Raw genomic sequence first — 121,328 nt, 5'->3', positions numbered from 1 at the left:
GTCTCAAAAAGAAAAAAAAAAAATTGCTGGGTGTGGTGGCTCATGCCTGTAATCCCAGCACTTTGTGGGGCCAAGGCGGGCGGATCACTTAAGGGTCAGGAGTTCAAGACCAGTCTGGCCAACATGGCGAAACCCCGTCTACTAAAAGTACAAAAATTCACTGGGTGCCATGGTACACACCTATAATCACAGCTACTTGGGAGGCTGAGACAGGAGAATTGCTTGAGCCTGGGAGGTGGAGGTTGCAGTGAGATGAGATCATGCCACTGTACTCCAGCCTGGGTGACAGAGTGAGACTCTGTCTCAAAAAAAAAAAAAATATATGTGAGGTCTAAGCTACCCAGAGATCAAAAAGTTGGCAGAGCCTTATTCTCTCTGTGCCCCCCCTTTTGCATTGCTCCCTACCTTTACTAAGTGTCCCTTTGAATATACATCAAGCCAGGTGTGGTGGCTCATGCCTGTAATGCCAACACTTTGGGAGGAGGCAGCAGCGGGAGGATTACTTGAAGTCAGGAGCTTGAGACCAGCTTGGGCAACATAGTGAGACCCCCTTACCCTTCTCTACCAAAAAAATCTTAAAAATTAGCTGGGCATGGTGGCATGTACCTGTAGTCCTAGCTACTTGGGAAGCTGAGATGGGAGGATGCTTTGAGCCCAGGAGTTCAAGTCGGCATGGGCTATGATCACACCACTGCATTACATCCTGGGTGACAGAGCGAGACCCTGTCTCTATAAAAGAAAGCAGATACACCAATAAGAATGAGAAGTTGGGAATAAGATGTGACTTAGGTTTTATATATATATATATATAAAATATATTTTATATATATATATATATATTTTTTTTTTTTAGATGGAGTCTCGCTCTGTCACCCAGGCTGGAGCAGTGTCGCGATCTCTGTTCATTGCAAGCTCCGCCTCCCGGGTTCACACCATTCTCCTGCCTCATCCTGAGTAGCTGGGATTACAGGCACCCGCCACCATGCCCGGCTAATTTTTTTAGTATTTTTAGTAAAGATGGGGTTTCACTGTGTTAGCCAGGATGATCTCGATCTCTTGACCTCGTGATCCGCCCGCCTCGGCCTCCCAAAGTGCTGGGATTAGAGGCTTGAGCCACCATGCCTGGCCGGTTATATATTTTTTAAATATCTTGAGACTTGTTACCTTGACTGCTGAGGGAGGACAAAAGAGATCCAAGATTGAAATTTTATTTACATTTGTATCTGTGCCTAGCAATTAGTATAGTGCCTAATACCTGGTAGGTACTCAATAGTTGTTTAACAGATAAATGAACCAAATAAGATGCTGCCTTTCCCTCCGTGGTGAGAACAGTTCTAAGCTGAAGGTAAACGTTGGTGGTACTTTTGCACAGAGGTGGAGCAGGCCCCTGCATAAGAAGGGTGCTCTGTCTTACAAAATGTGTCTTGGCACAGTTTTGGAGCATTTATTAGCCTCACAGATGCATTCCAATCACTCCCTCTGATGTAGTGGCATTTTGCTTGAGGCAACTTCCATGTTGCTGGTGGGACGCTTTGGCTATGAGGGGAAGAGTCTTATCTACAGGCTGTGAAGAGGGCTGCCTGTCTGGATGTTACTCAGTGTGGCTAGATTGGCCAGAAGCTGGGTCTCTAGGCAAGGGTTTAGGGAGGAGCCCACCTTTGATGTCCCACTTTTTAACTTGGGGCAAGTTGTGATCTCAGGTTCTTCCTGAAAAGATAAGGTACCTTCTAAGATACCTTCTCTTAAGCTACAAACAGTGCAGGTCTTCCTCTTAGAAGAGGTGTGTTCCGCAAGGGGAGAAGGTGTGCCCTCTGGCCTCCCCTTGATTTTCAACCCCAGCCCCAAGGCACTGGCAGTGGAAGTTAATTGGGTGCAAGGGGCTTGGGTAAAGGCTGAAGACTGGTGAAAGGAGAGAGCCAGCTTCGTTTTTTAAAATCTCTAATTGAGTTCTGAATCAGCCTCACTCCCTTTGATCCCTCCTCTGTTTCCCACACTGCCTGAAAGAGCAAGATCAGCACTTTATAACAAGGGTGCGCCTGCTCCCCGCACCACCCCCCCTCTCCTGACGCTCTCTGCTGCCGCCATCCACTGCTTGTCTCCTTCAGTTAAGATAATGAAGATGCTGAGAGATAAAATGTGTATTTAATAAGGGTGGGGGTAGGGAGGCGGAAAGGGGCAACCAGGGCCTTCCCTAGTTTGGGGCCTCGCCAAGACTTAAGCTGAAAGCAAAGCTAGAGTAAGACTTGGCCCCAGGGTGTAGGGGTTTCTGGGCCTCAATCCAGCTGACTTCACTGCCTGCTGTTTGCCCTAAATTCCCCCACCTCCACCCTCTCACCCCCACACTGCTTTCTTCTTGCTCCCAATGGGAAAAAGGACTCTTGCTTCAACTTTCTTTTCAGCTGGTAACTTGGCCTTTGGTGCGGTGCCCCCCACCCCAGTGTCAGCTGCAAGGTCGGGCTAGGGCAGCCCCCTCTAGCCTAGGCCTGTAGAAGCTGTGGGTTCACAGTGGGGGGTGAAAAAGCTGGAGTTAATGAAGACCAGCTGCTAGTCTGGGTTCTGCCTACAGCTAGCTGGAGGCCAGCCTTTGGTGGTGGTTGATGGGGGGGTGGGGTGACCTCCATCCATGGGCACAAGGATATCCTGTGGCAGCTAGGCTTGTGCTTCTCTCTGAGCTTAGTTTTATCCTTAGTTTATAAGAGAGTATCTGTTTCCTTCTTCCCCTACTCCTCTCCTCCCCAAATAACACTCAGCTCTTATTGAACTTTATAACTGTAGTGGTGGCCCAGCTGAGATCTGAGGATCTCCAAACCCTTTTGTAAACACTCATTAACTGCCTGGGAAGAACGAAGAGCCCTGTTTAACAGCTGGGAGAGAACTGAGGCACATTAGGGTAAAAGGTTTGACCTAAACTCACCCCATGGACTCCACCCTGGGGCCTTCCATCCTTAGTCCAGCTCCTTTACTCAGTTCTTCCTGCAAGACAGAGGTGGAGGCATTGCTGGTGTCTTCTCCCCTTCTAGGGAGAGGCCATGCCCTCTCCCCTTAAGTCTGTCGCTGACTTCCTCTGGCCCTTCCCCTCATGACGTTTTCCCTGCTCTGCTGCTAGAGATACGTGCAACTCTCCTTGCAAAATGTTCTCAATCCACAACTTCAGAATTCTTATCCAGCTTTCTCTTGCCCATCTAGCCCACCAAACCTGAATTCTCCCTTTTGAGCTACTGAGAAGACTGGCGATACTAAACTGAATCAGTGACCTTCAAGTTGATCTGTTGTATTGAGGTCCCTCTGCCCTTATATTTATCCTAAATGGTATCTAGGAAAATATTCTCTCTTTAACTTCTTTATTCTGGTCATAAAGATTTGGGACATTACTGAGGGCTGGGTAGGGGCACTAGTTGACCTCTAGGTTCTACGTCCTGTTCTTCCACTGACAATTACCATTTCCAGTAATAGATGTAACCCAAAGTTCTTTTTTGTTTTTTTCTCCTTCCCTAACCCTACCTGTTTATACTCTTGCCTATATATGTATATTTGCAGACCCCACACATTCCCAGATACACATACATTGGTCCTACATGTTTCCCCTGTTTCCAGCTGCCATCTAAGTGAGCCTGCACTTTTTACATGCTGAAAATCTTTTTTCACCCTCTATGGTCTCCTAGGCCCTTGGGAATAATTGGGAGGGATGAAGGGACTCCTGCAGTCCATGAGGAAGAGGACAGAAGTGAGTGCCCAACCAAAATGAATGCTCCCTTTCCAAAATCTCTAGCTGAATGCCTTAGCAGGAGTGGCAGGGAAAGAAATCTTAACCCCACCTCCAGCACCAAAACCTAAATCCATCTGCTCAGGGCAGGCAGGAAGAAATGTCTATTTTCTCCTGTTTCAGGTCATCCTATCCTCGAGTTATCCATATGCTGTGTATTTGAGACAGGGAACTGTTCCTGTCCCCAGCCGATGACCAGACGCCCATCTTTCTTCCAGTGGGTTATTTGTCCCCCATCAGTGCTTCGCTCTGCGCCCGCTGACCCAGTCGGGGCTGGCTGGTGGAAGAGGGCGGGGAGAGCCTTCTGCTTGGCGAGTGGGCTTTAGGACCCAACGGGAACCCGTGCCTCTTGCAGCAGCCTAACCCAGAAGCAGGGGGGAATCCTGAATCGAGCTGAGAGGGCTTCCCCGGTTCTCCTGGGAAACCCATCGCCCCCCTGCCAGCACACACCTGAGCAGGTAGGACCATGCACACCCCTTCCCAATTCTTCTTTGGCCGCCTTTGACCCCAGCCTCTGCTTCTGATCTAGCCATTTCCTTCTCGCCAGTTCTGGCTTTCCCCATCCCTCCTCTCCCGTCGCTCACTGTAGTCCTGGGAGGTGGGAGCCTGGGAACAGTGGGGTGTCTGAAAGCTCAGAGCCCTCTGCACCCTCCAGCACCCTTCCTGCATTTCTCCTGAGGCAGTTCCCATTCTCTAGATAAGAGTGGGGAGTAGAGGGAAGGTCTGCCCAGGCCCCACGCCCTTGCACCCTCCTTTGCGGTATTGCCTAATACCCCTTCCCCCACCTCACCTAGACTGGAGAATTGGCAAGTGCTGAGGTAACAGAGAGAGGAGAGAGCCAGAGAGGGACCTGGGCTTTCCCAAGGGATTTCTTTCTTGCTTCCTCACCCAAAGAGCTCAGGACTTTGCCCCTACTCCCTACACACCTTGTAGGGGAACTAATGTCCCCTTCCAGGTTCATCTAACACTTGGGTGGCTAAAGGCTTTGCTAGAGGGTAGTGGAGGTTGTGAGCATTTTGGTGAGCTTTTCCTCTAGGAAAGTTCTTTCAGCTTAGAGCCCCCATCCATGTCAACATCTCAACACCTGCTGCAGAAGCCCCCCGACCCCACCCGTGTGTGTGTGTTTGTGTAGGGACAATGTGGTTGTAAGATCTAGAAGCTTTGGATAGAGGTGGCTGCATGCATTGAAGGGGAGGGATACCAGAGTATGGCCCAGGCCAGAACAGGCTCAGTCCAGATGGCTAGGGAAGGGGGTGTGGACCAGATTGAGGAGGTCACCCAGCCTTGCCAGCTCCCTGAGCTCCTTGGCTTTCAGAATCTCAGGCTCCTGGTGTTTCTCTAGAGCTACAAGGTCCCCAAGCTTCTGCCCCGCTACAGGCTCTCTGGGAGAGGGCTAGATGGCACCTACTGTTTACAGTGGCTTATTTTTCTCTCCTGTGGTGGGCAGACAGGCCCTGCTCTCTGAAGATCTAGGGCATGTCATTCTGGTTTGGTGGGTTTACAGGAAGGGTGTACACCTTGTCTGAGTTACCATGTGTGAGTGTGTGTCTTGCTTCTGGGGGTAGTAGACTGGGGAGGGGGGTGATAGAAGAGACTGGTCACACTGAGGGAACTCCTCTAGCTCTCAATGTATGATAGGAGTGGGTGGCATGTCCCCATCTGGTAGCTCTGTCTAGGTGTGGGATGTGCTCTGCATTCTTCCATGGCTCCCCGGGTCCCCTAAAGGTTGGTTTTAGAGGACAGGGTGGATAATGAATTGGCTTCAGACTTCGTTCTGGTCTTGATCCAACAAGGAAAGTAGAGATTCTGACTGTGAGCAGTGGACTAGGAATCAGAGGCCTGAACTGGAGACTTAGACTGGTTACTTAACTATGTGTGTTTATATAGGTCTTCCCCTTCGCTAAGCCTCAGTTTCTCCATTTGTAAAAATGGCTATCAGTAGCAAGCAGGGACATTGCCACTAAAACCACACAGATAATGTATCATAAAGCTCACTGCAAACGGTAGTAATGGCTGGGGGAATCTAGGATGGAATCCTCTTCCTAAATCTAGGTCAATCTCTCCGCCTTTAGTTTTCTTCCCCCATCCTTTGCCCATCTGGGGGATGGAGGAACTAGGCAGGGCTATTGCCCCGGTTACTGCAGAATTCCCCTAATGCAGGTTGTAGCTGTTACCAGAGCACCTGTGGTCACAGAGTACAGATCTCTCCACCAGGCATTTCTTCCTCTGGGGCCCCATACTTGCTCCCCTGAGCCATGTCTCCACCTTCCTTCTGCCATCCCTGCTTGGCGTCCTTGTCTCTCTCTCCCCTGCCCAGTGGCCTCCTTGTCCGGCTCACTGGGCAGGAGCCCTAATCGGATTCGACAGCTGAGATATGTGTGGCGGCTAAGAGCAGGCAGGAGGGAAGCCAGTGGGAGGATGGTATGAGGACTGCCCCTGGCACTGCCCTGGCCTCCCAAGCACCACCTTGGGCCTGCTGATTTCTTACTTGGCTTGGCCCCAAGGAAGGGGTGCCAGAGGAAGCTCAGGAATGAACAGGCTGGGGTCTGGAGACTAGGAGAGGAGGAAACACACCAAGGTCCTCAGGACCTGGTTGATATTCGATGACCTTAATGTCAGTGTCTCTGACTCTGACAAGGAGGAAAGGACAGCGATGAGCCAGGCTGACCCCCGCCACCCCATTCCCATAGCCCCACTTTCTTCTCTCTTCTTGTTCAGAAATGTTTCACTTTGCCTCATCTAGCCCCTTTGGCCAGTACCTCCTTGTGGGTCACATCTGGGAGCTTCTGGGGGTGCCACATGTCTGCCTCAATCTGGGCTGTTTCCTCCCCTCCAAGGTATTTCACTGTCTCTGGGCTGGGCGCCAGGACTCCTGGGTTTCCCGCCTGCCTGTGGTGCAGGGCTCCCCTGCAGGGCTCCAGAGAGTCGCTTAGCTGGTTTCCTTCCTCCTTTGTGGGGAGGGCCTTCCCCTAGGGCTGGGAGGTGTCAGGAATCCCAGGTGGGACAGGGGTGGGGGCACAGGAGCCTCTGGCACTGTAGCACCCCAGCTTCTCCCTCCTAGCCTCTGACTCAGCTTGGGGGCAGCACATGCCCAGCCTGGCAGGCATGGCCTATTCTTGCCTCCAGGCTTCTCTCTTTACAGAAGCCTACATCTCCTGCTCTCATTTTTTAGTTTTTTTCCCCATGATATCTGCGGGTGGCTAGCGAAATCCCTGGTTTTGGGGAGCAAGGGACTAACATAATTGAGGCTGGGGCACTATTTTGTCTTCCCTCCAGTTGGGCCAGGATGAAGGAGACTGTCACAAACTTCCCCAAGCCAATTCCTTCTGCCCTCAAAAGACCAGTCAGTGGAGCCAGGCCCTGCCCTCTGGGTGCCCACAATGTGGTTGGCACTGATTTGTCAGAAATTGGGAAGGTTTCCCTCTAGACCGCTTGCCTCCTTTCTCCTCCTCCCACAGGGTAGGGGCAGCTCTGTGATTGCAGGCACTTATGGGCAGGCCTCCCCCTAGGGAAGGGGTGTGGGATGCCCCCAGGATGGCCAAGTTGGCGCTAGCCCCAGGCTGGAGTGCTGGACATGATTCTGACCTGGGAGTTAGTGGGGGTAAGGCAGGGCATGGGCCTCCCTGCCCCCCTCATTTCCTGCTCTTTGGGCAGCTGTGGGCGAGAAAGGCTGCAGGGACTATTTTTAGTTGGTCAGTCCCCTGGCAGGAGGGACGTGCAGAAAAGCACGGGGCAGGCAGAGGGGCTGGCCAAGGTGAGGGTAAGCAGGCAGGCAGAGGAGTGAGGAAGGGCCAGAGGGGCAGAAGACAGCAAGGAGGCATGGGGAGCAGGGACAGGACCTTACCCAGAGGGGCCTGACCCAGGTAGATGGGCTGGGCTGGACTGGGTGGAAGAGTCCTGGCACCCTACAGGGTTTTCTTTATCCAGCTGGACTCAGAGCTGGAAGGGGTTTTAGAGGCTACCTAGGCAATCCCTTCCCCTTGCAGAGAAGGAAACTGAGGCCTAGAGAGAACACTCAGTCATTGGCTGTGTTGAGACCTGAACCCAGGCCCTCCCTTTGCACCATTTTTGTGTTGTCATGGTTCCTCACCACACCTCAGTGTGCTTCCCTCCCCTACTGCAGCAAGGAGGACCATGAGCCAGGCACACCTGGTCCATTTTCCCGTCTGCTTGTTTGTGCAGGGTCTCTGAAAATCCCAGCTTGGTTTGTTTATAAGTCTCCATGTGGAAAGAGTCTGTGTCCAGGCTAGAAGGAGGTCAGAGTTGGGTTTGTTTGGGTGGCCTGTGGCCACTGGTGTGAATGGAGCTGCTGGACAGGCTTCAGCAGGCTCACAGGCTGGGGAGCTGTGGGGCTAGGAGACACCTTACAGAAGGGACGTCCAGACTCCCCAGAGCCCTTTGTGAGCCCTCCTCCTGCCCTGCCCAGGACCTGTGGGTCATGGTGGTTGGTTGCCCATCTCCCCAACAAAAGAAGGGAGCAGGGCTGAGGAGTGGGGAGATTACTACTGGCTTCTGATCGCTAGTCAGAAGGAGGCCCCCTCTGAGGCCTGGAGGCAGGGAAAGTTGGGGCAAGTTGCGGTGTGTATGGGGAGAAAACTCAATGGAGAATTGTGGTCCCTCAGAATTCAGTCTGCTTTCTGTCTTCTGCCTCAGGCTCTCCCCACAGGCCACCATGCTGCACAGCTGCAGGGGGAACCATTCCATAGACTATGATGTGAATGGCACCCCCTGGGGTTGTTCAAGGCCTTGCCTGTGTAGCCACACGTGGTGCATCTGTCTCCCACCTTCTTCCTTCAAATTAGTTCAGACCCACCTGGAAGGAGGTGTTCCAGACAGGCCTTAATCCAACACCCTCTCCCCTACCCTGCCTCATGCCACTCAACATCTCCTATTCCTCTGCTGCCCACCCCCAACGCACCAAGCAAGTCATGGTGCACCACCAATTGTGGTTCAGGAGCCCCTCCCCTTCTCTCCACTCAGTTTCTGTGTCTCTTGGGGGCTGATTTATCATGCCCCCCATCAGGCCTACTGCGGTGTGTGAGAAATCAATAGTGCAAATGGATTGAGGCTGTTTAGCCTGTCAACTCTCCTTGGGCCCCACCAACTCTTCTGGGACTTGCGGAGTTGCTCAGTCCCCTTCTGGCTCAACATACACATATTTAGTGGTTGTAGCCAGAGCACTGAGCACAGGAATTATTCTTTCTGTTCATCTCTGTCTCATTCTCTCTCATATACTGGGCTGGTCTTAGCATGACAAATACTCTTGAACATTTATTTTCTAGCTTGGGTGGAGGGGCTTAAAGGGCAGTAGGCTGCCAGCCAGAGGTAGGGAGGGAGGCAGGTGGGTGTGGGATACGGCGGGTGGAGGGGTGGGGTGGGGGTGGGGACTAGCTGGGGAAAGGATTGGGTGACAGCCCACCCCATCAGCTCTGGTAACTCAATCCCTGCACCCCACCCTCCCAATTTCCCTCCTGCTCAACAACTTCAGCAGCTGCTGGCAGAAGCAAGGCTGGCAGAAGTGTGTTTGAGTGCATGTGTATATGGGGGGAGAGGGTGAGAGGTGCTGTGGGGGCAGGGAGTGCTGCCAGGACATGTTAAAGGAGACTCACAGCCTGGGTACAACTTGGGTGGCAGGAGGAGGTGGGGCAGGTGGGAGAGTGGGTGGTGAGTGATGGGCAGGCTGTAGTGGGGGCAGGGCAGCCCAGGGGTCTCACAAAACTTGTTGGCACTGGAGCGAGGCCTGGTGTGGTGGGGGTGGGCAGTGGTGAGGGGGCAGGGGCTGGCACAGACATTGCTGGCCCCAGAATGCTGAGGCCCATTCTTTGCCAGGGGGCGCATGTAACCATGGAGGGACAGTCTGCCCCTGTCTCCAATCCTTGGGCTGTGCCTGCTGGGCATCACAGTCTTGGTGGTGACTAAGTCACTTCTGTCCTGGGGCTGGCAAGGTGCCAGGCTCAGCTCTTCTCGGTAGGTGAGTCACTGCCCTGGCATCTCCCCCGGATGCAGCTGAGTCACCCAGCCATGCCTGCTAGGCAGGTGGGCACCAGACTTGTGGTGGGGGTGGAGGGCTATGTGTGCAGCCCCCAGTGTCTTCTCTGATCTCTCTCTGGCATGTCCTGGCCCCACCCATAAACCTGCAGAGCCAGGCAAGGATGGCGCTTCTCCCTTGTGATCCACTAAGGGGTGAAGGAAAAGGTAGCAGGGCACAGAGTGGAGTGATACATGTTTGATTTGGAGTAAGTAGGGGAGGAAAGAGTTGAGGAGGGAACATTGATTGTGTTATATATATGCATATATATATATGCATATATATACACACACACACACACACATATATATATTTATTTAACAAAAAAGACACAGGGTCTTGCTATGTTGCCCAGACAGGTCTTGAACTCCTGGAGTCAAGCAACTCCTGGAGTCCCATCTTGGCCTCCCAAAGTGCTAGAATTAAAGGTGTGAGCCACCATACCTGGCCTGGGTTTGAATCCCAGCCCTGCCATTGACAAGCTGTATGACGTTGAGGAAGGCAATTTTCTTTTTGAGCCTCAGTTTTTTCATCTCTACAATGGCAACAGGAGCCTGCCCCTTCAGGACTGTGAGAATCAAATGGAGTGGGACTATTAAGATACTTGTGGGAGGAGCTCCTTTTGGGATGAGCTAGGAGGCTTGGGAGGGGAAGAGGAGTCAGCTGGAGCTGGTTCCAACAAACTCCCGCACCATGGTCTTGGAGGGCCAATTGCTTCTCATCATCTCTTCGGACTATCACTTAATGCTGTTCTTCAGGAGTTTCCACAGGCTGTGAGAAGACAGCCTTGTTGTACTAGAAGTGTGGGCCCTCCTAGGGTGTCTCAGAGCTATATTTTATCTCTTTTGACTACTGAGAACTGCCACTGGCCCTGGTACCTGTCCAGACTCTCTTCCTTCACTTCCTCTAGTTTGAAGAGGGATGGGGCTCAGACTCCTCCCCCAGCCTATCTCCTGTGTGCAGGGAAACAGTAGGCCCCAAGGAGTGTCCTTCCTAGAGTGAGGCGCCCCGAGCCTGTGGCTTTTCTCTCTCTGCTAGTTTCCTGCTGCTCCCTGGGTACCCTTCTCTCCTCCTGCATCAGAGTCCCTGGTGGGAGGGGGTGGTAGAAGCCCTGTTATGAGCCCAGCATAGCTGGAGTTCAACTGCTGCTGCAGATTGAAGACTCCTGGTCCCCCACCTGGGGACCTCTCCTGCCTTCTGCAGTCAAGCTTGGGTAGGGCTGGGCCTTGGACAGGTGGTACTGGTTTCCCTGGACAGGAAGGAAATGCCCCAAAGATGTGCATGCTATGTGTTTGTACACACGGGTGCTGGTCTTGTTTGAGTGTCTGACCCCTGCGGGGGGTGGGTTTGTGTGTATGAATTTCTTCCTTCATCCACACATGGGGCTACTTCTGTGTCTGTGCAGAAGTGTGCCCCACCCTCTGCTTCATGCCCTTGTCTGTGCACAAATGTGTTTGGATGTACTTGTTCATGCGTGGATGTGCATACATGCGTCGGGGATGTACACATCCCTGCCCTGAATGTGCACGTGGAAATGCATTTGTACCAGGATGCCTGACCCTATGATGGTAGGTGTACCTGAAGGTCGTCCCACTTGGGAGGCAGTGTAGCTGTGTGCATGCATGCTTGCATTCTTGTGTCCATGAGCCTTCCCCTCCAGCCTCAAGGAAGGAAGACAGGTAGAATCTAGGTTGGGAGGTGTCCGTGGGCACTGGGGGCGGGCTGGCGCTGACTCCAGTCCTGGGCTGGTTCTCACCTGGGCAGAGCTCCCTGCTGTTGGCGGGGCTCAGGCTGGAAGGCCCTTGGGGGAGCGCGGCTGGGGGGTAAGGGGTTAAGCGGTGGCGTCCACATCTGGGAGCCATTGGCGCATTCCTGCCGGCTGAGCGCATGTTTGCGGATGAATCTGGACAGGACAGGGCGGGAGGGGCTGGGCGGGAGGTTCGCACCGGCGGACGGAAATCCAGACCGGAGCGGGAGACAGCTCCGGCCCAGCAGGCGGGAAGGGGCCTGGGGAAGCGCGGCCCAGCACTGCTGGGGCAGTTTCCCGTGCGCCGGCCCTCAGGGCAAAGGGTCCCGCCATCCTGGCTTGTCCTACCTTACCATGGCTCTTGGGCTAAAGCCAGGGACAATCAGATACTTCAATTCTAGACCCGGCTCTGCAACCGGTGCGACTGTGCACAAAACCCAGTGCCTGCTGTTGGACTCTCTTTCCTTGTTTGTAAAGCGGGGTCCGTCGGACCAGTGGGTTTGAGAGCTCTGCCATCGGGTCAGGCTGAGAGTCTCCTCACTGGGCTGGAGGCCTGGGAGTGCAGCACTTCCCCTTCCAGTGGGAAGTTCTGTGGGGGCACTTGTGGCCACTTCTCTGCCTGGGAACAGGGCGAGAGGGGAGTATTCTAAGCAATTCTGCTTCCCCCTAAGCCCGCCAGTGGACTGCTAGCGATGGGGACAGGATCCTCCCAAACAGAGCGGCAGGCTGGGAGGGGGGTCATGACTGTATTGGGGACTGGGGGTCTCTCAGATGGAGGGTGATTCAGATCCTGTCCAGCTGGAACATGAACAAGAGCTTTCCTGGCTTCTCCAGACTTGTTCGGGAGAGAAAAGCTTGAGTCTGAGTCTTTGAGCACGGAGGGGTGCTCCTGGGCGCCCCTACTGGAAGATCCAAAAGTCTTGCCCTTTGAGGAGAAGAGTACTTTAAGGGGGCTGGGAGGGTTGGGTTGAGCCAGAGTTCCTAGGACCCACTGGAGCTGCAGAGGTGTTTGGGGAAAGAAGAGATATACTTGCGGGAGATCTACTCCTGGACTCTTTTTTTTTTTTCTTTTTCTTGCAGCTGAGATAATTAAGATCCAGGGAAGGGAAGTGACTTGGTCAAGGTCACACAGCTCTCAGTTCCAGCTGGTCCCTAGAAGAGGATTATAATTATAGGATTCAGGGGCTTGACAGCTAGGGCAGGAGTCACCGCACTCACTTCCATATTACGCCGCCGCCTCACTTCTCAGGTTTAGGTGTGGGTGTGTGTGTGGTTGGGGGGAAAGGAGTGTAGGATACCACACGCTGCGGTCTTCTCCACCGAGCGCTATTTTCATTCTTTCCGCAGAACCTCACCCTGTTCTTGCTCGGAATCTTCGATTCTGGGTCTGAGGGAGGGAGTCTCCCGGATTCCCACGGTCCAGTCTTCAACTAGGAGCGGCTCCTTTAAGACTCGCCCTTCCCGAGGTCTATTAAGGAGAGGCGGGGGCGGGCGTGAGCCTGTAGATCCGCCCCTGACTGGTGATTGGTCGGTGGGCGGGCAGGGGCGGGCCTGAGGGACAGGGCCTCCCCCCACCTCTGCTCCGTACCCTCCGCCCCTTCAGTCTGGGGCTCCGGGTAAAGTTTCAGCCTCCGCACGTGACTCGCTATGGCCGCTGCCATCGCCCCGCGCCCCTGAGCCGCGGCCCCCCGGACGGCTCCTCTCCCGGGACCCCGCACCCTGATGCCGAGCAGCACCAGGGCGCCGGGTTAGGGCAGACGCTGTGCTCGCTGGCACCCCGAACGGGTTGCGTCCCCCGCTGCGAGGTAATTCCTCCCCCGGGGATTTTGGGGAGCCCCTGGTTCCCGCAGGCGTCGGGGCCCCATGTCCTGCCCCAGATTGGTGCTGCAGGAGGGGACTGGGTACCAGGAGGCTTCCGACGGGAACCCGGGGTTTCCTGGGCTTCCCAACTCGCTGCCGCCGTGTCCAGGGTGGGGGAGCCCCGTCTGTGAGTCTGCCTGCGCCGTGTCTTCGCGCGCAGCCTTGAGGCGTCTGGGGCCGTCTGCTGCGCGTGTCCCCCGCGCTCGAGCTGTTGCATGACCGCCGCTGGGAACTTCTGTTCTTTTTCTCTTTAATGATAAGCAAAACAAAAAGACTTGAATTCAAACCTGTTTGGGGAGAGATCGGATGCTCAACGGACTAGCCCCCTCTCTTTTTCCCTCCTGTTATCTGAGCTGCCCTGTGGTTTGGGGAGAATCAGCCAGGGGGCCCACTCCCACCAGAGGGAGCCGGCCGGGGGCGGGGCCGGTTCAGCTGGTGTCCCCGTGGAGTGAGGGGAACCGTCAGAATTGGGTGCGCGAGCCAATGCAGTATGTGTGTAGGGGTGTTCCTGGGTCTTGTGCCACCATGGGGTGTGGGAACTTTTTGGGGTGAGGGGAAGACGGAATAGACTGACTTGTCGACTTTGCTCTGCTGAGGGTGTCTGGGACCTGGTGCCACCCACGAGGCTTGGAAGCTGCTGGCCAGATGTGTGTGTGAGCCTGTTGTGGGGTTGGGGGGACGGCTGGGAAATGAGCTTGGCTATGTCCCCTCGTCTCCTCTCTGGGCACTGGCCTATTGTCAGGCTGCTCCTTGCGAAAGGAAAGACAGGCCTCCAGTGTGCTAGGGTGGGGATGGGGACCAACTAACCCGGAAACCAGACAGAAGAGCTCCCCAGCCTTGGAGATGTTTCCGCACCCTCCATCCTGTCTTGGATCAGATGCCCAGTGTGATGGCCTGGAAGGGTACCTCCTGCCCCCTCTGGCTCTGTCTTCTGTAACCAGGTTGCCTTCTGTCTGATGGCTGCGTGCACATATGTGTATGTAGATATTCTTGGAAAGGATTGTTTCTGAGAACACCCCCCGACCCCCCCACCCCTTGCTGCTTACCCCAAGGATCACTTCTGCCCCTGACACTCCCCGTCCTCAGTTTCCTGGCCAGGACATTCTGGGATGTCTCTTATACCCTTCTGTGGTTGCAGTCTTCATAGGGCAAGATTGTTTTGGGGGAAGTGGTTCTGTAAGGACCTTCCAGGTCTTGCTAGGAAATTGGACCTCAGGCCCCAAACTCTCCTACAGGGCTCCATGAAGAGGCTGTGCCGGGGAAGCCCCGGGTTGGAGTGGGGGTGGCTTGGAGCCTTGGGGCTTCCCCTGGAGGGGGCGGGAGGGGGGTGGGTAGAGATGAGGCTGGGGGAAGGAACAAGAGAAAAAATATTTGGAGTTGGTTGTATGATGCTTCTTCCTGGAGGAATAAGAGGGGGTGGTTGTGGAGTCAGGGAGTTTGTGGCTGTGAAAAATGGTATGCTGGAGGGAGCTGGGACATCAGTACTGCCTGGGAGTCTGGACCATGTGGTGTCCTGAAAGAGAGGTCAGGAGGGTCAGACTGGAGTAGCCTCTTGGGAGCTGAGGATCTTGGATTTGCAAGGATTTTGAGGGTGTGATTGAGTGTATATGAGGTGTCACTGCAGGGGTTTCACCATCAGACTGGCGACGGTGGCACAGATGCAGTGGCAGTTCTGAGAAGATCCTGGGGTTGAAATGGCTTAATCCTGGCCACATCCTCCTTCCTATAGCCCCTAAATCTCTATCCCTTCAGTCTGACCCTAAATGCCCCGGCTGCCACCCTGGGACACCTTTTTAGTCCCCTTCCTACTCCCAACCTTGAGGCAGCCTGGCAGGAAGCCAGCTGTGGGCAGCCCCATCCTGATCACCCATGTGCCTCCCCCGCTGGGCACAGTCACCCACACATGCCATGACGTGGTTCCTGCCACCCCGTCTAAGTATGGGGGAGAGGACATTGTCTGAGTGGCCCCTCAGGTCTGTTTTGGGGACATTCACCCAGACCCCAGCTAATGCGCGCCCCTTCCCCTAAACCATTTAGTCTTGGAAGCTGACTCTGCCCTCTGGGACCTTTCCTTCCAGGCCACTCCTTGCTCAGACTCCAGTCTCAGGTAGGATGGTCCTCAGAACCGTGTGATGTGACGGTGGGGCCTGTCCCAAAATACAAACCCCAATGCCCAGTTTCCAGTCCTCTTGGAAGCATGGACAGGACAGGACTTAGGCTAGGCTGGAGGGGTGGTTTGTTTTGACCTCTGTGGGGTCTATTAATATTTGGGAGCACTGCCTGGGATCTGGGGTGATAGGCATCTGGGGATGGTAATCCTGTCCCTGCGACAAATAAGCGGGGTAATCTCCGCTTGCTCAGTACCCACACCCATCTTGTGTCGGTAGTTTTGGGAGTGTGGGAAGCTGGCAGGGCCCCTGGCAAGATGACCAGGGTTGTCTTGACTTACTGGGTTTTGGGAAAGGAGTATGGCAACTGATACCCCGGCTCCCAGGGCTTTGGCTGAACATTCTCTCTGACGCCTGCTGTCTTTCCTCCCTCTACTCCCCTCTCCACCCTCTGGCTGCTGTCTGGAGCCCACACAGTTTGTGGGGGGATGCGCGGTGGGGGGCAGGGCCTGGATCTCCGTGTGTGTCCAGGGAGTATTCTGGGAATTGGCAGGATTGGCTGAGGGTGTCTTGGTGTCCCCGCAGGGTGGGCAGCATGTGGGGACCTAGTGTGAGAATGTGTCAGCGTTGGTGTGTCTGTCCCCAGTCTGGCTCGGGTGTGGGTGTCTCGGGTGTGGGTGTCTCTTGCTTCGTCTGGATCTTGCCTCCCGCTCCAGTCCCGCCCTCCCCTCGCTCCCCCCTAGCTGGGACCGCCTGCTTGCTTTCCCTCTCTCCCCACAACTGGAGCCTCCCTTGCCTGTTCCTGGAATTTGGAGAGGAGGAGGAGGAGGAAGAGGCAGGCAGACAGACCTCCCACACTCTAGCCCGCCCACCTGGCATCATGGGGAAATGAAATAGGTGCTATGGAACTACATTTTCCCTGGCTTCCCTAGACCCTCCAGCACACATCATGAGGGCCAGGGGCCAGCTCTTATGGAAAGGCCATGGGCTGTCCATCCCTCTGGCCAGTGACACCTCCTTCTACTTAACATCCTGCCCCAAAGGGCCCCTGCTGGACCTCCAGGCACCACTGTCAGCCTGGGGAGCCGGTGGGGGGATTAGGCTGCTGCCAGGCTGGCCCGCACCTGTTGCCAACCCCAGCCCTATAACTGGAGCTTGCTAGGGAGGGGGCTGCAGAATAACAGGTGTAATTTCTGCAGCTAGGCAACTCCACACCCCCCCCCCAACTGGATATGCGTTTCCCTTCTGCCGGAACAAGGAAAGACTTCCCCTTCGCCACTCCAAGTGTCAACCTGATCTTATGGATGATGCCCCTGTCCTGCCTGATGACCCCCACCCCCATCCCTGGCTGCAGAGCTGGGCTGCCCTCCTTCAAGTTTTCAGAACTGTGCTGCCCTGGCAGGGCTAGGGGTGTGGGGGTGTGTAGATGGGGGTGGTTCTCTGTTAATGTTTTAATTGCCTAAAAACTGGGAGCTCAGCTCTGGGCCAGTGGGGAGTCTGGGTCTGGCTGGCCGCCCGGTTTGGGCTAAATATAGTCTGGGACATCTGCAGAGAAGGGGAGGGGGGTGGAGGGAGGTTCCATTCCCCCACCTTCAGCCAAGGTGCCCTCGTCTGGGCGGGCACCTTGGAGCAGTGAGGGGGATTCCTCAGCACAAAAGGCAGGGGAGAAGTGGCAGGGGAGAGGTGGCAGGGGCTAGGTACAGTTGGGACCTTGCTTGCCTGGAGGCCAGTAGATGCCGGAGATGAACCTGGAGGCTCAGGACAGGGCAAGAGTGGGGCACGCCGGGGCTGGGTCCTCTGGCTGTTCCCTCTCCCCACAGAGTTACTTGAGGTCAGGCAGTCTCCATGTGTCACTGTACCCTGCAGGCAGTGTCACCGTGACCCACTCGCTGTGTGTCTGTGTGTACACACCTACCTTGGAGTGGCTTTATCCTGGCCCTCCCCCCGGAGCCTCTGTCCCCTGGGTCCTACCGCAGGTCCTCAGCCCTCCTTCCCTCTGTCCCTCGCCCCACAGTGAAACCTTCAGCCCAGGAATCGAGACTTGAGAAGGGGAAGCTGCGGTGGGGAGTTCTCTGATCTCCAGTCACGGCAGGAAGTGGAAAAGAGGGGGGTTAAGGGGGGGACCCATGAGTGGCAGGCAGGGAGGGAGAGCCCTGTCAGTCCTGTGACCCACTGTGCAGAGCAAGGGGGGGTTGGCCCCCTTCCTAGTGGTCCCCCTTCCCTCCAGCTCCAGGTAGGAGAAACCTGGGGGACAGCTGATTCCCCAGGGGCTGCAAACAATCTTCATCACCCCCCCCAACACTAAGAAAAAAAAGTCTTCCTGTCACGTGGCTGTCACTTCCTGTCCCACTGTGGTTCCTGGGATGTTTGTTGTTGGTTGCCATGGTGATGTCTGCCGTGGGCACTACCCCTGGTTCTTGTGGGGAAGGAGCTACCCCTCCCCACCAGGCTGGGGGGGTACTTGGGGGACTTGACTAGGGGGTCCTTTCAGGCTGAGTGTGTGTGGTCTCTGATGCCCCAGATTCCCCAGGACCCCCCAGACTTCTGTCTGTGGGCAGGAGTCACTGCCACCTACTCAGACTGAGTGCTGGGGAGACTGTGACCGCATCTGGCTGTGCCTGACTGTGGCTGTGACTTTGTGAGTCTGACTGATTTTGCAGCCCTTGTCCCCTCTGGCCGGGGTTCCTCTCACTCATAGAGATGCCCACTCAGGGAACCTCTGTGCTCCCTATCTGTCCTCATATACAGTTCTGGAGCCTGCTCCCATCCTGTGTTCTGATGGAAACCACCTTCCCCAGGGAGTTTCTGTGGCTTCCTGGACTCCAGGCTGGAGTGTCAAGGGGCTGTGGGGCAGGGTCCCAGGTTGCATGTGTTTGGGGCTGGGGAGGTGGGGGCTCTGCAGACTATGCCTTCCCCTGCACACACAGCCTGCACCCGCTTCTCCCTTGTCTGGCAGGCGCTCTTCTCTAAGGGGAAGGCCATGGGGATCTGTGACCTATTATCCCTATCCACCTGTGGGCTTCCCTGTTCAGCTGGGGATGGTGAGGGGAAGAGATTCCCCCTAGTTCTAGCCCCAGTTGAGTAGGCGGGTGTGGAGTAGGAAGTTGCTTGGGGGGGGTCAATGGGTCGGAGGAGGGGTATGGGGCAGGGCACAGTCTGACTCAGGCCTGGTCTGGGGTCAGAGCCAAAAGGATATCCTGAGGCAGGACTTGGTGGGGGGGGTGTATTCCTGGATTCCCTGCAGTGTGGGTCCCCAGGGTGGGATGCTGAGAGGGGGCTGGTACCATCTAGTCCTGCTGGCAGTTTGCCCTGGGACTCAGAATATGGCATACGCAGGGTTGGGCTGAGCTGAGGGGAGGGGTGAGGGCTGCAGCAGCCTATCTCTCCACCCTGGCCCTGCCTGTATCTCTGTAAGCTGTCCCCCCATTGTGAGAGAGCTGTGCTTCCTGCTTGGTAGCATGGAGGGGAGGTAGTGGTGAGGGGGCAGCTGCCAAGGTGAGGGTGGGGAAAGCCCCGTGCCAGGCTGGATGTGAGGTCGGTGGTTTCCAAGCTAGGGGGTCCCCTTTTGTCTGTGCCCCTTTGGTCCCTCACCCAACAGAGCTGCCTGTGTATGGTCCACACATTTCTGTGGTCTGGCTGTGGCCTCAGTAGGCTCAACTCTTCCTCTTCCCATTTTTTTTTTCCTTCCCTGTGGGTTGGTCCCTCTTCTTGAGGCCTGAATTACCCCCTGCCCTTTCACCTACTCGCTGCTTGGAGTAGGGAGGCTTCAGTTCTGGTTCTAGGTGGACCTCTCAGACACCCTCTGCTTCAGAGGCTCAGGGCTTCCTGAGCATGTCCCCTGGGGGATCTGGGGTATGGCCCCTGGGGATGGAGGAGTTGGGAGCACAGCCCTGACCAGCAGAGACCCCCACTTCCTCCTCCTAGAACCTGGACTGCCCCGAGCTTGGGTTGTCCAGTCACCCTTTCTGCCTGGTATCCAGTCACTGGTGAGATTATGGCGTGTGGGGGTCCTGCAGCTCTGTGTAGCTGCGGAAAAACCATGGGCTGAGTGGAGTACAAGCTGTGGAGACATTGGACCTATTCTTTTGGGACAAGGCACTGTGTCTTGAGGCAATGGGCAGTGGTAGCACCCGGAAGTGAGACGCTAGGCTTCCTCTTTCCCCTAAGAGGACATGTCCCAAGAGGACATGCTTATGGCCTGCACTGACTAGGGCAGATTTTCAAACCAGTCCTAGCTCTAGCAAGGCTGGCCTGGGGTTCTGTGGGGTTGGTGGGGAAGAGGCACCTTCCAGCTATCCCAGCCACCCTCAGGTGATCCTTCTCCAGCCCTCCTAGGGTAGCCTCTTTTAAAATGAGGCTGGGCTGGCTGGGCGTGGTGGCTCACGCCTGTAATCCCAGCACTTTGGGAGGCCGAGGCGGGCAGATCACCATGTCAGGAGTTTGAGACCAGCCTGGTGAACATGGTGAAACCCCATCTCTACTAAAAATACAAAAATTAGCTGGGCGTGGTGGCAGGTGCCTGTAACCCCAGCTACTAGGGAGGATGAGGCAGGAGAATCGCTTGAACCCGGGAGGCGGAGGTTGCAGTGAGCCGAGATTGCGCCATTGCACTCCAGCCTGGGTGACAGGGTGAGACTCCATCTCAAAAATAAATAAATAAATAAATAAATACATAAATAAAAAGAGGCTGGGCTAACCTGGCTTCCTGCAGCCCAGACCCTGGTGAACAGACAGGAAACAGAGGACCCGAGTGGCCGGATTGTAGGCTTGCCAGGGAGGAGAGGGATGAGAGCCTTGGCCAGAGGGGACCCTTGAAAAAGCGGGGAGTAGTCATCACTGCTCCCCAACCCCTGTCTGCAGATATGAGGGGCGCTGGGGAGGGGAGAGGTTGTGGCTTTGTATGTATGGGAGTGTGTTTTCCTGGAAAGTTTCTAAATGGTTCTAGTTTTGAATCTACTCTGTTCTGCCCTGCTTGGCCAGCTCCTGGCGGGACAGGGGTCCAAAGGCGGCAGGGCTTTGTTTCTGCCAGGGCTAGAGTCCCTCCTGCCCAAGTTGAGCTTGAGCTCTGGGTGTCATTTGCATATGATTCACTAACTGTCTAGAATGCTTAGGAAACCCCCAGTCTCCCCTTCTTTTAAGCTCCCCAATCCTTTTCCCCTTCTCTCAGCCCCTCTGAGACTGCCTGACCTCTATTTCTTGGGAACCGTTGTTTTAGGGGAGACTGGAGAACAGAGAGAATGAATGAGGAAGGGAGGTTGGGGCCAGTCCCGGCTGGGTTTGGGGTCCCCTGCTCTTCTGTCCTGAGTATAGGGGAGGAAATGGTCTATTTCTCTTCCCCTTCTCCCCTCCCTAAATCCAAAGGTTTCCCTTTTTTGGTTTGTGAAATGAAAGAAGGGAATTTGGGAATGGGTTGTGGTCAGGCCTCCACCCACACCCCGAATATCCCTTTCCCCACATCCCTCTCCTCCATCCGAGGGAAGCAGACCCTGGGAAATGGGTAATTCTCCCTCCTGGCCCTGTCAACAGATGTTGCCCTGGGTGGGGTGAGGCAAGGGAAAGCAGGCCGACTGCTGAGGGGCACCAAGGTGGTGGCAAGAGGCGTGGGGATGGAGGGCTCCAGTTGCCCGGGCCTCCCCTGTGCCAAGCTCTGGTCTGGGTGCTTTCCAGGACTTCCTGTCTGAAATCGCACAGCTCGTTGTTGAGGTAGGCAGTTCACAGGCGAGTAAACAGATGCTTAGAGAGGTTAAGTGACTTGCGTAAGGTCACACAGAGTGGCAGAGCTGAGATTTGACCCTTCCGACTTCTGGTTCTTTCTCCCATCTTCGTGGCTCAGAAAGCTCTCACCTTTTTCTCTAGGTGTGTGACTCTGGGGTGTAACGCGTGGGCAGCTAGGGATGCTGATGCTGGGGAAGGGATCCTGGCACCTTCTGAGGGTGAGAGCGGCCCCAGTGGGCAGGGGTGTGGGGCTGGTTGCAGGTGCTCTAGCCCCCTACCCCTTTTTCTGCTGTGCTTAGGCTAGGCTCCATATATTGGAGGTGTGGGCCTGTGGTTTTCTCTCTCTCAGGGGAGGGTGCCCGTGGGCAGTGGAGGTGGCTGGCGTAGGGTGGAGGTTGGATGTGGGTAGTTTGTTTTCCCTCTCTTTGGTACTGGTTTCGATTCTCTGCCGAGGCCTTCTCCACCCCTGGGGTGTAGGGGGCTGGGGCCCAGGTGTCTCTCTGAGGGTCATAGCTTCTGATGGACCTTCTGAGGCAGAGTCTGTGCCCTTTCGGGCCCACCCTGGTCATCCCTACCCTTGCCCATCCCTGTTCTCTGGTCTTTCTGGCCCTTGGCCTATTTCTGTGACCTTTAGCCCTCCTGCGGCTCAAGGCCCTCCCCAGGGAGCTGAGCAAATTTGCACTGAAATTTGCAGGCAGAGCTGGGTTAGGCTTTTTGGAGGCTCTGATAGGGGTCTGGGGAGGCCTTCCAGCCTTGCCCTGTAGTGTGTGTGGGTGGTGGGCTGGGGGTGAGGTGGGGGTAGTGGGGATTGAAGTTTGATTCAATTTCAAACTCCACCGGGGCAGAGTTGAGGTGGCTGTGGTTTTCTCTTCTGTGGGAGCAAGGGTGGGTTCCAGAGGGTCCAGGCTGGACTGACTAAACTGGCCTCCCAACCCCCAAAGGCTGGGTCAGGATGCCTGAGATCTGGAGTGATGGCTTTCTGGGCCTCAGCCTGGGTTATGGAGGCCTCACTTTGGGTTAGCTGCCCCTTGGGCCTCACCTTGAGAGAGGCAGGCCTCTGTGGATGTGAATTCACCTGAGTGTTTGTGGACCTGGTGCATGGGCTGGGCCCACAGGGAGGACCTCAGAGCATCTTCTGGCAGAAGCAGCAGGTACAAGGGCCACCCTGGCTGTGTGAGGTTTGGAGAATGTACAGTTTGGGAGACTGTGGGGCTGTGGTTGTGTCTTTGGGGAGCTGTGTACTGGGGCCCATGCATGCAGTTTCTGAGCTGTGTTCGTTGTGTGGTAGAGCCCAGGTGTGGAGAGATGGTATCTCCAGGTTCCTTCTCCTCACATGCATGCCTGCACACACACAGGCTGGGGCTGCAGGCGTGCTCTTGCGCACCCAGATGTTTTCTATAGACCTGCATGCATGAGTTTGTATGTGTATTTGTGTGTGAGGGTCCAACTGTAGGAACTGATGAGGTTCTGCCAGCCTCTTCTTCCCTTGCATGGCTCCCCCAGCTCCAGTTCCCGTTGTGTGGGGCCCCACAGGAGTTGGGAGGGGGCCAGGGCGGCAACTGGTCCAGTGGGTGGGGCCCCTGTTCCTCTGACATCAGCCCTCTCAGCCTAGGAGGGAATTGGCAGGGTCCTGGGGTAGGAAGGGGGCTCTTTATTCAGGAGTGAGGAGAGAGGCCCTATGATTGTCATAATGAGTAACAGTAAAAATCGTGGTCATTAGCAAGGTCCAGATTTTACTCCTGGGGCAGCCTCCCCTCCCTAGCCCAGTACCTGTCCCCTCCCACCCTCTCTCTCTGAGTTCCACACAGGCTGGCTGGCTCAGCTGGGCCAGAATTCCTGGCCTCTTCCACAGTGGCCTTGGCAGGAACTCCCCCTTCCTAGGCCTGGTCTTCAACCAAATGCTGGCCATGTGCTTGTCCCCTGGACTCCAGGTTTGAGGCTACAGTCTGGAGTTCAGAGCTTGGAACCTAGTGTAGCCTGAGCTTGGGGTGGAGTGGCAAGGTATAGGGGGTGTTGGAAACGGACAGTCCTTATTTTGAGTCTCTGTGGCCCTGTTTCTTTTCTTTCTTTCCTCTTCTTTTTAAAACAGCTTTATTGAGATATAATTCACATACCATAAAATTTACCCATTAAAGTGTACAATTCAGTGGTTTTAGTATATTCAGAGTTGTGCAACTACCACCACAATCAATTTTAGAACATTTTCATCATCCCAAAAAGAGCCCCCATACCCAGCAACAGTCACTTCCCATCTTCCTCAAATCCACGCCCCAGCTCCTGGTAACCACAAGTCTGCTTTCTGTCTCTATAAATGTGCCTATCCTGGATATTTCATATAAATGGAATCCTACAATACATGGTCTTTGTAACTGGTATAATGTTTTCAAGGAATATCCATATCATAGTATCAGTACTTCATTCTTTTTTTGGCAGAATAACATTCCATTGTAGGGACATACAACATTTTATTTATTCGTCAGTTGATGGACTTTTGGGTTGATTCCACTTTTTGACTATTAGGAATAACGCTGCTGTGAATGTTCATGTATAAGTCTTTCTGTGGACTTACGTTGTCATATCTCTTGGGTAGATACCTAGGAGTAGAATTGCTGGGTCATATGCCATCGCTGTGTTTAACCTTTTGAGGAACTGCCAAACTGTTTTCCAAAACAGCTATTCTATTTTACATTCCCACCAGCAATATATGAGGATTCCAATTTCTCCACATCCTCGCCAGTACTTGTTATTATCTGTCTTTCTTATTAGAGCTAGCCTAGTGGGTATGAAGTGGTATCTCATTGTGCTTTTTTTTTTTTTTGAGATGGAGTCTCACTCTGTTGCCCAGGCTGAAGTGCAGTGACACAATCTCGGCTCACTGCCTCCCAGGTTCAAGCAATTCTCGTGCATCAGCCTCCCGAGTAGCTGGGATTACAGGCATGTGCCACTACGCCTGGATAACTTTTGTATTTGTGTGTTTTTTTTTTGAGACGGAGTCTTGCTCTGTTACCCATGCTGGAGTGCAATGGTGTGATCTCAGCTCACTGCAACCTCCGCCTCCCTGGTTCAAGCGATTCTCCTGCCTCAGCCTCCCAAGTAGCTGGGATTACAGGCAACTGCCACCATGCACAGCTAATTTTTTAGTAGATTTTTGTATTTTTTAGTAGAGATGGGGTTTCCGCATGTTGGTCAGGCTGGTCTCAAACTCCTGACCTCAGGTGATCCACCTGCCTCAGCCTCCCAAAGTGCTGGGATTATAGGTGTGAGCCACCGCACCCAACTGACTTTCGTATTTTTAGTAGAGACAGGATTTTGCCACGTTGGCCAGGCTGGTCTTGAACTCCTGACTTAGGTGATCTACCTGCCTTAGCCTCCCAAAGTGGTGGGATTACAGGCGTGAGCCACCGCCCCCAGCCTCATTGTGCTTTTGATTGGCCATGTTTCTTTTTGTCTGTCTCTTTTCTTTTGTCTTTCATATATGTATTTTTCATATATAAATACATGCATATGTATTTATATATAACCTGTACCCAAAATGGATTTGAAACATCCTCTTGTCCTCGTATGGATATGTTCTTCGTGTTCTCTCTCTTTGCTCTTGTTGCTGCCTATCTGTCTCACTGTGTTATGGAATCTCTGGGTTCATCTCTGTCTCTGTCTCTACCCCATGGTATCATCTGTGCATATCCTCTGGTGCCAGCTGTTCAAACAGGGTGTGGATCTGTATTCACACTGGTGAAGGGGGCATCTGGCCTTTCATCTTCTGCCCACCTCCCACCCCAGTTCATGTGTTTTGCTTCTGCAGACAGAAGTATGTGGGTAAACCTTGAGATCAATCTCTCCTTCATTGCCTGGGGGTAGGAGGCTTCCTGGGCAGTCCTTGCCCTCCTACACATCGCCTACCCCTGGACCATCCATGCTGTTAAGCATTGGAGGTGATACCTAGGAGTCCTTGGTTCCCATTTTCCTATTAGTGTGTATGTAAATGGGCCTCCTCCCAGGGCCTGTGGGACAAACCCGTCTGGGGTGCTGGGGCTTGGATCTGGGGGGGAAGTGGTGTAAGAGGGGCCCCCTGGCTTAGGAGTCATTTTTCTGAGAAGTGCCAATGCTTTAGGGAAGCGGCTTTTCCTCCCCCTCCCTCTTCCCCCCCAGCACACGTTCTCTGCATCTTGACCTCAGGTAACCCTCACTGGGGGAAGGAGGGCCAGCTGCCCGCTTCTGCTGCAGTGATCCCTTGAGGTGGCACTGTGGACCCTTTCCCCTCAGGATTGTGGGTGAGAGGCCCTCCAAGGCTCTGGGCTCTGTCCCTGTCTCCCCAGCCTGGCTGTGCTATCTGCCACCCCCAGCAGTGTCTGGGCCCTGCTTCCAGGTCATCTCTGCCAGCCAGGCATGGTGCCAGCTGTCTGCTCAGCTGGGTGCCACGGGAAAATCTCCGGCAGCCCAGGTTGGGGAGCTCCACGGGGAATGCCTGTGTGCCTGTTCTTCAGTGCCCACTCACCTGTCTTTCTTTCTTCTGCAGCATCACAGGACATGGCCCCCTCAGCCACCTAGCTGGGGCCCATCTAGGAGTGGCATCTTTTTTGGTGCCCTGAAGGCCAGCTCTGGACCTTCCCAGGAAAAGTGCCAGCTCACAGAACTGCTTGACCAAAGGACCGGCTCTTGAGACATCCCCCAACCCACCTGGCCCCCAGCCAGGGTGGGGGCTCCAGGAGACTGAGATTAGCCTGCCCTCTTTGGACAGCAGCTCCAGGACAGGGCGGGTGGGCTGACCACCCAAACCCCATCTGGGCCCAGGCCCCATGCCCCGAGGAGGGGTGGTCTGAAGCCCACCAGAGCCCCCTGCCAGACTGTCTGCCTCCCTTCTGACTGTGGCCGCTTGGCATGGCCAGCAACAGCAGCTCCTGCCCGACACCTGGGGGTGGGCACCTCAATGGGTACCCGGTGCCTCCCTACGCCTTCTTCTTCCCCCCTATGCTGGGTGGACTCTCCCCGCCAGGCGCTCTGACCACTCTCCAGCACCAGCTTCCAGTTAGTGGATATAGCACACCATCCCCAGCCAGTAAGTCTGGGTGTGGGGGCTGGGGTGGGAAGGGACTGTGGAGGGTGGCAGGCCTCAGAGCTTAGGCTCTGGGCACGTCTGTTCTGCTGTGAGTGGAAGGCACGGTGAGCGGCAAGGTCTTCTCCAGTTGGGGTGACCATCATTTGAGGTCTTAAAAATGAAAGCCCTATGGCCTATAGGCTGATCATGGTGGTTGTGTTTGAAGTTGGGGGTGGCAGAGGGGGAGATGAAACCATGCTGTTCTGGCCTGCAGTGGCCCTCGCACCCCTCTTCTGTGCTCTGCTGTTGGGGCCTTATAAATAGCTCCAAGGACTGGACACACAGGCTGGAGGTGGGTAAACAAACCTCTTGACATTTGATGGAAATGGCAGCTCTACCTAGAGTGAGAGCAGCACACCACCTACGCCCCACCCCCACTCAGTGCCTCTGAGGGAAAGGGCTTGAAGGAGCAGACCGAGGAAGGCTGGCTGGAACCCCACCTCTCCCCCTGCCAGCTCCACCCCCGGCCATGCTAGGATGTGCTTCCCTTTGTGGGGAGGATGAGAGGGAGGGGCCCACGGTCTAGCTGGGTGGATAGGGTGAGTGTCCCAGGAGGGGACACTTGGCCTGGACTCTGGCCTCGGACGCATGCATGGTCTTGGCAGGGCCTGTGTTTTCCTTGCCTCCACCCTCTGCCATGGAGGTCACTCGTTGGCTGGGCAGGGGTCTCAGTACCCTTCGCCGGCTGGCCGAGCCAGGTAGTGGGAGGTGGCGGCAGCTCTGGCCAGCTGGCAGAGTCCAGGGCTGGGGCCTGCCAGGCCGCTTACAGTAACTCTGGCCCCCAGGGCCCAGCTGGGCGCCAGGCCAGGGCTGGGGGGAGGAGGGAGCCTGGGCCTGGCCTGGGATGGGAGGGGGTGGAAGCAGCAGAATGGGCCATGGGCTGCTGGCTGGCCGGCTGGTCAGCTGCTGACCTGGGAAATGTGTCCCTACCTCTCCTGGCCAGCAGGGACTGCACACCTTGCCCTGGGCACCCACCACCCCTCTCTCGGCTGCTGGCAAGCTGCCTGGCACCACTGCCCTATGTGCCTGGCTGGGCTGGGTCAGTGCCCCCTTCTCAGTGTGGGGGCAGCGCTCTCTCCCCGGAGCCAGGGAGTCTCTTTGTCCCTGGGGCAGGCCCTGGCTGGGCACCTCACTGCCCGCACTGGCTGGGTGCCCACCACCACCACTGCTTCCTGGATCGCCTCCTCTGGCTTAGCTGTGGCCCCCTCCCTCCCAGGCTCCACCAGCCACCAGGAGCAGGGACTCTATGTCTGTGTTTCTTTATGTTCCCTGCCCTTTATGCCCTGGGGCCAGGGGGCAGGCAGGTGCTGCCTCAGTTTCTCCTGCCACCCCTTATCAAACCTTCATGTTCTGTTTCTGCTGTCTCTTCTCTCCACCTCATATAGGAGTATGGGATGGATGGAGTCTGGGGACTCTGATTCTGGTCTGGTCCTATAGTCTGTGTTAGTGATAGGGAGAGGCCAGCCTCTGGGGTTTGGGGCTACTAGGGAATGCGTTGGTGTATCTTTGTAGAATATTCACTGCATTTAAAGGGACTGTGATTTACATTCTGGACTTGGATCACTGGAACTAGAAGACTGTCTGCTTCCTGACAGGGTAGGGTTTTATTTTTATTTATTTATTTATTTTTTTGAGACAGAGTCTTGCTCTGTCGCCGAGGCTGGAGTGCAGTGGTGCGATCTTGGCTCACTGCAACTTCCGCCTTCCGGAATCAAGCAACTCTTCCGCTTCGGCCTCCCATGTAGCTGGGACTACAGGCGTATGCCACCATGCCTGGCTACTTTTGGTATTTTTAGTAGACACGGGATTTCTCCATATTGGCCAGGGTGGTCTTGAACTCCTGACCTCATGATCCGCCCGCCTTGGCCTCCCAAAGTGCTAGGATTATAGGCATGAGCCAAGGCGCCTGGCCATTTTTATGTTTTAAGACAGAGTCTTCCTCTGTTGCCCAGGCTGGAGTGCAGTGGCACCATCTTGGCTTAATGCAGTCTCGGCCTCCCAGCGATTCTCATGCCTCATCCCGAGTAGCTGTGATTACAGGTGCATGTCAGCACACCTAGCTAATTTTTTTTGTATTTTTAGTAGAGATGGGGTTTTGCCATGTTGGCCAGGCCAGTCTTGGACTCCTGGCCTCAAGTCATCTGCCCGCCTCAGCCTCCCAAAGTGTTGGGATTACAGGCATGAGCCACTGTGCCTGGCTTTCTTTCTTTTTTTTTTTCTCATAGGGTCTCACTCTGTCTCCCAGGCTGGAGTGCAGTGGCATGATCATAGCTCACTGCAGGCTTGAACTCTTGGGCTCAAGGCATTCTCCTGCCTCAGCCTCTCCAGTAGCTGGGACTACAGGTGCGTGCCACCACACCAGGCTGATTTTTTGATTTTTCATAGAGACAAGGTCTCACCATGTTGCCCAGGCTGGTCTCAAACTCCTGAGCTCAAGCAGTCCTCCTATCTTGGCCTCCCAAAGTGCTGGAGATATGGGCATGTACCACTGCACCCAGCTCAGGGTAGGATTTTTGACGGGGGAGGAGTTAGGGACCTGCGACCTGGTGCCTGTGGACAACTTGTCCTAACCCAGGTGATGGCAACAGAGTTCCCAGACACTCTGTCCATCTGGAGCCTGGGCTCATTGGAGGGTTGGAGGTGGGGGCTGGGGCCTGGCCCCATCCTTGCCCATCCTGGCCAGAGGGAGCAAATGCTTTGCCTTCCCCTCCCCTCAATGTTGCAAGCTTCTTCCTCTTTCTTAGAGGTGGGTGGGGAAGGCTTCCCATCCTGGTAACCTTCTCCCCAAATGTGGGTGGGGTGCCCACATTTCAGGCAAGTGTAGCCTTCTTCGGTTTTCTCCACCCAGGTTAGGCAATGCCCCCTTCCTGCCCCCTCCCTCTGTGAGCCTTTTGGTTTCCCTGCCCCTCTCCTCTCCCTAGTAAACAACAACAACTTCTCTCCCTGCCCAGACCCTTAGCTTCTGAGCTTCTCGCTGACCTTCCTCTTCTCTGGGACAAGGTGTGGCCATGGGTCTGAGGGAGCCTGGCATCTCCCTCCTTCTACAGAGCCAGGGCTGCCTGGTGGACAGAGCTCCTGAGCTCTGGGTAGGAAAGCATGGCAGATAAAATTATCACATGCCTGGCCTCAGAGATGGAGGCAGTTTAGCCTTCCCTGCTTGCCTGGCCTTAGGGCTGGTGCTGAGGGTGAGGCAGTTCCCAGGAGAGGTGGCAATCCATGGTCCTCCATTCCTGCAGGAGCAGTGGTATGCCCCAGTCCGCCCACACCCTTTTTGTAGGAATTCTTGCTGATGAGGCTTCCTACTCCCACTCCCCACCCAACAAAGGTGTTGGGTCCCTCCTCCCCCTCATCCCTTTCCCCAGGTGGGGAGGAGGCAGCACATTAGGTGGCCTGGGTGTGCCCTTCAGAGACCTAGTAGCCTATGGGACCAACAGAAATCCTCTCCAGGTCACTGTGGGGAGGGCTGTGTATTTGTCCTGCTACAGCCAGGGTGGGAGCCCTAGAGATGGTCCGGTGATTCTCCCCGCCCCCTAAACCGGCCCCTGGGGCTTGGTCTCTGAAGACTGGTGTTTACTGTGGAGGTCTGGGATTCTATGTGCACTACGGGTCAGGGCTGTGTGTGTTTTGGGGGTGGGGTCACGGTTGGGTGTGTGTTGGGAAGGGGATTAATGACTTGTGTGTATTGGGTGAGAGGGTTAGAGAGCTGAGTGTGTTTTGGGGGAATTAAATCCAGAGCTAAGGAAGGAGAGTCAGCCTGTCTGTGTGTTGGTGTTGGGGCTGGGAGGGGGAGTGACTTAGGGCACAGAGTGTTTAAAGAGGAGTGGTCTTTGGTTTGGGTTCTTAACCTTTCTTGGCCGGAGGGGAGAACTGATCTGCCTTTTTTGTTCACCCTGGGAATTCCATGGGCAAAGGGGTCTGACTGGGGGCTGTGGAGTAGGCATTTAGTGCTGAGTTTAAAACTTGGACACTGGGCTGGGCGTGGTGACTCATGCCTGTAATCCCAGCACTTTGGCAGGCCAAGGCGGGCGGATGACCTGAGGTCAGGAGTTTGAGACCAGCCTGGCCAACATGGTGAAACCCCATCTCTACTAAAAATACAAAAATTAGCCAGGCGAGGTGGCACATGTCTGTAATCCCAGCTACTCGGGAGGCTGAGGCTAGAGAATCGCTTCAACCCAGGAGGCAGAGGTTGCAGTAAACCGAGATCATGCCACTGCACTCCAGCCTGGGGGATAGAGTGAGCCTCTGTCTCTGAAAAAAAAAGATAATAAAATAAAACTTAAGACACTGGCTGCGTGCAGTGGCGCGTGCCTGTAATCCCAGCACTTTTGGAGGCTGAGGTAGGGACTTGAGCCCAGGAATTTGAGACAAGCCTGGACAACATAGTGAGACCCTGCCTCTACCAAAGAGAAGAAATTAGCCAGGTGTGGTAGCGTGTGCCTATAGTCTCAGCTACTCGGGAGGCTGAGGTGGGAGGATTGCATGAGCCTGAGAGGTTGAGGCTGCAGTGAGCTATCATCACGCCACTGCACTCCAGCCTGGTGGGTGACAGAGCAAGTCCCTGTCTCAAAAACAACAACAACTTGGACATTTATGTCACATACAACTTGCTGATAACCTCTCTGAGCATGTTTCTTTTTTGTTGTTTGTTTTGAGACGGAGTCCTGCTCTGTCGCCCAGGCTGGAGTACAGTGGTGCAATCTCTCAGCTCACTGAAACCCTCTGCCTCCAGGTTCAAGCGATTCTCTTGCCACAGCCTCCTGAGTAGCTGGGATTACAGGCGCCCGCCACTATGCTGGACTAATTTTTTTGTATTTTTAGTAGAGATGGGGTTCCTCCTTATTAGGCTGGTCTTGAACTCCTGACCTCAGGTGATCCGCCCACCTCGGCGTCCCAAAGTGCTGGGATTACAGATGTGAGCCACTGCACCTGGCCAAAGACATTTATTCATTTATTTATTTATTTGTTTTAGACAGAGTCTAGCTCTGTTAGCCAGGCTGGAGTGCAGTGGCATGATCTTGGCTCACCACAACCTCTGCCTCCCAGGTTTAAGCCATTCTCCTGTAGCCTCCCAAGTAGCCGGGACTACAGATGCATACCACCATGCCCGGCTAATTTTTTGTATTTTTAGTAGAGATGGGGTTTCACCATGTTAGCCAGGATGGTCTCGATCTCCTGACCTCCCAATCCGCCCGCCTCGGCCTCCCAAAGTGCTGGGATTACAGGCATGAGCCACCGCGCCCGGCTTGTTATTTTTTTGTTTTGTTTTTGAGACGGAGTCTCATTCTGTCACCCGGGCTGGAGTGCAGTGGCTCGATCTCGGTTCACTGCAACCTTTGCCTCCCGGGTTCAAGCGATTCTCCTGCCTCAGCCTCCCAAGTAGCTGGGACTATAGGTGTGTGCCGCTACGCCCAGCTAATTTTTGTATTTTTAGTAGAGGTGGGGTTTCACCATGTTGGTTGGCCAGGATGGTCTCCATCTCTTGACCTTGTGATCCGCCCGCCTTGGCCTCCTCAAGTGCTGGGATTACAGGCATCAGCCACTGTGCCTGGCCGGGACCCAGACCCTTTGTAGGTGGGAGCTGGAGAGAATGGGATGCTAACATCTATAGAGCACCTACTGTGTGTCAGGGGCTTTGTCTGTGTTTTACAAATTTTAATCCCTGCAATCCTGGAAGAGGGACATTATCCCCACTTACACAGAGGACACAGTGCTGGGGGAGGTTAAAGTACTGCAGAATCATGACTGTAGGATTGTAAAGCTGGGCTGTTTTCCACCATCTACATAGGCAGCTTTGAGAGTGGATTGTGGGGCACACTCTTGGGTGTGGGAAGTGTGGGGGGTGGGGCTTAGTGCTGACTGAAACCCCCTTCCCCACTGTAGAGGCCCTTTCTCTGCCTTAGAACCTACCTTTCCCCAGTAGGGGGCGTAGGGAAGGCCCAAGCCATACCCCCTCCTCTCTGTTTTGGATCCTGAAGGCTGGAGAGAAAGAAAGATAAGGGGCCTGGGCCAGATCTCCATCCTGTCCTGGAAGCTGTGGATACAATCTGTTCACACCATCCCCACCCCCAAATCTGCCCGCTGTAGCCCACGGGAGTTTGTAGAACTCAGCGGGCACCCTCCCCCCGATCTCCAGACACTGAAGGAACAGAGTGTAAAAGCCACAGTTCTTATTCTTAATTTGTTTCAATTTGTGGAGGGAGGCAAAGAAGTTGCAAGCCATCAACAGAGGAGCCGGGGATGGGAGCCCCAAAAGGGTGGCTGCATGTTTGCTTCGTGTGCCTAGAGACTGGGGAATGCCCGAGGGTCTGGGTGAGCCCCAGCAGAAGGCAGAAAGGAGGAGGTTGTGTCCTTCCCTTCTTCCTATCCTCTGCCACTTCCTCGCTGTTGCAGTCTGTGCATACTGCCTCCTTCCCTGCTTCCCACTCTTTCCCTGGACAATAGGAGGGACAGCCCAGGCGGAGGGACAGCCCAGGCGGAGGGACAGCCCAGGCAGAGGGACAGCCCAGGAGGAGGGAGTGCTGCCTAGCAATGCCTTTCTTCGAGTCGGAAATGTAGAGTCAGACAAAAGAACATGACATGGAGTTTTTAATGAAAATGGGGTCCCTCACCTTTTATCTCCCAGCAAGGATAATGCACAGGTTCCCTCTGGACGAGATCCCAGCATGGATGCGGGGAGGGAACTCAGGGAAGGAAGCCCGTCTTCCTTTTAGGTGGGTCAGGGCCGAGGTATTGTGTCTACCCCATACCAAGGGATGTGTTGCTTATGGGGCTGTACCAGTGCAGACCTGCCTGCCCTTTGAGGGAGTAGTGTCTGTGGGAAGAGGAAGTGGTTTCCATCTCTAAGTCATTTTGGGGCAGTGCCTTCTTCCTCCTCCTCCTCTGTGGAGTTGGGGCACAGCGAGGGATTGGGCCTCCCAGGGTTGACTGGAGGCCATTCAACCTTTGGCTGTCAGAAATAGAGGTGCTCCCCTCCCCATTTTGACTTCTGGGTTGCTGGAAACCTCAACCAGCCCACAGACCAAGGGCCTTCCATGGGCAGGAGTCTTAAAGGACAGTTCTTCCTGTGTGGCCTCGGGCAGGTCACCCAAGCTCTCTCCAAATCTGTTTCCTCCTCCTTAAAGCAAGACTTCTGGCTGGGCACGGTGGCTCACACCTATAATCCCAGCTACTCGGGAGGCTGAGGCAGGAGAATCACTTGAACCCGGAGGTGGAGGTTGTAGTGAGCCGAGATCGCGCCATTGCACTCCAGCCCGGGTAACAGAGCAAGACTTGGACTCAAAAAAAAAAAAAAAAGGCTGGGCACGGTGGCTCATGCCTGTAATCCCAGCACTTTGGGAGGCCGAGGTGGGAGGATTGCTTGAGCTCAGGAGTTCAAGACCAGCCTTGGCAACATAGCGAAATAGCGAAACCCCATCTCTACAGAATATACCAAAATTAGCTGGGCATGCTGGTGCACACCTGTAATCCCAGCTACTTGGGAGGCTGAGGCATGAGAATTGCTTGAATCCGGGAGGTGGAGGCTGCAGTGGGCTGAGATCACACCACTGCACTCTAGCCTGGGTGACAGAACGAGACTCTGTCTCAAATAAATAAATAAAAATAAAAAAATAGAGCAAAACTTCTAATCTCTCCTTGGCTGGGCGAGTTGCCGTTAGGCCACGGTCGCCTGCTTCCTGCTGAGGCCCTTGGTGAGTTTCACATACCCAGCAAGGCTGTGATAGTGAGGGGCAGGGTAGAGCTGGGCACTGTCTTGGGGGATGGCGCCACTCTGTACTGGGAGCCAGTGTCCACCTGGCACTGGGCCTCATGATTTCCTGTTTGTTGTCCCCTCCAGATGGGGTTGGGGACAGGAGGGGGCCCTGCCTGGCACAAGTGGGGGCCAGTTTGGCCTGCACCTGCTGAGGGCTTACTAAACGCAAAGCCCTGAGAAGGAGCTGAGGGAGGGATAAGGCTGAGCAGGATGGGGCCCCAGGCCTGCAGACAGCTGCTGCTGGAGGCCCCCCAGCCCCAGCTGCGGGCCAGAGCCTTCCTTGTTTCCCACTTCTCCCACTGCCCCAGGACACTGTGTTCTGCTCTGACCTGCCCCATGACCTTGCTGTTGCCCAGAACGGGCCTCTTGCCCTAGCTTCTCCTCTCCAGCTCCGGAAATCCTATCTATCCTTCAAGGAACATCTTGAATGCCGCCTCTTCCCAGAAATCTTCACAGATGTTCCCCCTTGCTTGCCACACTCTGCCTCCCTACTTAGAATGCCTGTGGGTCCTTATTTATTTTTTAACAACACTCATCTCGCTACCCAGAAGTTGCTTCTCCCCTGTTCCTGCCATGAGCTGTAACCATTTGGGACATCTTTTCCTGACCACAAGGTCTTTGATGGCAGGGACAGAGTCTCAGGTCCCTTAGCGCCTTGCAGCTGTGAGCGCAGAGCCTTGCTCCATCATTTGAAAGATCCCGAGGGCATGGAAGCACTCTGTTCTCTTCGCCATTAGTCTCATCCACTGTCAAGATTTGCATACCTGTCCCCAGACCCCAGCATTCCATCTGCAGCCCTGACTGCACTTCAGGGCCCCACGTCCACCTGTCCAGCAGCCCAGTGGACTTCTCTGCTTTACAGTCTCAGGAACTTCACTGATGCATAAGTCACACACAAGTCTCTTTGCTACCTCTTTTCCCATACCCCTTACCCCCCCGCCCCCGCCGCCACGTTATTTGTACCTTTAAAATGTGTATTGAATCCACCTTCCTCTGTCCATCAGCACTTCCAGTTTCCTAGGCCAAGCCACCCTTGTCTGCTGCCTGGACTGCTGCAGTAGCTTTTACCTGGTCTCTCTTGCCCTCCTATAATCCATTCTTCACACAACTGCTGGAAAGATCTTTTTACACTGTAAATCTGATCTTTCCTTTGCTTGGAACCTTTCTATGGCTTTTCCTTGCATTTAGGATAAAATCCAAAAGCCTTACTGAGGCCTATAAGCCCCCCTGGTCTGGCCTGAGCCCACCTCTCCAGCCTGGTCTTGTGTACCTTTTCCTTTTGAATTTTGTGCTCCATCATTCTAGCCTTCTGCCAGTTCCTTCAATGAACTCATCAACTTCTGTAACCCCAGGGCCTTTGCACAGACTCGCCCTTTAACTGGAACTACACTCCTTTCTACTCTTTGCCTGATTAACTTACAAACTTTCTCTTATGGTAGGTCTGTTTTATTTGCGTTCTTCCCTAATTTAGTTAAACCTAAATTAGGTACCTATGTTAATTCTTCAGAGCATAATACCATTTATCTCAGTTTGCAATTGTGTGTGCATATAGTGATTATTTGCTTAATGGCTGTTGCTCCCTAAGGTCTCCAAGGGCAGGTTCCCCAGGGTGTCCACATAGAAGGTGCTCAGAAAAATACCCTGAATCGGCCTAGCTTGGTAAGAACATGCGCTTTGGCAGCAGGAAGTTCAAATACCTGCTCTACTCTTTATTATTAGTAATGTGATCTTGGACAACCCACATAGCCTTGCTGAGACCTGTTTTATTTGTAAAACATCTCTTGGAGTTGCTGTGAGGATAAAATGACAACATATATAAAGAGCCAGGCTTCTTCTAGAAGAATATCCTTGGGTAGCATGTACATTTCCATCCTACCTTTTAGAGAGTGGGGGTATCCCCTCTTTCTAGGGACCTACCCAAGCTAGGCCTTTCTTCCAGTGAAACGTGCATCCCGAGGGCTTCTAGGATGAAGTAGTCCATTGGAAGGCACCAGCTCTTCCTTTTATCTCTCCAGAGCTGGACAGTGCACCAGGGGCCGGTACTGGTTCCCCAGCTAGGAGACACCTTGGGCGGGGCTTTGCTCGCCGGAAGCACGCAGAGCGTGGGGAGGAGAGCCCCCTCTGCCTGTGTTTGTGCCAACAGCACCCGCGCTGCCGCGTCGGGTTCCGGCGGCCGGAGTCACACATGATGTCACAGACAATGACACAAGCCGGTGTCTCATTCCGACACAGCGTCCGAGCTGCACAATGTCACACCCGGGTGCCAAACACTTGGCCCCGCGGGACCCGGCCCTACGCCTCCTGCCGTGGCTCTCCGCGTCTCCGGGGGAGGTGGCCCGGTTCGGCCGGGCAGGGGGCTGGCGGGCGAGCCCCGCGGGCGGGCTGGCGAGCGGGTGATGTCACGGGCAGCGGTGGGTGGGTCACTCGGAGGTGAGGCGCCGCCAGGCGAGTTCAGCGAGAGTTCAGCCGCATTGCATTAGGCAAATGAGGCCCGGCCTGGGTGGGAGTGTGTGTTAAGGGGAGGACACCGGGACCACCCCCCTCTTCCCCGCCCCACCACCTCCTCCACCACGGCTTCGCTCGGCCAGGGACTGACCAAACCTTGGGGGAGCCTGGGAGCCGGAACTGGTACAAGGGAAGACGCCCGCTCCTCTTCCGTCCTTGTCCCCTCGCAGCCCCCTCCTCTCTCTGTACTCGGCCTCCCTCTGTACTCTGTGTACTCCTCATCTGGAGCCTTTCCCCCTTCCTGCTCCTCTCCTCTCCTCCCCCTTCCCCGGCTGCCCCCACTTGCCTGTCCACATGCCGCCTCTCCCTCTCGGTTCCCTGCGTTTCTCCCGCTGCAGCCGGACGCGCCGGGAATGGGTTAAGCCAGGGGCGGTGCCTGGACGGGGCGGGGCGGTGGAAAGGGGGTGGTACCCGGAGGGGAAGGGGCGCGCAGAGCTGGGGTGGGGGGGCCGTGGCGCGCACCACCAGAGACCGAGCGAGTCGCCGGCTGCCCCCGGCCTGGCGGAGGCGGAACCGCGCGGGATCCCCACCCCCACCCGGAATCCTCGCCACGGAGAATCCCTGGAGAAGCCCCGGATCCCCGGCTGGGAGGAGGAAGTGCTCGTTGACCCCCAGCCCCGCGCTGATCCCGCCCCCGGCCTGCGGACTTGGGGAGCCGCTGTACTCTGCCTCGGACGCCACGAGACTCTAGACGGGAGTCCCCTTGAGGTGAAGCCGCTGAGTTCCCGGGCCCCGCCAGGCTTCCCTGGGAGAGCCGACGGACCCCCGCTCCCAGCACACACAACTTCCCTGCTTTTCACCGGGACTGGCGGAGCGGCCGGCGGACTTAGACGCGGGGACTTCAGGGCAGGGGGCGCCCCCTGCCCAGGTCACCAGTCGGGGCGAGGGGACGTCTCCTCGCCCCCAGCTGCTCTGCTCGGATGGCGCCGCCGGCTGAGTGACGGGGGCGGCGCGCAGGACTTCCCAGCTCGGACCTCTTGCCTTCGAGGGGAAAGATGTACGAGAGTGTAGAAGTGGGGGGTCCCACCCCTAACCCCTTCCTAGTGGTGGAGTTTTATAACCAGAACCGGGCCTGTTTGCTCCCAGAGAAGGGGCTCCCCGCCCCGGGTCCGTACTCCACCCCGCTCCGGACTCCGCTTTGGAATGGCTCAAACCACTGTACGTACCGGCCTCTCAGTCTGCTGTTGTAGGGGGTGGGAGTGGGCGGTAGGGCTTCCACTACTACTCGGGGGTGAGAGTCCCGGGGTGTAGTGGAGGTCCTGTCTCTACCTTTCACTTAACCCGTGTTGCCCTTGCTGGACAATTGAACCCTCCCGGCCGCGCCCTCCCCCCAGTAACCCTGAGTGCAATTTGTGTTAGATTAGGGCTGAGGAGCTTTGAGGGTTCCTTCTTTCAAGAAACATTCCTTCATCTCTTGTTTCACTTCTTCCAGGAGAAATGAAGCCCAAGCCCCTTGCCCCCAGTTTATATCTTCTTGCCTGGAATCCAACAGCTTCACAGCAGGCTGGAGGGTGGGGTAAAGGTCCTGTCTGTGTGGGTTTGTCTGCTCCCGGGGGAAGGCCCCCCCGCCAGATCCCACTTGCCAAAGCCCGAGGGAGAGCCCCTTCCTGTGCGACAGCTGCTGCCCCCAGCCCTTGCTCTTGCGTCATTAGAGTGGGTGTCAGGGGAGCACTCAGTGTCTTTGATATTGACAGTGGGGTGTGGCAGAAAGGGGCAACTTCATCAGACACCCGTCTGCCATCCTAACCTTCCATCTTGGCAAGGGGCACTGGGTCCTTATGGGGTTGTTGTCCTGGCCCCAGACACTTGGCTGTCATCTTTGAGGCTTTCATCCCCAGGAGTGGAGGGGAGAAGCTGCTCTGGTGAGAAGAATCCCTCTCCCCCTAATCCTAATCCGGTTTGTTCTCTGGGGAATGAGTTTGGTTTTGTGGGTCTGGGGCTGCTCTGGAAATGAGGACTACATCCCTTCCCAGCTCCGCCACCGAGTCCTTTTGTTACCCTGACTTCACTTGGGGATAGGGCCAGGTCCTGGGCTGTGCCTTCCTAAGAGGGGCACTGATGAGAATCCTAGCATCCTGGCAGCCTGATCACTTTCTCTCCTTGTTGCCCCCTGCCTGGGTGCAAGCTCCTCTGGGAGGAAGGGCTCTGTGCACGCTCAGGAGCTCGGAGCACCAGGGTGTACACCTGGGCATTTTCCTGCGCAGCTGTGAGGCAGTGTACACTGGGTGGGCGGGAGCAGGCGCAAGGGAGTTATTGTTAGATGGCTCAGGTTTCTTCCCCTCCTGGGCTTTGGGCTCTTTGCTGGAGGGGAAGCTCTTCCGTGGAGGATCTCCCACCTTCCTGGACCTGCTGCCTCCCTCCTGCCTGCCAGGGAGGAGGGGTGGAGTGGGTCTCGCGGGGCCCTGGCAGATTGGAGAAGGTTGAAGGGCAAAGGACTTACCCCACCCCTCTTGCTGGGAGAAGAGAGACCTGAGATGGACAGACAGCCCATCTCTGCCCTCCCAGAGCCACTTCTATCCCAGCTTTTCCTATTGTCCTGCCCCCGACCATTTCCTCTAGGGCCGAATCTGCTGTGTGGCTGTAGACACAAGAGGGAAGGTATCACCGTTGACTTTGGAAGAAGAGAGAGTGAGAGGATGACTCTAGGACACTTTCTCTCATTCTCCCAGTGCTGGAGCAAGACCCCCCTCCCCTAGGGGGATAGTTGGAGCAGGGCTGCCAGAGTCACCCCTTCCACTGCCTTGGCCACCACCTCCAGAGGGCTGGAGAGAAGCTGGGATCTGAGACCTTGGTCTCTAGCCCCTGTCTCTTCTTAGCCCATGGGGACAGCTCAGCTCTTCCTGGCCCAGAACTGGAGAGGGAGGAGGATCACAGAGAGTAGGACAGGCAGTGTATTGGTGAGCCCTTCCCCTAAACCACTGGACATGGGGAAGTGGAGACCTGTCCCCACACCCATTCTGGGGTGGGGTAGTAGACCTAGAGGCCTGGGTTTCCAGTTCCCGTAGTCTGAGCGTGGGTGTGCATATAAGTGAGTGAGGTGTCAGTGGACTCGGGTCCTGAGGCTGTGAGGTTGGGAGTGATGGGGGTCTGGGGGCTTGCCTTGAGGCACAGGAAGGACCCGGAGTCTGAGGGTGGCAACTAGACTCAGTCTAGAATATGTGGGGCCAATGCCACCACCTTGGAAGGGACCCCTTGGGTGTGTGGAAGTCTGCTGGTGACTGGAGCTGCCTCCAGCCCCCTCTTGGGGAATTCTCCACTCTCCACTTTACTGCCACTGAAGGTGGGAAGAGCAGGTTGGCTGTGGGAGGAGGTGGCCTCCTGGGTTCTGCAGGGCCCTAGGGACATTGCCTCCCTCCCCAGAGCCCTCATTTCGGTGCATTAGAGGACAAGGGGGGTGCACAGGATGTGGCTCCCCATCTGTCTCCCACCAATCTCCGCCACTCACACCTCCGCCCGCTCCCAGACGTCCAAGAATGTGAAGCACGTGGATGCCCGTAGTTGGGGGAGGGGGAGATGCTTATCAGGCGGCCGCTGGGCTAGGGGCCTTCTTCCGCTGCCGCGGTACACCCAGAGCTACCCCCGCCTCTCCCCGGGAGGAGGAAGGACGGTACAGAGGGCCCTACGCCCCCTCCCCAACCGTCCCCAGGGGCTGCGAGGGGAGCTGCGGAGGAGCGGGCGCCAGCTGGATTGGGAGGGGAGCCGCTGGCCGGGGGCCCGGCTGATTTCCTGCTGATCTCCTCCAGGAAACCGGCCCCTTGTGCGAGCCTGCGAACGGCTCGGGGGCGTGGGGAATCCGGAGTGGAGCGCTTTGCGCCGCCCGCCCTGCCAGGATGGGGAGCGAGGGAGGGGCACCCTGGCAGCGTCGGCGGGAGGGGACGCCTGGCTTCCTGGGTCAGTTCCAGTCCTCTGTTGGGCGCTGGAACTTTGAGCTGAGAAGGTGTGGTCCTTCTCTAGCCCGAGTCCTTCTGCAGGAAGAGGAGAGATTGGTGGGCTGGGCCTCTGGGGAGGGAGGTTAGCAGGGATGGGCCAGCCCCGGGCAGTCCCTCCCCCGTTGGTGTCCCTCCCCCCTCCACCTGTGTGTGCAGGGAGTTATGGCCGTGTCCTAACTCTTGCAGAGGCTGTGAGGATTCCGGAGTTCCCCACACCTCCGCCTTGGTCCTTGTACCTCACCTCCTTGGACTGCTGGCTGGAGGCCTGGGGAGGTGGGGCATCGAGCTCTGGGTTCAAAGGGCAGAGCAGGGAAACCTCAGAGCTGGGTTACCTGGGTGACAGGTGGGGATGTGCTGGAGGTAGGGGGCAGGCTATGTTACAGCCTCCAAGGCAGTCAAGCTGCCGTGGGGTGGGCTAAAAGGAGGCCTTGCCCAGCCTAAACTGTAGTCCTCGCCTCTGGTCATCTCTCCCATTCTGCCAAAAAATAATTTTAAAAAGCACATTCTCTCAGTTCCGTAAACACCCTCTGTTGGACTTTGCTTTAGCTCCATGTTTTTATGGCTTTTTGCCGTCTAGTCTGTCCCAGGCCTTAGAGCTGTTTACCCCTCATCCTGGTATCCCCCATGACTCCCCATACCCTAGCTCCCCTCGTGACATCCCGCTCTGTACCCCCGAAGCTCCCTCAGTCCTTTCTCCCTCTCCAGTCTGGTTCATTTTAGAAGTGGGGCCTTGGGAGAGGCGGGGCCCAGGGCAAACGGTGGATTAGGAGGGGTGGGGAGGTCAGTGCCTTCTTCCTCTGCTTGTTGGAATGCTGACCAAGATTCTAGGCCATGGTCCCCCCAACCCTCCACATACCCCTTTGCCCTTGATCTCCCCTCCCCCCACCAGTCTGGATTGTCTATTGTTACTGCTTTTACGTCTTGGAAAAAGTTAGCACAACAAAGGGCTGCTTTGTGGCTCACCCCCTCTGCCTCCTGGCCTCACCCAGGCCCCCCAACCCCGCCCCCCCAGCAGCTGTTCTCAGGCCTCTCAGCCTGTCTGATTTGCTTGTCTGGCCTGGGGAGAATGAGGTGGGAGAAAACCAGGCCAGGGCAGTTGGTGTTGGAGTGAAGAGCAGACGGCGGGGGGGAGGTCAGGAGAGAATCTGCTGGGCTGGGGATGGTGTGGGCATCAACTGTCCCATTGCTGCAGGCTGGTCTCGGGGCAGGGAAGGGGATGGGGGTCCATAGCAGTGCTGGTCAGCCAGGCTGGCCCGGGAAGTGGTGCCCAGGCACTACTAAGAACCAGGAAAGCCCTGCCAAGGTTGTTGGCCTAGTTCCCTGTCATCAGCCGCCTAGCAGCCCCCACTGTGTCTGCAGGTAAGGGGGGAGGGTGACACATAGTCAGCCCCTGGTGTTCCCATGCTTCCTTCCTCTGTGCCCCAATTTTAGGGCCATGTGATTTGGGGCTATGTGACTCATGTCTGTAAGGTGCTTGGGCCAGGAGCTGTGGGCACCTTTAAATGCCAGCCAGTCTCATGTGCCGGAGTTTGGGGTAGGGCTAGGTAGGACTGTGGAATATGGGAGGAGGCAGGGATCTGTCTACCTTGGGAGGCATCCTCATCCATCCTTGGCCCTGGACAAGAGAACTTGAACATTGGTAGGTGCCTCAGGACGATGCTGGGTGGCCCCTTGGGAATCTGGGATTGTCCTGGTCGTAGTTCTTATCTTGCACCCAACACCCTTAGCTGCCCAGGCTTTGGACATGGATAGCCCCTACCCAACCCAGCCCTGTTCTGCCTACAGTGATGGGCATAGAGCCAGACACTGGGGAGGATTTGGCCGGTGAGGGCTGCCCCTGCTGTCTGGGTCACCCCTCCTGGCTGCCCTCTTGGAGCTGAATAACAGAAGGGGAGGGGTTAGTAACCCGGACATAGTATTGAGGCCAGACAGACAGAGCATTGATGGGAACAGACCCCCTTTGTCATGCCATCTCTCCCCAGATGGGGGGTACCCAGAATAATGGGCTTTTGGGGCCCTGGGGACTCTTCTCCCTGTATTCAGGGTGTCTCCCTGCCTATCTCAGGGAGACACCTCCTACTGTGCCCAGCATTTGTGACTCTTCTTTGCACCCCCTGCCTTGGGTCCCTGGCCCTGGGATTGTTTGGGTGGAGGAGGGGCTGTGGCTGCTGGCAGAATGGGGTGGAGGGGGGAGCGGAAGCAGAGGGGGCGGGGGAGTGGCCGGCTTTGAATATCCTGTTGACCCCAGTTTCCTCTGCCCCCAGCTTATGTCCTCTTCCCTCCCTCCTCTTCAAGCCTTAACTCCTTCCTAACTCGGGGGGAGAACGGGGCCAGGCCACCCAGGGGCAAGAGCTTTAGAATCAGGGTGACCCCCACCCCTACTCCCCAAGCACAGTCACGGCACACATACAAATGTGATGGTTTATCATTGTATCTTTGTGGTTTTGAAGGTGGGGGTCCTAGGAGTCCAGAGGAGTGATGGGGCGCTGGAGGCTTCATTGGCAGCCTCCTTCCCCGAGTCTGGCTGGGGAGTCCCAGTTTTCTTAAGACTTGAATCCTGCCAGCAGTGGTGAGGCTGGGAGAGGCTCTTAGGAGGGACGGTGAGGCAGGGTGGAGCTTGGTACTAAGGATGGCGACCTAGGTCTCTAACTGCCCCTCCCTTCTTCTCTCTCTAGCCATTGAGACCCAGAGCAGCAGTTCTGAAGAGATAGTGCCCAGCCCTCCCTCGCCACCCCCTCTGCCCCGCATCTACAAGCCTTGCTTTGTCTGTCAGGACAAGTCCTCAGGCTACCACTATGGGGTCAGCGCCTGTGAGGGCTGCAAGGTGAGTTGAAGGGGTCATTGGGAAGGACAGCTTGATGAGGTCAATGGGATGTCCCCACTTCTGTGTCCTGGGAGTGTGCAGTTGGGGGGTGTCCCTGAAGTTGCTGCTCTTCTTTCTCTGTGGAAGTTGGCAGCAAGCAGGGACACCTACCACAGTTTCCCCACAGGTCCTCCCCCATAAATATGCAGGGCTCCCTCAAACCAGAGGTCCCCTCCTGCCTCAGCTCCTTTCCCTGTCTCTATCCTCCAGCTGGCAGGGCGTACGCCTGCTCTGCCACCGCTGCCCAGGTTGCCATGGTGAGCTGGCTGCCGACTGGCTCTTGGCTGGGGACCCAGGAGGCCTCCCCCGGCGGCCCTGCCTGAACCTCACCATGGCAGCCTGGCAGGAGGCAGTTAGGAGCAGGCACCCTGCCTTAGCTTCCCCTTCAGGTGCCCGGGCTGTGGGCTCCCCAGTGTCTGGCTGGATTTCCCCACCCTCACGTTAGGTGTCAGGGTGCAGGTATACCTGGTCCTTAGCAGCCCTGCGCCCGGCTTCTCCTCGTTTCCCTGGGGCCTGAGCCTCTGTGTGCATTTCTTCCTCCAGAGATTTGGGCTCAGAATCTTCACAGCTTTGGGCCTTGCAGCTCTGGGCTGCTCTTCAGCCTGGAGTAGCTATCCCCAGGTGTGGGACGGAGGTCAAGGGCAAAGCACAAGGCCTCAGGCTGTGTGTCTGCCTGTCCTGTCTGGTTGTTCCTGGTCTGTTCTTCCTCTGTCCGCCTGTCCCTCTGGTCAGCCTGTATGTGGAGCCACTGGCCAGCCTGGGTCTGTGTCTGTGATGGGTCGGTGCACACCTGTCTTGGTGAACTCACATCTTTCTGCCTTGCTCCTGAGTGCATGTGTGTGTTCGCCTCCATTTCTCTGGCCAGCCCATGTATCTGCCTCCTGGCCTCTTCGGGCTTGTCTTCTTTTCCTGTGTTCTGAGTTCAGGGGTGTGGGTTCCAGATCCCTGGCTGTTGCCCAGTTAGCCCCATGTCTTCCTATTTCTGACTCACCAGCAGCCCTGAGGTCTTTTCCCTGGAAGGGAGGAGTCAGGTGTGTGCTGTGGGTTGGGGGAAGACTCCTGCCCATCCTGCAGCGTTGAGGCAGGTACTGGGATTCTCCTGAGGAGGATCCTTTTAGGTGAATCATTCTCCCCAGCTTTTCTGGCCTGCTCAGGTAGGCGATGGGCAAACGCTTGGGGGCAGCAGCTGGCCTGGCCCTCCTCCCCTAGACTGAGACTGTAGCCAGGCACTGCTCCCACTGTGGGTGTGGACAACCTGACTCCCTCCCCTCCAAACCCAGGGCTTCTTCCGCCGCAGCATCCAGAAGAACATGGTGTACACGTGTCACCGGGACAAGAACTGCATCATCAACAAGGTGACCCGGAACCGCTGCCAGTACTGCCGACTGCAGAAGTGCTTCGAAGTGGGCATGTCCAAGGAGTGTGAGTGCCATAGGGCAGGGGCCGAGTCCCGCCTGAGTTGGGGTCTCAGATGCTCCTAAAGACCAAGGGAGCAGGGCTCTGTGGATGTTTGTGCACATGCATGAACACGCATGCCGTGGTGTGCGGGCTCACGGTTGAGGATGGTTTGTGTGTAGCTGCAAGGACCTGTTTGCGAGTCTGGCTGGCCGTGTGTCCACGGGCAGGTCTGTGCTCCGGGACCGTGTATGTGTAACCGTTCCTGTTTCTGCACGTCTGGCTGTGTGTGCTTGCGTATGTGTGCGTGTGTGCATGCTCCAGGATGGCTTTCTTCCAGGCCGTGCTTGGCTTTGGGGTGGGGCTCAGAGGCATAGGCAGTCCCTTCTGATTGTGAGTCTTAGGGGAGGGGCTTGAATTCTGAGGGGTGCTTGGCTGGACTTATGTGTGTATGTGGGGGTGGAAGGGCTGGCACAAGGATCCAAAAGCCATTGTCTAGTTAAGCCTGGGATTCAGAGTTGGAAGAAAGAATTGGGACTTCTCAGATCCCAGAGGAAACGGGGTTTCCACTTTGGGCTCAGCTGAGGCCTGATGGAGGGAGGGAGGGAAAGGCTGGACAGGGAGACCCTCTTGTGTTGAATCATGGGTGTTGCCGTGGTGACCGGTGATTGATGATGTCAGAGATAAATGACGCTGACAGACGCCTCCTTGTCTGCGTGGCCGTTGCCATGGAGCCTGAGCCTTGGGGGATGGGATGGGGGAGGGGGCTGCAGGACCCCCTAGCCCTTTGTGGGGAGGGCAGTGGGGAGGGGGCACGGGTGAGATGGTTCTGACTGTTGCACGAAGAGCCCCAGACAGGAATGGAGGGGACTGGAGTGTCCTGCCACAGGAGGCTGGGGGTGCCTTGTCCTGAGCCCAGGAAGTGGTGGGTCCTGCTGCAAGAGTGGGTGACAACTCAAGACCCACAAGCCTGGAACCCTTCGCTTAAGGGCTGTCACCTCCTCCTCTCTGTTTGTGCCACCTTCTGCTCTTTTCATGGCAGAAGGACCAGGGAGGGGACCCCTTCTCCCTCCCACCGCCAACTCCCCTTCTCCCTCCCACCGCCAACTCCCCCTCTCCCGGCTGCTCTGTGCCCCGGAGCTGAGCAGCTGCCATTTCAATAGAATTAAAGCTTCCGAATGATAAACGTCTTGTCACAGCTGCAATTTTCTCTTCCCAAATTATCCCCCCACTCTCCCTCTCCCTCTCCCTTCTCTCCCCTGCACTTTATTGAATTTGCAGAATCGACATGAGTGATCTCCAAATTATGCCAGCTACCCCCACCTCGCTACCCCCTCCCTAAGCCCCTCCCCCACCCTCTCTTCCTCCCTCGTCAGCAGCCACCACCACCAGCCCTGTGAGTGATTGTGTGTCTGGATAATCGGCTGGTAACGACCCCATCGCTTCTTTAAAGCCGAGTGGTGTGTGCGGCTCAGCGCCCCTGGTGATTTGTCAGCTCCCCAGCTAATGGGCCAAGAGATTCTCCCCGCCAGGCCCCCCACTCTCAGGCTGGGGAGCCCTACTCCCCACTTGCCCCAGGAGCTGCTCAGAGCCAGTCCCAAGGGACCCCCAGGGAGACTGCAGCTGGGAGGGCTGGGTGAGTGGAGGCGGGAGAAGGACCTTCCTGGGGAAAGAGGAGGCAGAGCACCTAGGAGGGAGGCACCGTCGCCTGGAGCGTGAGCTGGAGTAGACGCGTGGGGGACAGCATGCGGCTGGCTACGGGGTGTGGGGGGGTGTGTGCAGGGCCACAGCTGTGCTCATGGGGCTTCTGGGGCAGAACTTGATGTGTGGGTTGGGTGGGCATGGAGGGCTGGAGTGCGTGGCAATGCCTTGCCTGCCCGTGAACGCATGCTGTGTGCGCGTGCTTACAAGCCTGGGTGACCTCCTCAGCAGCTGGCAGCTCTCTGTCAGGCTGGGGGTGGATGAGGCCCTGAGCAGCCTGCAGCTGCCCTCTAACCCCCTCTGCCCTCCACAGCTGTGAGAAACGACCGAAACAAGAAGAAGAAGGAGGTGCCCAAGCCCGAGTGCTCTGAGAGCTACACGCTGACGCCGGAGGTGGGGGAGCTCATTGAGAAGGTGCGCAAAGCGCACCAGGAAACCTTCCCTGCCCTCTGCCAGCTGGGCAAATACACTACGGTATGGCTTTCCCCCGGCCTGCAGGGCGGGATTTGCCCAGGGCCACAGGGCCAGGACGGGCCCCTCTCAGGCACCCCTTCTTGTGCCAGGCATTTCCTCCTCCCCGCTGGCTGGATCTCTGCGTCCTTCCCTTCCCCTCTCTTGTCCCTCCTCCTGCTGCCTCTTCCCAAGGAGCTCCCAGGAAGTGAAGGCTGGGTAGAGGGCAGGCCTGTGGGGGCTGGAGCCAGGCCGAGAAGGGGTGCCGTGGAGAAGAAGGCCCTCACTCTCCCTCCTCCCCCAGAACAACAGCTCAGAACAACGTGTCTCTCTGGACATTGACCTCTGGGACAAGTTCAGTGAACTCTCCACCAAGTGCATCATTAAGACTGTGGAGTTCGCCAAGCAGCTGCCCGGCTTCACCACCCTCACCATCGCCGACCAGATCACCCTCCTCAAGGCTGCCTGCCTGGACATCCTGGTGAGGGTCTGCACCCTGGCCCCCAGGCACTGCCCCTGTGTCCTGGGTAGATGTCCTTCCAGCCAGACAGCCACCCTCCTAAATGTCTGTCTGCAATCAACCTGTCCAAATGCCCACCGCCCAAATGTCTGCCCTTCCTCTCCCCATATGTCCACCTGTCCACTCGTCTCCCTGTCCACTCAGCCACCTAGCAGCCAGATGTGCAGGAGCTCACCTGTTCACCCATACACATATCCAGCCACCCAGCCATCCATCCATTTAGCCAGTAATAAAGATTCACATAGGAGCCAGGTGCAGTGGCTCATACCTGTAATCCCAGCACTTTGGGAGGCCGAGCGAGGCAGGAGGATCACTTGAGGCTGGAAGTTCAAGACCACCCTGGGCAACATAGTGAGACCTTATTTCTGCAAAAAACTAAAAAGATTCACCTAGGATCCTCTGGCCAGTGTTCGAGCTGGGTGTCAGGAACCCAGCGGTGAATGCACCACCATCCCCTCTCTTGAAAACCTTCCATGTGAGGCAAGAGATAAGTCAACAGAGGTTGCAAAACTGATCAATGCTTCCTGGAGATTGGGGGAGGGCTTGTGGCTGCTTGGGCCTGAAGGATGATGTCTCAGAGGAGGTGACATCTAGGGGTTTGTAGAGGGGGAGGTGAGAGGGTAGCCCTAACTCAGGAGCAGGAAGTGAAAGACTTGCTGCTGTGAGGCCATGCTGAGCTCAGGGGACTGCCGGGCACTTCGTGAGCCTGAGGGTAGACTGGGCTGGAGGCTGGATGCAGGGGGTGGGGGCAGGAAGAGGTGGTGGGAACTGCCAAAGCCTAGGCTGGAGGGAGCACTCTCCTTCCTGCTGTCCCTGACAAGGGCTCGGTCCACCTGTTCCCTCTTGGTCACCTCCAGGGTGGGGAACCTGGGATTTGACGAGGCTGTCATTTCTTTTTATTTTTTTTCTTTTTTGTGATGGAGTTTCACTCTTGTCACCCAGGCTGGAGTGCAGTAGTATGATCTTGGCTCACTGCAGCCTGCAACTGCTGCCTCCCGGGTTCAAGTGATTCTCCTGCCTCAGCCTCCTGAGTAGCTGGGATTACAGGCACCCGCCACCACACCCGGCTAATTTTTGTATTTTTGTAGAGACGGGGTTTCACCATGTTGGCCAGGCCGGTCTCGAACTTCTGACCTCAGGTGATCCTCCCGCGTGAGCCGGCAGACTGTCATTTCTCCATGGGCACCTCTGAATGTTGAGGCGGGTAATGGGTGGGAGGTTTAGATTGTGCTGCCTGCAGGGGCTCCCATCCCCACGCCGTGGATGCAGGAGGCGCGGTCTGGGTTCCTGCAACCGCATTCAAGCCAATACACATTTACTGAGCGCCTATTGTGTACCTCATCCTGGGAGCTGTAGGAAGCAGCCCAGTGTTCCTTAGCTCCTAGAAATTCTAGGTCCCCTCTACATTGTCTGCATGCAGGCAGGATGACCTGGACCTGCACTATCCAGTACAGTAGCTGCTCACCACATGTGACTCTTTAAATTTAAATTAATTAAAATTAAACTCAATTCAGTTCCTCAGTTGCATTAGCCACATTTCAAGTACTCAGTAGACGCATGTGGCTGGTGGCTGAGGTATGGATGGTGCAGACGTAGAACCTTTCCATCATTGTAGAAAATTCTATCAGACAGCGTTGCTCCGGCCACCTGCCAAGTGGTCCTCCGGGAATGCTGGTGCCGAGTGCTCAGAGTGGGTTCGGGTTCAGTCCCTGAACCCAAGCATCCTCTGCACCCAGATCCTGCGGATCTGCACGCGGTACACACCCGAGCAGGACACCATGACCTTCTCGGACGGGCTGACCCTGAACCGGACCCAGATGCACAACGCTGGCTTCGGCCCCCTCACCGACCTGGTCTTTGCCTTCGCCAACCAGCTGCTGCCCCTGGAGATGGATGATGCAGAGACGGGGCTGCTCAGCGCCATCTGCCTCATCTGCGGAGGTGGGCAGGGGGCCTGGGTCTGGGGGCTGGGCTGGGACGGGGGTGCAGCCCTGGAGTCTCTTCCAGGGAGCTCTTTCAGGCCACCTCTGTTAGGTCTCTCTAGAGGTCAGGGTCTGGTCTGCAACTACACAGCAAGGGGGCCATGTGGGGCCTGGACTCCTGTTCCCGATTTCCGGGCAACACCCCTTCTAGGGAGGTTAAGAGTGAGGGTTTGAGGGTCGGACCAACCAGGGTCACCTCCTGGCCGATGCATGACCCTGAGCAGGTTGCTGAACTTCTCTGGGCCTCCGTTTCTGTACAGTGGGGGCGGTAACGGTCTCTAGCTCATGAGGTTGATGGGAGGATTACGGTGGTAACAGATACTGTGCAGGTGCCCAGAGCGAGCTCCAGTGCTTGTTAGTTGCTATTTTATTGTTGTGATTTCTGCCATTACATCTGGTTTCCAGAATAACAGGTGGGAGTGGGAGCCTGCCTGGGAACCCTCTCCCTGCTTGGGGATGGCACTGCCCATTTGGGGTCCCATCCCACGAACTGGGCTCAGGGAGGGTTTGGGGCACCCCCTCACCCTCAGCTCCCGTTGCTCCCTTTTAAGGGCCTCTGTACCCTGCAGCAGCAGAGACCCCATGCCCTGCCCTGTGTGGGGAGGCACCTGCGAGCTGCCCTCCTCCATGGCCTGGGCAGGCACGCCCCCCGGTGGCCGAGGCTGGGGGTGCAGCTGTGTTCCCAGCTGCTCAGGGAGTGGTTCTGCTTCCTCAGACCGCCAGGACCTGGAGCAGCCGGACCGGGTGGACATGCTGCAGGAGCCGCTGCTGGAGGCGCTAAAGGTCTACGTGCGGAAGCGGAGGCCCAGCCGCCCCCACATGTTCCCCAAGATGCTAATGAAGATTACTGACCTGCGAAGCATCAGCGCCAAGGGTGAGGCTCACAGACCTGGAGGGGTGCCGGCCCCCGACACCTGGCCCAGGCCCCCACATCCAAGCCAGCACCCCATGTCTTTGTGCCAGGACAACACAACACCTGTCCCCATCTGTGTCTAGGCCGAGGTCCCCTAGTGATTCCATTTTGCCGAGGTGGCCTGCCTGTGTCACCTTTGTGTGGTAGTTCAGATCGTGGCTCTGGAACCAGACGCGTGGGTGTGTGTCCTTGTGTGGGTCACTTAACAGCTCCTAGCTGCAGTTTCCCTTCTGAGGGGCGGGGATAACATTCGTGTTTACAGAGGAGTCAGGATAATCCCTAGCGCACAGCATAGAGGAAGGAAGGACTTGGCGTCAAGCCCAGGCCGCAGTCTGGCCCTGGAGCCGGAGTTCGGGACTACTTTGCCCCATTGCCACCAGCCTCTGGACTTGGGGGCTTAAGAGAGCTGGCTCATGTCAAAGAACTGAATCCCAAGAAAGATGCTAATATCAGCAGTATTGATCTTCCCACCTCGAGCCAGGCTCGCTGGGGCTGGGGGTGGGAGGGCTGGCCCAGCGTGCTGACCTCTGCCCCCTCCTTTCCTGCAGGGGCTGAGCGGGTGATCACGCTGAAGATGGAGATCCCGGGCTCCATGCCGCCTCTCATCCAGGAAATGTTGGAGAACTCAGAGGGCCTGGACACTCTGAGCGGACAGCCGGGGGGTGGGGGGCGGGACGGGGGTGGCCTGGCCCCCCCGCCAGGCAGCTGTAGCCCCAGCCTCAGCCCCAGCTCCAACAGAAGCAGCCCGGCCACCCACTCCCCGTGACCGCCCACGCCACATGGACACAGCCCTCGCCCTCCGCCCCGGCTTTTCTCTGCCTTTCTACCGACCATGTGACCCCGCAGCAGCCCTGCCCCGACCTGTCCTCCCGGGCAGTACTGGGGACCTTCCCTGGGGGACGGGGAGGGAGGAGGCAGCGACTCCTTGGACAGAGGCCTGGGCCCTCAGTGGACTGCCTGCTCCCACAGCCTGGGCTGACGTCAGAGGCCGAGGCCGGGAACTGAGTGAGGCCCCTGGTCCTCTGTCTCAGGATGGGTCCTGGGGGCCTCGTGTTCATCAAGACACCCCTCTGCCCAGCTCACCACATCTTCATCACCAGCAAACGCCAGGACTTGGCTCCCCCATCCTCAGAACTCACAAGCCATTGCTCCCCAGCTGGGGAACCTCAACCTCCCCCCTGCCTCGGTTGGTGACAGAGGGGGTGGGACAGGGGCGGGGGGTTCCCCCTGTACATACCCTGCCATACCAACCCCAGGTATTAATTCTCGCTGGTTTTGTTTTTATTTTAATTTTTTTGTTTTGATTTTTTTAATAAGAATTTTCATTTTAAGCACATTTATACTGAAGGAATTTGTGCTGTGTATTGGGGGGAGCTGGATCCAGAGCTGGAGGGGGTGGGTCCGAGGGAGGGAGTGGCTCGGAAGGGGCCCCCACTCTCCTTTCATGTCCCTGTGCCCCCCAGTTCTCCTCAGCCTTTTCCTCCTCAGTTTTCTCTTTAAAACTGTGAAGTACTAACTTTCCAAGGCCTGCCTTCCCCTCCCTCCCACTGGAGAAGCTGCCAGCCCCTTTCTCCCTCTGCCTGACCACTGGGTGTGGACGGTGTGGGGCAGCCCTGAAAGGACAGGCTCCTGGCCTTGGCACTTGCCTGCACCCACCATGAGGCATGGAGCAGGGGCAGAGCAAGGGCCCCGGGACACAGAGTTTTCCCAGACCTGGCTCCTTGGCAGAGCTGCCTCCTGTCAGGGCCCACATCATCTAGGCTCCCCAGCCCCCACTGTGAAGGGGCTGGCCAGGGGCCCGAGCTGCCCCCACCCCCGGCCTCAGCCACCAGCACCCCCATAGGGCCCCCAGACACCACACACATGCGCGTGCACGCACACACACACACACACACACACACACACTGGACAGTAGATGGGCCGACACACACTTGGCCCGAGTTCCTCCATTTCCCTGGCCTGCCCCCCACCCCCAACCTGTCCCACCCCCGTGCCCCCTCCTTACCCCGCAGGACGGGCCTACAGGGGGGTCTCCCCTCACCCCTGCACCCCCAGCTGGGGGAGCTGGCTCTGCCCCGACCTCCTTCACCAGGGGTTGGGGCCCCTTCCCCTGGAGCCCGTGGGTGCACCTGTTACTGTTGGGCTTTCCACTGAGATCTACTGGATAAAGAATAAAGTTCTATTTATTCTACACATGCCTCCAGCCTCGCTGCCTCCACCCCCTCCTCTTGGCGTCTGGTCTGGGGGCTTGGGATGGGTTTCGTCATGTGCTCTGGGCCTGTGATGGTCAGGAATGAGCACTGGGGCCAAGGGGCTGTCCAGGGCACCCTTCCAAGCTGCCTTCTGAGGCTTACCTTGTGCTGGGGTCTTTGGAGATGCTGAGAAGGAGAAAGTCCTGCCCCTTGGGAAGCCCTCAGTCTGGGGATCCACACTGCCCATGTCAAGGAGCCCCAGTCTGGGAGTGGGAGAGAAGAGGAGGAAAGCTGCCCCCACCTTCAGGGAACCCCCAGTCTGAGGGAGGAAGCTGGACCCACCCCTAGACATTTCTGGTCCTTGGGAAGCCTTCACCATCACAGCAGGAATGACAGATGGCACAGGAGCTGGGGTCAGGGACTCATAGAAACCTAACAAGAGGCCTGGCGCAGTGGCTCACGCCTGTAATTCCAGCACTTTGGGAGGCTGAGGTGGGCGGATCACTTGAGGTCAGGAGTTCAAAACCAGCCTGGCCAACATGGTGAAACCCCGTCTCTACTAAAAATACAAAAAAATTAGCTGGGCGTGGTGGCGGGCGCCTGTAATCCCAGCTATTAGGGAGGCTGAGGCAAGAGAATTGCTTGAACCTGGGAGCCGGAGCTTGCAGTGAGCCGAGATCGTGCCATTGCACTCCAGCCTGGGCGACAGAGCAGGACTCCGTCTCAAATAAGAAAGAAAGAAAGAAAAAGAAAGAAGGAAGGAAGGAAAGAAAGGAGAAAGGAAAGGGAAAGGAAGAAAGAGAAAGAAAGGGAAGGAAAGAAAGGTCAGAAAGGAAAGAAAGAAAGAAAGAAAAGAAAAAAGAAAGAAGAAAGAAACGAAAGAAAGAAAGAAAGAAAGAAGAAAGAAACTTAACAAGAACACAGGATTGGGATGGAAGCTGTGGGGGCCTAGCCGGGAGGGAGTAAGGCAAAGGGTTCCTTCTGCTAGAGGCTGCCTGCCATTTCTACGTTAACCACCAGGTGGCGGCAGCGCCTTGCTTGACTCACCGGCCGCCCGAGGCTGGAGGCAACCGTGGGGACCAAGGCGCTTTTCCTCCAGTAAATATTTTCTAACATCTTTACGAGTCTGAAATGAAATCTAACATACTGTACCTGTACACGTGATTTCACAGATCAACATGTTGTCACAACCGTATTATAAAGGATAAATTGAGGGGCAGTGCTATGTGTTTCAATACATTAATGCTTGCCCCTCTTTTGAATGAATACATTTGGATTTAAAAGAAGGTTGGAAGCCATTCTGTACAAGAAGCCCAGGAACATTAAAGAGCATGGGTGGATGTTGGAATAAAAATCGGCATGTTTGATCTATAATAAAACTATGCAAAAAAAGCCCAAACAAAACCCTTAATGGTTTTTTCTTTATCTTTTCTTTTCTTTTTTGAGACAGAGTCTTGCTGTGTCACCCAGGCTGGAGGGCAGTGGCGCAATCTCGGCTCACTGCAAGCTCCGCCTCCCGGGTTCACACCATTGCCATTCTCCTGCCTCAGCCTCCCCAGCAGCTGGGACTACTGGCACACGTCGCCACACCCGGCTAATTTTTGTATTTTTAGTAGAGACGGGGTTTCACTGTGTTGGCCGGGATGGTCTCGATCTCCTGACCTCATGATCCGCCCGCCTCGGCCTCCCAAAGTGCTGGGATTACAGGCGTGAGCCACCGTGCCCGGCCTCAAAACCCTTAACGTTTTACATGTAAAACAGGGTTTGGGCCCAGGGTTTTCACTTATGCCAATGTCCAGTTGGACATTCTAAAGTTGTGCCTGAGGTTGGGCGCAGTGGTGCAAGCCTGTAATCTCAGAACTTTGGGAGGCAGAGGCTGACGGATCACTTGAGTCCAGGAGTTCAAGACCAGCCTGGGCAACATGGTGAAACCCTGCCTCTACAAAAAAAATTACAAAAATTAGCCCAGTCTTGTAGTGTGCATCTGTGGTGTCAGCTACTTAGGGGGGTGCTCAGGTGGGAGAGTTGCTGGATCCCTGGAGGTTGAGGCTGCAGTGAGCCGTGATAACACCACTGCACTCTAGTCTGGGCAACAGATGGAGACCCTGTCTCAAAGAATAAAAATAAAAACAAAAACGTTGTGCCAAGCAGGTTTTTATTTCAAGAGGATATCTTGACGTCCATAGCCCTTGCCCACTAAATGCCAATGGGGTCCCCCATCATTGTGAAAACAAAGCAGTGGCCCCCACATTTACAAAATGCCCCTTGGGGTAGTGCCTTTGCTGTTGGGAACCTCTAGTCTTGGGGTTGTCCTCAGTGGTCCACAGTTCACTGCTGTCGGGCAGAGTTGCTCAGCTTCAGCACCAATGTGAAGATCTGAGCCAGGTTGTGGGGGCTGTCCTGTGCATTGCAGGATGCTAAGCAACATCTCCAACCTTCCGCCCATGAAACCCTAGTGGTGCTTCTCCCCCACCCCAGCTGTAACAACCAAATATGTCTCCAGACACTGCTAAACGCCCCCCTGGGAGGCAAAATCAGCCCCAGGTGAGATCCACTGCTGTGGAGTGTGGTCCTCCAGGGCTGATGTGCTTTGCACTGAGCCAGGGCCCATCCTCCGCAGAGAGACTGAGCCAGAGGAAGGTGACCGGGATGCCACCTGGGCAGAGCTGCAACAGGCTTGACAGGCCTACGGGAGTGCAGGGCAGAGGCACTGAATCAGGCTTGGGGCAGGGCTCAGAAGCCTTCCTGGAAGAGGTGGCCCCTCTCAGCTAAATCTCTTTTTAATTTAATTTTATTTATTTTGAGACGGAGTCTCCCCCTGTAGCCGAGGCTCATTGCTAAATCTCTAGAGGAAAGAATTGGCTAGGTGGGTGCAGATTTGGAAGACTTAGTATGAAAAAAAGAATGTAAACTATCTCCTTAATACTTTTTAATATCAATGAGGCATTAAGATGAAAATATTTTGGATGTGCTAGGTTAAATAAAATACGTGACTAAAATTAATTTCACTTGTTTCCTTTTACCTTTTTAATGTGGCTAATGAAAAACTTGAAACTACATACATGGCTCACGTGCTATTTCCATCGGATGATGCTGATCTTGAACATCACCTGACACACAGTAGGTACCCTACAAATATTTGTTGAATGAATACATCTGGAAAACAGTGGCACAGCCCCATCTGGGTTTGTGTGGAGGGGTCTGGGTTGTGGACACAGAACTGTCATCAGAGAGATGGTGCCCACCATAGCATGGATAGTGTTCGGGCATGGCAGTGGTGTAGGCCTGGGGACACCTTCAGTTTCTCATCCAACACATATTTACTGAGCACATACTACGTGCCATGGAAGGGGAGAGAGCAATGCCATCCTGCAGGAGAAGTGCTTTCCCTAGGGAAGCGAGGGGCATCCAGCTCTGTCTTGGGGTGGGGGCTACCAGGGGAGCCCTCTCCTTGAAGGTGTCTGTTTTCTTCCCAAGTGACAACAATAGGTGGGTGGGCATTAGCTAGGGGAGGAGAAGGCTGCAGGAAGCAGCGGCTACTCTGGGCAAAGGAACAGCACGTTCAAACGCTTGGCAGCAAGCGGGTCTGGTGCTTGTTAGAACAGAAAATTCCCTATGGTTCTGAGCACACCTGGAAGCCGGTGCTGTGGGGTCGAAGGCCTGACAGGGGCAGGGCTTCAGAAGGAAGCTTTGTGAAGGCGCTTGACTCACCCTGAGGGCAGGGGTGCTGCCCTCAGTCCCGGGTTTAAGTGGGGGGGGGGGGGGCTATTCAGAAACACCTCCCACTGCTGTGTGGGGCACAGGAGAGCTGAGAAAGACGCCAGGAACTCAGAAGGACAGGGTGGGGTGATGGCGGGGGAACGCACAGCCTGGTAGGCAGGATGCGGTGAGGCCCTCAAGGTGCAGTCCGATGACGGCCCCTGGATTTCTCGCTTAGGTCCTGGGTGATCTTATGGAGAGCAGCCCACTGGCTGGTGAAGGGGGAGGGCAGACGGGAGGGGAGACACAGGAGGGGGATGCGCTGCATAGGCAGCAGCTCTTCGAATGCCCGCAAGTAGGAAGAAGGGGGTGGTTGGAAGGGAAGGCAGGGCCGGGAGCGCGTGTGTTTTGGGAGCTTTCTCCTGAGGACAGAAGGGACTTTCCCGTTTATAGCCTGGGGGAGCAGTAGCGGCGGGGAGGATGAAGATGGAGGAGGGCGGCATAACACACGTCTGGGTTGCCCTCTGGCCCGCCGCCCACCCCCACCCCACCTCCATGAAAGCGCCCAGCCCCCGCCTCGCCACAAGGGGTACAGTGAGGACGCTGCTCATAGGCTCCCGAGGATTGAGGCCTGCCCGGGGAAACGGAGCCTCTCCTCCTCTTCCCTCCCTGGGCGGGGTCTCTTGGGAACGGGGACAGACCTCCTGTGATGCCCTGGCAGGTGGGCTGGGTTAGGGTGGTAGGGAGGGAGCCATTGTGGCTGCAGCTGGCATCGGATCCTGGCCGCCCCCGCAGTGCATATCAGAGATCACACACACACGCGTGCACACACAGAGGTCACGCAGGATGTACACATGCACACATAGCGCACAAGGATGTTTCTGTGTACAGGTGTGCACACGCAGCCCACACAGAATGGACATGTGCGTGTGTGCACAATGCACTCACACAAAGCTCACAAGGATGTGAGTACACAGCTCTCACGGGCATATGTTTCTGTGTGCATGTGCACACAGCTCACCCGGGAGGGTTACGTGTGTCTGTGTGCACAAGTGGGCCTCACGCAGGGTGTAGACACGCGCGCACATGCACAGCGCTCACACAGGGTGTACAGGTGCGCGTGCACACAGCTCACAGTGCTTATGTGTCCGTGTATGCACACTCGCAGAGAGCCCACAGGGGGACCACTCTCTCTCTGAACACAGAGAGTGCCTGAGAATGCTGGCATCACAGTTGTTTTTGTCCCCAGTAAAACAACCACTCTCCACCTTCCGCTCTGTTCTCCCCCTCGGGTCCACTCTCTCTCAGGGTCCTGGTCGCCTTCCTTTCCACCTGGGTGGTGGCATCCAGGATCTGCCTGAGTTCATTCTCCGTCCCCAGCCCGGCCTGCCCCAGGTGCCGCCGGCAGCCACTGGGAGGCAGTACGAGGCAAGTGCGATGCCGCCCGCGGGCCGTCCCCACAACGCGTCTCCTGCCGGGGCAGGTCCCGCGACAGCTCTGGTGGAAGCAGCTTCCGGCTTCTGCGGTGCGGGCGGAGGTGGCGGGGTCCGGCCCTCGCCGTCCAGTCCGCGCGAGGCGGTGCCCGCCCCTAGATGGCCAGATCTCGGCGGCCGGTGGCCGGTGACGCCTTGCCGCGGCCGCTGCCGCCCTCGCGGAGGCTGGCCGGCGCCGGGTGCGCATAGGCCGGCGGGGCGCAGGGCTCGGGGCCGGGGCGCCGGGAGGGCAGGGCCGGTGGCGGAGGTGGCGGCGGCGGCGGGTGCAGCTTCTGCGCCTCTTCGTGTGCACGGTTGCAGCGGTTGTCACGCTCCCCGGCGCGCGGGCGGCCCTTCCAGAGCAGGTGGCCCAGCTCGGCTACGCTGAGCAGCGCCGACAGCAGCCCCACCGCGAAATAGAAGAGCACGAAGACGGTCTTCTCGGTGGGCCGGCTCACGAAGCAGTCGACCGTGTGCGGGCAGGGCGGACCGGCGCACGCGAAGTGCGGGGCCACGCGGAAGCCGTAGAGCAGCGCCTGGCCGCCTAGGAAGGTCAGCTCGGCCAGCAGGCGCAGCGCCACGCTCAGCAGGTAGCAGCGGCGCGCGCGGCGGGCGCGCAGGGCGCACGGCGCGCACTGGGCCTCGGGCAGTCCGGGGGCGCACTGCGCCGCCGCCTCAGCGCCGCCCGCCTCCTTGCCTGCCCGGTGCATGGAGTAGACGACGAACAGCACCGGGGGCGCCGAGAGCAGCAGGATGTGGAAGAGCCAGAAGCGGTAGTGGGAGACCGGGAAGGCGCGGTCGTAGCAGGTCTGGCGACAGCCCGGCTGCAGCGTGTTGCACACGAACTCCTCTTGCTCGTCCTCGAACACGGCGCCGCCCACCGTGGCCAGTACCAGGATGCGGAAGATCAGCATGACCACCAGCCAGAGGCGGCCCACGAGCGGCGACTGCAGCTGCACGGCGTCCAGCAGCGAGCCCAGGAACGCCCACTCCCCCATGGCGCTGGGGACGCGGGGCGGGGAGTCAGGGGATGGGGCAAGTCAGGGACCCCTGCCCCTTCCAAGCCCATCGGGGTGGGGTCCGTTGGACCTTCTCTGACTTCAGGGTGAGTCGTGAGGTAGGAGAGGCCCGGGTTTAGCGATGAGACCAGTATGAAACGGAGGGCCACGGGAGGGCCCGAGGGGAGCAGGCGACGCTCAGCTATGGGTTCCCTTCTCTTTGGGGCCGATGGGTGCTGGGGAGGATCCCCCATTTGCATTTTAGCCGCACCCCCTGAGCCGTCTCCGTTCGACCCTGGGATCCTCCAGATCCCAGATTCTTAGGAAGGACCTTGGAGATCAGCTGGACCAGCCCCTGACTTGCCTGGTTTCGGAAGCGGAAACCCAGCGGTGCCCTCAGCTGTCAAGGATGCTGTGGGAAGAGTGGAGCCTCGAACCCGAGCCTCTAGACCCAATTTGGTGCCCATGGGAGGAGTGGGAGTCGCAGAGGCAGCGAGACCACTCCTTTCTTGGCCCACCATTTCTCTCACCATTTTTACTGCAGTGAACTCCTCTCAGGGTGGGGGGCTGGTACAGAGGCAACTCCGCTTTCATAACTGTCACGGGGTCCTTTGTCGGAGGTGTCCCTGCCCTCCTACCCCAGCGTGGTGGGAGTGCGAGGCCAGGCTTCTCCCTCCTCCCCGGCCTCCTGTGCCTCCAGCCTCCACATCTCCTGAGAGCCTCCCCACCCCACACTTACACAGGTCCCCACACGCCCCTGGTGCCCCTAAACCGCCACCCAACCCCACTCACCCTGGGGCTGGGACTGGGGTGTCAGAGCTGAGCCAGGGACCTTGGGAGGTGGCTGGGACCGGCGCCTCCTGCTCCCTATTTCATTTTCCCTTTCGGATTTGGCCAGGATGGAGGACAGGACAGGATGGCTGAGAGGGGCTAGCGCTCCCCCTTCTCTTAAAGGAACAGGGTGACCCTGCTGGCTGGCTCCGCCCTTGGGAACAGGCACGGACCACGCCCTTTGCTGGGCTCTGTGGCCCTCACTTTTTAGCTAAATTTCCATCTGGAAATGGGGGAGGGGGGTAACCAGAGCCACATCCTTTATCGAGGAAGCTGGGGGATTCCTAGAAGCCCTTCCCAGACAGACCCTCAGTCTGGAGCCTAGATCCACTACGCACTAACCATGCCCTGTGAAGATGGTCTTTGGGGACAGAGGGAGGTTTGGTGCTGGAGTTTAAGGGGCAGCAAACATCTAGCAGCTTCTGGTTCCAGCTTTGCCACCGCTCACCTTGGACAAATCATTCGGCGGTCCTGAGCCAGGCTTTCCTGCCTTGTCAACAAAGGCGGCCAGTCCAGCTGACCCCCAGGTTTCCTTCCAGCTTTACATCTTTTTTGGAACAGGGTCTCTCTACATAGCCCAGGTCGATCTTGAACTCCTGGCTTCAAGTGATCCTCACACCTTAGCCTCCTGAGTAGCTGGGATTCTCTACTTCTTAATATTGAATTCCCAACCATATTACAGAGAACCAAAAAAACCCTCGTGCCTGCAAAAAAAAAAAAAAAAAAAAAAAAAAATTCCCATATGGAAAACCATTAAAATATCCCAAGTGCCTGGCTTTGGTAGTCAAATAAAATCTTTGGTTTCCTTCCCACTTTTCTGTTATTTCCAGCTTTACTATAATGAACATGTTATTTATTTTTTTTTAATTTGTTTGTTTTGAGATGGAGTCTAGCTCTGTCGCCCAGGCTGGAGTGCAGTGGCACGATCTTGGCTGAATGCAACCTCCGCCTCCCGGGTTCAAGCGATTCTCCTGCCTCAGCCTCCCCAGTAGCTGGGATTACAGGCGTGCGCCACCACGCCCGGCTAATTTTTGTATTTTTAGTAGAGGTGGGGTTTTGCCATGTTGGCCAGGCTGATCTCGAACTCTTGACCTCAAACAATCCGCCCATCTCAGCCTCCCAAAGTGCCGGGATTACAGGCGTGAGCTACCACGCCTGGCCTAACATGTTATTTTATTATTTATTTATTTATTTATTGAGACAGAGTTTTGCTCTTGTTGCCCAGGCTGGAGCGCAGTGGTGTGATCTCAGCTCACCGCAACCTCCGCCTCCCGGGTTCAAGCGATTCTCCTGCCTCAGCCTCCTGAATAGCTGGGATTACAGGCATGCGCCACCATGCCCAGCTAATTTTGTATTTTTAGTAGAGATAGGATCTCTCCGTGTTGGTCAGGCTGGTCTCGAAATCCTGACCTCAGGTGATCCACCTGCCTCGGCCTCCCAAAGTGCTGGGATTACAGGCTTGAGTCACCGCTCCCAGCCTCATGTTATTTTATAATGTGAAAAATAGGACCTTTTCCCCCCCAGAAGGCTCTGAATTGAGAGTTCCCTCCTACTTCCCTGGGTGGCGGGGGAAGCTGTTTTATAGAGAAGGGAGTAAGGGTGACCGACGGTGATCTGAGTGGTCAGGGAGGGGACACTCCAGGCTGAGATGTTTGGTTGTCTGCTCTGCCTTCCTAGGGGTCTGCCTGAGTGTATAGCAAAACCCGCTTCACCTATCCACCTGCTGGGCCAGTCCCCGTGTGGAACCCCATTAGCTCCATATGCCAACGAGCTCATTCGATTCTGTCAATGGTGGCATGAGGGCACTATTTACACCAGGAGAAACTGAGACTCAGAGGGTCTAAGCCACTCGCCTGCTGTCGCGCAGCCGGTAAATAGCAGATCCAGGCCTATGCGAGGCCCAACTAGTTCTTGAGCCCAAGCTCTTGAGCCTTTCATGGAACTGTCCTCCATCCAGCCTGGCTGGGCTTCCCAGGTGGTGTCCCAGGGCCTGACAGTCCCCAGGAGGGGTTGCCTCTATGCCAGCCTTGTGTGGGGCTGGTGGGTGCAGGCACTGGAGGGAGGTCGTGCCTGCCCCTCTGAAGAAGGGCAGCAGGACTCACCTCCTTGGTCACAGTTCCTCTCCCTGTCAGCCATGGGTGCCTATGTGGTTTTCCATCTGCTGACGCAGACCCCCAGGTCCACTTTCAGGAAGGGGAAGGCACGTACCCTTCACCCACCACTCCCTCCAGCTCAGGGGCCCAGCCCCCACAGGAAAAACTCTAGGTAAACTCCTGCTTGTGTGTGTTGGGGAACCCTCCTGCCCTCGTGCAGGCTTCCCTTGGGAGTGGGCCTGGGTGGGGGACGCTGCCCTGGAGAAAGTCCAAGGGAAAAAGCACATGCTGGAGCCCCAGATTCTGAAAACAGGATGTGGGTTGGGGGCGCTGCTGGCCTCACCCTCCCGACCTCCCTCTGCCCCTGGCAAAGCTGCTACGGGCCCCCTGCCCCCAGCCACAGGGGCTCAGGGTCACACCTCATCTCCCTTGACTGTCCAGGAATGGTCCCCACCCCGTCCTGTCCCGTGGCTCCTGCTGGGTCAGGCCATTGGCGCCACCTGGAAAAAGCCCATCAGACCTGAGGGAATGGAAAGCAGCTGAGGCGGTGGGCCAGGGTGGGGCGGGAAGTGGAGAGCCTACAGTCACCCTGTGCTGTCTGCAGCCTGTGATGCCACAGGGCCAGACCCAGAGACTCTACAATCTCAGGCCCGGTCCTCCTTCCCTGATAGCGCCATCCAGCCTGAGAGGAGGTGTTGCTGACGCTGCCTCGATCTGGCAGTCAGTGGCCCATTCTTGGCCATGCTTAAAGACTGGGGCCGGGGGCTAGGTGCAGCGGCTCACGCCTGTAATCCCAGCACTTTGGGAGGCTGAGGCAGGCGGATCACAAGGTCAGGAGATCGAGACCATCCTGGCTAACACGGTGAAACCCCGTCTCTACTAAAAAATACAAAAAATTAGCCGGGTGTCGTGGCGGGCGCCTGTAGTCCCAGCTACTTGGGAGGCTCAGGCAGGAGAATGGCGTGAACCTGAGAGGCGGAGCTTGCAGTAAGCCGAGATGGCACCACTGCACTCCAGCCTGGGCAACAGAGCAAGACTCCATCTCAAAAAAGAAAAAAAAAAAATCTGGGGCTGGGCTGAGAGGCCATTCCTGCCTCGCTCTGGTCTCTGTTCCAGACACCTCTCCCTGGCCATCGGATTGTGGGGCCACTGCTCACGTAAGACACACATAGGTGCACGTATGTGTTTGTACCCAGTAACTATCAGCCATGGTCAACCCCACCATGTTCTTCAACATCGCCGCTGACAGTGAGCCCTTGGGCTGTGTCGCCTTCGAGCTGTTTGCAGACAAGTTTCCAAAGACAGCAGAAAACTTTGGTGCTCTGAGCACTGGAGAGAAAGGGTTTGGTTATAAGAGTTCCTGCTTTCACAGAATTATTCCAGGGTTTATGTGTCAGGGTGGTGGCTTCACATGCCATAATGGCACTGGTGGCAAGTCCATCTGCAGGGAGAAATCTGATGATGAGAACTTCTTCCTGAAGCATACAGTCCTGGCATCTTGTCCATGGCAAATGCTGGACCCAACACAAACCGTTCCCAGTTTTTCATCTGCATTGCCAAGACTGAGTGGTTGGATGGCAAGGGTGTGGTCTTTGGCAAGGTGAAAGAAGGCATGAATATTGCAGAGGCCAGGGAGCGCTTTGGGTCCAGGAATGGCAAGACCGGCAAGATCACCATTGCTGACTGTGGGCAACTCTAATGAGTTTGACTTGTGTTTTATCCTAACCACCAGCCCATTCCTTCTGTAGCTCAGGAGAGCACCCTTCACCCCATTTGCTCACAGTATCCTAGAATCTTTGTGCTCTCGCTCAGTTCGCTTTGAGTTCCCTGTTTTCCTTGTTCGTTTCCATGCCTTAGCTGGATTGCAGAATTAAGCTTATGATTATGAAATAAAAACTAACTAAATAAATAAAAATAAATTATTTGTAAGGCCTGGCATGGTGGCTCATGCCTGTAATCCCAGCACTTTGGGAGGCCGAGGCGGGTGGATCACCTGAGGTCAGGAGTTCGAGACCAGCCTGGCCAACATGGTGAAATCCCATCTCTACTAAAAAATACAAAAATTAGCTGGGCATGGTGGCACATGCCCGTATTCCCAGCTAGTCAGGAGAATCGCTTGAACTCAGGAGGTGGAGGTTGCAGTGAGCCAAGATCGCGCCACTGCAGGCCAACCTGGGCGACAGAGGGAGACTCTATCTCAAAAAAAAAAAAAATTATTTGTAGAGATGAGGGTCTTGCCATGTTGCCCAGGCTGGCCTGGAACTCCTGGGCTCAATTGATCCGCCAGCCTTGGCCTCTCAAAGTGCTAGGATCACAAGTATGAGCCACCATGCCTGGCCACTTATTTTTTATTGTTATTTATTTATTTATTCTATTTACTGACATCCTTGAGCCATCACACTGCTGTTTTGTCTCCTGTGCCCTGCTAACATTTTAAAAAGTCCTTACAGAAATGCTCTCTTTTCGTGAGGCTTTCCCCAGCTGCCCTAGCAGAAATTTACCCCTCTGTTTCCTGTCCCTTCTCAGCTTTATTTCCTTTGTATTGACTACTACATAACCACACACACACACACACACACACACACACACACACACACACACACACACACACACACACACACACACACATATATATAGAGAGAGAGACGGAGCCTCACTCTGTCACCCAAGCTGGAGTGCAATGGCACGATCTCAGTTCACTGCAACCTCCGCCTCCCAGGTTCAAGCAGTTCTGCCTCAGCCTCCCGAGTAGCTGGGATTACAGGCATCCACCACAACGCCCGGCTAATTTTTGTATTTTTAGTAGTGACGAGGTTTCACCATGTTGGCCAGGCTGGTCTGGAACTCCTGACCTGAAATAATCCACCTGCCTAGGCCTCACAAAGTGCTGGGATTATAGGGGTGAGCCACCGCACCTGGCCAATTTTATCTTTTTCTTATGTATCCTGTTTAGCGTCCATCTCTCCCAACAGCACAGGTGATCCACAGGGAAGGAATTTTTGGTGCTCTGCTTACTGTCCCGTCCCCAGCACCTGGAATGGTTGGGGGCACACAGTGGATGCTCAGTAGATGTTTGTTGGGTGGATGAATGAAGTGGGTGGAAGTTTCTGCCCTAAGGTGATAAGAACTCTGCGTGTCTCAGGTCTCAACTGCTGGCTCTGGTCTCCTCTAGGGCTGTAGGCATTTAAGTGGCCAATCCAGTCTCAGGTCAGCAATCAGAATTTCCCATCCTAGATAGAAACAAGAACTCAAAAATGGATTCATGGTAAACACCTGACCCCTGCTCCGCTGGCCTTGGGTCCATGCCTGGGTGGGAGAGGGAAGGGGTGGAGGGCGGCAGAGTTGGCTCTTCTTGGTCCCTTCTGGTTCTTCTGCACCCTCCCCAACCTGGCTGCAGCTTCTGACCCTTCATATTCTTCCCAGCGCCCTGAAAACCTTCCAGACCAGATGACTTCTGCCACCCCAGGGTGGCCCCACCTCCTGGCTCTTGCCTTGGAGCTTGCCTTTGGCTCCCTATGGACCCCTGGGGCCCTGCGTTTTCAACACCTGGGACCCGCCTTCGCATCTAGCCTTTGCTCCCTCCTTTGGCTCCATGATTATTTAAGATTAGGTTTGGGGCCGGGTGCGGTGGCTCACGCCTGTAATCCCGGCACTTTGGGAGGCTGAGGTGGGCGGATCACAAGGTCAGGAGGTTGAGACCATCCTGGCTAACACATGGTAAAACCCCGTCTCTACTAAAAATACAAAAAAATTAGCCAGGCGTGGTGGCGGGCACCTGTAGTCCCAGCTATTTGGGGGGCTGAGGCAGGAGAATGGCGTGAACCCGGGAGGCAGAGGTTGCAGTGAGCTGAGATCGTGCCATTGCACTCCAGCCTGGATGACAGAGCAAGACTCTGTCTTAAAAAAAAAAAAAAAAATTAGGTTTGGATGGAACAACAATTCCAAACAGTGGCTTAAGCAAGAGAGAAGTTTGTTTCTCTCTCACATAAAAACTCTGCCCCAGCTGGGTGCGGTGGCTCATGCCTGTAATCCTAGCACTTTGGGAGGCCTAGAGGGGCGGATCACCTGAGGTCAGGAGTTCAAGACCAGCCTGGCCAACACGGTGAAACCCCATCTCTACTAAAAATACAAAAATTAGCCGGGCGTGGTGGTGCACGCCTGTAATCCCAGCTACTCAGGAGGCTAAAGCAGGAGAATCGCTTGAACCCTGGGGCGGAAGTTGCAGTGAGCTGCAACATTGCACTCTAGCCTGGGCAACAGAGCGAAACGCGGTCTTAAAAAAAAAAGGGCTGGGCGCGGTGGCTCACACCTGTAATCCTAGCAGTTTGGGAGGCCGAGGTGGGCGGATCACCTGAGGTCAGGAGTTCGAGACCAACCTGGCCAACATAGTGAAACCAGGTCTTTACCAATAGCCGGGCGTGGTGGCACGTGCCTGCAATCCCAGCTACTCGGGAGGCTGAGGCAGGGGAATCGTTTGAACTCAGGAGGTGGAGGTTGCAGTGCGCCCAGATTGGGACACTGCACTCCAGCCTGGGCGACAGAGAGAGACTCCATCTCAAAAGAAAAAAAAAAAAAAAGAAAAAAAATCCTGCCCCATGGAGTCCTCAGGGGCGCGGGCACCTCGCTGCCCCGCCCACAGCCCCATGCTCTCTCCCTCTCGCTCTCTCTCTCTCTCTCTCCCCCTGTCTCAGAAAAGGGCCGGGAAGTGGCCACTTTACCGATTTGCTCACATGTCATTGGGTAGGATGAGCCCCAAGACCACACCTATCCGCAAGGGATGCTGGGAAATGTAGTCTTTATTCTTGTAACCAGGAGGGAGCAGGGAGACTCCCTCGCTGTCACAGATCTGCTTCTGGCATTGGTCCCCCACGCTGACATGGGTCGTTGGACTCACTGGGTTCCTCCCAAGTCTTTGCCCCCATTAGCTGCTCTGGAGGAAGAAGGAAGCCTCCACAGTCTTGCCTGTCACCTTGTCCCTAGGTGCACCTTCCAAACCACTGCACCTCTGGGCTTTCCTTCACACCCCTCTGCCAAGCCTCATCCCTTCTTTACCGTCCTTGGGCAGAAGGGTCATTTCCTCCGAGGGGAGCTCCTGCGTTTTCGCCCATTTTTAGGTTGCACATGTAGCAACCTTGCTCTGGAAAGACAATGAGTGTACCTGAAGGTGGCTGGGGCCTGCGGTAGCCTCTTCTTAGTGACCAAGGGGCTTGGGAGTCCCTTTCTTCCTTTCCTTGAAAGCCCTTCTTTTTCCTGAAAGAGTGAACTGACAGGTGAGAGAAATTGCTTTGGGATTGGGGCTGGGGCAGGGGAAGGATTTGAGTCATCAAGAGGCATTTTTCAGAGTCCCTCCTCCACACCCCCCCACCACCACCCCTTCACCGTGCAGCTCTGAATGGCCTGTGTTTTTGTACATGTCAAGATGTGTAAGCAATCACTATCACTGCCTGTAGCCTGGGGTCCTGATCCTTTTTCCATCACCCCAGCCTCATGATCCTGGACTTGGTCTGGGATGGAGAGTACTCCGAGATCCCTTCCCTTCCAGAGTCTCTCAAGGGGGACTAAGCAGGTCAGTAGTGCAATCAGATCAGCTCAAGATCAGTGGACCCACAGACCACTGAAGCTCCCTCCCTGAAAACAATTCTGGACCCAAAGGGCTGTGCTTGGCACAGGCCCTGGAAAGTTACTAGGGGAAGAAGACAAGGTCATCTATGGATGGAGCTTCCTTTCTTCCACCTAAAAACTGTCAAGCGCATCCATGTGAAGAGACCACCAACAGGCTCTGTGTGAGCAACAAGGCTGTTTATTCACTTGGGTGCAAGTGGGCTGAGTCCGAAAAGAGAGTCAATGAAGAGAGATGGGGAAGGGGTTGCTTTATAGGAGTTGGGTAGGTAATGGAAAATCACAGTAAAAGGTGGTTATCTATTGTTAGCAGAGGAGGGGGTCACAAGGTACATGGTGGGGAGATCATAAGACTCATTGTCCAGAAGAAGAATGTCACAAGGTCGATTGATCAGTTAAGGTAGGGCAGGGACAAGTCACAACGGTGGAATATTGTAATGCTGGTTAATCAGTTAAGGCAGGAACTGGCTGTTTTACTTCTTTTGTGGTTTTTCAGCTGCCCCAGACTTCTTGGCTCCTGCAGGCCATCTGGACGTGTATGTGCAGGTCACAGGGGTTATAATGGCTGAGCTTCGGCTCAAAGGCCTGACAAAAACACATTTATGGGTATAATATCTTTTTACACTCATCATGATGTATTGGAGCTACCTTGAGCCCAATGAAGATATCGTCTGTAATGGTTAATACTGAGGGTCAACTTGATTGGATTGAAGGATACAATCCTGGGTGTGTCTGTGAGGGTGTTGCCAAAGGAGATTAACATTTGAGTCAGTGGGCTGGGAAAGGCAGATCCACCCTTAATCTGGGTGGGCACAATCTAATTAGCTGCCAGCACGGCTAGAATATGAGCAGGCAGAAAAATGTGAAAAGAGTGATTGGCCTAGCCTCCCAGCCTACATCTTTCTCCCATGCTGGATGCTTCCTGCCCCCCAACTCCAAATTCTTCAGTTTTGGAACTTGGACTGGCTCTCCTTGCTTCTCAGCCTGCAGATATGGCCTATTGTGAGAACTTGTGATCACGTGAGTAAATACTTAATAAACTTCCCTTTATATATATCTATTCCATTAGTTCTGTCCCTCTAGAGAACCGTGACTAATATATTATCTTACCCAAGAGAACACAAATCTGACTCCTGAAAGTACCGAGCAAGTAAGAGGGAATGTACCATGATGCAACTGCTTTGAAAATCAGCTCCTCAGTTTCTTATGAAGTTAAACATACACTTAACATGTGACTCGACAATTCCACTCCTACGTATCTACCCAAGAGAAATGACAAGTTATGTCCAGAAAAGGATATGTACTCTAATGCTTATTACAGCTTTATTCATAATGAGCCCAAACTGGAAACAGCCCAGATGTCCATCAACAGGTGAATGGAGAAACAAGATGATACCATGGAAAAATATTCAGCAATAAAAAAAAAGAAGGGCCGGGGCCCTTGGTCTTGATCTCCTGAACTCATGATCTGCCCGCCTCGGCCTCCCAAAGTGCTGGGATTACAGGCGTGAGCCACCGCGCCCGGCCAACATGGATGCATTTCTGAAACATGCTTAATGAAAGAAGCCAGACACAAAAGCATACGTACTGTGATTTCATGTATATGAAGTTCTAGAATAGGTGAATGTAATCTGTAATGCTGGAAATCAAATTAGGGTTTTTCTGGGGCCAGGGGTTGAAGAGGCACATAAGAACTTTTTAGGGTGATAGAAATGCTTTATATCTTGATTGTGATTGCGGTTGTTCAAGCGGATACATTTACTGTTTACAGCCATACCACCCTGTACTTGGAAGCTAAGCAGGGTTGGGTCTGGTTAGCACTCGGAAGGGAGGAGTTCACCTTTATCAAAAAGTCATCAATATTTACACTTGGAATGAATGCATTTTATGGCCGGGCGCGGTGGCTCATGCCTGTAATCCCAGCACTTTGGGAGGCTGAATTGGGCGAATCACCTGAGGTAAGGAGTTCAAGACCAGCCTGGCCAACATGGTGAAACCCCATCTCCATTAAAATACAAAAATTAGCCAGGTGTGGTGGCGGGTGCCTGTGGTCCGAGCTACTCGGGAGGCTGAAGCAGGAGAATTGCTTCAACCCAGGAGGCAGAGATTGCAGTGAGCTGAGATCACACCACTTCACTCCAGCCTGGGTGACAGAGTGAGACTCCGTCTGAAAAAAAAAAAAAAAGAATGGGTGCATTTTATGTACGTAAATTACAACTCAAGGTTGATTAAAAAGAAAAAAGCAATGCATATCTGTGCTGAAAATCATTGAGGTGACAATGAAAACAGAGAGTAAGACTTTCTCTAAGTCATCATTACACATCTCTCTCTCACCTCTCCGGTGGACTTCTTTCCTTCTCCCCCTCCTCCTCCTTTTTGTCCTCCTACACTCCACACTGGTCACCCTCTCCTCTTTTGTTGCCTGTCTTTTCCCTATTCTTTATGAAATAGAGCAATCTGGCTTGCTCCTGATGATGCAGGACAGGCAAGCCCCAAAAGTGAGGCTTAGCCCAAGAGAGTTTTTGGCTTTGCCCAGGAAAGAGTTTAAGGGTGAGCTGGTGGTGTTAGCAATTTTTATTGACGCATTGATGCACAGCAGCAGCAGAGGTGCTGCTCCATGTGGAGCGGGGCTACCCCATAGGCAATGTGCCCAGAGAAGCAGCTCAGAGGCAGGTCTGCAGTCACATGCATACCCACTTTTAGTTATATGCAAATTAAGGGGAGGTTTATGCAGAAATTTTTAGGAAAAGGATGGTAACTTCCCGGTGGTTAGGTTGTTGCCATGGAAAGGGGCGGTAACTCCCCTGGGTGTTGCCATGGCAATGGGAAACTGACAGGGCCCACTGGTGGGCGCTGATGGAAAGCTGCTTCCACTCATCCCTGTTTTAGCTAGTCCTCAATTTTGTCCGGTGTCCGAGGCCTGCCCGCAGAGTCGAGTCCCGCCTCCTACCTCACTATCAGTTTGAATTTCTAATGTTTGAGTTACACATTTCCCCCCCCCCCCCATTTTTGTGGAGAATAGGTTCTAGCTATATTGCCCAGGCAGGTCTGAACTCCTGGGCTCAAGATATCTGCCCGCCTCTGCCTCTTTAAGAACTGCGATTTCAGGCGTGAGCCACAGCGCCCCGTGAGTTTCTAATGTTTGAAAGGGATTTTGAGCTCAAAATCAGTATCCTTGGGTTTGAATTCATTTACAGTTGATTAAACTTTAAATTTTAAAAAATCCAATTTTTTCCTTTTAAGCCTTCAGGTCCAACTTACACAGTTTGTTATTCTAGTTATACATTTAATAATTTGGGGCCGGGCACGGTGGCTTACACCTGTAATCCCAGTGAGAGGTGACAGCGTGCTGGTAGCCCTCACTCGCTCTGGGCGCCTCCTCTGCCTGGGCTCCCACTTTGGCGGCACTTGAGGAGCCCTTCAGCCCACCGCTGCACTGTGGGAGCCCCTTTCTGGGCTGGCCAAGGTCGGAGCCGGCTCCCTCAGCTTGCAGGGAGGTGTGGAGGGAGAGGCGCAAGTAGGAACCAGGGCTGCGCGCTCGGCGCTTGTGGGCTAGCTGGAGTTCCGGGTGGGCATGGACTTGGCAGGCCTTGCACTCGCACTCAGAGCGGCCTGCCGGCCGGGGCAATGAGGGGCTTAGCACCCGGGCCAGCGGCTGCAGAGGGTGTGCTGGGTCCCCCAGCAGTGCCGGCCCACTGGCACTGCACTCCATTTCTTGCTGGGCCTTAGCTGCCTCCCCACGGGGCAGGGCTCGGGACCTGCAGCCTGCCATGCCTGAGCCTCCCCTCCTGTGGGCTCCTGTGCGGCCCAAGACTCCCCGACGAGCACTGCCCTCTGCTCCACGTGCCCAGTCCCACCGACCACCCAAGGGCTGAGGAGTGCGGGCACACGGCACGGAACTGGCAGGCAGCTCCACCTGCAGCCCTGGTGCGGAATCCACTGGGTGAAGCCAGCTGGGCTCCTGAGTCTGGTGCGGACTTGGAGAACCTTTATGTCTAGGTTAGGGGATTGTAAATACACCAATTGGCACTCTGTATCTAGCTCAGGGTTTGTGAATGCACCAATCGACACTCTGTATCTAGCTACTCTGGTGGGGACTTGGAGAACCGTTATGTCTAGCTAAAGGATTGTAAATACACCAATCAGCACTCTGTATCTAGCTCAAGGTTTGTAAACACACCAATCAGCACCCTATGTCAAGCTCAGGGTTTGTGAATACACCAATTGACACTTTGTATCTAGCTACTCTGGTGGGAACTTGGAGAACCTTTGTGTGGACACTCTGTATCTAGCTAATCTAGTGGGCACATGGAGAACTTTTTTGTCTAGCTCAGGGATTGTAAACGCACCAATCAGCACCCTGTCAAAAACGGACCAATCAGCTCTCTGTAAAATGGACCAATCGGCTCTCTGTAAAATGGACCAATCAGCAGGATATGGGTGGGGCCAGATAAGAGAATAAAAGCAGGCTGCCGGAGACAGCAGTGGCAACCCGATGAGATCACTTTCCACATTGTGGAAGATTTGTTGTTTCACTGTTTTCAGTAGATCTTGCTGTTCTCTCTCTTTGGGTCCACACTGCGTTTATGAGCTGTAACACTCACCTGGAAGGTCTGCGTCTTCACTCTTGAAGCCAGTGAGACCATGAACTCACCAGGAGAAATGAATAACTCCACAGGCGCCGCCTTAAGAGCTGTAACACTCACCGCGAAGGTCCGCAGTTTCAGTCCTCAGCCAGGGAAACCACAAACCCATCAGAAGGAAGAAACTCCAAACACATCCAAACAGCAGAAGGAACGAACTCCGGATACACTGCATTTAAGAACTGTGACACTCACTGTGAGGGTCCACAGCTTCATTCTTTAAGTCAGTGAGACCAAGAACCCACCAATTCCGCACCCACCAGCACTTTGGGAGGCCGAGGCCAGCCGATTGTCTGAGCTCCAGTTCGAGATCAACCTGGGTAATACGGTGAAACCCCATCTTTACTAAAATACAAAAAGTTAGCGGGGAATGGCGGCCTGCGCCTGTAATCCCACTCTGGAGGCTGAGGCGGGAGAATTGTTTGAACCTGGGCGGTGGAGGTTGCAGTGAACTGAGATTGTGCCACTGCACTCCAACCTGGGCAACAGCAAGACTGTGTCTCTCAACAAAATAATAATAAATAATAATAAAAAGAAGAATAATCACTTCCACATATTTAATTTTTAATTATCTCACTTTTGAGAAGTCAAATTTGCCTAAGCATAAAACACCTAATTGATTACATTTCTAAACACTTCTAATGCCTGATGGGGCAGACGTGCAACTCTAAAAAAACAATATCTTCCTATACATTAAAACAACTCTTGAAAAGCGAATAAACCAAATTTACAAATGTGGTAATTCATGTGCTTTTTTTTTTTTTTTTTTTTTTTTGGGTTGGAGTAGTCTTGCTCTGTCGCCCAGGCTGGAGTGCAGTGGCACGATCTCAGCTCACTGCAACCTCCACCACCCAGGTTCAAGCGATTCTCCTGCCTCATCCACTGGAGTAGCTGGGACTACAGGCTTGCGCCACCATGTCCGGCTAATTTTTGTAGTTTAAGTAGAGACAGGATTTCACCGTATTGGTGAGGCTGGTCTCGAACTCCTGACCTCAAATGATCCTCCCACCTCGGCCTCCCAAACTGCTGGAATTACAGGCGTGAGCCACCGCACCCCGCCCTAATTCAGGTTCTTCTAAATTTTACAAAAATGTTATAATGTTTACAAATTTAATCAAGTTCCTTAAGCCTTTCAATGTTAAATCATACCTAAAAAATTGTGCATTTAAATTGAAAAAAACAGCTGGGTTCCAAGATTTGAGGGAGAGTAAAAACCAAAACCAAAACAAACAGCTGGGTGTAGGCGTGGTGGCAAGTGTCTGTAGTCCCAGCTACACAGGAGGCCTAGATGAGAGGATCATTTGAGCCCAGGTAGTAGAGGCTGCAGTGAGCCATAGTCGTGCCATTGCATTCCAGCCCGGGTGACAGAGCAAGACTCTGTCTCTTAAAAAAAATTGAAATTACAAGGCAAATCTGAAAGATTCTCTAATGTGACAGGTTGAAAGAATGTTACGTTCTCTTAAACATTAGAGACATTTAAAATATGCAATACAGACACATTAGCCTGATGACTTTTAACACTAAATTATAAATACTATGGGTTTGATTACCTTATCATTTCCATATTATTTCTTTACCCTCAAGGATGTAAAGTCATCTGCTCCACTCTGAACAGTTTGACCATGTCAGGTGGACTGAGGATTTCTACATTAAAAATAAATGAAGACTGAGATTTAGGGTTAGTGATTCAAGGCTGAGATTTGGGACCAGGTTGCTTCTTTTTTTTTTTTTTTTTTGACAGAGTCTTGCTCTGTTGCCCAGGCTGGAGTGCAATGGTGTGATCTTGGTTCACTGCAACCTCCGCCTCTTGGGTTCAAGTGATTCTCCTGCCTCAGCCTCCTGAGTAACTGGGATTACAGGCGCGTGCCACCACGGGTGGCTAATTTTTTTTTTTATTAGAGATGGAGTTTCACCATATTGGCCAGGCTGGTCTTGGACTCCTGACCTCGTGATCCGCCCACCTCAGCCTCCTAAAGCACTGGGATTACAGGCGTGAGCCACCGCACCAGGCCCAGGTTGCTTCTTTTCTTGTAGTTGAGCCTGTCTGTTTTATCAGCAGCAGTCCCCAAGTTCACCCCTTTCAGTGGGAATTTGTTTTATAACTCACTTTGTCTAATTGTTCGCTCATGATTAGGTTCAAGTTAAGTCTTTTTGGCAAGGATACTCCATGAGTGATGATGTACGCTTCCCATTGCATCACATCAGGAGCACATTATGGCATTTGGTCTCATTACTGGTGTGCCAAGTTTGATCACTTAGTTAATGTGGTGTCTGCCAGAGCACTCCACCTTTTCACTTTGTAATTTATCAAAGATGGGTTTTTATGTTCTCATTTTTAGTCTTTTCATAGACTCTCTTGTCTAACAGAGACAATTATAAAGCACATAATTTGAGTTTGCACTCTCTGGATTCTACAACCACACAGATGGTAAGGCAACCATTTTTCCATCCAGCTCAAACTCCTGTTTCATCCAGCAAGAAAAGATACATTACTGGTTTTCTTTCTTTCTTTTTCTTTCTTTCTTTCTTTCTTTTTTTTTTTTGAGACGGAGTCTCCCTCTGTTGCCTAGGCTCGAGTGCAGTGGCGCAATCTCAGCTCATTGCAACCTCCACCTCCCGGGTCCAAGCGATTCTTCTGCCTCAGCCTCCCAAGTAGCTGGGACTACAGGCATGTGCCACCACGCCCGGCTAATTTTTGTATTTTTAGTAGATACGGGGTTTCACCATATTGGCCAGGCTGGTCTTGAGCTCCTGACCTCGTGATCCGCCCACCTCAGCCTCCTGAAGTGCTGGGATTACAGGCGTGAGCCACCGTGCCCGGCACATTGGTGGTTTTAGTATGTTTAGTAGAGACAGGGTTTCACCATCTTGGCTAGGCTGGTTTTGAACTTTTGACCTCAAGTGATCCGCCCCCGTTGGCCTTCCAAAGTGCTGGGATTACAGGCGTGAGCCACTGTGCCTGGCCAAAACTTCTTTTTCTTTTTCTTTTTTTTGAGATAGAGTCTCGCTCTGCTGCCCAGGCTGGAGTGCAGTGGCGTAATCTCAGCTCACTGCAACTTCTGCCTCCCGGGTTCAAGCGATTCTTCTGCCTCAGCCTCCCCAGTAGCTGGGATTATAGGTGTGCGCCACCATGCCCAGCTAACTCTTGTATTTTTAGTAGAGACGGGGTTTCACCATGTTGGTCAGGCTGGTCTGGAACTCCTGAGCTCGTGATCCTCCCACCTCCACCTTCCAAAGTGCTGGGATTATAGGCGCGAGCCACTGCCTCTGGCCAGAGTATCACTTAGCAGGAATATTGGCCATCATTTCCCAGTCTTTCTTTGTTTTTGAGGAAGAGTCTCGCTCTATCGTCCAGGCTGGAGTGCAGTGGTGCGATCTCACTCAGCTCACTGCAAGCTCCGCCTCCTGGCTTCAAGCCATTCTCCTGCTTCAGCCTTCCGAATAGCTGGGACTACAGGCGCCCGCCACCATGCCCGGCTAAGTTTTGTATTTTTAGTAGAGACGGGGTTTCACCATGTTAGCCAGGACGGTCTCGATCTCCTGACCTCGTGATCTGTCCGCCTCTACCTCCCAAAGTGCTGGGATTACAGGCGTTAGCCACCACACCTGGCCAGCCTTCTTTCTTCACACTGTTATTTTTCAATTATTGAAGACATATCTACTGTGTCAGAAGGGAGTCTTATGCACTGTACAAGGTGTTACTACCATAAAGCTGCAACCCAAGTAAAGGACCTGCTAATCTGCCTCATGGCCACCGCTTCAGACCTTGGAAAGTGACACGAGGCTCAGCGTTATCACATAACTGCAGTGTGGACCAGCAACTGCTGAGCACAAGCAGTCTATTCACCCTCCTCAGTGTCATACCTTTCTGCTGTCTTCTGATTGAGTTCTCTGCCTACACTCTCCTCCAGGTGATAGTTGTAGCCTTTACAGCAAACCAGTGGACAAGAAGCCTCAGGGTCTTTGGAAATTTTGCTGTGCATTGGACCAGTAAAAGTAATTCCAGATCTGAAGACAGCTTGACTTTGGCTTATTTTTACTGATTCCTATTTGTGGTTTTCAGAAAGAGCTACTTGATCACCAGCTCTAGAAGTATCAGGAGTTACAATTATCCAATCTTATGCAAATTGGCTGGTGGGCTGCAAAGCTTGTGAACTTTTTGCAGTGGGGGTTGTACAAACAGAAAAATAAAGAATACAAGGGTCGGGCCAGGCACGGTCGCTCATGCCTGTAATCCCAGCACTTTGGGAGGTCGAGGTGAGAGGATCACTTGAAACCAGGAGTTCGAGACCAGCATGGCCAGCATGGTGAAACCCCGTCTGTACTAAAAATACAAAAATTAGCTGGGCATGGTGGCACACGCCTGTAGTCCCAGCTACTTGGGAGGCTGAAACAGGAGAATTGCTTGAACCTGGGAGGTGGAGGTTGCAGTGAGCTGAGATTGTGCCACTGCACTCCAGCCTGGGTGACAGAGTGAGACTGTCTCAAAACAAAAAACAAGGCTCTTCCGAAGATGCTTTAATGAAAATCATTATTTCTTAGTCACCCCAAGAGCATGAATTTGATGTGGTTGGGAACTCAAGCTAAATATTGTGAAAGTGTAACTCTGTGTTGACCTCTAGCCATGCAGCTCAGTTGTTTTGCAAACTGTCCTGATTTCCCACAGATGACTTGTCCTACTGAGGACACCTATCAGTAGGTCAGAGAGCAGCTTTGTGAGCCTTCCTGCTGGTACCCAGAAGTGAGTTTGTGCCCACTAATTTTTTAGCATTTTAATTCCTCGCAACAGAAGAGACTGGCAAAACTCAACAATTCTCTGTATTTATTTATGTATTTTTGAGACAAGGTCTTGCCCTATCACCCAGGCTGATGTGCAGTGGCACGATCATGGCTCATTGCAGCTTTGACCTCATGGGTTTAAGGGATTCTCCCACCTCAGCCTCCTGAGTAGCTGGGACCACAGGTGCAAGCCACCATGCCCTATTAACTTTTTTTTTTTTAAGACAGGGTTTTGATGTCTGTCACCCAGGCTGGAGTACAGTGGTGCGATCTTGGCTCACTGCAACCTCCACCTCCTGGGTTCAAATGATTCTCCTGTCTCAGCTGACCGAGTAGCTGGTATTACAGGCATGTGCCACCACACCCAACTAATTTTTGTATTTTTAGTGGAGATGGGGTTTAACCATGTTGGCCAGGCTGGTCTCGAACTCTTGACCTCAAGTGTTCCACCTGTCTTGGCCTCCCAAAATGTTGGGATTACAGGTGTGAACTACCGCACCCAGACAAGAAAACACATACTTATTTTTATAAACTATAGGAAAGCACAAAGAAAACAAAAATCATCGAAATCTCATTCTCCAGATAAAAGCAGCTGACATTTTGCTGCGACTTGCAAAATGCCTTTGGATTCAGATAACAGTGGTTCTGAAACTTTAGCGTGCATCAGAATTAACTGGAGGGCTTGTTAAAACAGTGCTTCTGAGTCAGAAGTTTTGGAGTGGAGCCGATAATTTGAATTTCTTTCTTTCTTTCTTTCTTTTTTTTGAGACAGTTTCCCTCTTGTTTCCCAGGCTGGAGTGCAATGGCAAAATCTTGGCTCACTGCAACCTCCACCTCCTAGGTTCAAGCAATTCTTCTGCCTCAGCTTCTCGAGTAGCTGGGATTACAGGTGCCCGCCACCATGCCCAGCTAATTTTTTTGTATTTCTAGTAGAGACAGGGTTTCACTGTTGGCCACGCTGGTCTTGAACTCCTGACCTCAGGCAATCCACCCATGTCAGCCTCCTAAAGTGCTGGGATTACAGGCATGAGCCACCACATCCAGCTGATAATTTGAATTTCTAAGAAGCTCCCAGGTGTCCCTGACACTGTTGGTCCAGGTATCATACATTGAGAAGCACTGGATATGTGCACCTTGGCTGTTCCAAGTAGGGTCTGCAACCAGAGGCATTGACATCATTTTGGGAACTTGTAATGCAGAATCTCAGGCCCCAGCCCAGACCTACTGAATCATAATCTGTAATTTAATAAGATCCCTAAAAAATTTTTAAGCACCAGGCACGGTGGCTCACGCCTGTAATCCCAGCACTTTGGGAGGCCAAGCGGGTGGATCATAAGGTCAGGAGTTCAAGACCAGCCTGGCCAAGATGGTGAAACCCTGTCTCTACTAAAAATACAAAAATTAGCCGGGTGTGGTGGTGGGCGCCTGTAATCCCAGCTACTCAGGAGGCTGAGGCAGAGAATTGCTTGAACCTGGGAGGCAGAGGTTGCAGTTAGCCGAGATCGTGCCACTGTATTCCAACCTAGGTGACAGAGCGAGACTCCATCTCAAAAAAAAAAAAAAAAAAAAATTTTTAAGCACAGGTTTGAGAAGGATTGGTTTATATTTTAAGCCTCATAGTATATAACAGTTATTCCTCCCACCATATTGAGGTAGAATTTACACATAGTGCATCATTTTATAATGTATAATTTGATGAGTTTTGACAAAATGATACTAAATAGTTTTGTATCCTTTTGTCTCTCTACCCAACATAATGAGGACTTTCCTGTAGTATTAGATGTTTTGGAAAAACATGACTTCTAATGGCTGTACAATACATTGTAGGTAAGGATGTTCCAGTTTAACCAATTCTTCTTTTATTTATTTATTTATTTATTTATTTTTGAGACGGAGTCTCTTGCTGTCGCCCAGTCTGGACTATAGTGGCGCAGTCTTGGCTCACTGCAACCTCCGCTTCCTGGGTTCAAGCGAGTCTTGTGTCTCAGCCTCCCAAGTAGCTGAGACTACAGGTGTGCACCACCACACACAGGTAATTTTTGTATTTTCAGTAGAGACAGGGTTTCGACACGTTGCCCAGGCTGGTCTCCTGAGCTCAGGCAATCTGCCTGCCTAGGCCTCCCAAAGTGCTGGGATTACAGGCGTGAGCCACCGTACCTGGCCCAGTTTAACCAATTCTTCTATTGTGAGACATCTATGTTGTTCCCAATTTCTCACCAGTGTAAATAATGCTTCAATGAATGCTTTTGGACTTAAGTGTTTTCGTTTGGACTTTAACATATTTTTCCACAGCTAAATTACTGAGGAAAGGGTACCGGACAGGCAAGAACAGGTATCCATTACTCAAGAATGAAAAGTTAATGAATTAAATTTTTCTGTTTGGGTTTCAGGAAAAATGGCTAGAAATCATTAAAAAAAAATCCATTGCAGCAGAAACAGTGGGATGCACTGTATCTTAAAAACAAAAAGGGTCAGGCTGGGCACAGTGGCTCACGCCTGTAATCCCAGCACTTTGGGAGGCTGAGATGGGTGGATCACCTGAGGTCAGGAACTCAAGACCAGCCCGGCCAAACTGGTAAAACTCTGCCTTTACTAAAACTACAAAAATTAGCTGGGTGTGGTGGCGTGCGCTTGTAATCCCAGGTACTCGGGAGGCTGAGGCAGGAGAATCGCTTGAACCCGGGAGGCGGAGGTTGCAGTGAGCCGAAGCTGTGCCATTCCACTCCAGCCTGGGTGACAGAATGAGACTCAATCTTAAAAAAAAAAAAAAAAAAAAAAAAAGGCCGGGAGTGGTGGCAGGCGCCTGTAATCCTAGGTACTTGGGAGGCTGAGGCAGGAGAATTGCTTGAACCCAGGAGGCAGAGGTTGCAGTGAGCTGAGATGGTGCCACTGCACTCCAGCCTGGGCAGCAGAGCAAGACTCCGTCTCATGGAAAAAATAAAATAAAAAAAAAAGACTCAGTAAACTTACTGTTGAATCCTTTACCAATTAATGCAACTTTTGAATCTTTTCTCAATAGCCATTCTTTTGTAATTCGTAACTTATATGTATTTAAGGAATGTTTCATACACATAGGAAATAACCACATTCTATAAAGGGTCTAAATACATAAAACTATCCGTTTATTAGCAAATCTTTATATCCTTTAATGTGTCAGTAGCTTAAGAAATAATGAAGGCCGAAGGCCAGGCGCAGTGGCTCACGCCTGTAATCCCAGCACTTTGGGAGGCCGAGGCGGGTGGATCACGAGGTCAGGAGATCGAGACCATCATGGCTAACATGGTGACACCCCGTCTCTACTAAAAATATAAAAAATTAGCCAGGCGTGGTGGTGGGCGGCTGTAGTCCCAGCTACTCGGGAGGCTGAGGCAGGAGAATTGCTTGAACCTGGGAGGCGGAGGTTGCAGTGAGCTGAGATTGTGCCACTGCACTCCAGCCTGGGCAGCAGAGTCAGATTCCATTTCAAAAAAAAAATAAAAGAAAAAAAAAAGAAATAATGAATAGGCCTGGCATGGTGGCTCACGCCTGTAATCCTAGCTCTTTGGGAGGTTGAGGCAGGTGGATCACTTGAGCCCAGGAGTTCCAGAACAGCCGGGGCAACATAGTGAGACCCTGCCTCTACAAAAAATACAAAAATTAGCCAGGTGTGGTGGTGTGTACCTGTAGTCCCAGCTATTTGGGAGGCTGAGGCAGGAGGATCGCTTGAGCCCAGGAGGCAGAGGTTGCAGTGGGCCGAGATCGAGCCACTGCACTCCAGCCTGGATGGTAGAGTGAGACCTTGTCTCAAAAAAAGAAAAAAAGAAAAAAAAGAGTCAAGGAAACGTTATCCACTTTCAGTTAGCAAGGTCTTTACTCATCAGGAAATGTAAAACTTCTACTTTCAAAAGAGAACTATTGGCCGGGCGCGGTGGCTCAGGCCTGTAATCCCAGCACTTTGGGACATGGAGGCAGGCGGATTGCCTGAGCTCAGGAGACCAGCCTGGGCAACATGGTGAAACCCCATCTCTACTAAAAATACAAAAAATTTAAGCTGGGCGTGGTGGCTCACGCCTGTAATCCCAGCACTTTGGGTGTCTGAAGTGGGACGATCACTTGAGGTCAGGAATTTGAGACCAGCCTGGACAACATGGTGAAACTCCATCTCTACTAAAAATACAAAAATTAACTGTACTTTTTGTATTCCCTGTGATCCCAGCCACTTGGGAGGCTGAGGCATGAGAATCACTTGAACCAGGCAGGCGGAGGTTATAGTGAGCCGAGATTGTGCCACTGCACTCCAGCCTGGGTGACAGAGCAAGACAAGACTTTATCCCCCAAAAAACAAAAAACCCCAGAAAATCCCACAAATAAAAACACAAAGAATTAGCCAGGCATGGCGGTAGGCGCCTGTAGTCCCAGCTACTTGGGAGGCTGAGGCATGAGAATTGCTTGACCTTGGGAGGCAGAAAGCAGAGAATTGCAGTGAGCCGAGATTGTACCACTGCACTCCAGCCTGGGTGCCAAAACGAGATTCTATCTCCAAAAAAAAAAAAAAAAAAAAGGAAAAATATTTGATTCTTTTACTTTCTAAAAAGGGTTTACATACTTTCCTCCCACTATTTATTTTGTAAACAACTGGCATATTTACCAGATGGGGATTTCATCTTTGATTTGTAATCTGCTTTTTTCCACTTGGCAATGTCGTGAACATCTATCTTTTCATGTCAATAAACAGTATAGATGATCATTCTTTTTTTTTTTTTTTGAAACAGTCTTGCTCTGTTGCCCAGGCTGGAGTGCAGTGCCATCATGGCTCACTGCAGCCTCCTGGGCTCAAGCAATACTCCTGCCTCAGCCTTCCAAGTAGCTGGACCACAGGCATGCACCACCATGTCCAGCTGATTTTTCCTTTTTTTAGAGATGGGGGTCTCACTACGTTGCCCAGGCTGGTCTCAAACTCCTGGGCTCAAGCAATCTTCCCACTTCAGCCTCCCAAAGTGCTGGGAATACATGTGTGAACGACTGTGCCTGGCCTACCTGATCATTTTTTTTTTCTTGATGGAATTTCACTCTTGTTGCCCAGGATGGAGTGCAATAGCACGATCTTGGCTCACTGCAACCTCCACCTCCTGGGTTCAAGCGATTCTCCTGCCTCAGCCTCCTGAGTAGTTGGGATTACAGGTGCACGCCACCACACCCGGCTAATTTCTGTATTTTTAGTAGAGACGGGGTTTCACCATGTTGGTCAGGCTGGTCTCGAACTCCTGACCTCGTGGTCTGCTTGCCTTGGGCTCCCAAAGTGCTGGGATTACAGGCGTGAGCCACTGCGCCTGGCCTACATGATCATTCCTAATAGGCACCTGGTATTCCATATTTACCATTTTAACCTTTTGGACATTTAGGTTATTTTCCATTTTATTATTACAGCAACTTCAATAAGCATCTTTGCATGTGGCTTTGTTTTGATATAGTTGTACATTCACATAGTTTTAAGAAATGGATCAGGCCGGGCATGGTGGCTCACGCCTGTAATCCCAGCACTTTGGGAGGCTGAGGCGGGTGGATCACGAGGTCAGGAGTTTGAGACCAGCCTGGCCAACATGGTGAAACCAAGACTCTACTAAAAATACAGAAATTAGACGGGCATGGTGGCATGCACCTATAATGCCAGCTACTCGGGAGGCTGAGGCAGGAGAATCGTTTGTACCCGGGAGGCAGAAGTTGCAATGAGTCAAGATGGCCCCAGTGCACTCCAGCCTGGGCGACAGAGCAAGACTCTGTCCCAGAAAAAAAAAAAAAAAAAAAGAAATGGATCAGAAACAAGGACTCTTTCTGAAAGGAAAAAAAAGAATGGAGATCCATCGTATACTTTGCCCATTTCCCAATTTTGCAAAATTATATAGTAACCAGAATATTTACATTGAAGCAACCCATTGATCTTACTCAGATTTACTTGTACTCATATTTGTGTGTGTTTATGTAGTTTTTTGCATGTCTGATTCTTCTGTCAAACAAAATTCCTTTTTTTTTTTTTTTTTGAGACACGGACTTGCTCTGTTGCCCAGGCTGGAGTGCAGTGGCACAATCTCTGGTCACTGTAACCTCTGCTTCCTGGGCTCAAGCAATCTTCCCTCCTTGGCCTCCCAAACTGCTGGGATTACAGGTGTGAGCCACCACGCCTGGCCCAGATTTCTTTGAAAGGGCTAATTCCTCCATATCTTTGTCAACACTACTTTTGGGTTTTGTTCAGTTTATCCCTCTGTAACTCAAGATTACTTTTTTTATAGTTACTTTTTAAATAGTTTTTGACATTTAAATATTTCATCTATTTGAACTTAATTTTGGTGTAAGGTGTGAAGAAAGAGATTTATCTGATTTTTTTTCTAAATGGATTAGCCAGTTGCCTCAATATATCTTACTGATACCATCAAGTAGTTGACTAGGTTATCAAAATAGTTGTTAAAGGAAGGTATCATTAAAAAAAAAAGAGATACATGCATATTTACTGATCAAGTGTGGTGGAGATGAAGAACTTAGTCCTCATGTATAAAATCTCAATAAAGAGCCTTTGGCCTTAATTAGGTCATAATGCCTATCTCTTGGACTTATCACCTTAGCCAGAGGCTGTATGTAAGGTCTGTCACAATATGATTGGAATGCTTCTGAAAGGGAAGTGAAGACTATATTTTAGAATAAGGAAAAGGGTGTAGTGTGTGTTTTAAAAGAGGCATTCTATGGGTTGCAATGTTTAGAACATTTTATTAAAGTACAAAATTGTTGGAATTTAGCTAATAGAAAAACATAGTAAATATTTACAAAAACGTTGATAACATTACTCAAGTCACACACATACAACAATGTAGACAGGTCTTAACAAAGTTTACAAATTGAAATTATGGAGATTTCCCAAAATGAATCTAATAGCTCATTGCTGAGCATGGTTATCAATATAACATTTAAGATCTTGGATCAAATGTTGTCCCCGAGTCTTCTGCAATCCGGTCCTCTTAGAAATTGGTTTCTCTCTTTGGGAGATTCAGACTCAGAGGCAGCCAGAGGGGACAGGTCAAGAGCTGAAATAATCACATAACTAGTCTAATTTTCTTCATGCTATTGACTGTGTCAAGTTATAGACACAGCCAAAGTGTTTTTCTTCGGCCTCTGATGATTTGAGAAGATGAAGAACATGAGCAATTTCTCATTGCTTAAAGAAAAACTTGGCACATAAGAGGCTGAGTGTAGTAGAGTATCTGTACTAGAACCATAAAGTTCTATCTGATGGTAAATTATGTATAAAACTAAGATAAAACAGATAATTATGCTCTATCTCATATTTACTGAAAGTAGAAAAGGAGGAAGAGTGACACTTTTAAATCAAACTGCTCTGGTTTTAGCTTAGTGGATGGTTAATAAACACACTGCTTTACGCTGAAGTGACCAGATAGCTATTTCTACAGTTCAGAAGAACTTAAAAATCAGGTTTTAAAGACAAAAGAAAGCAGACTCAAAACACAGACAAAGCAGAGAAGAAAACAATGCCCATGAGATGGTCACTATTTAGACAGTATTATAAAACGCTAAAGAACACTTGGGCTTTACTTCACTTTAATGGTCTTGTACTAAAAACACCTTCCCCAAACTAAATTCAGAGGGGAGGAAGTTAAGAGCTTCAGGTAACTTTAAAACCAGTCTTGGGCTCGGTAAGATAATTACTTAAAATAATCACCTCACATTTTAAAACAGATCATCTTCATCTGACTCTTCCAGGTACTTTATAGGTTTCTTTGCCCGTACAGATTTTGCCCGAGGAGCCACAGCTGAGTCAAAGTCCATATGGAAGTCATCACTCTCCCCCTTGGATTTCTAAAAGAGAAAAGCCCAGGTAACTTGCACATTGTAAATCTGACAACATAATTGTAATGTAAAAAAATGTATCAAGACACTATATTCAAGGAGTTTTCTAATTTCTACCAAGTAATAAGAAGCAGATCTAAGGCCAACTCTTCCACTGCCCAAATAAGTGGCATATTTAACTTTGTTAAAACTAAATATGTACAGTAAAAGCTAACAGATTATGAGAGTTAATTTTCTTAAAGATATGCCAAATTTTTAAGAGCAATGGCTTAGTTACGTGTTTCAGAACATCTACAGCAAAAGGACTGACTAGGATCAACACTCACCTTGCTTGTGACTGCTTTCGAAACAATTTTCTCAAAATTAGAGTCAGAATCATCAGAAGTGGATGGCTTCCTTTTGCGGCGATTCTTGGTTTTGGCAGGATCAGGCTTTTGAGAGACACCAGAATTCAAAGCTGGATCCCTTTTAGTTCCTTTTGGGGCAGCCCTTTTTTTGGCACCGGTAGTGGAGGTGGAAGACTGACCTGCAATTCAATACAGGCATTTGTCACAGCTGCTCTTTTTTTGAGATGGGGTCTCACTCTATCATCCAGGCTGGAGTGCAGTGGCGTTATCTCGCCTCACTGCAACCTCTGCCTCCTGGGTTCAAGCGATTCTCCTGCCTCAGACTCCTGAGTAGCTGGGATTACAGGCGTGTGCCACCACACCTGGCTAATTTTTTGTATTTTTAGTAGAGATGGGATTCCACCATGTTGGTCAAGCTGGTCTCAAACTCCTGACCTCAGGTGATCCACTCGCCTCGGCCTCCCAAAGTGCTGGGATTACAGGCATGAGCAACCGCGCCTGACCTAGTCACAGCCACTCTTAGATGAATTGTTCTCATTGCGAACTTTCTTCAGCAATGTGATGACTGTATATTTAACATAGGAAAAGACAATCTAAGAGAGGTGAAAATAGAGAATCAAAGTATTCTTAAACATTCTATTTTTTTTTTTTTTGAGACAGCATCTTGCTCTATCTCGCCCAGGCTGGAGTGCAGTGGCACGATCTCAGCTCACTGTAGCCTCTGCCTCCTGGGTTCAAGTGATTCTCCCGTTTCAGCCTCCCGAGTAGCTGACTACAGGCATGTGCCACCACACCTGGCTAATTTTGTATTTTTAGTAGAGATGAGGTTTCACTATGTTGGCCAGGCTAGTCTCGAACTCCTGACCTCAGGTGATCCACCCACCTTGGCCTCCCAAAGTGCTGGGATTACAGGCATGAGCCACTGCACCCAGCCTTAAACTTAATTCAATTTCAAGAATACGTTTTACGTTAAACATTGCAATTGCTTATAAATCCTATCCTTGTCATAGAAATGAACTAGATGAAGCCTGATACTGAGAGAAACTCACTGGGTCTTGCTCTCTCACTCAGGCTGGAGTGCAGTGGCTTGATCATAGCTCACTGCAGCCTTGAACTCCTGGCCTCAAGCAATCCTCTTGTTTTAGCCTCCCAAAGTGCTGGGATTACAGGCATGAGCCACTCTGCCTGGCTTTTGTTTTGTTTTTTGACTAGTCAAGTGCAGTAGTGAGAAGGAGGGAAAAGAGTAGAACAAGGAGTTTGATCTGTAACTGAACAATCAATAGAGATAACTTACTGTTTTGGAACAGCCTTGACTACTAATTTTGATTATAAAGATCGAAAAGAAATTGCTTCCAATTGGAAAACAATTAATCTGTAATATCAATAGTAAGTTTTGGCAATAAAAAAATTGAAATTGACACGTGGAAACCAGTTAGGTAATTGCAACATTAACCCATCTCAAAGATTTAGGCTTACTTTTTGCTGCTGTCTTCTTCATTGTCACATTCTTTTTAGGAACTGGGTTTGTAATTTCAGTTTCATCTGGGAAATGTGTAGCAGGAGGGCTTGAAGACAGTGGTACACTGTCCTTAGCATCATCAGCTTCAAGATCTATTATTTCAAATGGAAAGGAAAATAGTACATTTAAGCAACACATGAAAATCCATTTTCTGCTTTGTCCCTGGTATGAATTCCTATTTAAACACCAAATATGTGACTTTTCTGGAATATTTAAAACATACTCTTAAAACTTTGTTCTAATTTCTGAATTTTTTATCAGCAAGAACAGTTTTTATTTTTTGTATCTCTAGCACCTAGCAAAGTACCTGGCAAGCACTATGATTACTTTTAGTATACTGAATGCAGTACCTATTTACATATGAAACTAAACCCAGTGAACAGTATCAACATAATGTTAATAAGAACTCAAATTTATTTCCAAAGGAAGTACTTGGATAATGTAGCCAGGATTAGAACCCAGTTGGATCTGAGTGTCCCAGTAAGGCAGATGTCTCACTACTTTTACTTAAATACATACCTGACACGACACTTTTCTGTGGTTTCAGTTCTTTGTTACTAAGTCTAGAATTAAAAAAAAAATATCCTGACAACCAATTCTAAATGTGTCAAGCAAAAAAGAATATATTAGAAACAATCATGACAAAACCCGTATTAGATAAGATACTTGCTTTGGGGAAGTTTTGGTCTTAGGTGGACTAGCATCTGATGGGACAAAATCTTCATCATCAGTTTTTTCATCAAAATCTGAGAAATCTTCATCTGAATCCAAATCCATTGTGAATTTGGTTTTTGCTAGTAAAAAAACCATATACAAAAAAATCAAAGAGGGTAGTAGGAGAAACAATTCATAGGTTGACATAACATTTCATGAATATTTTAGTTTTTAAATCTCCTGAAAGATGCTTCAGTGTTTCAAAGCTTTAACATAATTTACTGCTCTATTAAGACACAGTAATTTCTGGGGCAAAGTACCCTGAAGTATATTGGCCATTCCACTCTTACAGTTTATCTATAATGTTCTTTAGTTTTCCTTACTTGCTGCTCTCCGTGGCTCTGTTTCTCGTGGAGGGACATCAAAATTACTTTCGTCGCTGCTCCTATCTGATTCTGAATCAGACCAGGGATTTCTCTTCTTTCCTTTTTTGATTGGCTTAAATGGCAATGTAGTTTGTTTCTTTGTCTTTGTACCTAGAGGGGAGATAGAAATAAATCACCTTTATATATTCTTAGACCCACTTTTCTCCATCTATCATCCATCCATCCTTCAAATTTATTAACTCCTGTGATAGTTCTGAGAATACAATCGTGAAAAGAGACAGATATGGTCTCTGTTTTTGTGGTGCATATAGCTTGGTCACTTAATCTCATAAATAAATGTGGCCGGGCACAGTGGCTCATGCCTGTAATCCCAGCACTTAGGGAGGCTGGGGCGGGAGGATTACTTGAGCCCAGGGGTTTGAGATCAGCTGGGGTAAGATATAAGACCCTGTCTTGGCTGGGTGCGGTGGCTCACACCTGTAATCTCAGCACTTTGGGAGGGTGAGGTAGGCGGATCGCTTGAGCTCAGGAGCTAAAGACCAGCCTGGACAACATGGCAAAACCCCATCTCTACAAAAAATACAGAAATTAATGGGCATGGTGGAGTGCACCTGTGGTTCCAGCCACTAGGGAGGCGGAGGCAGAGGCAGGAGGATTGTTTGAGCCTGGGAGGTCGAGGCTGCAGTGGGCTGTGATCATGCCACTATACTCCAGCCTGGGAGACAGAGTGAAATCTTGTCTCAAAAAAAGAAAAAAGGACTGTCTCTACAAAATACAAAAAACTTTTAGAAATTAGCTAGTCATGGTGGCGAGTGCCTATAGTCCCAGCTACTTGGGAGGCTGAGATAGAAGGATTGCTTGAGCCAGGATTTCAAGACCAGCCTGGGCAAGAGTGAGACCCTGTCTCAAAAAAAGTAGATACTCAAGGACATATATAGCTCAATCAGTGGAACAGAATTGAGACTCCATACATAAACCTTAACATTTATAGTCAATTGATTTTTGACAAGGGTGAAGACAAACATTGTAGAAAGAAGTCTTTTTAACATATGGTACTGAAATAATTGGATATCTACCTGCAAAGAATCAGGTTGGACACCTTCCTTACACCATATACAAAAACTAATTCAAAGTGGATCACAGACCTAAATGTAAGAGCTAAAACTATAAAATGCTTAGAAGAAAACACAGAGGTCTACCTTCATGGGCTTAGCAAAATGGGAGGCCGAGGTGGGCAGATCACTTGAGGTCAGGAGTTTGAGACCATCCTGGCCAACATGGTGAAACCCTGTTTCTACTAAAAATACAAAAATTAGTTGGGCATGGTGGTGCGTGCCTGTAATCCCAGCTACTCGGGAGGCTGAGGCAGGAGAATTGCCTGAACCTAGCAGGCAGAGGTTGCAGTGAGCCGAGATCTCACTACTACTGCATACTGCATGCCAGCCTGGGCGACAGAGCGAAACTCTGCCTCAAAAAAAAAAAAAAAAAAAAAGAAAAAAAAGAATGAAGTACTAATACATGGGCTGCCACATGGGTTACCCTTGAAAATATGTTAAGTAAAGAAGTCAGCTCCAAAAGACCACATATTATGTGATTTAATTTATAGGAAATGCCCCAAATAGGAAAATCTAGAGACAGTAGATTTTTTAGTGGTCGCCCAGTGGAGAGGAGTTGGTGGCAAATGGCAAATGACTGTTAATGAGTTCAGTTTTCTTGGGGGGCAATAAATTGTATTAAAACTGTCTATACTAAAACCACTGAATGGCATACTTTATTTTTATTTTTGAGTTGGAGTCTTGCTCTGTCACCCAGGCTGGAGTGCAATGGCACAGTCTTGGCTCTCTGCAACCTCTGCCTCCTGGGTTCAAGCGATACTCGTGCCTCAGCCTCTCGAGTAGCTGGGACTACAGGCACGCACCACCACACTCAACTAATTTTTGTATTTTTAGTAGAGATGGGGTTTCACCATGTTGGCCAGGCTGGTCTTGAACTCCTGACCTCAAGTGATCCGCCAGCCTCAGCCTCCCAAAGTGCTGGGATTACAGGCATAAGCCATGGCGCCCAGCCAAATGGTATACGTTAAATGGGCAAATTTGGCATGTGAATATCTCAATAAAGATGTTTCAAAAAAAGTAGACAGTAAAGGCATTATCAAATGATTAACAGAATTATTAATTCTATTCAGTTCATTGAGTGGACATTATTTATATCCGAAGCATGATGTTGAACTCTAGAGATACTACAAACGTGACTAATATGTGGTCACTTTTCTTAAGAAACTTTGTATACTAGAACCTCGTAAGTGGCTAGAAAATGAAATCTAATAAACTGGGTATTTTCTTAGATCCCAATTAAGGAATTCAAATTAACAAACGACTTCATTACAAAATATTTTCTATAATGAATCAAATCCCAAGGACGATATTAAAGAGGTCCAGGCCGGGGGCAGTGGCTCACGCCTGTAATCCCAGCACTTTGGGAGGCCAAGGCGGGCAAATCACAAGGTCAGGAGTTTGAGACCAGCCTGACTAACATGGTGAAACCCCATCTCTACTAAAAATACAAAAAGCAGCCAGGCGTGGTGGCATGCACCTATAATCCCAGCTACTCAGGAAGCTGAGGCAGGAGAATCGCTTGAACCCAGGAGGTGAAGGTTGCAGTGAGCCGAGATTGTGCTATTGCACTCCAGCCTGGGCAACGAGAGTGAAACTGTCTCAAAAAAAAAAAAAAAAAAAAAAAAAAGAGGTCCAAGTAGAATTCAGATACAGTCCTCTTTCACGTTTCTCAATTCAACAAAAAGGTTTTGAACATCTAGTGGAATGTACTAGGTAACAAACACAATTTAATCTTCACTTTATACCATTTTTCTAAAAATGTTGTAATACCTGGTTCTCTTTTCTGTTTCTTTTCTAATCTTTGTTTTAGGCCTTCTAGTTCCATACCATCTTCTTGAGGGCTTCCTTCAGTATTTTCATTCTAAAAGATAGCAAAGTTAGGGTTGGATATAGAATAAATTCTGAACTATGGGATTAGAGATTTTATACATTTTTGGCTGGGAGCGGTGGCTCACGCCTGTAATCCCAGCACTTTAGGAGGCCGTGGTGGGCAGATCTCTTGAGGTCAGGAGTTCGAGACCAGCCTGGACAAGATGGTGAAACCCCATCTCTACTAAAAATACAAAAATTAGCTGGGTGTGGTGATGTGCCCCCAACTACTTGGGAGGCTTAGGCACGAGAATCGCTTGAACACGGGAGGCGGAAGTTGCTGTGAGCTGAGATCCTGCCATTGCATCCAGCCTGGGTAATGCAGCGAGACTCCATCTCAACACCAACAACAAAATTTTATACATTTTTTTTTCAATTTTAAGTGGACATATGCATCAATATTTTATGCATAATATTTTTAAGAGTATTACCTCTTTTTTTTTTTGAGATGGAGTTTTGCTCTGTTGGCCAGGCTGGAGTGCAGTGGTGTGACCTTGGCTCACTGCAACCTCTGCCTCCCGGGTTCAAGCGATTCTTCTGCCTCAGTCTCCCGAGTAGCTGGGATTACAGGCGCCTGCCACCATGCCCGCCTAATTTTTTTAATTTTTAGTAGAGACAGGGTTTCAACCATGTTGGCCAGGCTGCTCTTGAACCACTGACCTCAAGTGATCCACCCACCTTGGCCCCCAAAGTGCTGGGATTATAGGCGTGAGCCACCACAAGAGTATTACCTTAATTTTCTTTTTATTTTTCTTTTCCGCCTCTGCTTTCATTTCTATGGTTATTCGTGGAATGACTCTTTGACCACATGGAGAAGGCAAAACTTCAGCCGTTTGTGTTTTTTTCCCCTTGGCCTTCCCCCCTTTCCCAGGAAGTCCGACTTGTTCATCTTGTTTTTCCTTGGCTTCAACAGCCTACAGAAGGGATATAAGAAAGCAAGTTTAAATGTTAACAAAAACATTACAATATCTAAACACCCAACAGTTAAACTGATTTCATTTTGTTACATCTTAAAAACTAGTGATAAATTGCTCCATAACCTAGTATACTATCAACAATAGTGAAGATGTAATTAAAACACACCTTGAAAAGGAAGGTGTGGAGACAGAAGGACTGGGTTTTATTCCTGATTCTACCACTTAACCTTTTTGAGGAAAACAAGGGAGAAACTAAAAATAAAACATGTATATACATATATATTTGTAAACTCACATACAAAATATGAAAGGAAGTGATGCACACTTATCCAACCGACTGATTACAATGAGCTAGACATCTATACTGAAGTGCAGTAATACAAATTTGCATGTTAAATTTAAGAAATAAAGCTTTTGGTGTTTTTTTTTTTTTAAGAGACACCCAGGCTGAGTACAGTGGTACATGATCATAGTTCACTGCAGCCTTGAACTCCTGGTCTCAAGTGATCCTCCCACCTTGGCCTCCGGAGTAGCTGAGACTATAGGCCCACACCACCATGCCTGGCTATTTAAAAAAAACATTTTGTAGAGATGAGGTCTTGCTATGTTACCCAAGCTGGTTTTGAACTCCTAATCTCAAGTGATCCTCCTGCCTCAGCCTCCCAAAGCACATTGGGATTACAGGTGTGAGCCACAGTGCTGGCCTTTTTTCTTATGTTAAAATAATGTTGAGAAACAAATGTTATTAGGAAGATTTAAGTAACAAATAACCTTCTGAAACCATCTGGATAGCCCTGCTTTCTCCTTTTTTTTTTTTTTAGATGGAGTCTTGCTCTGTCACCCAGGCTGGAGTACAGTGGCGCGATCTCGGCTCACTGCAACTTCTGCCTTCTGGGTTCAAGCAATTTTCATGCCTCAACCTCCTGAGTAGCTGGGATTACAGGCGGATGCCACCACACCCAACTAATTTTTGTATTTTTAGTAGAGACAGGGTTTCACCATGTTGTCCAGGCTGGTCTCGAACTCCTGACCTCAAGTGATCTGCCCATCTCAGCCTCCCAGAGTGCTGGAATTACAGGCATGAACCACCATGCCCTGTGGCTTTGTCCTTTTAAGTTGACTTGGGGGACTGGGTTGGTGGTCTTCTTCCACATTTAAGCTCTTTTTATCTTCTCAGTCCTAATATGTTCTTCCCTTTATCAAAAATCAACTCCTGCTCTTTTCTTTTTTTGTCCAAAAATGTCTGAATGTCTGGGCAGTCTCCTGGTATCATTTACTGTATTCTAAATAGTACTTTTTTTTTTTTTTTTTGAGACGGAGTTCCACTCTTGTTGCCCAGGCTGGAGTGCAATGGTGCGATCTTAGCTCACAGCAACATCCGCCTCCCGAGTTCAAGTGATTCTCCTGCCTCAGCCTCCCAAGTAGCTGGGATTACAGGCATGTGCCACTACACCTGGCTAATTTTGCAATTTTAGTAGAGACAGGGTTTCTCCATGTTGGTCAGGCTGGTCTCGAACTCCCAACCTCAGGTGATCTGCCTGCTTCAGCCTCCCAAAGTGCTGGGATTGTAGGTGTGAGCCACCGCACCCGGCCTTGTATTCTAAGTAGTATTTAATAATCTGTCCCCCCCCCCTTTTTTTTTTTTTTTTTTTTGAGACGGAGTCTTGCTGTGTTGCCTAGGCTGGAGTGCAGTGGTGTGATCTCGGTTCACTGCAACCTCTGCCTCTCGGTTCAAGCAATTCTCCTGCCTCAGCCTCCTGAGTAACTGGTATGCACCATCATGCCTGGCTAATTTTTGTGTTTTTAGTAGAAATGGGGTTTCACCATGTTGGCCAGGCTGGTCTTGAACCCCTGACCTCAAGTGATCCACCCAACTCAGCCTTCCAAAATGCTGGGATTACCAGCGTGAGCCACTGCACTTGGCCAATAATCTGTTCTTTTATACGCTATTTGGAATTTATCCTTATGCCTCTTATTTTCTTTTTATTGCCAATTGTGAACTATCTTGACAAAGGTATACTGCTGGAATATATTATTTCATTAATAAAAATTCTAACATGGGCATTATAAACTACACACCTCCAATTCTTCAATAAATGTAGCCAAGTCTTCTTTCCACAAATCTGATGGACTCTTTCTTTTTAATGTGTCCAGCTCTTGTTCCTTCATAAGATAATTACAAAATTGAGTTAATATATGTATACAAGCAGCATTTTCATGCAACACACAATTTTACTTTTACCATTAGAATAGAACAAAACTAAGCAGCAAGTACCATCCTACTATCAACTCACTTTTTCATTTCTTAGCCTGCAGAGTTCATCTTTCTTTTCCTTGGTTAAATACCAAAGGGGCATATCAAGAAGATAGTTGAAGGTTGGTCCAGAATCTGTTACGGAGTCACTCTTTTCAGTTTCCTTTTCGTTGTCACTCTCTTCATTTTCTTCTTCATCTGGAACCTAAAGGATTAATTAAAATCTAGCTTTATTAGAAAATGTGAAACATAAACATTGTACAATACATAGTCTTTAACAATATAGAAAAGTGCCACCCAAGATTACCTTTTGCTGGGCTTCTTTCCAGGCCTTCACAGGATCTGAATCATATCCCCTCTGAATCAGAACTTTAATTAATTCTTTCTTAGGCTTATTTTCTATTTTTAAAAAAGTAAACAGAGATAATGATTTTGAGTAATATTTTAGGAAGGGGATAAGGTTTTACACAAGTCAAAAGTTTAAAACTGGAAATTAAACTGTCTTCGTGCTTGCATAAATTTGTATATCCCGGTATACAGGCAAGTCTCCCTAAACCATTGACAAATGTAAATTACCACAAGGGGGCAGTCAAATCATATATGAGGCTATGATCAAATCATGTTTTTTGGAGACAGGGTCTCTCTCACTCTTGTGTCCAGACTGGAGTGCAGTGGCACTACCTAGGATCACTGCAGCCTTGACCTCCCCAGCTCAAGTGCTGAGATTACAGGCATGTGCCACCACACCCAGACAGTATAAACCATTTGTAATCTTCCTGCCTTTTTTTTTTTTTTACCATCAGATTTATTATCTCTTCTCTGTCTCTTTTATTTTCTGTTCCTGTAGACACGATTAGTGTATCTATTCTCTTGGTCAATCAGTTTATGCAAGGTCTTCTAGCTCTCTATTCTCCTCATGTCTAATTGTCAACTAAATCTTGATTTCTCAAGATGCTCAGTCAAGGAAACATCATCTCTTTCAAACTATAAATACCTAATCAGATATTTTAAAGAAATGCGTGTATAAGTGACCAGGTGAATTAAATGGATTTTGCCTCTTTCTCCACCATTACTCTCACCAAAAATGTTTAAAGAAAGTTGGCGTAACTAGAGTTTTAGTAAGCAGTTATTATTCCCAAAACATACCAATTATTATTTTGCCATCTATTTTCTCTAAGATAAAGCGAGCCTGATTATTCAGTTTAGCAGATTCAGCACCAAGCATTCCTAGGAGCCATTCTTTTCTTAATCCATAATATTTAAGTCTGAGTTCAAAAAAGTCTCTTAGAATATCCAACACCGTGTCATATTTCTTTAAACAGCCTACGTGGTCAAAAAGCACCTGAAAAAGGAAAACAAGATTAGAGCCAAGAACAGACAAATTGGCTAAACTTTATAAAGGTAGACTAAGATATACTTTTAAAATTGATATTAATCTTTAATATAAATTGAAACGTGTACATCTCACAAAACAAATACATACCATAGAGTTGCATGTGAGACTAGTTTGGAGTTTGAAGACTTTGTGTAGTCCAACTCTCTCTGCCTCTGCCAGTTTTTCTTCAGTCATCTTCACAACAAATTTCACAGTGGTATCTGTATGGTATTCCCTATAGTCTGTTATGAGAGGAGGTGTCTTCTCGGTGCCATTCAACATGGGTTCTAGAACTTGTTCTTTGTATGTCTAAAGAAAGAAATAATCCTAAAGTTTCTAAAATATAGGCTTCTGAATAGTCAACAGCAATAGTACAAAAGGTGTTTCTTTTGATCACAAACCTAAAAAAGAAATCCACAATTATTTACCTGGGTCCATGTTCTGACGGGAAGCTCTGAGATTTCAATGGTTGTAGAATTAAGAATAGCTACTTCACCACTAATCACATATTGATTTGGAGCCAGTTCTTCAATAGTACCCTTGAAGTTCTTGTAACTTGGAAGCTAAATTGGCATTTAAAAAAACAGTATGTTTTCTAAATGTGATACTAGACGGAAATCACAACAGTGTTTAACAATAAATCTAAAGTATGAAATTAAATTTTATGTTTGCATCATCTTTAATCATACAATCTATTCAACTGAAACCCAAGGAAAAGTTAAGGCTCTTAACACACACAGAATACTTACCATTGGCAAAGGTTCTTCTCCATCCATCAAACGCCTGATGTTATTTACAATTTCACGCACATCAAAGTTGGGGATTTTGCAGGACCACCCAGTACCGATTCCTTCAGCACCATTTATCAGCACCATGGGAATAATAGGAATGTACCATTCAGGCTCAACACGCTGGTTGTCATCATATAAAAACTTCAACGTGTGATCATCTTTTGGTGGAAATAACAATCGAGCCAAAGAGCTAAAGAAAACAAACAAAGAATGTTATTTTACAAAAATACTGAATTTGACACTTAACTTTTATGGAAAGGACATGTGTTATATATGAAAATTATCTTGGTTTTACTTGCTGACTAATATACATTTAACAATATTTATTGAGCACTTGCTATGTGTCACGCACATGGACATAAAGTCTCAATCCTCAAGGAGCTCACAGTCCAGTAGAGGTTTGCAATTAACACATATTTTGTTAGGTGGTGGGATAAACAAGAGAAGAAAAAGTAGGTAAGTGACTGAAGAGGTGCTAAGGAAAGTTAAGCCGTTTCTGATAGGAAAACATTTGAGCAGAGAAAAGACACTGAGGGCGCCAGGTGCAGTAACTCGTGCCTGTAATCCCAGCACTTTGGGAGGCTGAGGGAGGCAGATCACCTGAGGTCAGGAGTTCAAGACCAGCCTGGCCAACATGGTGAAACCTCATCTCTACTAAAAATATAAAATTAGCTGAGCATGGTGGCGTGTGCCTGTAATCCCAGCAACACGGGAGGCTGAGGCAGCAGAATCACTTGAACCCAGGAGGCAGAGGTTGCAATGAGCCGAAATTGTGCCACTGCACTCCAGCCTGGGCAAAAAGAGCAAAACTCCGTCTCAAAAGAAAAAACAAAAAACAAAAAACAAACTGAGGGACTGAGCCATGTGGATATCTAGAGAAAGAGTGTTGCAGGCAAAGGAACCAGTAAGTAAAAGGCCCTGAAGAGGAAATGTGCTCGGTATGTTTGAGTATAGGCCAAGGACAGTGTGGCTGGAGAGGAGATGGTATGAGAAGGAATCAAAAGACATGGAAGGTGGGGACACGGATCACATAATGTCTGGTTAGCTAAAATAGGCCTTTAGATTTTACTCTGAGCAGTTGAAGGTTCTGAATCAGAGTGACTTATTTTTTAAAAAATAATTGGCTGCTTTAAGAAAAGATGATATATTATGTTACAATAGTTTAGATGAGATGGGGGTGGCTTAGTATTTTTCCAATGCAGATCCTATAGGATTGGCTGAGGAACTGGATGTTAAGTATCAAGCAAAGGAGTCAAGGGTGACAAGGTTTTTAGCCTGAGCAATTAGAAGGATGGCATGGCATTCCATTTACTGAGACAGGAAAACTAAGGATTTGGTTTTAGACTTATGTTTGAGATACTTAACTAGATATCCAAGTGGGAAATGTTAAGAGGGCAGTCAGACATAAAAGTTGGGAGTTCAGGGGAGAGACCAAGACTGGAGATTTAAAGGTATAGAACGGATGAATGGGAGATCATTTGGGAATTGAGTGTAGGCATTGGAAAGAGATCTGATGAAGGAGCCCTGGAACGGGCCAGTATTTAGAGGTTGGGAAGGTGAGAAGGACCCAGCAGAGAAAGCTAATAAGGTAAAAGAGAACCAGAAGAGTCTACAGTCATAGAGGCCAAATAAAGAGTTTCAAGAAGGATGGAGCAATTAGTAACTGTTTGAATGCCACTGAAAGGGTGACTGGGACGACAGCTGAAAATTGACCATTCATAATATACTTTCCATAGGCTTGTAAAGGAGTAAAATTTCAATTGTGATATTTAGGAAGAATCAAAGTCTCCTTTACTCAGTCCCAAGCTCTACATCAGGATTTCTCAACCTTAGCATAATTGACATGTTGCACTGGATAATTGTTATGGGGGGCTTTCCTGTATAAGCCTCACCCCTGGCCTCTGCCACTAGATGCCAGTATCTTCTGATTAACTGAGTTTTTGTATTTTTGGTCAACTAAATCTCACATTGTTTCAAAACTGGAAATGGCAAGTCACTAGAAAGTGAAAGCATACCTACCTGAGCATTGTAAAGATGTATCGTGGACTAGCAGAATCCTTGCCACCATGTAGCCTGGTACCAAACTGACCAATGGGCTGCAAGAGGTTTAGATTATTGCTACCCACAAAATTCTGAGCCAAATTGATAATGGTCATCATTAGTGACATCTGTGGGGAAAAAAGATTCATTAAGCTGAGGCTTTTACTAATACAAATACATTATTATGACTTAACCTCACTATAATCCTGTAACATTTTGTTAGGTTTAGTTGTTTAGAGACTTTCCTCAGATTAATAGATGGCAGAAATAGTACTTGAACCTACAACTTCTGGCTCCAAGTTTAGGGCTGCCGTCCAACAATTTCTATTAAATCCCACTCAACTTTGAAGGCATAGTTCTTCTCCTTATCCTCAGCAAAATGAAATATTTCCTCCTTTGTGTTACAATGCTGTGTTCATTTCTATTCTAGCATGTATCACTTTATTCTATAGCTGTGTGTGTATTGGCCGCTGGCTAAATTGTTATTATATCTTGGGGATAAGGAACATATTTTTATTTATTTTTGTATACCTGGTACATGGTAGGCATTCAACAAATGTTCGTTGGGTGAAAATTTATTGTATCCCTACTATATTTTGATTGAAAGCAACAAGACAACCATTATATTTAAAATTCTAGAAACCTGTAGGCAATCTAGTTCTTTAAAACTGTTTTACATAATTAATGCAAAAAGTAATCACAAAACATTGGTGTAAAGTCAAACAATTCAGACACATATAAAAAGTGAAAGTTGCCCTTTCCAGTTCTCAGGGGTAACTAAAGTGAACAATTTGGAACATATCCTTGTAGACATTTTTAGTTATTGTTCTGTCTCTTTTTTTTCCTCACCTACGAATAGACCCTGGATATTCCTCAGTGTCAGTGCACACAGTTTTACTGAAGTTACAGCACTGATTCCATGCATACATGTGTCACAATTTATTATAACAATTTTCAAATCAGTGGAGGTCTAAATTTTGACATCACAAAGTTATAATAAACATACTAAGTATTTTTTAATGTAGACCTTTGCAGACTTATGAATATCCCTGCAGGAATATTACTTTCAGAAATCAAAGGGCAAGTAGTTTTATTCTTTCACAGGTTTTACCAACTTGTTCTTTACTATGAATATATGAGCTTATACTTTCACCAAATCTGTTTTGAGAATGACTCTGCAGGGATTTCTGATATAATGCTTTCTGGAAACATGGATTGTGTGTTTACCTCACCATGATGATAAGAAGACATTTCAGCCACTGATCCAGCTAATTGGGCAACCTTTACCTCTCGCTTGTCATTCCGTTTGAAGCAAGTAAACAAAACCTTTCTCTGACCTGGTTTCAAACCTTTAAAATGAAATAAGAGCAAACGTAAGTATCCTAAATTTAACCATTTTTGGAATTTGATTTCCATCTTACAATGAAAACAGACTAACAAATTGGAACTCACCATCCACCATAGAAGGGATAGATCTCTCGTTATCAGAATTTGAGAACAAGATAAGTTCCTTGTTGATGAAGTCATTATATGTCAGATATGTGGTAGTTTGTCCATACAAGTAATCCTGAAGGACCAAATAGTATTACATGAGTCTACCGGTCTAAACAATGCTCAACACAAAAATCAAACAGAAACCTTTCAGAACTAAGAATTATTTCTGTAATTCTTAAGTCTTTAAAAAATATTGAATAATACAGAAATATTTTATATGTTTTAAAGATAAAGCAAATTTAACTGCTGCACAACTCTATCATATCAAATTTTTTACTAAAATAACTATTCAGTAAGTTTAATTTGCTATAGTATCAATACCAAAAGGTCAGTCTAACAATCCATTTTGTGGGATATATTTAAAACTTTTACCTCAGGAAGCCCAAGTAACTTTCGTTGTCTTCTATCCTCCATGAAATTAGTTAACCATTCCTTTCGATCATCTATCTGTTTTTTGCTAAAGGCCTATAAATTAAAGGATGAAAAGATGTCACTGGTACCAATAGGCTAATAGCTTCCAAAATATCCTTCTACAAAGAACGAACAACAGAAAAACAACAAAAATCCTGTTTTCCTTTTTTTTTTTTGAGACGGGAGTTACTGTTCTCTTGCCCAGCCTGGAGCGCAATGGTGTCATCTTGCCTCACTGCAACCTCTGCCTCCTAGGTTCAAGCGATTCTCCTGCCTCAGCCTCCCGAGCCCCTGGGATTAAAGGCACCCGCCACCATGCCCAGCTAATTTTTGTATTTTTTTTTTTTGAAATGGAGTTTCACTCTTGTGGAATGCGATGGCGCGATTTCGGCTCCCACAACCTCCACTTCCCAAGTTCAAGTGATTCTCCTGCCTCAGCCTCCCGTGTAGCTGGGATTACAGGCACGCGCCACCACACCCAGCTAATATTTTGTATTTTTAGTAGAGATGGGGTTTCACCACGTTGGTCAGGCTGGTCTTGAACTCCCGAGCTCAGGTGATCCACCCGCCTCGGCCTCCAAAAGTGCTGTGATTACTGGTGTGAGCCACTGCGCCCGACCTTTTTTGTTTTTTTTTTTTTGAGACAGAGTCTCGCTCTGTCGCCCAGGCTGGAGTGCAGTGGCACCATCTCAGCTCACTGCAAGCTCCGCCTCCTGGGTTCACGCCATTCTCCTGCCTCAGCCTCGGGAGTAGCTGGGATCACAGGCGCGTGTCACCAAGCCCGGCTAATTTTTTATTTTTTATTTTTTTTTTATTTTTAGTAGAGACGGGGTTTCACCGTGTTAGCCGGGATGGTCTCCATCTCATGACGTTGTGATCTGCCCGACTTAGCCTTCCAAAGTGCTGGCATTACAGGCGTGAGCCACCATGCCTGGCCTTTTTCCTTTTTTTTTGAGATGGAGTCTTACTCTGTCGCCCAGGCTGGAGAGCAGTGGCCTGATCTCGGCTCACTGCAACCTCTGCCTCTCGGGTTCAAGCGATTCTCCTGCCTCAGCTTCCCAAGTAGCTGGGACTACAGCCGCGTGCCACCACGGCCGGCTAATTTTTTGTATTTTTAGCAGAGATGGGGTTTCACCTTGTTAGCCAGGATGGTCTTGATCTCCTGACCTTGTGATCTGCCCGCCTCTGCCTCCCAAAGTGCTGGGATTACAGGCGTGAGCCACTACGCTCAGCCAATTTTCGTATTTTTAGTAGAGAGGGGGTTTCACCATGTTGGACAGGTTGGTCTCCAACTCTTGACCTCAGGTGATCCACCTGCCTTGGCCTCCCAAAGTCCTAGAATTATAGGCATGAGCCACCAAGCCCAGCCAAAAATCAAAATTTTCTAAAATATCTGATTCCTTCTCTGGGATATGCTTACTGGAAACATTCTATTCTATAAAACATTCTTTTTTTTTTGATACGGAGTCTTATACAAAAATGTAAATGTTTCAACTGACTAAAGTAGTGATTTCTAAAACTAGAATGTATATAAAATACAACTCAAACCTACCAGGCTGATAGCAGCATCATCTTCAGGACCAGAATATCTGAACTGGATACGATGTCTTTTCATATCTGCAAAGTATTCTTTAGCTTCCTTTGATGTGCTGGTGCCCAAACCTATAAAACCAAAAATACCAAGTTCCCTCATATAGTCTTGTACAGGGTGTATAATAAAATGAGAAGTTCTATATGGGTTTCATTACAAACCTTTGTAATATTTGACTTTCCATTTTTTATGATTTGGAGTAGAACTCTTCCATTCTTCAAATTCAGGAAGGCTGTAAAATGCCATTTCTTGCTTGTTTTTAGACACCTGTGATAAAAAACAATGACTGTGGCTTTGTACACTGTGGGATCCCCTGTATACCACTACATGTGATGGGGCTTATATGTATATCCAGGTTTGAGGAGTAGGGTCTTAAAATATCCATGATGGTACTTAGAAATTAGCGTACCTTTACAATGGGAGTGATAAATTCCTCCAGAAAACGATGTCGCAGAAGAGAGGGCCAGTTGTGATGGATAAAATTAATCAGCAAGCCTTTGATATGGGAACCGTCTTGGTCCTAGAAAGATTTGAAAGCCAAAGTTCAAAAGAATTGTTAGGCTGGGCGTGGTAGCTAACACCTATAATCCCAGAACTTTGGGAGGCCGAGGCGGGCGGATCGCCTGAGGTCAGGCATTCGAGACCAGCCTGGCCAACATGGTGAAACCCTGTCTCCACTAAAAATACAAAAATTAGTTGGGTGTGGTGGCATCCACCTGCAATCCCAGCTACTCGGGAGGCTGAGGCAGGAGAATCGCTTGAACCCATGAGGCAGAGGTTGCAGTGAGCCAAGATTGCACCATTGCACTCCAGCCTGGGCGACAAGGGCGAAACTCCATCTCAAACAAACCAAGAATTGTTTAGAAATAAAAAAATATTATGACTGACCTACTGGCAATTTGTCAAATTTTCTATGGGAATCAAAAAAGGTCTGTTCAAATCCAGACTCACTTAACCCATATTTGCAACATACATATGATATAAGCATATCTGATTAGATGTTGATTAGAGATGATGAATAAAGCTCCTATTTAAGTAATTTATTTTCATGGCAAAAAACAATGAAATTAAATTAAGACATGCTCAATTTAGTTGAACAATCTAAAAATTTAATAACAAATCTGACCTGATCTGTCATAATCATTATCTTCCCATAACGAAGAGTCTTCAATGAATCTTCATCTTCATAGTTTTTCTTGTACTGAAGACCCACAATCTTGATGATATTGTTAATCTCAGCATTTTCCATGATCTGAAATGGACATATACCAAAAAAAGCATCGTTTATAAATTTGAAAAGAACAAAGAAATTTAACAGTATATGTTGCTTGGATTTTCTTGAGCTCCAGTATTTTGAGCTATTAGCTTATAATTTACTACATCAGAAAGGTCTGTTAAAATAGGCTACAATGTGCCTAATTTCTCAAAATAAGCACAAATTGTCTAAAATATATTTTAAAATGCCTAATGAGGGAATTAAATATAAGCATAAAGTCTTGTATTATAAATTAGATTTAGATTCTGAAGATCATTTTATATTCTACCTGCTTATGAGAAGCTTCTCGAACATTGAGTATTTTTCCTCTAAGAGGGAAAACCCCATATTTGTCTCTCCCAACCACACCAAGGCCTGAAACAGCCAAAGTTTTGGCTGAATCTCCCTCAGTCAGGATAAGTGTACACTCAGTGGAGTTTCGGCCCCCTAAAATAAAAATATACATATTAATATTAGCACATTTAGTTCAACCTCAAATATGCTAACTTGAACATGCTGTTTATAGCCTTGTGATAAAACACAATTTACTATATAACGAGCAAAATTATTTGTTAGGTAATAGATCATAATATAAACATTCTTGTTTTATACTCCAAAATAATCACCTCAATATTATTTATAACATGGAAATGACCTAAATCTTCCATAATAGGAAACGGGTCAATTTTTAACAAGTTATTCTGTTGAATATAGTTATTCTGTCAAGGGAAAAATAAATATCCGTGGTATGCCATTAATGAATAAAATAACAACTATAAGACTTAAAAGTTTGGAAACATTATTAAATATATACCTGCATCATTGGCATCATCGAGTTTGGGAATTCCCTTGATTCTATTATGTTTTACAGCTGAACACTTCTTGTTTAACTGGACTTGGGCCTTAAACTTCACCCAGTTTAGTATGCTTTCTACAATACCACAGCCAATGGCCTGAAAACGAGAAGATTCATATTAGGGATCATATTAGGGAAGAAGGGATCTATCAGAAATCTAGAGTACAAATGAGCCTTAATAAAAATAAAAATGATTCAAAAATTAAAAAGATGTAGAACAATAATTTCTGGGTAGAGGGTGGCACATCTTCCCATGTCAGGTTATCACCACTGAAGGAGCTGCTCCCTTTGGTTCATTCGTTCAATAAATATTTGCTATATAATTATATTGTGCTAGCACTGAGCTACTTGTTGGAGATATAGTGGTTAAAACAAATTAGGCCAGGCACGGTGGCTCACGCCTATAATCCCAGCACTTTAGGAGGCCAAGGTGGGCAGAACACCTGAGGTCAGGAGTTTGAGACCAGCCTGGCCAACATGGCGAAATCCTGGCTCTACTAAAAATACAAAAATTAGCTGGCGTGGTGGTGGGCACCTGTAATTCCAGCTATTCGGGAGGCTGAGGCAGGAGAATCGCTTGAACCCAGGAGGCAGAGGTTGCAGCGAGCCAAGATCGCACCATTGCACTCCAGCCTGGGTGACAAAAGTGAAACTCCGTCTCAAAAAAAAAAAAAAAAAAAAAGGTAGCCAGGCATGGTGGTGGTGAGATGGCTGTAATCCTAGCTGCTTGGGAGGCTGAGGCAGGAGAATTGCTTTAACCTGGGAGGCGCGGGTTGCAGTGAACTGAGATCAAGCCATGGCACTCCAGCCTGGGAAACAGTAAGAAGCTGTCTCCAAAAAAAAATTAAAAATAAATAAATAAAATTAGACACAAATAAAACAAATTGAGACACTTGTCCTCATCAAGTTTAAGACACAACATAGAAGACAGACATAGCTGGGTGCAGTGGCTCACGCCTGTAATCACAGCACTTTAGGAGGCCGAGGATGGTGGATCAAGTGAGGCCAGGAGTTCAAGACCAGCCTGGCCAACATGGTAAAACCCCATCTCTATTAAAAATACAAAAATTAGCTGGATGTGATGGTGCATGTCTGTAATCCCCGCTACTCAGGAGGCTGGAGAATCCCAGCTACTCAGGAGGCAAGGAGAATCGCTTGAACCTGGGAGACAGAGGTTGCAATGAGCCAGGATTACATCACTGCACTGTAGCCTGGGCAACACAGCAAGACTCTGTCTCAAAAAAAAAAAAAAAAAAAGACTGGGCACAGTGGCTCACAGCTGTAATCCCAACACTTTGGAAGGCCGAGATGGGTGGATCATTTGAGGTCAGGAGTTTGAGACCAGCCTGACCAACATGGTGAAACCCTGTCTCTACTGAAAATACAACAACAAAAAAATTAGCCAGGCATGGTGATGCATGCCTGTAATCTCAGCTACTCGGGAGGCTGAGGCAAGAGAATCACTGAAACCTAGGAGGCGGAGGTTGCAGTGAGCCGAGATCGTGCCACTGCATTCCAGCCTGGGCGACAGAGCGAGACTCTGCCTAAAAAAAAAAGACAGAAATAAAATAAGTTACAGTGTTATAAGTGTTATGGATAAGCAAAAAGTTTGCTAATAAGGTATGTTCAATATTATATTGGAACCAACTTAGGTGGGGGGAAGGGTAGAAAGTAAAGGCTTTCCTGAGGAAAGGACAAGACCTAAAGTAGCCAGGTGAAAAGGATGTATTTCATGCAGAGGGATTAGCATGTGAATAAACTCTGAGGAGGGGAAGAGCACTGTGCTTTTCAGTAATTTAAAAGCAACAGGACAATATACGAAAAACTGGCACTGAGATGAGTTGGAGAAGTAGGTGTAATTAGATTACAGCAGATCTTTCTTGTTGGCCAAATTATGGAATTTGGACTTTCCCTGAGTGGAAGTCATTGAAAGATTTCAAATGAGAGTGAAGATAAAAATGTGTGTTTGAACACAAAAGTCACTCAAAAGCATTCCAAGGAAAGGACTTAACCAGTATGAAGGTTAAGAACCTATTGTAGTAAACCAAAAAAGAGACAATGGTGAGAAGCTACTGCAGCATCCAAGAGATGATTCTTATTGATCGGATTAGAGAGGAGGGGAAATAAAGGAAGGCTCCCAGCTTTCTTGTTTATACAACCTAGAGGTTGGTTGGGGCTTTTTACTAAGATAGGAAGTTGTTTTTTTGTTGGAGAGTGGGGGGCTGCTTGTATGGGCAAATCAGTGAGTATGGAGGTAACAAATTCAATTTTGGATGTGTTGATTGAAAGCAAGTCTTAGGCATTTAAGTGAGGGTGTTTGTTAAACAGCTAGATTAATTCAAAAGTGATCTAAGCTTAATGGTAAAATGTAATTGGGAAATACTGAAATATAGACGGTCATTAAGTCTTTGGTAAATCAGTTAAAGAAAAGCTCTTTTTCACTTCCTTTTCAGATTGGGAAGACTTGGAGAAGCTCACTATGAGAAGAATCATTGTTTCTGCAGAGCTAAGAAGTGCAATGGAAAATAAAGTCAGGTGTTTCTATTTTTATTTCCCTCTAAGTACTCACAGCTTTGATAAATTTTTCACTCAATTGGCATGTTGATCCAAAGCTCTTGGGTTGTAAAGTCATGTTTTCTTTTGTCTGAGAGTCAAAGGTTGGGTTTTCAATTAAGGCATTTACAAAAATCCACATGTGATTTTTCACCTGCAATAAAAGTTGATATTAAGCCACTAAAAATGTACTCATGCTTTATTTATAGCCTTTCTCTTCTTCCTTGACTTTAGAAAAAGAAAACTGCCAAAAGCACATACCTGATGTGCTTTTACTGCAACACCACCCTTGTTCTTCTTCTTCACAACATCAACAAGTTTAGTCACAATCTGATCAGCTACATAATCAACATGTCTGCCACCCTAATAAGGAAAAATACCAAACCGTAAAACTCAGTATCCTCAAAATTATAATAATCAAACATTAAAAACTAATTCAACCTCCTTTATACTAAGCTAGCCCAATATTCAAGTCCACTTTATATATTAAAAACAATAAGAACACATATATGTAAAGATAAATCATGATTAATAATTTAAGAATAAAATTACCTTAGATGTAGCAATGCTGTTGACAAAGCTAATTTGCTGAAAGCCTTTTTCACTCATAGTTAAACACACTTCCCACCTGTGGTTTACTTGTTCATGTATTACTTTCAAGGAGTTACCAGTTTCATCCAACTTGTCCTTCAAATACATGTCCACATAACTACGAAATCCTTTTACCTGTACAGGAATTAAAGGTAACAGTATTAAGAAAGTTATTAAAAAATAGGTTCAATGATAGACTATGAGGACTTTCCAAAACCAATGCAATGATGTTCACTGATAGGCATAAGGGAATGGTCATTAAAGGACACAGGCCGAGGTGGGTGGATCACTTGAGCCCAGGAGTTCAAGACCAGCCTGGGCAACATAGTGAGATCCCCACCTCTATTAAAAAGAAAAAAAAAATTAGCTGGGCATGGTGGTGCTGCCTGCATTTCCAGCTACTCCAGAAGCTGAGGTGGGATGATTGCTTGAGCCTGGGAGGTCCAGGCTGTAGTGAGCCGTGATTGCATCACTGTACTCCAGCCTGGGTGACACAGTGAGGTTATCAAGAAAAGAAAAAAAAAGGAAAATAAAAAAAGGACATGAAATATTTATTTTAGGTGTTTCTTTGAGAAAGAAATTCCTTCAGTAAGTTTAAAATGAGCTGATTAAAAAATGTGGCATACCATTCTCTTTTCAAGAACATATGTGAGAAGTGGTAAGAAAATACATATGGTTGGGCCAGGTGCAGTGGCTCATGCCTGTAATCCCAGCACTTTGGGAGGCCAAGACGGGTGGATCATGAGGTCAGGTGTTCGAGACCAGCCTGGCCAACACAGTGAAACCTGTCTCTACTAAAAATACAAAAAATTAGCCAGGTGTGGTGGCAGGCACCTGTAATCCCAGCTACTTGGGAGGCTGAGGCAGGAGAATTGCGTGAACCTGGGAGGTGGAGGTTGCGGTGAGCCGAGATGGTGCCACTGCACTCCAGCCCGGGCAACAGTGTGAGACTCTGTCTCAAACAAACAAACAAACAAACAAAAACATATGGGAGGGGAAAAAAATTCAATTTTGCACTTGACAATGATTACAAAATCCCTTATTATCCTTAACATCCAGGAAAATACTCACTGGCAGTTTATTTCCATTAAGAAAGACTTTGACATCTTTGGTGGATCCAGCAATATCATATGCTCTTCTGACCATTAGTGCAACAATATCTTTGTCCAGGCTTTGCATTTTAAACTTAGACAAATCAGGCTGAAAGGTGATACATGTATAATCTTCTCCATTGAAGGGCTTGAGTTCCATCTCACCAGCTCTCCCCATATTATCCATCCATGTCTATGGAAGTAAAGAATAGGAAACATGAAAAATTCAAGTCATCTCACAAACTGGAAGTAAATAACATAAATTTATGAGTCCTAATAACCTAATATATGTGCTTATGAATAATTTTCCATACTTCAATAGCTTATAAATTACTTTAAATTAAACCGATCATTAATGCCATTATAAATGGCTATACTACCACCATTTATCATTAAGGTACAAGACACTTATTTACTTGCCTGTTTGAACATTTTCTTGTATTCTCTACTGGCTGTTTCCACAGTAAATTTGGTACTGAATATGTTACACAATTTGGCTCCATAGCCATTTCGACCACCTGGGCAAATAAATATGAAACACTATTTTATTGTTACTATCTCATTGACAGCTTTATTTCTTAATCACTGGCAGAGCTATTCAATTATAGAGATTTATTTCCATATCTTTAACCCTCATGCCACAGACAGTCATTTAAATATATATATTTTTAGTAACAAATATGTTATTTCCCCTCAGTACTCTACCTGTCACTTTCTTTTCATCATCATCATAGTTACTAGAAGTTAGGAGCTGTCCAAATATGAGAGCTGGGACATACATCTTTTCAACTTTGTGTTCAACAACAGGAATACCTTTTCCATTATTCCATATACTAATTAAATTGTTTTCCCTAAGAAAAAAAGATTGAAAATTGTATTGTACAACACATTAAACGAATGCTTAACATTTAAAAATATTTAAATACTATTATTTCTAAAATATGTATATTCAGGCTGGGCGCGGTGGCCTGTGCCTGTAATCCCAGCACTTTGGGAGGCTGAGGAGGGCAGATCACTTGAGGCCAGGAGTTCTGGCCAACATGTTGAAACCGTCTCTATTAAAAATAAAAAAAATTAGCCAGGCATGGTAGCGCATGCCTGTGATTCCAGCTACTTGGGAGGCTGAAGCCGGAGAACTGCTCAAAGTGTTGGGGTTATAGATGTGAGCCACCATGCCCAGCCCTCAATTTTTTTTGGCACTTTTCATATATACCTTCTGAAATTCAGCAGGAACAACATTTCCCACCATGCTTAGTTCCTGACATTCCTGAAATAGGAGTCAAGAGGAAAAAAAACCTTTTCCAACACCTGAATAGACACTGATAATGTTGAAAAAATACAAAATTTTAAAATGTTAGGATAAACAGAGGGAAATGATTTATGCCCAATGGAAAGAAAAGGACAATCTGGAAACATTATTATACACCACTCCCACTCCTTTTTTGAGATAGCATCTCGCTCTGTCACCCGGCTGCAGTGCAATGGCAGGATCACAGCTTACTGCAGTCTTGACCTCTTGGGCTCAAGCAATCCTCCCACTTCAGCCTCCTGAATAGCTGGGACTGCAGGTGTCCATCACCACACCTGGCTAATTTTTAAATTTTTCGTAGAGATGAGGGTCTCACTATGAGGCCCAGGCTGGTCTCAAACTACTCCTGGGCTCAACTGATCCTCCCACCTTGGCATCCCAAAGTGCTGGGATTACAGGAGTGAGCCATCATGCCTATTATACCCCTTTCAAGAGGATCATCTATACATCTCTTGTTCCCACTCAACAAAGTACATAAAAACAGGCTGGGCGCAGTGGCTCACGCCTGTAATCCCAGCAATCCCAGCACTTTGGGAGGCTAAGGCAGGCAGATCACTTGAGGTCAGGAGTTCGAGACCAGCCTGACCAACATGCAGAAACCCCATCTCTACTAAAAAAAATACAAAATTAGCCAGGTGTGGTAGTGTGCGCCTGTAATCCCAGCTACTCTGGAGGCTGAGGCAGGAGAATTGCTTGAACCCAGGAGGTGGATGTTGCGGCGAGCCGAGATCATGCCACTGCACTCCAGACTGGGCAATAAGAGCAAAACTCCATCAAAAAAACAAAAAAAAAAAAAGGAAAAACAATATCAATCATAAACTGCCTTGCTCTCAAATAAAATGCTGAAAACTTATTTCAGTTATTTTAAGTTAATTCTTGGATGGTACTATATTTTAGTTAATAACTAGATATACATTATGGTTCTTGTTCTACATAGTACTTATTATCTATAAAAAAAACTAATTAAAATTAGCTCAACTTTTTTTTTTTTTTTGAGACAGTCTTGCTGTGTCACCCAGGCTGGAGTGCAGTGGTACAATCTCGGCTCACTGCAAGCTCCACCTCCCGGGTTCATGCCATTCTCCTGCCTCAGCCTCTCGAGTAGCTGGGACTACAGGCGCCCACCACTACACCCGGCTAATTTTTTGTATTTTTAGTAGAGACAGGGTTTCACCGTGTTAGCCAGGATGGTCTTGATCTCCTGACCTTGTGATCCGCCCACATCGGCCTCCCAAAGTGCTGGGATCACAGGCATGAGCCACCGTGCCTGGCCCTAGCTCAACATTTTTTAAAGACTATGATATTGAGTCCTTAGGAAAATCCAGGTATACTTTGTCATAATCAATCAGACTAACAAAAAACTGAAATAAGCACCCTGATCACCCACAAAGGGACACCCCGCATTTATAAGCAGAAATGTCAGATCAAATTATTCTCTACCACCACCTACTGGTTTACTGTTTGAATAGCATCATGAGAAAAAGTTAAAACTCCAGATGCCAGAATACTTAAAGCAATTACTGAAGGTGCTTGCTCAAATATTTAGGGATTAAGTGTCATAAGTCCCGTAATTTATTTTGAAATGATCCAGAGCAAATAGGCCGCGTGCCATGGCACACACCCATAATGCCAACACTGGAGGACTGCTTCAGGCCAGGAGTTCTAAGACCAGCCCAGGCAAAATAGCAAGACCCCTTCCTCTAAAAAATTTAACTAATTAAAAAAAAAGATGGAGAAAATATGGAAAAACGTTGGCAACTGTTGGATCTAGGTGGTGGGTATCCATAGGTTTTTCATTTTAGCATTCTGCTTTTGTGTACTTTTGTGAACTTCTGTTTAGGAAAAGCCAACTTCACCAGTAATCAAAATACATGCAGCTAACAATAGCAACGAGCTACATAACAAAACTAAGCAAAAGACGTACGGATCAATTGTGACTCTAATACAAGACATTTTTGGGTCCCTTTGTTTGTTGTCCGCAGCATTAACTGAAAGAAAATAAAATATACATTTGTAAGAAATTAGTGTTTTAAAAAACATTCTGTAACTCTAAGTAAGATATAGAAAAAAAAGTTCCCAAACAGCACAGGAGTGGCATTAACAAGGTGTTAATTTAGCAATTTTTGTCCATAGTACTGTTTCTAGGAGGAAGCTCAACCTCCTGGGCTCCAGGAAACCAGCTCACCTTTATCAATTAATTGAAATGACAGGAGCCCTGGCTACAGCAGGTTTGGTAGAAATGATACTTTTTGTTTTTACTTTTATCTTTTTTAAATTTTTATTTGGAATGATACTTCTTACGAAAGATTTGACCAGATCTTTATATTAAAGGATTTACTCACCTAGAATCTCATCAAAGATTTTGTACAAACCAGGAACAAAAGTGACTTCCCTATAGTTAATGCCAACATCTTCATCGTAAACCCACATTTGCTAGAAATAAGGCAAAGAAATACTGTTATTTTTACTCTATATTCATTGTTCTGTTATCATGATTACCGTAAAGTGTTCATATTAAGTATTACCATATTTAGGCCAGTTCCAGTGACACTCAGTACATGAGAGATACAGAAAGGTCACACTCAGTACATGAAAGGTACAGAAAGAAGAGTATCCATTTCAACTACTAGGTTAACCGCCTTTGATGAGCTTGATTTTACCTGGGTCACTAATTCCACAGAACCAATGTAGGTGTCTGGGCGGAGCAAAATATGTTCCAATTGTGTTTTCTTTTGATAGATTCTTTCAACAGACAGTCTTTTCTTAGCATCTTCATTTTTCTTTATTTTGTTGACTTGCATATTTTCATTTACAGGCTAGCAATTAAAAAAAAAAGAGAGAAAGAAGGGAATTTTTAATCATAAGTTTACCCCAAACTAGGAACAAAATGCCTACCATAGTGAGATGTCAACACACATTGCAATCTGTTAGTAGGCAGTGGTGGAGTTGACAGTTTTGTACAAATAGGACAATTTAAATTCGCTGCGGCCAGGTCCCCAGGTGTCAGGTTAAACAGACACATATTATCTCACCAAGTGGGTCTGTCTGGAAACCTCTTTTCTTGAGCAACATGGTAGATGTCATCAATAAAATACACCCACTTCTTTCAGTTCCTGCATGCATTATTTACCGAGTGCCTATTATTGTAAATTATTTACGGTGTCCCGAGCACACGACACCGTAAATAATTCTAGTTCGGCAGCAGCAGTTTGGGCGGCTATCCGTTCAATCCCTTGGCCACCTGAGCGTTGTGAACTCAGGAAGGGGGCGCTTTTGTAAGCTGGCCAGCTGCTCCAGAGAAACACTGTGCCAGGCTCTGCCCTTTCCAAGATCGGGGACATTCAAGACCGTTTTCAAGCAGAGGGCAGGAGGGGAAAGCATCTGTACGCACGACTCAATAACGTCGCACCCGGGCCGCTGTAACATGGATCCACTACGGGACCAACGGACTCCTGCCCCCAGAAACAGGGCAACAACGCACGACACCCTGGAAGTTGGGTCATACTTCACTACTAGCACCAGAAGGGGCTTCCGCCTCTCCACGATCACCCCGGAACCGGGAATGGAGAATATGGGCTCCCAAGCCGGTCGCCGGCCTGACCGCAGCCCCGGAGCTTCACCAGTCACGGGCGGCCAGACAGATGCCCGGGCCGCGCTGAGGCTCCACCGCCAGTCCCTCCCGCGAGCCGTACCTGCAATGGTGACACTTCCATGGTGACGGTCGTGAAGGGGCTCGAGAACCCCGAAAGCGACTAAACAGGCAGGACCCCACGAGACCACCCCCGACCAAGCCGCTTCTCCACAGACGCGCGTCGGTTAGGAGAGCTCCGCTTGAACCTTCCTTTAGCCCGCCCGAAGCAGACCAGCCAATCCCTGACTCGCTCTGACCGTCTCCGTCCAGAAGAACCAATCGTAGCTTGCCTTTTATATTCACCTATGAACGGCTGAGTTGGCCGGGGTTTGTTTGAATAAACCAATCAGGTTAGGGAGGCGGGACTAGAGAGGCTTCAAAAAGCACCACTCGGCGTCATAGCGGAGAGATTGACAGGGAATCTGGCCAATGAGAAGGGCTCACTTGTTTTCTCGTGCGGAAAGCTTGGAAGAGATGGGCTTTGGAAGCGGGAAGGGGTTGCCTGAGGCAAAAGTGTGCAGGTGAAAAGCAAAGGATGTTTATTCTCCAGGAACTGCCAATCTATTTAAGATCCCTGAAATCTAAAAACTGTCCTCTGTTCTGACGTTGTTAGCGAGGGAAATGGGAGCCTTAGCTTCGTTTTCCTGAGGAAACTGAGTGCCGGCTTTCTGGACAGGCAGCCTGGCAGCTTGGTTGAAGCGAACAGATTCTGGCATCTGCCTCAACCCCGCCCCCTTTACCCTCGAATTCATTTTTCAAGGAAATAAAAGTAGGCTGTGTGCGGTGGCTGGAGTCTGTATTCGCAGCACATTGGGAGGCCGAGGCGGGAGGATCGCTGGAGCCTAGGAGTTGGAGACTAGCCTGGGCAACATAGCGAGACCCCGTCTCTACCCAAAAAGGAAAAAAAATAGCCGGGCGAGGCGTCGCACACCTGTAACTCCAGCTCCGGAGGCTGAGGAGGGAGGATCGCTTGAGCCCCGGAGATCGGAGATCGAGGTGCCTTGAACCGTGATTGCTCCACTGCACTCCAGCCTGAGTGACAGAGTGAGGCCACCTCAAGAGATAAATACATAAATAAATAAATAATAAAAATAATTAAAAGTGCCACAGTTGTGGTTTGGGGGTTCCATATAATGGAAGGATGTAGAAAGGCTTTGCAAAATGGAGGGCAGCATTCAGGTCCCCAGTAGAGCAGCGCTGGACTGCAACTGGTAAATCGAAAGGGATAACTTGTGGTGGTAGCCTCTTGAGCTGAGGGTGGGCTCAGCCGTCCGGGGCTGAAACCTTTTCCGCAGCCAGCTGGCCAGATGCCCTCCGACTGGCTACTTTTGCTCACCTCCGTGAACCCTGCAGTCCAGAACAGCTGTTCCAATTTGACAAGGAAATGCCAAGACTGAAGCTTTTTTGTTTGCTTGTTTTTTTGTTGCTTTTTTTTTTTTTTTTTTGAGATGGAATCTCACTCTGTCGCCCAGGCTGGAGTGCAATGGCGCAATCTAGGCTCACTGCAACCTTCACCTCGCGGGTTCAAGCGATTCTCCTGCCTCAGCCTCCCGTGTAGCTAGAATTACAGGCGCCTGCCACCACGCCTGGCTAATTTTTGTTTTTTTTTTAGTAGAGACAGGGTTTTGCCATGTTGACCAGGTTGGTTTCAAACTTCTGACCTCAAGTGATCTGCCCGCCTCAGCCTCTCAAAGTGCTGGGATTACAGGTGTGAGTCACTGTGCCCGGCGAAGACTGAAGTTTTAAAATTGCTCTTACATATAAATGTTTTGTGGATTAAACAAAGTTATTACCCTTACAAGAAGCCAGAAAAAAAAAAACTGCACAATTTGAGTGCCTACTAATTCCAGCTGAGCCACCTCTTTCCATTCATTGCTTCCTTCCTCTACCTGGGTTTCAGTCCCAACTCAGCAATTTGCCATTCGTGTCATTTCGATGGAGGAAGCCTCCGGTGCTTCCGTTTCCTCTCCTAAAAAGGAGAATAATTAACTATGATCTCAGAGTAGTGTGAGGGTTACATGAGAGAAGTGTAAGGTAAACAGCGGGCTGACAGTATTAGGTAGCAGGAATTTTCCTTAGGCTGGTGTGACAATTGTGGATGTAATTTTTTTTTCTTCTTCTAAAAGAAACCAGAGGTCAACCATTGTTACATAACCACAGTGTGTCAAGGGAGGGCCAATGGGGAGCCGTATGATGTGGCAGGAAGCCAAGGATGGAAGTTGCCCATGGGCTAGGGGCACTCGGAAACCATAGGCATGGTGCTTCGGCATTGTTCTGCTCTCTTGACCTTTGGCTCCCTGGCCTCCAGCAGTCTCTGCCTGCTCCCAGCTCTGCTCTGCTCACCACATGTGCTAGAGAGCACAGGACCACCAGGGGCTCAGAGCAGTGGTAGGGAAGTTTGGCCAGTAGCCTCTGCTCAGCCAGAAGGCTGACCAGGCCCTGGGATCCAGGGCATGCATGCCACTCTCTGCAGGACACCCGAGGGCCCTGATAGAAACCAGCCATGCTGGCTTCTACCTCCTAGAACGCACTACCTCCAAGGTAGTGGGGATGGTGGGCACGCTTCCCCAAGGATGGCAGCTCAGTTTCTGCAGCTCCCGGCCTCTACCCTGTAGCTCATCCCAGCCTGCAGTGACCCACTGGGCAATGAGGCAACAGGAATTTAACAAGCAGCTCCAGCCCTATTTTTTAGGGGCCCAGCTTTAAATCTGTCCTGCAGTTTAGCCGGATCCTGTGTGTCTTTGTTCCAAAAACCCAGAAGAAGTACTGTGGAGTCAAAAGGACTTTGGGGGCCGGGTGTGGTGGCTCACGCCTGTAATCCCAGCACTTTGGGAGGCTGAGGTGGGTGGATCACCTGAGTTCAGGGGTTTGAGACCAGCCTGGCCAACTTGGTGAAACCCCATCTCTACAAAAATACAAAAAAAAATTAGCCATGCCTGATGGCGGGTGCCTGTAATCCCAGCTGCTCAGGAGGCTGAGGTAGGAGAATAGCTTGAATCCAGGAGGCGGAGGTTGCAGTGAGCCGAGATCGTGCCATTGCACTCCAGCCTGGGCGACAGAGCAAGACCCCGTCTCAAAAAAACAAACAACAACAACAACAAAAAACACAAAAGGACTTTGGGGCCACACACACCTAAGTTAGAATTCTTCCTGGGTCTCTTGGTTTCCCCATGCCATTATCCTTTATCAAAGACACAGAGGGCAAAATGAGATATGCAAGTGTCGGGGACAATCCTTTTCCAGCTCTCTAGCACAAGGTGGTCTTGCTCTGGCCCACCCCCCTTCTCTTCTGGGTACAAGCTATTTCTCTGCCAGTCCCTCCCTCTTCCCAGAGCCTATTGCAGGGGGTCCTGCAGGACTTGTGGGGACTATTGAAGAAAGAAGTGGGTGGGGGTCTGGGATGGGTGGGCCTGGAAGGCATTGCACACAAAGAGGGAACTGCAGGTGCCTGCCAGTCCTGGGAGGCAAGAAGGGGGCTGTGGTGGGGGGAGGGGAAAGATACCATCCTCATTATCCACCCACCCTGCCCCCACTCTGCAGGGGCCCAAAGTAGCTACCTGGACATTACCCCCTCCCTCCCCCAACCTGTACTTGAATATGTGGTTGAGTACTTAAGGCAGATCCCTGACTAGGGTATTTGCTGGGTATATGACTTTGGGCAAGTCACTCAGTCTCCCTTACAAGTTCAGTTGTAGATCAAATTGACTTTTATTTGTGATTCATGAATTGGGGCAGCCCCCATTCTACAAAATAGAATGAAAGCTTCCACTGGGCAACAGCAGAACGGTGGGTTTTGTAAGGTGGGAACCAGGAAACAGCAATAGGAAAAAACCTGATTGGTTAACATCAGGTACTTCAGGTTACTTTTTTGTGGAGTTAAAGCAGAGGGGACTTCCTTATTAAACTGACTTAGGTAGATTGGACTCTCCTGTTTTCAGGAAAAAGTGGTCTGTTTTGGAATCTATCTGCTTCTTTAAAGTTTCAGTTGGATTACATGGCATTTAGCACGAATGACTCCATCTTGGTTTGGTCTAGTCTTTTGGGGCCTAGTGTAGGAGCTCAGTTGAAAACAATGGCCTCCATAATTTTTTTTTTTAGACGGAGTCTCACTCTATTGCCCAGGCTGGAGTGCAGGGGTGCGATCTCGGCTCACTGCAACCTCGGTCTCCCGGGCTCAAGCAATTCTCCTGCTTCAGCCTCTGCAGCAGCTGAGATTACTGGCGTGCACCACCACACCCAGCTAATTTTTGTAGAGGCGGGGTTTCGCCATGTTGGCCAGGCTGGTCTTGAACTCCTGACCTCAAGTGATCCGCCTGCCTTGGCCTCCCAAAGCACTGAGATTACAGGCATGAGCCACCGCGCCCAGCCAACCTCCCATAATTTTTTTTTTTTTTTTTTTTTTTGAGACGGAGTCTCGCTCTTTCACCCAGGCTGGAGTGCAGTGGTGTGATCTTGGCTCACTGCAACCTCCACCTCCCAGGTTCAAGCAATTCTCCTGCCTCAGCCTGCTGAGTAGCTGGGATTACAGGTGTCCACCACCACGCCCAGCTAAGTTTTGTATTTTTAGTAGAGATGGGGTTTCACCATGTTGGTCAGGCTAGTCTTGAACCCCTGACCTCATGATCCACCCACCTCGGCCTCCCAAAGTGCTGGGATTATAGGCGTGAGCCACGGCGCCCGGCCTATAATTTTTAACAATCTAAAATGGGGATAATGGGAGTACCTCCTCCTGCTCTTCATAGGGTGAGCCATCCTCATTATCCACCCACCCTGCCCCACTCTGCAAAATTCTTACACCAAATTCTTAGTGCATTGTCTGGCAAGTAATAAGTGCTCAAGACATGTTAACAATGACTACCTCTGCTCCTTTCCAGGATCTTCCTTCCCTGCTAGTCCCACCAATTCCTTCTCCAAAACCAGCTCAAAATTCTCCTACCCAGGGAGCCTTCTCTGACAGTCTTTTTCACTGAACCTCCTCAAGTCTTTTGAGGTATATTTGCATATGCAGATAAGTTCCTTTTATAAGTATTCTTTGGTTGTTTTCTCCTGGGTTGTGTGCTTCCGTTCTTTCTGCTCTTTGGCAAGGGGAGGGAAGGTCCTGGAGGCATAGTGTCCCCTTCATGGATCTGGAAGGTCCCCTAGAAAGAGCAGCATTTCTTCTCTTTTGCAGGCTTTCCCAGCAGAAGGAGGCTGGACTGAAAGTGTGGCTCTGGATTTGGGGTTTGGAGCTGGCTAGGCTGGAGCCCACTGGGAATTCCTGGATGAGGCTGGGCCAGCACCAGAGTACTCAGGTGGTTAGGGCTGGGCCAAGAAGCTCTGTTTACCTTGAGGTTGACAACTGGCGAGCCTGGTCAGTTTATTTATTTATTTATTTATTTTTATTTGTTTATTTTTTTACCAGGGATACCAGCCTCTGGTTGGAGGAGGCCAAGAAAACCCAAAATGTCCCATAGAGCCCAGCCTCTAGGTGGCCCCTGTCAAAGAAATGTGGACAAAGTTGGGAGGAGAGCAAGGGAGGTTACAGAGGGGAGCAGTTCAGGACCAGAGTTGAGTAATCCCTAAGTCTGCACAGAAGTTCCCTGTCCATCAAAAATTTTAAAATGTACACACCTTGTAACTCAGCAGTTTAAATTCTAGGAATACTGAATTCAATCAATTCAATTCAGTTGTGGAATTGTGCAAAGATGTATGTACATATGTATAGGATTATTGCAATGTTGGTGGTTTTCTTTTTCTTTTCTTTTTTCTTTTTCTTTTTTTTTTTTTTGAGACGGATTCTCGCTGTGTCGCCCAGGCTGGAGTGCAGTGGTGCAATCTCGGCTCACTGCAACCTCCGCCTCCTGGGTTCAAGTGATTTTTCCTGGCTCAGCTTCCTGAGTAGCTGGGACTACAGGCACATGACACCACGCCCAGCTAATTTTTGTATTTTTAGAAGAGATGAGGTTTCACCATGTTGGCCAGGCTTGTCTCGAACTCCTGACCTCAAGTGATCCACACGCCTCGGCCTCTCAAAGTGCTGGGATTACAGGTGTGAGCCACTGCACCCGGCCTATTTATTGCAATATTGTTTTTAATAGAAAATAACTGGCAGCAAGCTAACGGAATGAAATGATATGCAGCTATTAAAAAGATGGACATTGGTCTAAGTGTACTGATATGGAGGTATCTCTAAGATATACTGTTAAGTTTTTTAAAAAGTCAGGCAAATACTGTGTAGAGCATAATTCCATTTGAGTAAATAAAATTATATATATTATATATACATATATATGTGTATATACATATGTGTGTATATCTTATATATACACATATATGTGTATACCTATATGTGTATATCTTATATATACACATATATGTGTATACCTATATGTGTATATCTTATATATACATATATGTGTATACACATATATGTGTATATATATGGATTGAGTATATATATATGTATATATATATGGATTGAGAATATCTGGAAGGAATTGTAAGGAGGTGGAGGGAAAGGAAGACTTCCTTTCTTCTTTCTTTTTGAGACACAGTTTCAGCTCTGTTGCCCAGGCTGGAGTGTAGTGGCACCATCATGACTCATTGCAGCCTCAAACTCCTGGGCTCAAGCGATTCTCCTGTCTCAGCCTCCCAAGTAGCCGGGACTACAGGCCTGTGCCAGCAAGCCTGGTTGATTAAAAAAATTTTTTTTGTAGAGACGAGGTCTTGCTATGTTTCCCAGGCTGGTCTCCAAGTCCTGGGCTCAAGTGGTCCTCCCAGTTCAGCCTCCCAAGGTGTTGGGATTACAGGCGTGAGCCACTGCACCCAGCCAAGAGTTGCTTTTTGTATTTTTCCTCCTATTTGAAAATTTAAAAGTAAGGTCACCCTTCTCACCCGTCACTTTCCCCCACCTCATTGAAGGCAGGCATACCTGTCTATACAAGTTTGTGTGAGAATGTAATTTTTATAGATAAAGATAGATTATCAGTAGACTTGGGAACTCAGTGCTAAGAACTCTGCAGAAAAATTAAATCTTTGGACCAAAGTAAGGGACACTGTGCTGTGGTGAGAAGTCCCAGACCAGCTCTGCTGTCCCTAGTTGCACGAGCTTGGGTAAATCCCCTTCTCTCTCTAGTTTTCAGTTTCCCCACCTGTAAACTGAAGTTGAGGTACCCTAGCTAGAGGATTGGGTTGCAAAATGCCTTCCTCACAGTCTCAGAGAGGTGATAGTGAGGCCGGGCATGGTGGCTCACGCCTGTAATCCCAGCACTTTGGGAGGCCGAGGCGGGCGGATCACCAGGTCAGGAGATGGAGACCATCCTGGCTAACACAGTGAAACCCTGTCTCTACTAAAAATACAAAAAAAAAAAAAAAATTTGCCAGGCATGGTGGTGAGCACCTGTAGTCCCAGCTATGCGGGAGGCTGAGGCAGGAGAATGGTGCAAACCCGGGAGGCGGAGTTTGCAGTGAGCCGAGATCTCGCCATTGCACTCCAGCCTGGGTGACAGTGAGACTCCGTCTCAAAAAAAAAAAAAAAAAAGAGAGAGGTGATAGTGAAAGCACTTGGAGGAGGTGAGGCCCAGTTAACCAATCCAGAACAGTCCCACTTTCATCTTTTCATATTTTAGGTTCTGTGTAAAACTTCATTAAACACAGGGCTCCACTGCTTAGATTTTTAAAATTCATGGGTAAATTACTGTTAAGGGCTCTTCAAGTTCTGACACTGTAATTCCAAATATGACTTTTCATTTATTAAGTTGGTTTAAATCAGGGTATGCCTGCAGCTTTGTCTTCCTTTCCCCCCCACAGAGCCCAACCAGGGCTGCAGAGAAGCTCAAGCCCATTGGGGCTGAACCCTGGTGTATGGGGAGGCAGAGGAGGGCCACGGATCCTTTTCACTCTTTATGTGACATCACTTCCCCCATCTTGTGGCCTAGTGGTATGGCTGGGGCTCTGCCAGCTCCCTAAGACATCCCCAATTGCCCCTCTCTGGCACCAGTGCCTGCTGATGGCAGCTGCTGGAACTGGAGCTTGGTCTTAGTTTTATGCCTGCTGGAGACTTGATCAGCAAGACCTGGGCAAACATAATGAGCCCCTTGCTGCTTCCTCACCCCTAAACTCTCCAGCTCCCCACATCCTTCCTCTGTAGCCCACAGAATGGAAGTGGTAAAGTAGCCCTCCCATCTGACAGCAGAGGCCAGGGCTGGGCCTCTCTGTTCTCTCAGCTTTTCATACCAGGAAAGGGAGGCAGAACTGGACTGAGTATCTTGATAGTCCTCAGGCTACTTGAATGATCACCCTCAGTATATTTTATTTGGTCACTGTGGAACATGGAAGGTCATCACCGAGGAACTTCTGCATTGGAATCCTCTACCTCGGAAGAGGAATAAAAAAGTACGTCTCTGGAGTGTCTTCCCTCCGACGTTATCCGACAGTTGTTCCCCCCTGCTGCTATCTCCAAGGCAATCAGGGCCAGTTTATGTCTACAGGGTCCCCTTCACTGATGATCTGAGACACTAGGCAGGTTGGAAAGGGGCGGAGTGGTGCTAGGAGCAAAGTATTCACCTGAAGAAAATAGAAAGTTAGATCCTTCTGTTTAGGATTGAAGAAAATAATGGTGTTTCCCAAAGGCCTGGAGTTAAGTGCTGCTTATGTGGTTTTCTGTCTTCCTTCCTGATCATGAGAGAAGCTACAGGAGCAGGAAGATGGGAATCCTGACTGATACACACTCTATTTCCAACAATAGTTTTGTTGATTATAGTTTGTTGAATGCCAATTATAAGCACTTCACGTAACTTTCTCCCTAATCTTTAC

General features: G+C 50.3%; 4 protein-coding genes and 1 pseudogene across 14 annotated transcripts; 2 read left to right on the top strand and 3 right to left on the bottom strand.

Annotated features, from left to right (window-relative positions):
* Positions 1–4,080: 4,080 nt before the first annotated feature.
* On the top strand, positions 4,081–52,518 carry RARA (retinoic acid receptor alpha). 9 transcript variants are annotated; one of them, XM_019027971.3, is made up of 9 exons: positions 4,081–4,221; positions 25,738–26,277; positions 43,179–43,327; positions 44,647–44,788; positions 46,776–46,936; positions 47,217–47,393; positions 49,169–49,373; positions 50,130–50,288; positions 50,876–52,518. In XM_019027971.3, the coding sequence occupies exons 2-9, from the start codon at positions 26,100–26,102 to the stop codon at positions 51,091–51,093; spliced, it is 1,389 nt and encodes a 462-aa protein (XP_018883516.1). In that variant the 5' UTR covers positions 4,081–4,221; positions 25,738–26,099; the 3' UTR covers positions 51,094–52,518. The 9 variants fall into 9 exon arrangements, with proteins under 9 accessions (XP_018883516.1, XP_018883515.1, XP_018883518.1 ...); XM_019027970.4 differs by lacking the exon at positions 4,081–4,221 and adding an exon at positions 13,140–13,343; XM_019027973.3 differs by lacking the exon at positions 4,081–4,221 and adding an exon at positions 17,938–18,144.
* On the bottom strand, positions 10,095–13,672 carry LOC109027007 (uncharacterized). The gene has a single exon (XM_063706410.1). The coding sequence runs from the start codon at positions 13,613–13,615 to the stop codon at positions 13,184–13,186; it is 432 nt and encodes a 143-aa protein (XP_063562480.1). The 5' UTR covers positions 13,616–13,672; the 3' UTR covers positions 10,095–13,183.
* Positions 52,519–55,343: 2,825 nt separating the features above from the next.
* On the bottom strand, positions 55,344–60,324 carry GJD3 (gap junction protein delta 3). The gene has a single exon (XM_004041769.5). It carries the CDS (start codon positions 58,686–58,688, stop codon positions 57,807–57,809), a length of 882 nt encoding a protein of 293 aa, XP_004041817.3. The 5' UTR covers positions 58,689–60,324; the 3' UTR covers positions 55,344–57,806.
* A 1,885-nt stretch (positions 60,325–62,209) lies between these two features.
* On the top strand, positions 62,210–63,548 carry LOC129533773 (peptidyl-prolyl cis-trans isomerase A-like; annotated as a pseudogene).
* Positions 63,549–83,371: 19,823 nt separating this feature from the next.
* Positions 83,372–113,449, bottom strand: TOP2A (DNA topoisomerase II alpha). 3 transcript variants are annotated; one of them, XM_055388176.2, is made up of 36 exons: positions 112,597–112,784; positions 111,565–111,720; positions 111,247–111,337; positions 110,829–110,892; positions 108,301–108,446; positions 108,016–108,113; positions 107,576–107,788; positions 106,466–106,639; positions 106,175–106,276; positions 105,930–106,067; positions 103,319–103,457; positions 102,794–102,951; positions 102,376–102,501; positions 101,659–101,769; positions 101,411–101,516; positions 101,211–101,320; positions 99,620–99,712; positions 99,206–99,320; positions 98,981–99,102; positions 97,733–97,881; positions 95,672–95,903; positions 95,351–95,485; positions 95,031–95,231; positions 94,694–94,889; positions 93,855–93,946; positions 93,588–93,752; positions 93,373–93,456; positions 91,108–91,290; positions 90,278–90,368; positions 87,390–87,542; positions 87,023–87,146; positions 86,872–86,915; positions 86,310–86,444; positions 84,813–85,012; positions 84,359–84,495; positions 83,372–83,705 (listed from the first exon to the last, which is right to left on the bottom strand). In XM_055388176.2, the coding sequence occupies exons 1-35, from the start codon at positions 112,615–112,617 to the stop codon at positions 84,367–84,369; spliced, it is 4,596 nt and encodes a 1,531-aa protein (XP_055244151.1). In that variant the 5' UTR covers positions 112,618–112,784; the 3' UTR covers positions 83,372–83,705; positions 84,359–84,366. The 3 variants fall into 3 exon arrangements, with proteins under 3 accessions (XP_055244151.1, XP_004041818.1, XP_063562477.1); XM_004041770.4 differs by having other exon boundaries at positions 83,372–84,495; positions 112,597–113,449; XM_063706407.1 differs by lacking the exon at positions 112,597–112,784 and adding an exon at positions 112,410–112,428 and having other exon boundaries at positions 83,372–84,495.
* Positions 113,450–121,328: the final 7,879 nt, after the last annotated feature.

The sequence above is a fragment of the Gorilla gorilla genome, chromosome 4 (genome assembly GCF_029281585.2).
Source record: "Gorilla gorilla gorilla isolate KB3781 chromosome 4, NHGRI_mGorGor1-v2.1_pri, whole genome shotgun sequence".
Lineage (NCBI taxonomy): Eukaryota > Metazoa > Chordata > Mammalia > Primates > Hominidae > Gorilla > Gorilla gorilla.
The sequence above is the reverse complement of the archived record's forward strand: the minus strand, read 5'-3'. Positions and strand labels throughout refer to the sequence as shown.

What these genes read in the sequence shown, in the direction of transcription:
- RARA (XM_004041768.5), top strand. Translation starts at nt 36,255, where the DNA reads ATGATGTCACAGACAATGACACAAGCCGGTGTCTCATTCCGACACAGC. An exon ending in CTGCCTGCCTGGACATCCTG is followed by an intron (nt 47,394 to 49,168) that starts GTGAGGGTCTGC and finishes CTCTGCACCCAG; the next exon opens with ATCCTGCGGATCTGCACGCG. An exon ending in CATCTGCCTCATCTGCGGAG is followed by an intron (nt 49,374 to 50,129) that starts GTGGGCAGGGGG and finishes CTGCTTCCTCAG; the next exon opens with ACCGCCAGGACCTGGAGCAG.
- TOP2A (XM_004041770.4), bottom strand. Translation starts at nt 112,617, where the DNA reads ATGGAAGTGTCACCATTGCAG. An exon ending in CTGTGGAATTAGTGACCCAG is followed by an intron (nt 111,338 to 111,564) that starts GTAAAATCAAGC and finishes CCTTATTTCTAG; the next exon opens with CAAATGTGGGTTTACGATGA. An exon ending in GAAAGTCAAATATTACAAAG is followed by an intron (nt 101,321 to 101,410) that starts GTTTGTAATGAA and finishes TTGGTTTTATAG; the next exon opens with GTTTGGGCACCAGCACATCA.
- GJD3 (XM_004041769.5), bottom strand. Translation starts at nt 58,688, where the DNA reads ATGGGGGAGTGGGCGTTCCTGGGCTCGCTGCTGGACGCCGTGCAGCTG.
- LOC109027007 (XM_063706410.1), bottom strand. Translation starts at nt 13,615, where the DNA reads ATGCAACAGCTCGAGCGCGGGGGACACGCGCAGCAGACGGCCCCAGAC.